General features: G+C 36.4%; 1 long non-coding RNA gene across 1 annotated transcript; it reads left to right on the top strand.

The window, feature by feature from the left end:
* Positions 1–7,425: 7,425 nt before the first annotated feature.
* LOC125079454 (uncharacterized) lies at positions 7,426–61,766 on the top strand. Its single transcript, XR_007121124.1, has 3 exons — positions 7,426–7,558; positions 15,732–15,831; positions 61,228–61,766. It is a non-coding gene; the product is annotated as an uncharacterized LOC125079454 (long non-coding RNA).
* The last annotated feature ends 60,130 nt before the right edge of the window (positions 61,767–121,896 follow it).

The raw sequence follows: 121,896 nt of genomic DNA, 5'->3' as shown, positions 1-121,896 counted from the left end.
GGTTTTAAAAATCAGAAAGTCTTAATTACATGTCTTAAATATAAATATGGAATATTTTGATCTATTTTTCTGTCAATGAGTATTGAACTTTAGATTTTGATCCTAAAATCATTTTGCCTTTTGTTCGTGCATATTAAATATTTTAATCAGATTACCAAACTGATTATTTTTTGGTGTGAAAATATTTGGGGGGAAATAAAAAATATACTTGGGGGACTAGATGCCATTGTATCAGTTTAATCTATTAATCAATTTTTTCTCCACAGTTTTGCCATTTTCATTTTAAATTTACTATTATTTTCATTAATATCATTTTTTCTTGTTAAGTTTTTAACTAACATTAGAGCCATTGATTGTCTTTTGCCTATATAACATATTATCATTTATAATTTAGGCTACTGGAATTTTCTTTGGTGACCATTATTTCTACCAAATCCAATGTGCTTGCATTAAATACCTAGAGTTTTATCTATTTACAAATGTATTTGTCTTGCATATTTGTACCAGTCATGTCATCCAAATCTTAAAGACTAAAAGTTAACTGAGCTAATGTCCACAGCTGGCTTCTTATACAGATAAACCAATCCTTTCTTATTTTTTCCATAATTTTGTGTCTTAGCAATGTTTCTACTTGATGTTTAAACTATATTTATAATGCACTTTTTCTTTTCTGAGAATCTGCAAAATGAGTCAGCTTAGGAGTTATCATTGAAGTAGATTTGATTTAAATCTTAATTTAAATCGTGATTTAAATAAATTTAAATCATGATTATATGATTTAAAAATCATATATTTGGTCAATTATCTGGGATTCTGAATAACATATGCTTGGGCTTTTTTCCATTTCTTTGAATAATGAAGGCAATACAAATTATTTTGTGGGAAATATTAGTGATAAAATCCTCATGAGGGTGCCTGGGTGGCTGAGTTGGTTAAGCGACTGCCTTTGGCTCAGGTCAATCTTGGAGTCCCAGGATCAACTCCCACATTGGGCTCCCTGCTTGGCAGAGAGTCTACTTCTCCCTCTGACCCTCCCTTTCTCGTGCTCCCTCTCTCTCTCTCTCAAATAAATAAATAAAATCTTTAAAAAAAAAAAAGAACGAAAAGAAAATCCTCATGAGTTGGTCATGAGATAACTGAATGAGGAACTCATAAAAATCAAAGCAGACTATGTTTGAGAACTAAGGAGAAACAATATTGTAATACAAGAACAGAAGTTTTAAATAAATATAGTTTCACGAAAAATGTTCCAATACTAAAATCATGCTATGAAATATCTTTCCCATGGGAAGTGTGAACACTTCAGTTATTCAAAACCAAAAACTGGAAATAGCATTAAAAAATATACCCTTGAGAGTAATTTTATACAGTGGTTGAGTTGACTAGGAGCCTAATGGGCCTCTACCATACCTACTTGGTATGGCTTAAATAAAATAGCAACTTCTACACCGTATTTGCCATTGGAAAATAGAAATTAAAAAAATAATGTGACCAGTGCAGGTAACATGATTCTTTTAATAAAATACAGTCACATTTTACTGACCTATCAAATAATAGAAGTAATGATGATTTTCAAAGAATTTTGGAAATAAAAAAATGTTATGAAGTGTTGTCAGGCTCTATGATATATTTTCATTCACACATATTACTTCTCTGGAAAAATAATTCTATAAACTGAGAAGTGGAAGAGCAAGGGGGATAATATAAGAGAAAGGAAAAAATAAATAAGAGAAAGTGGAAAACATCTGCTAGGAAATTTAAGGACATCAGATTTTAATGGGACCAGTTCAGAATATATTCTTATTTATAATAAGATAAAAAAGGAAATCCAGATTTTTCAGCTTCAGATGTGTTAAGAAGTAAATAATTACTGTTTTTATGAAAAAACCCACCTTTTAAAATCTTTTACTGGTAGCATTGCCATTTTCAAGATCTAAGGTAAAGAATACTTCACTGGTTAAACTTTAGAGTATCTGTTTCATGATGTTTCAGTTTATTTTCATCATTGGAAATAAGTAAATATGTCTGAAACTAGCTGCACAAACCACAAGTTTGGAAGTCAAGAACAATTTGATCAACATAAATTTCCAAAATAGAGGATTCCATATTTACTACAAACTGACAGTCCAAGGCTCTTCAAAAACAACAAAAGTTAACAAAATAATGTCTAAATATATGCATGTTTAAACTTGTCTATCTAAATATGATTTCATACTTTCTAATAATGGTTGAGAACTCGGGATCATTCTGTTCTTTTACATTCATTACTAAATACGACAACAAGACCACTTACCCTGTTTCAGCTCTTTCCATTAAGTAATCCTCACAAGAACAGAGATGGGTACTTTATTATTCCAAGTTTTCAGATTAGGAAAATGAGGTATAAAAGAGTTCATTAACTCACCTCAGTAATGACAGCTGGTAGGTCACAAAGACTTAATTCAAACCCAGCCATTATAAATGCAGAGCTCTTATTCTGGGGCTCTGTCCAAAGCATTTAAAGTAAGTTTACTTTATAGTATTTGGGTGTTACAGAATTAACACAACAGAGTACTAATATATGTTATTATAGTTGTGTAGTTAATTGCTATTACCATCTCAGTAAGTGTTCTCTTGTAGCTGAAGTTAAATTTTACTTTCCCTTTTAAATGCTTAATACAATGTCATATAATTCTGTGGGTGCCTGATGCATATTTGTTAAGTTATATATTAAAGTTTCACAGAGAAAGTTTCTCCGAAAAAAGGAGAGAGGGCAATATTTTAAAGCTACTTTTATTCTATAGAGGAAGTTTAAAAAAAAAAATTAAACAGAGCCCTTCGGGGGTTCGGTTGGTTGAGCATCCAACACCTGGTTTCTGCTGGCTCAGGTCATGATCTGAGAAGTGAGATGGAGACCCAAGGCCTCCAGTTCCGTGCTCAGCGGGGCCATCTCTTCCTCTCTCTCCTCTCCCTCTGCCCCTTCCCATGCTTGTGCACATTCTCTCTCTCTCTCTCTCTAAATCGTTCTCCCGCTCACTCTAAAATAAACAAGTGAATCTTTAAAAAAACTTTATATAAATTCCAATTTTGTGATGATTGAAGATTCTTAAGCAGCTGTAAAAAGATAATACTGAGGCATCTCATGGACCCTTTACATGGTTTCTCCTCACATGGTGATATTTTGTAAAACTATAATACAGATGCCGTGATGAGGAAATTGAGATCAATACAATCAATTCATCTTTTTCAATTTCCCCAGTTTTACCTGTACTCCTTGCATGTTGTGCATTTGTGTGCCTGTATTTAGTTGTACGTAATTGTGTCTTCCTGTATCAGTTCGTGTAACTGCTATGGCAATCAAGGTACAAAACAATTCCATCACTACCAGAGTACCTATTGTATCCTTTTTTGTTTTTTTTTTGGGGGGGGGGTGGGGAAGGGGGAAGGCGAGGGGCAGAGGGAGAGAAAGAAACTTAATTGCAACCCTGAGATCATGACCTGAGCCAAAATCAAGAGTCTGATGCTTAACCAATGGTGCTACCCAGGCTTCCCCTTACTATACCCTCTTAAACACTCTCCAGTTCCTCCGCCTTCCAGAACCACTAATGTGGTCTTTATAGTTTGGCAATTTCTACAATGTCATGAGTGGAATTATATAACATGAAATCTTTTAGGTTTTTTTTTGTTTCCCAAAGGTAATTATAAAATTTTATTAAATTGTTTATATAAATGTGAATTTTTCTCAATGTATAAGAATAAAATTAAGAAGTATAATAAAAAGCCGTTGGATATTAATATAATCATCATAAACACAATCTGGGTTTGAGTTTTGGTTTAAGATGGTCTTCAGATAATCTAGAATATACTTACATTAAATATCTTAACATATAAATTAAATCCTAGTTTTAAAAAACCTTATAGATAATAACCCCCTAAATATGTCCACAAAACATCATTTAGGAAATGTTGAGCTTGAATTTTTCTATTTAAAAGCTGGCAGCACAGTCTTGTGAAAATAATATCAGCCTAAACATACCTATGGACTTTTGAAAAAATGGGTCTATGTAATTTATCTATAGTATTGCTTTGGTATAATTATTTTATTCTGAAGGATTCACATAGAATCCTAGTCATCTAGAATCTAAACTCTAGTTAATACTATAATGTTCTTCTAAAATAGAATGCATTTTGTGTTATTTTTTAGCAAGTGTTCATTGAATACCTACTGCATGCTAATATTGGAAGCGAAATAAAATTAAGCCTTGGTCCCTGTCCTGGAGCAATTTCTTAACGAGTTTAGGAAATAAAACAATCACATTAAATTTGTAATATCAGTATCAAAAGCTTTTTTCCAGTTCTATTCTAGGATCTTTATTTGTATTATATCATTCATTCATACAAATAATCTTATAAGGTAGGTATTCTTATTTTCCCTCTTTCACAGAAGTAACTAAAAGGACAGAGAGAGTAAGTAACTTTTCCAAGGTCCCACAGCTAAAAAGGGAAGAGTTACCATTGAAACTAGACAATCTGACTCAGTAGTCTGTGCCTTTAATCTTTCCTCAATACTGTTTCTTTAGAAGGGAAATAATATGAGGTTGGCTGACCAGGGCCAACCTTTGTGTCAATTGATTCCACAACTTATATTTTCCACCTCATACCCCTTTCCCAATGCAATCAGTAAGTTAACACAAACATTTTTGGAAATGGTAACTGGGGAAATTATTTGGTCATTACAGTGGCCAAATCTGATTACATATGTAGGAAAACTCCTACTATGTAAACATCTTTAACTTGATTTTGGGAGTCTCTTTCAGAATGGCTGTCCCTTTTTTGGACTCCCCTTGCTGGATTGGTAGAGGCACTGCATTTACTGGGGAAGTTTTATTTCATGACTGGTCATGTTGAAACATAAAAAGAATCAGGAGAACAATGTATTATGATCAAATAACCCTACTAGAGTTGAAAATTATTTGGTTTATACTGATATATCTTAAAGTGTGTTTCTGTACTCAAGTCAAATTTTGATTATTGATTCTTTTAACATACATGAATTAGTCCAATCAGGGATAAAAGTCTTTTTTTTGTTGTTGTTAGTAACTTCAGTAATAATTATTAACAGGACTTGATGAAATGTTTTTAAGTAAGTGTACTCTTCTTATTGAGTAAAACATTCCAAATATAAAATTCAGTTAACCCTTTTTCAGAGATGACTCAATATTTTGGACTCTTTCTTCCACTAAGTTTAAGCCATTTAATTAACAGCATGTCACTATAATTTTATAATTGCTTATGTCCCCATAACAACTAAACCATGAAAACCAAAATGTACACTAACTCTTTACTATTTTACTAATTAATTTAATCAGCAAATTTTAGTGAGGGATGTTTTTATTTGATTTAGAGATGGACTGTCTCCCCACTTTAACATTTTGAAATTAAGGTACACTGTACAATCCATGTTGAAATTTTTTTAAGGTAACATCATTTGTTACTGGTTTTTAATGTTGCTATTTTCATTACACTGTTTTTTTAATTTTGTTTTTGTTTTTAATATAATTGACACACAATGTTACATTAGCCTCATGTGTACAACTTAGTGATTTGACAAGGTCAAACATTATGCTATGACTACAAGTATAGCTACCATCTGTCCCATTACCTCACTATTACAATATCATTTACTGTATTCCTTATACTCTGCTTTTTATTCCCCTGACTTAATCTTTCCATAAGTGGAGAACTATATCCCTCTCTCCCCTTCACCCATGTTGCCCAGCCCCCAACTCCTACCCTTGGCAACCTCAGCTTGTTCTGGGTATTTATAGTTCTGATTCTGCTTTTTGTTTATTCATTTTTTAAAGATTTAATTTATTGTAGAAACATAAGGAACATACTTGTCTTTCTCATTCTGACTTATTTCCCTTAGCAAAATGCCCTCTATGTCCATTTATGTTGTCTCAAATAGCATGGTCTCATCCTTTTTTATGGTGGTGTAATATTCCATGGTGTGTATACATACCACATTCTCCTTGTCCATTCATCTATTGATGGACACTTAGGTTGTACCCATGTCTTGGCTATTGTAAATAAGGCTGCAATAAACATAGGGGTGCACATATCCTTTCGAGTTAGTGTTTTTCTTTTCCTTGGGTAAATACCCAATAGTGGAATTATTGGATCCTGTAGAGTTTCTATTTATTTTTTTTTATTTTTTTTTGGTAGAACCTCCATCTGTTTTCCACAGAGGCTATACCCACTTACATTTCCAGCAACAGTGCACAAACATTTCTTTTTCTCCACATCCTTGCCAACAGTTGTTGTTTCTTGTCTTCTTGATTTTAGCCATTTTAACAGGCATGAGGTGATAGTCTATTGTCATTTTGATTTGCATTTTCCTGATGATGAGTGATATTGAGCATCTTTTCATGCATTGGCCCTCCGGATGCCTTCTTATTCCGGTCCTCTGGCCAGTTTTTAATCATAATCCACACCGAATCCCAAAACTTTGGTAAAGCAGTAAGTTGCCACGTGATCCTCCATGTCTGTTGAACGTAACTATGTGTAGGTGACTATTTAATTATCCGTTCAGCTAGGCTACTTGCAAATCAGTAACCAAACAGAAAATTGAATTTTTATTTAATTTGGACCATAATTGCAGCCCAAACTTCATAAAAATTAATACTCTGGGATACTACACCAGTGAAGAGACAGAAGAGCATGATGTGGATCTGCAAGATGAAAATTTATAAATTGAGCAAATATTTGTTGCTGGGGCATTATCTGAACATTTTTAAAGTATCAACCACATGACTTAGTGTACCTAATTAGAGAAAAATACACAAGAATATAATGATGAGTTTCATTTTCTCATTGAGACATTTGAAAAAGGACTTCTGGTCACACTCCAGACAATGCAATTAAAGACAGGAGAAATTGCCAAATCCCTTGGAACAGATCACAGAATTTTCAAAGCTAAGAAAGGTTGGTGGGATGATTCATACATCATGAAAATCTATGCCTCGGATATTGAGCATGTAACTTCCAAAGGCTTCCAGCTGACTTCCAAGAGAAGTTGTTAACTTCAGAGATATAGAAGTCTTAAAGGGAGAAAAGGAAACCTTGACTTTAACTAAATAGGAAATGCAGATGAATTCCTGATATTCTTTGATACACCAAAAATTATACAGTCGATCTTAAATGTGCTAAAGCAGTCAGGATCATGAGCACAGAATATATATAAAAAAAACAAAAACAAAAACAGTAGTTCTCTGTTATGTAACTGAGTATGCTTGGAAGTGATTCAGGAGATTTGGATTGTAAATTACTAAGGACATTTGTATATTCTCCAGGGGAAGGGAGTCATATTACATAGCTAATGTCCAGAGGCCTCTAGCCTATAAATAGGACATCTCAGTTGTTTCCTAAATACAGGTGGTAATTCCAACAATAAGAGCAAGACCTAGAGCCGGAGCTAAAGGAGGAGTGAGAAAGACATGCCAAGAAGAGAGAAACGAAGAGATGGCCTTCAATATTTCTGAGTCTGACAGAGGAGACAGCAAAAAGACACTGAAAGAAGGTAAAGCAGAGAGAGGGGAGGGAAAACCCATGGAAGGTGGTATCCAAGGAGGCCAGGAAAAATTTGTCTTTCAAGAAGGAGGGAGTGGCCAACCATTAAATGCTGCTGAGATATTGACTAGGGTTGAAGCTGAAACGTGTCCACTGAATTTAGTTGCTGGTCGTTAATGGAAGCTGAAGGAAAGTGGCTCTCATGGAGTAGGGGGACAGAAGACAGGTTAGAGTGGTCTGAGAAGTTAATGGTACACACAAGTGGAGAACAAGAGTTATTTAACTTTTCTTGTAAGTCTAAATATGTAGAAGATATGAGCTGAAGGAGCAGTTGGGGTGAAATCTTTTTAAGATTTTATTTATTTATTTGACAGAGATCACAAGTAGGCAGAGAGAGGAGGAAGCAGGCTCCCTGCTGAGCAGATAGCCCAATGCGGGGCTCCATCCCAGGACCCTGAGACCACAACCTGAGCCGAAGGCAGAGGCTTTAACCCACTGAGCCACCCAGGTGCCCCTGGGTGAAAGCTTTTTTTAAAAAAAATTTTAGATGAAAGAATTCAAATATAAAGTTATAGGGGAATAGAATCATTCTCTGTGGTTCAAACTGCAAGTTATGACTCATTAGTGCATTGTAACATTAATTTAGTGATTGGGGACCAGCATTAAAGAAAAAAAAAAGGATAAGAAAAGAAGAAAAAATATCAGTGTATCATGCCTCGTAAGGTAATGTTAAGAAATTTTGTTCTGGTTATTTGTATAAATTGTCCTCTGCAATCCATAGTAAGATGTATTTTTTATATTTATACAAGATACCTGTATCTAGTGTATATATTATATATGACACATATGGTATACATATGTATTGGGTTGCAGTGTAATATACATTTCTTATTGTGGGTCACAGCAAAACTTGTGGGTCACAGAGGCCCTGAAATCTAAAGCATTAAATGTTAGCATACTTTCTGGAGAATATGAGAGGGATGGGACACAGATAATGTAGAGACATACTGGCTTTCAAGAGGAGGAGTGGGGTCCCTGGGTGGCTCAGTCATTAAGCATCTGACTTCAGCTCAGTTCATGATCTCAGGGTCCGGGGATTGAGTCCTGCATTGCGCTTCCTGTTTGGCAGGAAGCCTGCCTCTCCCTCTGCCACTCCCCCTGCTTGTGTCTCTCTCTGTCGAATAAATAAATAACATCTTTAAGAACAAAAGAGGAGGAGAAACATGTACTTTTTTTGTATTGGGAAAGCGGGAGGAGAAGATTGGTCCAAATGCAGATAGTGATATGTTTGGCAGCAGAATGTTGGGATGAATTCCTTTCTGATGGTTTCAATCACTTTAGTGAAGTACAATGCAATCATCTGCTGAAAGTGAAGAGTACAGAAAGAGTATCATGCTTTGTAAATAATGGATGAAATGTGAAATATTTGTTATTGAAATGAGATCAAGACTAATAGAGAACTGCACTCAGATTGTGGGTAGGTGAGGTTGTTTACTGAATTCATAGAAATACCAATCCCTTCAGGAGTGTTCAGGTATCTAAGTGTAGACACAGACACAGGTAATAACAAATTGTTGGGCTCGGGGTTTTGGGTTTTTCTCATTGGAGGCTTTGAAAGAACTTGTGGACAAGGGAGGTTAGTGTTTTGGTACCAAAATGACTGGAATGAAAGGTTGTAGAATAAATAAAAAGTATAAGGAATTGCATATTTTGGAAGAAAAAAAAGTGAAAAGGTCAGTGGAGCTGAAGTTTCAAACACTGAAGAACAGTGAGAATTGGGGTTCTTGAGCAGGCACATGGAATATTCACCAGAGAGCAAAATGTCTGTGATTTTGGAAGTGGACATTTTTTCAGTGACAAGTAATAGAGGATTGGTGGTAGATAATGTGAGATATACTGTTAATGATAAGGAAGTCAGGAAACCATTAGAATATGATGCTGAATAGATTGTCCAGGTGGACTTTGAATTTCCTGAGATGATGGCAGGAATTGAGGAGGGAAGGGATCCCATGGCCTAGGGACCAAAATCCTTAGTGGATGAGATGAATTGGTCAGGAGCTTGGTGGATGAAAACAACAAGGAATGAAAGTTTTTGGGATATGTGGAAGAACTTGTGTGGAACAAGGCAACAATGAGAACTCAAGCTTCATTTCTAACCTGAGCTATCAAAGAAGAGAATATTGTCTAAGAGTATCAGCTCTTTTTTTTTTTTTTTTTTTAAAGATTTTATTTATTTATTTGACAGAGAGAGATCACAAGTAGACAGAGAGGCAGGCAGAGAGAGAGAGAGAGAGGGAAGCAGGCTCCCTGCTGAGCAGAGAGCCCGATGCGGGACTCGATCCCAGGACCCTGAGATCATGACCTGAGCCGAAGGCAGCGGCTTAACCCACTGAGCCACCCAGGCGACCCTAAGAGTATCAGCTCTTAATCAGACTGTCTGGGTTCCCTTTCTGGCTTCATCTCTCTATACTTCTGTGACCTTGAGAAAGTTACTTAATCCCTTTCTGCCTCAGTTTCATACTCTAAAATATGGATAAAAGTGTCTACCTCAAGGGAGTGCTGTAGTAATTAAATGAAATGAATTTATGAAATTTATTCATGAAATAAATTCATGTACAGTCTAAGTTAGTGCTTGTATAGAGGAAATGCACAATAAATCTTTGCTTTTATTATTGGTTATTCTTTTCTAGAATGTTAAATGAACAACCTCTCTTTGGGAGACCCATTAAAGGTTTCTTGACAGTCACTTATTTTTTAGTTAAAGTAGTGTTTGGGGAAGCTAGTGGGGTTGTAAGGAGAGTTTCAAAAAGCCCAATGGCATTATTTTGGAGGAAAAGAAACTATGCATGGGCTGGTAGGTGAGGGAGCAGACACCCTGAGAATTATAGACATGAAAACAGAACTAGAGACAGCTGAAAGAGCGTATATCCTCACAGTGTCCCTGCCACAGTGCACGTAGTTCACACAAACTCCTCACAGAAGCTGGGATAGAAGACGAGGAGATGAGGAGATGAGGCATATAGTGAATTTAGTAGCAATACTTTTTTGAGGAAGGAAGGATATTTTGGGCTTACAGAATTCATGCATATGTGATCTGGAAGAAAGATACTCTAGGTGATGTATTTCCTTTCCTTCTCATGTCATCAGCTACAATGAGAGCAACTGTGACCAGCGACTATGGGTCGATGAGCACAAGCCACATGGTCTCTTATGGAAGTAAGAGAGGATGCACATTGACTGTAATTCCCAAACATACCCAATTGGTATAACTACCCCCACACTCCAATCAGTACGGTTTCTCTATTTTCATAAAGAATAGATCTTTATCTAGTCTTTATTATCTATAAAGGATAGATCCTTATCAGTATCTAAGCTACTACCTTCTTTATTTTTTTATAAAGATTTTTATTTATTTATTTGACAGAGAGAGATCGCAAGTAGGCAGAGAGGCAGGCAGAGAGAGAGGAAGGGAAGCAGGCTCCCTGCTGAGCAGAGAGCCCGAGGTGGGGCTCGATCCCAGGACCCCGGGATCACGACCTGAGCTGAAGGCAGAGGCTTAACCCATTGAGCCACCCAGGTGCCCCTATTTTTTAAAAAATATTTTTATTATTTATTTGTCAGAGAGAGAAAGAGAGAGAGAGAGAGCACACCAGCAGGGGTAGCAGCAGGCAGAGGGAAAAGCAGGCTCCTGGCTGAGCAAGGAACCCTATGTGGGGCTCAATCCCGGGGCCCCGGGATCACGACCTGAGCTGAAGGTATAGGCTTAACTGACTGAGCCATCCAGGTGTCCCTAAGCTATTACATTCTTGTTTACTTATATGTTTTGTTTACTTGAATTCGAAGTCCTAAAGAGCAGTGATTCTCTCTTCTTTACTACAGCATCTACAATGCCTAGATAGTTTTGTTAAATGGGGGCTATCCCCTCTTCCTTTCAGTCCAGGGGACTTATAGGGTGATGCATGGAGCCTAACACATGGAGTTATTTTGCCTTATAAAAATATCATATTGCTGTTAAGTGCCTACTACTTGATGTAATTTGCCATTTTGAATTTGTCTTTCTTAGGATACAAAAAACGGAATCATGATGAGTCACTAAAACACCAACTAATGGTTTTGTTGTACAATAATATAAGTAATCATATTCTGTCTAAATTTAGAACTATTTCTGTGAAACTTTACACTTTTTTTTTTAATTAAGTCTTCAGCAAGACAGAACATTTGGTTCATCCAAAGTCCTGCACTTGGAAAGAGGCAGGGAAAGTATGACAACTTACTGATGCATTCCTTCCTCAGTTGGCCTCTTCTCTGTAGCAGCTCTCCGTGACGTCCTCTCATAGCCCTCAAAATGAAGTGAATTAGTTTCTAGATTAGAAAGATCCAGTAGGTTCATGAAGAATTCAGAATCTTTGGCATTTATTTTTTTCTGGGAACAAATGGTCAAGTGGAAAACTTTCCTCAGTAGAAGTGAATAGAAATTTCAGAAAGCACAATTTTCTAAATAACAATAAAATAGTAACTTCAATGGAGACATTTGGTTTAATGGTCCTAAGGGATCACAGGAGTTTCTTCACAGCAAAGGCCATATTTAGCATTTTTAAATTAAGCATCCATTAAGATTCTTCTTTATAATTCATATTTATAAAAGGATTATAATGAATATTTGATGACTGCTATCTTTCTTCTGATCCTCTGCTCCTTTTCAGTTTACTTTGTTGGAATTTCTTAAGGCTTGATCTGGGGCCCATTAAATTCTCTGTATTCATTCCATACTTATTTCAAATTCAACCTGTATATACAGTTCATATACTCTCCTATGATTCAGATTCATATCCCTAATTGTCTTCCTGACATATCCACTCAAGAGGGGCAACGTTCTCTCACATTGAACAAGTGCAAGTAGAGATTTATTGAGTTCGTTATTCACCAAACTAAGTTTCTTTGTCTTTCCTCACACTATTTGGCATCATCATCCATTTATCCTGACTCATAAAGCAAAAGTTGAAGTATTTTTCTTCATTATTTCTATCTATTTCATTAGAAAGTTCAGTCAAATCTACTTCAAACATACGTTTGCCATACACCTACTCCTTTCTATCTTTTTCCACCCATCTAAATCAAGTCACCCATTATCCCTTTCTAGATACTTCCAGTGTCTCATAACTGCATTGGCTTCATTTTAGAAAATCTCTCCATCCCAGAGAAAGATCACTTCGCTTTTCCAATTTTTTTTGCGATAGTAAAAGTCTAGGGTAGGGCTCTCATGAACCTGGCCTGGGTCCTATGGACATCCCAGACTGAGGTGCTGGACCAGAAGGAGATACTGCTTTAATTTTTCAAAAGCAGCTATGTGAAATTCTGGTTCAAGTGGGGCAGCCCCACTCAGTCCATAGGGACAGAGAGATGGGAAAGGTCATTCCCTAAAGGAACATCAAGACACTATTTCCACGAGATGAGGAAATGGATGTTGGGAAGGAGAAATAATGTATGTCTACTTCTCTCACTGTTGCCTCCCTACAAAATATTCTCCATGTATCATATCATATGCTTATTTTGAAAACTCAGGTTATATTATTTCCATACCATTTAAAACTCTATTTATACATGGTTATCTCTTTTTTGCATATGGTTCTCACAAGCTCTAAACATGAGTTGCTACTGCCTATCTTCCCAAATGGAACAAAAATTCCAGAGGAGCTTTTTTCATCACAAACTCAAAACTTCACACAATCTCCCTTGGTTAATTTAGTCTGAATCATCGAATCCCTAAGGGCTGTTTCTGCCGTTGTTCATTTTCTGTATTTACTTACACATCCCTGGATACGTGCCGCGTCAGCTACTATAATATCGAATTGTTCCTGTCACTAAGTTCTGTAGTGCTTATTCTAGATCAGCATTAACAAAGTCCTTTAGTCAATTAGTCAGATATTTTCCTATGTTGAAATATAAAATATAAAATATAAATATATATTACTCTTATCTCTCCCTTCCTGCAATATTACATTACATTCCCTCCATGCAAGGAAAAGATCTAATTTTATCCATTTTAAAATCAATATATCCTCCAGTTACTGTGTCATGTAAGCTTTATTTTTCTGGTTTCTTTACATTTTCAATCCCTCGCAAGGTCTGAATAGGTTATATTTAGAGTTATCTAGGCCATAACTCATGAAAATGTAAGATAAAGTGATAGCATAGTTTTTAAAATACCAAAAGTAGAAGGGACAGAATACAAATGTTTCCATTTGTACCGCGGAAGAAAATCAACAAAGAAGCACATAAACTAGCAGTATTCAATGTACAGATAATATTTATCTACAAATATGTCAGGACGAAGAGGCTAGAGATATTTTTTACTAGACCAAACAGCAAGATCATAATCATATAAGGCTATGCCCATTCCCCTTTTCAAGCATAAGGCTTTATCAGATACTTTCGGCATATGGACCATATAATTTTTGTTATGCCATAATATAATTATTAGTAAAGATTGAACAATCAAATGTTTTCGAACCAAGATTAAATAAATTACCTGGCATTCAAAATGTTTAATGATAAATCAGAGTATTAAATTACTTTTTTAGAAGTAAATTATGTATTAATCTATAGTTTTTTTTGGATGTGCTCTGCCGGTGGCAGAGGGGGAGTTTATGTGCTCTGACTTAAAATTTAATGTGAAGGCTATTATAATATAAAATTTAGCATTAACATGTGTATGATCTGCCTTCTTCAGCTGGAAATCAAATTGTTGTCATGGGCTTTGCAACAGACATGCGGAATCAAGCCTAGCAGTGTGACTCTGTGGGAGGATCAATAGCCTGTGTTCTCAATGAGATACAAGAACTGTTACAGGCACGGAATTGGGTACAGGGCTCAAGGGAGCAGACAGTTATTGTGGGGGGAAAAGGGTATTCAGCTTCACTGATATTGAAAATGTCTTTAATATGATAGATTTTGCCAGGCGCCTTTCCACTCCTTTCAGAAACAGTCATAATTGTTAGGAGACAAATGACCTATTTGCCTTACGTGGATCCTTACATCCTTTCATAGATCTGTGTTTAGGATGTTTCAGAGCTTATCAATAACTGTATTACTGGGCCATCCATTGGTGATTTTAAGGGAACTTCAAGAGAAAATAACACTGTTTTTTTTTGTTTTTTTTTTTTTGTTTGTTTGTTTTAAATTAACATACAATGTATTATTTGCCCCAGGGGTATAGGTCTGTGAAGAAAATAATATAATTTAAAAAAAAATTAACAGACTTTAATTTTTAGAGCAGTTTTAGGACTACAGAAAAACTAAGCAGTAAGTAAAGAGAGCTCTCATATACCTCCTTTCCTCCTGCAGAATTTCTCCCATTATTTTTCATTATTTTTAATGCTTCCTTGATTGCTGTACCAGAGAACTGGCAGAATTTAAATATGACCTCCATAAATAAAATTTATTCTAGGCAACTCTAGATCTACAAACTTTAGTGTGATGATTAAAAGTATGGTGTTTAGCAACGCCTGGGTGGCTCAGTTGGTTAAGCAGCTGCCTTCAGCTCAGGTCATGAAACCAGCTCAGGTCATGAAACCAGAGTCCTGGGATCAAGTCCTGCATCGGGCTCCCTGGTCGGCAGGGAGCCTGCTTCTCTCTCTGCCTCTGCCTGCCGCTCGACCCACTTGTGCTCTCTCTCTCTCTCTCTGACAAATAAATAAATAAAATCTTAAAAAAAATATAAAATAAAAGTATGGTGTTTAGTATCAAATAATTGCATTTGCAGTCAAATTCTGTTTCTTTTTTTTTTAATTATTTATTCATTTGAGAGACATTGAGAGAGAGAGAGAGCATGAGTGAAGGGGAGGAACAGAGAGAGAGGGCTGTTGAGCAGGGAGCCTGATATGGGGTTCAATCCCAGGACCCGGAAATCATGACCTGAGCCCAAGGCAGATGCTTAACCATCTGAGTCATCCACGTGTCCACAAATCCTGTTTCTGTTCCTTGCTTGAGCAACCTTGAGGCAAGTTTGTTAACTCTTTTGAGTCTTAATTCTATTGTTTGTAATGCAGCAATAATAACATCCACCTCATGAGGTTGATGTGGGGATTAAATCAAATTATGTAAATATAGCATTAATATTGTATCTATCATAATAAAGAGTAGGGGCTATTATTTTAATTACAAATGAATTTTTTTTTTTACAGCAATGGCGTGGAATTTTTTACAGCAATTTTTTACAGCAATGGCGTGGAATTTGAGAAACAACTAAGGAAAAATTCAAGGATACTTAATTTTAGCAGAAAGGTAAAGTACAAAAAGAAAACCCCAAGCTTTAGAGTGAAACTGTCTGAATCTCTGTACTACTACATAAAACTGGGTGACTCTGAACAAGTAGTTTAAATTACCTGATCCTCAGGCTTGCCTGGGTGGCTCAGTTGGTTAAGCATTGGCCTTCAGCTCAGGTCATGGTCTCCAGGTCCTAAGATCAAGCCTCATGTCAGGCTCCCCCTCAGTGAAGAGTCTCCTTGTCCCTCTGCCCCTCCCCCTGCTCCTGTGCTCTCTCGCTCTCAAATAAATAAATACAATATTAAATAAATAAATAAATAAATAAATAAAATGAATAGAATACTTGATCTTCTGTCTTCAACTTAAAAATGGAATATTACTACTTATTTATATTTTGCCTTGAGAATTAAATGAAATAGTAAATGTTCCCAAATGTGTTTCACATAACTGGCCAAAGTTTATGATTGTACTTCTAGAAGGAATGTGCATATGCATGGTAACCTTTTCTGACTGCACGAGATGATAAAATGTAAGTATGGTAAGAGTGAGCTATTTGATATACTTTTTTGGATGTTCAACAAAGCTTTCGACAAATCGCTATACAAAAAGTTACCCAAATATAAAGCTCTTAACAGATTTCTAATTATGATTTTATCATAAGTTCCTTTACTAAGATATTATAGGTAAATAGGAATAGCCATGTTTCTGCACAGTTATTTTGTCATATATCCTCACTCTTTTACTCTAAATTCAGATTGCTCCAAGGTTCTCAACTGTGTAGTCTTGGGTTAGTCACCTATCTTTCTATGTTTTTATAATTCAGCTATAAAATATTTATTATGACAGCACAATTAATAAGGTGATTATATATAAAAGACGTGTGTGTGTGTGTGTGTGTGTGTGTGCACATACCTACAAAGCTCTGGCATAACACCTGAAAGGTGAAGAAGTTAATGATCAAAGTGCAGAATTAGGTGGGAGTAAAGAGATCAGGGTTCTCTTTTCCCTTACAGTGGAAGATTTTTCTTCTACCTTTTGCCCTGGGATATTAAATCAAGTGTGTGTTCTGCTTGGGAAGCTCTCTGTTTAGAGGGTCAAAGAGATCTAAGGTGGGGCCAAGAGTAAAAGAGATGGAATAAATTCGTGGAGTTGATCCTGTCTAGGACTAAGAGTGAGAGTTGAAAAGGTTATTGTTTTGCAGAAGAGAATAGATAGGGATTATAGAAGGCTTGGCTAGGAATTAAGAATGTGCATTCAAATGTGTAGTACCTTTGACATCCTTTTTCTTGGGAATAGTCTTGGAACAGTAGGAGAAATATATCCCAGAGGCTGATACTTGAGAAAATCAAATTTCTGGCTAATGAGTACCAAAGCAGCTGTTTGTTTTGTCCCCCAAAGGATCCAAAGTAATTTAACATTTTTAATGACAATACCTGAGAACATAAGTTGATTTTTGCTTTGTTTTGTTTTGTCTTATAGAGAGCCCTGAGTTATGAAGTAGTGTAAAACCTAAGTTCTGAGAGATTTAGTGGCAGAGGAAGAGACTGAACTTTTAGGTCAGTGAGCATCCTGCCCCAAGTCTTACCACACTTGTGACAGAGCTTGGATGGGTAGTCAGGTTTCTCAGCCGACTGCTCGTCTCAGGACACCATGTCAAAAATTAGTAGGTGGTGTTCTAGGTTGTAAAGTGCAGAAATACATGCAAACAATAGTTGCATAACATTAAACATTAAGACTTAAGTAAACATTTCACAAAGCGTCTTTTACAAGTGCTGGTGACATTGGAAGGGTGGTCACCCAAAGGAGTTTCTGATAGATCTGTCTTTGCAGGACTTGGAGACAGGCGATGGAGAGATTTCTACAGGAAGGGGGTTAGTGGATTGGGTCCTCTGTCTTTTCAGCATGCTAAGTTTCCCTCCTTTTCTGTCTGGAAGCTACACATGAAAAGATATAGCTCTGAGTCATTCTAATAAGATCATCTTTTTCTATTTTCCAGTCGGTTCAACTGATTGATAGTATTTTAAAAAATATAACTATCTAGTGAACTGTGTAATTTCTTCAATACTGAACATCTTTTGTAATATCTGACAAGAGTATCAAATTAAAAGCATTTATATACTTAAAATATGTACAGCATGTATTTACAAAAATCTAATATTAGCTTTGATGTGCAGAAATGGATAAATACACAAGGAAAGGAAGTGAACCGTACACTCATTGAGAAATCAAGAAAAATCAGTTTCACATCAGTGCATAGTATCCAGAATGTAATTTTTTATTTCCTAGAGCACAATGATCTGTAAATATAAAGAGGAACAGTGAAAGAAAAAGCAAAGTATTGAATACTTTATAGATGAGATTTTCATACTCTATAATGACAAATACTAGACTATTTGCTGAGGATAGATCATTGGCATTTCTTTTAGAGGGAAATAAGTGCTTCCAGTTGGCCAGTGGATTTACTATTCTGCTGGTTTATTTCCCACCTAGTACATTTACAGGGTGCTTGAATTTCAGGTTACACTTAGTGATGCATTTAAAACATCCTCATTTTGTATCAATCTGATTTTTCTGGGTATAGCATTTGTTGATAAAAGCAAGGAAAATTGCGTATCAACAAACTTAACTTTTTCAGGGTCAGACAAAATTAGTCTTCAAATTCTCTTGCTCACAGTGATCAAAATTGCATTTTGTGCAACCTAGGTGATTGATGTCTCTAGTCACTTTATAGCATCTTTTATTTAGAAAAGATTGTCATCCAATGTTTTCCTACTCAGTCTTGATCACATGGCCTAATTCTTGATTTCCCTTTTCTTTTTTCTTTACATTTTACCTAATTTTCTAACATCCAACCTACAGTAGACCATAAATGTGTATTTTTTTTAAATTTCTATTCCTCATCCTCCATGCACTTACAGATATAGCCAATAAATCGGCCTGATTAGTGTTGAGTCCAGTTTTACCTTCCTTGCTAAGTATGGTCAGTTCTAAAGAAATCAAAAGGAAACTATAATGTATTGAGTTCCTATCATGTGACTGTTTGAGTTGACATTTAATATATATTTTTAACCAATTCTACCTGCATGATACCTATGGGACTCATCTCCTTCTCTTTTTTTTCACTGCTTCTACTCAAATTTAAAATTCCAATTATTCCTAGATTACTGGCTTATTGAAAAAAACAAACAAACAAAACCCTTACTTAACAAATTGTCTTATTTCCAGGATAGCTATATAAATTCATTTTAGATGTTGCTTTCCTATGGATCCTTCTAAGCTATAGTTCTTAACATATAATGTTCTTGTTTAAAAATCTGCAGTGGCTTGTCATTGTCCCACAGGAGACTGCAAAGAGGAGTGAGCATATTTAAGTGAAAACACAAGATGGGGCATCTTCTCATATGAGAAGAACCATATGAAAACTTTCTTTGTATTATTATAGTAATAAAGAATATATACTTATAAATAAGTGAATAATATAAAAGTGTGGAGTAATATATTTTTCTAATAAAATGCATGATTATTAATAATTAGAAATCACTAATCTATAGAATGATATCCAGGTTACTTATTTAGGCATTCATTTCCTCTAGAACCATTACCTCAAACATCCCTTTACACTGTATCCTTGTTCGTCTTTATTATAGTCAAATGGATACATTTTATTGCAGGAAATCCCTACTTTCCTTCTGCCTGGAATGTTTCTTTTCATCTCTAGGCTCTAACCTTAACCAGTTTTCAAATTCCAGCTTGTATGCTAATTCCTTTGTAAATATTTTAGCAGTTAGAACAGTTTGATTATAAATAACAGAGAACCAAACAAATTGCTATTATTAATAAAGGAAATAAAGGCTCATGCCACTGAAAAAATGAAGATAAAGGGAATACTTCAAGTGCATTCATCAGGCTCCAAAGCCATTTATACATGATTCCCTTGGCTCTCCATTCCTGCATGTAGTCTCTCTGCTCAGGTTGGTTTTCTTAATGGTTACACAATGTTGCTGCAGTTCTAAGCCTTCTGTTTGCATCCCACATCATGGACAGCAAGACAGAGGGAAATCTCCCATCCCCCGCCCAATTCAATAAAAGTCCTTGGCTTGGCACTGAATTAGCTTAGGTCATCTGTTCATTCATTTGGCCAGAGAAATGATGATTAGATTAGATCATACAGGGCCTCCATTTGAGTTAAGCTAGTCAAGCTCCACCCCTGGAGCTGGCAGGTCATTAACTTCATGGCCGCTTCATAATGGAGATAAAAACTGTATTCTGAGTAGGTAGACAACAATGACCACCATAAGCCTTAAGTCATTTACCAGATGAAAGTAGACTCTTTCTGAATTACTATGACATTTTATGTACTTTTACTATTATTTTTTCCTTTTATTATTGCAACTGTCATATCTACCAGGTTTTAAGCTGCTTGAGGGGCAAGTACCTGGATCTGATTCATCTTTTTATCCAATTACCTCTTTCCTAGCATTGATCATAGTGTTTTGTTAACTTACCATTATGTAGAGCAAATGAATAAATGAAAAAAAAATAAATGAAGAAATAAGTGCATGACTGAATGGTTGTGTAGAATCATTACCTTGAAATATAGGTTTCCTTTTATTAGAAGATTTCATGCAAAGTTTGTCACAACATAATTCAGAGATGGAAAAGATTTATTCATTAGAGAAAAGCTGGATATAATTATCCCTATGACAGCTTCTATTTCAACAGTTTATATATTTCTTAAAGATTTGATTTTTTGAGAGAAGGAGGCATATTTTACATGGTTTCTTCTCAACTACATATGCTTTGTAATCCACAGGTAATCCTTGAGAAAATTCTACTTGTGCAGAAAGAACAAAGGAAACTATGAAGTGATTGGGAGACATGGCATGTTAGCTTGCCAAATATCATGCCTTTCTGTACAGGAAGAAACCTGATCTTGGACATTTCTTGCTTGCATTTAAATAATTAATAATCACTTAACTCTATTATTAGACAAATGAGTTGACTTTCTTTTGAAAAGATACTTCTCATCAGAATTTTAATTAAATGAATAAAATGTATCTATTTTTTAAGCTTCCAGACTCATATTGGATGAAGATTTTTTTCACCTAATATGGAAGCTATAGGTAATGAGAATTATTTTTACATAACTTTACTTATCAGAACTCTCCCACCCAAAAATATTCATTCAAATATTAAATATTAAATCCAAATTGATCTCAAGATCCATACACATGGCGGCCTACTTGAATATTCTCGGTTGGTGCCTCATCGTCAGAAACTGAACCCATGATCTGTCCCCATCAAAGCAGCTTGTCTTCTAATATTAGCTGTCTTGGTAAGTGACTTCTTCATCCACTGAGTTATTCTTTTCAGAAACCTGAGAGCCATCCTTGAAAGTCCCTTACCTCATTCACTCATATCCAACTCATTATCAAATCTTGTCAATTCTACTTCCCATACATTGATGATGTGTCTTGAATGTGTTCACTTCTCTCAACCTCTATTGCTACTACTACAGGCCACCATTATTAACTGCCTAGATTTGGAAAAATAGCCTCTTAATTGGTTTTCCTGTTTCTGATCTTGTCTTTCTTCATTCCAGTACCCATACTTTCAGCAGATCATTAAAACTCTCCACTAAAGGCCTTTAATAGCTTTCTGTTGCTCTACAGATAAACTTCTAAGTTCTATGAGATTTAGACAATATGGTTCCTACCTGTTTCTCTTATCCCCAGCTTTGACTCATCTCTCTCTCTTCCTTACTTTGCTCCATCCACACCAACCTCTCTGTTCCTGAAATACACAAAGTTCTTTTGCCTTCACAGCCCTTGTAAATCCTGTTTCTGTATGTGTGATATTCATTTCTCCTTCCCCTCTTTTCCTTTCTCCCTCTCCTTCCCTTCTTCCCTTTCTCTGTCTCTGTCTCTCTCTTTCTCTCTCTCACACACACACACACATACACACACACTTTCTTCCTAGCCTAGCTAACTCCTACTCATCCTTTAAGTTTCAGATTAAATATTAATTTGTCTGGGACCTTTTCTCAGAACCTCTCACCAGATTAGGTTAATTCCTCCTGCTATAAACTCTAATAGCCCTCTATATTTTTACCTAATAGCATGTATGATAATCACATTAAATAATTATTTACATAATTATTTATTAAATATATGTTTTCTCCTTCATACTATAATTATTATGATGGAGGCACTGGGTCTTTTCTGTTCATCATTGTATCCCTGCTACGTAACATAGTGATTACTATTTAGTATGCATTCAATAAGTATATTTTAAATGAATGACTAATAAAAGAATTACAGAAGAAAAAGATTTACTCAATGATTCTATTTGCCAAAGGGTAGATCAAAAGAGAAAGACAAGATGTGGCTACCTGGGAAGGGAAAATATGAGGCAATAAGCCACAGCAAAAGTGTTGTCCATTTGAGTTTTTAAAAATGAGGTCTATAACATGGCAATTTTTCTCTGCCTTCTACCTTCCAGGCACTGATCTTGACTTTGCTCTGTGTAGAAAAGCTCATAAACCAGCATTTTTTTCTAATCTTAGCCTCTCTCCAAATTACTCTCTATGTCACTCACAAATTTCTATTGATTTTTCTTTGTAATATCCCTTTACTTAAAAAAAAAATCCTGCTGGCACTACCATGTTGCAGAGCACAATTATCTTATCCTCAGTCTTCTACAAAAATCTCCTAAAGCATCTTCTATCCTTAATCCGTATAGCACTCTGATGCCAGATTAATCTTTGTAAAATAATTCTTTCTTCATGTTACCCATAGTTCAAAAGTCTCCATTTGCTCTTTGTTATTCTATAAAATAAATTGAGGTCCTTTACTTTGGCATTCATGGCCTTAATCCCAAATTTTCTGTTTCTTATGTGAACACGCCATATATTCTCCATATAGTCCCACCTCCACAATTTTGTTGACTCCTTTTCTTTATTAGAATATTTTTCTTTCCTACTTTACTTGTTTTTACTCCAAAATGTATTTCCAGACTACTCCTGTTGGCAACAATCTCTCCCTTCTTTGAAGTTTGTTCTTACCTACACTCTGACAAGCACTTGATACCATATCATGGTTTACATTATTTATTTTTATTTTAATGTAAAGGAGCTGAAACACCAGCTAACTTGTGAATCATTGAAAGCTTTATTGTAGTCTCAGCAAGCAGCATAGTACCTAGTCATGTAATTGCTGTGTCTTATAACTCATTGTAGTGCCAGCACTTAGAACAGAATTTAGTACATAATATAGCTTAATGAAGATTTATTTCTGCTGCTGATGGATATTACTTAGAGAAGGAGAGGTGGACAGGATGAACAGAATGTCTCATGAAATGCCAAACATGCAGAGTATTGCTAGTAGAGAGTCTAACTGAATTCATTGGCCTTGATATTGCTAATGTTTGTTGGTATCAGCTTTAGTTGAAAGGTTCCCTGATGCAAGAAGCATGAGGGAAGGGCATTTCAATAGAAAGAATGGCATGACCAAATGCTCAGGCTGCAAATATGTACCAAAGATGGACTAGTTGGTTTGGTAAAAAGATAAGATTGCTCACTCCATGTGGAGACCATTATCTTGTAGGGAAAAAAACTGAAGATGCATTTATGTGGGGGGGGGGGGGGGGACAAACCTTGAAAATCTGCACAAAAATAATTTTTCTTCCTATACTAACTTATCTTTTTGAGAAATTAAGAGAATTTTGATCAGGATAAGAATAGAATTGGAGGCTTGCCTGGGTGGCTCAGTGGGTTAAAGCCTCTGCCTTTGGCTAAGGTTATGATCCTGGGGTCCTGGGATCGAGCCACACATCGAACTCTCTGCTCAGCTGGGAGCCTGCTTCCCCCCGCCTCTCTCTCTGCCTGCCTCTGCCTACTTGTGATCTCTGTCTGTCAAATAAAGAAACAAAACCTTAAAAAAAAAGAAGAATAGAATTGGAATCTTCTTAGGTATTTAACAGAATAGGTGAGAAAAATTATCCAAACTGAAGAAAACCTGAACCCACTCCCATGCTCTCCCATCAGATATTGAATTATGAGTTATTTGTAGACAGATAAGTAAACAACTTTTTGATACTGCTGTATTATAAATATTGCTGCTTTACACACCCAAACTGTTACTTTTATAATTTGGATTTTTCTTCTTCTTCAGTGAGATGTTGGTATTGATCAATATTAAATTGAAAAAGAGTAAAAAAAGTTAAAATCGATGGTACTCAATACTTACTATAAAAATAACTTCTACATTCTTAAATTTGGGGATGAAAAGAGTCGATAAATTTAATAATTATAAAAGATTATTTCCTAGTTAACAGAAGTTTAGCATATGTAAATAATATAAATTGGTTTCTTAATGATAAACTAATACCTTGTTCTGACATATGTTCAGAGGAACATTTAAAAATTTGATATACTCTGTTCCTTTGTCCTTAATATAATTTTATTTACATACTTATATACCTTTTAGATGTTACCATGTTAATTTGAGAGGCTTGAATATTAAACTATGCACTCTGTAACTTTTTTTAAAAGATTTTATTTATTTATTTGACAGAGAGATCACCAGTAGGCAAAGAGGCAGGCAGAGAGAGAGAGGGAAGCAGGTTCCCTGCTGAGCAGAGAGCCCGATGCGGGACTTGATCTTAGGACCCTGGGATCATGACCTGAGCTGAAGGCAGAGGCTTAACCCACTGAGCCACCCAGGCACCCCTGTAAGTAACTTTTAAATAAACTTTTAAGACTGTTTCCTCATTTCTTTTTTTTTTTCTTTTAAGTTTGTTTTGATTCATTTTGGTTTTGATTCTGCTTAGCTGAAAGCACTCCTAGACCTTTGCTGAACGACGTACTAAGTAATGAAAGAGTTGGTTATGGAAAGTAGGCAAACAGATTACTTTCATTTTGTTTCAGTTTTGCTTTAAGTATGAGCTTGGGGGCTTCCAAAGCATTCAAGTTATCATGCTGGTTATTTTCCCAAAGATACAAGGTATCTAAGATAGTTACCCACTGAAGCATTCATGTCATTTTAGTATGTCTCCATCTTCCCCCAGAGTGACCAACGTTACTTGTGATGACAAACTTATATTCGGTATCAGTAGCCTAATTATTCATGCTGTGATCCTACGCAAGAATACAATCAGGTAGGGCAACCAGGGGAGTAAGGTACTCCCCAAACTCAGCTTTTTTCTTTGTGATCTGGTGACCTCTCAATCACTTTTCATTTTCAAACAGGAAATGGTGACATTATAATATCATTTATGTTTAGGTGGTAATATTGTGTATCTGATATGTGGTCATATGAAGTCAACAAGTCACTTCCTGAAAGGCGGGATGGTGACAAAGTGAGATGATCTTGGGAAAATCCAAGGCTTCCCTGGCAGATGAATTTAGTCTTTCTGCCTCCAGGTATAGGACTACCAGAAGACAGAAAAAGTGTATGATTTCACTTTTTGTTACAAGTACACATTGCTAGTTGAGTAAAATCTTTTCTATGGGTTGATTTTAAGAAATTGGGAAAGCACTGGAAATGTACATTGCATATCTACTGGTCGAGCTGATATTACTACAGGCTGGGAAGTTGAATGCATTGAATGTCCTTTTTAAAAGGACCTAATAGTCCTAGAAAGATGGATCATTGTTTCAGTTGAAGTTCCATTTTAATGGAATTCTGAGAAAAACAATATGCATTTTAATAAGTTTCATGAAATGGCAACATTTTCAACATACAAAAAAAATAGCAAGACTGATGGCAGTGTTTGAGTCAACACTCAGTCCATGTAACTGGAAAGTTCTGGAATATTATGAGAAGTTACAGAATGTTTAAGTAGGATCCTGGCTTTATGTTTATAGTAGTGGAGGAGGAGGTTTCAAGATTTATAGTGAAGGTCTCAGAAAAAACAAGATACAAACTATTAAAAAAGATTATCCTAATTCTGGGGTTAGGTTAGGTAGGGAAGAATTTAGGAATCAGATCATGAAGTAGGAGAGAGATGCATTGCATGTGGCTTAACATGGAACACAGATTTGTGGTCTGAAATAATGCTTTAGATATTCTACTTTTCCTGCTCTATCTCCTATATCTCTATATATGTCTAGATCAGGAGGTTGGCAAACATTTTCTATAAAGGGACAGATGGTAAATATTTAAGGCTTTCCTGGGTATACAGTCTCTGTCATAACTACTGCCACTGTAGCCACAGACTGTACTTAACAAAATGGGAGTGACTGTGTTTCAAGAGGACTTTATTTACAAAGTAAGGAGACAAGCCCACTGACTGTCCTTTTCTGAGTCCTTATCTAGATTCTTACTTACCAAGTCAGATCTCGCATGGATCATGACATTAGCCTCCTTCCTATCTACAAAAAAGTTTTTTATATCTTTATTCATTTGTTCAAGAAATTCTGGGGAACATGTAACACACACCAGACACTATATCATACAAGGTAGATATAGTAGTGAAAAAGATGACTTTCTTTCCTCTAGGAGTTTGTCTAAGAAACAATCAATAAATGAACAAAGAAGCAAGTAAACAAGATAATGAAAACTTATTTTAGGTATTATAAAGGAACTAAATACCATGACATGAGAGAAAGTAATTGGAGGTCGGAGCTCAACTTTAAATAGGTGGTCAAGGACGGCTTTCTGAAGAAGGTGACATTTAAGCTGAAACCTGAATGACAAGAAAAAAAATATATTGTAAGTGTGGGGAAAGAGCATTCTAGGATAGGGAAATAAAAAGTATAAAGGCTTTGAGATGGGAAGATGATTGATACGGTCTGAAAAGAGAAAGGAAGCCTAAGTGCCTAGAATGGAGGGAAAAAAAGACAAAATGAAGCTGGAGGTGAAGACAGCATCCAGATAGAGAAGGGCCTGGAAGGTCATGGCCACATGTGTGGAATGTTTTCTCATTACTGTGGGAAGCTGCTGACAATGTATTATCAGGGGGGCGCCTGGGTGGCTCAGTGGGTTAAAGCCTCTGCCTTTTGCTCGGGTCATGCTCTCAGGGTCCTGGGATCGAGCTCCGCATCGGGCTCTGTGCTCAACGGGGAGCCTGCTTTCCCCGCTCTGTCTGCCTCTCTGCCTACTTGTGAACTCTCTATCTGTCTGCCAAATAAATAAAGTCTTTAAAACAACAACAACAAAAAACCAAAAACAACAACAACAACAAAAAAACCAATGTATTATCAGGGAGGTAACGTGATCTTACGTGTACTTTACAAGAATTATTCTGGCTGCTAGATAATGAATGAAAAGGGAGAAGAGAGACTGGATGTAAAGAGATTAGAAGTTTCTTGGGGACCCTGGGTGGCTCAGTTGGTTAAACCTCGGACTCTTGGTTTTGGATCAGATCATGATCTTAGGGTTGTGAGATCGAGTCCTGATTTGGGCTTCATGCTCAGCAGGGAGCCTGCATGAGTTTCTCTCTCCTTCTGCCCTCTTCTCCACGTGCTCTTTCCTTCTCTGTCTTTAAAGTAACTAAATAATCTTTTAAAAAAGTTTCTGCAATAGCTCAGATGAGAGATTCTGAGAGTGGTTGTAGTGTAGATAGAGATAAGAGTTTGGATTTGATATGCATTTTGAAATATAACAATAAGATAAAGTATTGCTAATATATTGGATATGGAAGAGAGGAGTCAAGGATAACTCCCAATTTAGAGGAAGAGAGGAGTCAAGGATAACTCCCAATTTTTTAAAAAGATTTTATTTATTTATTTGACAAACAGAGATCACAAGTAGGCAGAGAGTCAGGCGGGGGCGGGGCGTGGCAGGCTCCCCGCTGAGTAGAGAGCCCTATGTGGGGCTCGATCCCAGGACCTTGAGATCATGACCAGAGCCAAAGGCAGAGGCTTTAACCAACTGAGCCACCCAGGCACCCCAATAACTCTGATTTTTGAACTGAACACCCAGGGGACTGGTGGTGACATGTTCTGAGATTGGGAAGAGAGAAGAGAAACAGATGGGAGGGGAGTGAATCCCAAGTTCTGCTTTGGATAAACTGGGTTTGGAATGTCAATGAGAATTTAAGGAAAAACACAAAATAGAAAATAGGATATGTTTGTAGTTCAAGGGGAGTTCTCGACTAAAATTTTAATTTTTGGTGGCATTAGCACATGCATGATTTTTAAAACACTGGACCAGGCATCTGTTTCTGGCCACATGGAGTAAAGGCCTGGATTTACCCATATACCTTAAACAAACAAAAAATATAAGACAAAATATTTTTTAAATGGTTTCTGGATGTTGAACAACCAGTATTTGAGAGACGAAAAACAAATGAAGTGAATCCTACTATTGATCCTACTTTCTGCCTTAAGAGAATTTCTAGGACTTGGTACAGGGAGAAGGAACACAAGCAGAACGTCAGAGTTTCCCTGAGTTGAGAGAACAGAGTGGAGAATGCAGAGGGAAATTTAGAGGAAACATGCTGGGCAGGAGAGATGTGGATAGAGCAATACTATAGAAGTTGAAAAGGATTCCCCTCAAGTCTTCAACTCAGTACTGATCGGCACTTGAAGTGAGAAAACTACCTGAACCTGGAGAAAGAATAACAGGTTCTTTGATATTCTCTCCTCCTTCCAGGAGGTAGAGCTTACAGTGGAGAAAACTGGTAGATACAATCTTCATCAAGCGATTAAAGTTAACGTTGAGTGTGTGAGTGGCGGGAAGAACAGAGGAGAGAGAGAGAATTCCAAGCAGACTCCATACTGAACATGGAGCCCAATGTGAGTCTCGATCTGCAACCCTGAGATCAGGTTGGATGTTTAACCAACTGAGCCACTTAGGTACCCCTGTACACCCTGATATAATCCAATGAAAAGCACACCTCTCCTTTGTGGAATTACTTCCAAAAATCTATAATGCTACTGTAATTATGAGAAAACATCAGAACAACCCAAAGTGAGGGGCATTCTACAAGGTTATGACCAATATTCTTCAGGAGAGCCAAGGTCATGAAAAATAAGAAGACTGAGGAATTGTCACTGATTGGAAGGGACTAGAGATATAACAACTAAATCCAATGTGGTGTCTTGGAATAAAAGAATAGACATTAGTGAAAGCAAGGAAAGTACATTTGCAGTTGAGTTATTAACAGTACTGTAGGGATGTTGAATTCTCACTTTTAATAATTATACTGTGGTTATATGAGATACTAGCATTAAGGAGAAGCACAATAAAGGGAATAAGAGAATTCTCTCTATCATCTTTGTAACTCTCTGTGTCAAAAATTATTTCACCATAATTTTTTTAAAAGAGCAAAATTAAGAGTCAGGAAACAATAAAGCACAACACTGACACATCACTAGCTGGAGCCCCTCTAATTAACCACATACAAGAAAACCCCAATGAAATTCACTCAGTCCTTTAATAGAAATGTATTGGGAAACTATAATAGGAAAGCACTATGCCATGATTAGGCTTATAGAGTCAAATGAAAGATATGTGTTGTTTTAGTTGCCAAAGAGAATTACGAGTTTTATAACTATGGGTAGAGAGAGACTAAGAAAGTTTGAATTTGCAATAATGAAATTAAGTTGAGGGCTCAGTCATTGAATCATCTTCAAAGTCTGAATGTCTTCAAAGTTGATGTGGAGTGGGAAAAGGAAGGTTTATGGAAAAATAACAAAATGGTACAAATGATATGCTTCTAATTTTTAATATTTGTACAACAATCCCCCCGCCTTTTTTTTACTGGTCTTTTATGATCATATGTATTGTGGGCTTTTTCATTGCCTGAGTGAGTTTTGGTTTGATCAGAATCAGGAGCATAGGTATTACAGAAAACTTGTCAAAGCTTCCCAGGCATATGCTGAATGTTCTTAATGTATTAATCAGTATTAATGTGGTGAAATCAATATCTATGTTTATTCTGTAGCACTTCCAAAATTCCTATTCTGTGTCCCCTATTAAGGAACATACTCAATACAACCACTTTTCTATCTTTTCTCCATTCCTTTGTGAATGATAATATCTAAAGGGTTTATTAAATATATTGAAATAAGTAGACTGAATTTTGAATGAGTGAAGAAAAGGCATTTATAAGATTTGTATGCTCCTGGAGCCCTCCTGGGATTTTTTGCTGGCAGCATAGCCTGTAAATATTTAATATTTTCCAGAAATTATCCTCAGAGGCTCAATCCATTAACTCAAGTGCATGCTACAAAAACAGATTTGTATACTATCAACAGTACATGAACAGAGGAGGGAAAGAAAATGAAATGTTTTTTCTATCAAGTACCATGATTTAGAAGTCTGGGTTCTATGGATTCAGCTCAGTGCTTGGCAATACTGGAAGTTCTACATTCAATTTTGTTGAAATCAGTGAATGAATGAATGAATATATCAACTAGGGTTTCATTTAAAGAGCCTAAAGCATCATGACCTTTTCTTTGTCTCTGGCAACGTCCTTGGTAAAACCACTACAATCCTTGGTACTGTTCAACTATTTCGGAAATGTTTCCTGTACACCAGTAGATGGCAGTCCCTCTTCACGGCTCATCTTTCTTTAGCGAGAGGGGGGGAAAAAAAGGAAGCAAGGGATTGAAAGAGAAAGGGATGGAAATAGAAGCAGATAAAGATAGATATTTAAATTCAGCACATTGTGTTTAATTTTTATGAATGGATTTTTAAAAGTGAACTGTTAAGAGGCAGGGAAAATTAAAATATGTCTTAAGTTAATTGGAAATAAGACATCAAACAATTGACTTTGTGCTAGCTCATCAAATTCCATACCAATGTGTTACATTTTGATTAAATGACAACTGTATTTCTTTCTGAAAATAAGCTCATCAATAGCCATGTGGACTATGTGGTTTTCCCTGGAAATGTCAGCCAATTTCTTGTCATGCAGAGTACCCAGGTGAGGCAGGCTTCCATTTTTAAGATTTTGGGGCTGCACTTTTGTTATCAGTGTGGTCCTTTGGAGAGTGCCTAGGGAAAGCCTCAGACTATTCTTATCTCCAAAATGTTTAAAATTTGTCGGGCAGCTCAGGATGCTACAAACATCTGGACAAATGCATGCCCTAGCACTGAAGCATAATATGGAAAACTGCCCGAACAGGAGCTCATTATACATTTCCACAGAGATTCCCAATATGTGAAACACATTGACGCATTCAAATTGCATCTCTGCTACAGTAGTTGCTAGGGAGCAAACTGAGATCACCAATTTCATTTCCTTTAGCAAGTATCTTTATTTGAAACCTAAATCATGGGTTCTAGAATAATTTCCTCAACCTCTTCCCCTCATTACATTCATCATTCCTCCATCTACTTTAGCCCTCTCACCCTGACCCTACTGCAATGGGAAAAAAATGACTAACACCTGGGGAACAATTCAGAATTTCAAATACTGGGTCCCGTTTCCACTTTATTTTTTTGTATCCTCCTATTTAGTGTGTGCTACAATTTGTCAACAGGTAAAAACCACAACAACCTTAAATGAGTTCTAATTCATAACCACCATTAACTGGAGAATACAAGTCATGGTAAAAACACTTTTCTTGAAAGTGTTTTTATATATTTATTTATTATATATATTATATATATTTATTTATTATATATATATTTTATATATTTCTCATAAAACTCAGTCTTCTGAAAATAAGCTGTATGGATAGTTTGACTGGTTTTGTATTATCAAATTGTACTCAGATCTTTGTGTTTAGTTGCTTTATTTAGGGGATATATATAAAACCAACTTTCTAGCTATCGTAGAACTAGGAAATGACAGGTATATAAACAAACTGCAAAAGACAGAGAAACACTTCTGAATGTACGTGTTTTTCCTTGACCTAACCGGAAATAACAGTCAGAAGGAAAATAAGTCAATCATTGCAGATATATATTCTCTTATAATTTTTGATGTTTGTGTACATTTCCCCATTAGGCTTTGAAATGGCTGAGGGGAAGAAACATTTACATTGATTTATTCATGTAATCATGCTTTTGTCAATCACTAATTGCATATTTAGTCTATGGCAGATTAGGGATCAAATGACAGGTCAGATGTAACTGCTGTCTTTAAGAAGCTTACAGTATGTGAAGGTGAAACAAACACATAAAAAATAGGGTTAATAGCTGTAGGTGCCATGATGGCGGTATATATGGACTATAGCAGATGCACTAAAGATAGAGTCTTTCCGTCTGTGGGATATAAGGTAGAGTGACAGAAAACTTCAGTAGAGAATAACTCTTGAACTATTTTAAAGGATGTGTAGCTCATCAGATTGACAAACTGTGATGTAGAACATTCTGCACAGTTGCACCAGTGTGGGAAAGGGCGTAGGGTTGTTTATTTGAGAACTGGAAATTTGTGTGGGGCAGTACACAAGATAGGGCTCTAATGGTGGGTAGAGATATGGTCAGGAAAGCTTCTAATGTCACATCAAGGAATTTGAACTTTATTATGTGGGTACTTGGAGTCAGGAATGAGTTTTAATCAGGGAAGTGACAAATCCTTTTTTTTTCCGGTGGTGAAACAGGAAAGGAATTTATTTCAGTGAGGCCAGCACCAGGAAGAAGCAGACTAGTGCCTCAAGACTGTCTCCAAAATGGTGAAAACACTTCCAGGTTTATATAAGGAAAATGTGGGACAAAGGTCAATGGGTACATGTGGGTAGATAAGTTCATTCTGACAAAGCTTAGTGGATAGACTCAAGGGTGGAAATCTGGCAACAAGGAGGTAATTTGGGAGGCTTTGCAATAGTTTAGGCAAGAAATGGAGGATAAAATAAATCTAGGAGGATACGTAACAAGGTCAGTTTTAGATAGATTTAGATTGGGGTGCCTATTGGGTTTCCAAGAAGAGACAAATGGGCATCAAGGGAAAGCTCTGGATTAGAACTGAGGCCTTGGGATCTATCAGTATATAACGGATAGCCATGCATACAGATGAGATCATCCAGTGAGAGAAGAGAAGAGAAGAGAAGGGAAGAAAGGACGCAACATTGGGAAATATAACATTTAAGGTATAAAAAGATAAAAAGGAACTCTAAGATGAAAAATATAAAAAGTCGGGAACAGGGCGCCTGGGTGGCTCAGTGGGTTAAGCCGCTGCCTTCGGCTCAGGTCATGATCTCAGGGTCCTGGGATCGAGGCCCGCATCGGGCTCTCTGCTCGGCAGAGAGCCTGCTTCCTCCTCTCTCTCTGCCTGCCTCTCTGCCTGCTTGTGATCTCTCTCTGTCAAATAAATAAATAAATAAAATCTTTAAAAAAAAAAAAAAGTCGGGAACAGAAGATAGAAGGGATTTATGGAAGTCAAGTTAAAAATAAGCAGTCAACATGACGAATGCAGCAGAGGTAAAATAGGACGAAAATTGACAGGAGTCTATTGAGCTTGGCAATTAGAAAGTAATGAGGGTCTTCTACAGAGTGGTTTCTATGGAGTCGTGGACTATAAACCTGATGGCTGAAGGTTGAATGGAAGGAGGCCTGAAGGCCTGAAGAAGGAATGGAAGGTAAGGAGGAGGAGGAAAGAAACATGTAGCTTTTTCTTTTAAAAAAAACTTTGCTATAAATAGAAGAAAGAAATACTACCAGAATCTGGCATAGGACCTGGCACTAAGTGCATGTTAATGTGTATAAAAATATATATATTTTTGGAGTGCCTGGGTGGCCCCCACTGAGCATCAAGTTCTTGATTTAGGCTCAGGTCATGATCTCAGGGTTGTGAGATCGAGTCCCATGTTGGGCTCTGTACTCAGCACGGAGTCTTCTTGAGATTCTACCTCTCCTTCTTCCTCTGCCCCTCCCCCCCACACCCTCTCTCATGTGCACATGCACATGCCTTCTCTCTCTCAAATAAATAAATCTTTTAAAAAATAGCTATATTTGTAAACTTAAGACAATGAGACTGTTTTGATGAATACAAATGTCTAAAAATCTGATGTGGTAGTTGCAATTCGTCACAATATCCAATTTTATTTCTGTATTTTGCTTTGATTGTACTTTTCAGAAAAAGTCTTCAACCACACAGGTAAGTTGTTTTACGTGGTAACTACTTTTTAAAGCAGATCATTTCAGAACCTTAGGATACTCATCAAATGAACTACCTAGAAGGGCAGGGACTCTTAACGTGAGTCTATTCATGCATGGATTATAATTAAGATTATTATGAAGCATGTGCTAAGTGTATAAAGTCCTCTGAGGTTTAACTTTAACTTAATAAAGGTGGACCCTCTCATAAATCTTTTACTGAGTGATTACTGCACAATGGTCTGCAGATAGAGAGAGGAATAAAGACACAGCCTTTACCCTTAAGAAATTTACAGTGAAGAGGGAAAATTAGATTCATAAAAATGATAGCAACAAAATATCAAAGACGACTGAAAGAAGCATGCCGCAATGTAGAGGATACAGGGGAGAAACAAAAGAAGGAGAGAGCAGCTCTGTGAGGTTCCAGATCTGAGTTCTAAGGAGCTCTCAGGAGAACATGACTCTTGCTCTATTGTCAAAGATGGATAGGGAGGGTGCTTGGGTGGCTCAGTGGGTTAAGCTTCTGCCTTCAGCTTGGGTCATGATCTCAGGGTCCTGGGATCGAGTCCTGCATTGGGCTCTCTGCTTGGCAGGGAGTCTGCTTCCTCCTCTTTCTCTGTCTGCCTCTCTGCCTACCTGTGATCTCTCTGTGTCAAATAAATAAATAAAATCTTAAAAAAAAAAAAAAAAAGATGTGTAGGGAGACCCCTGGCGGGCTCAGTTGGTCAGGCATCTGCCTTGGACTCAGGTCATGATCCCAGGATCGTGGGATTGAGTCCTGCATCAGGTTCCCTGCTTAGTGGGGAGCCTACTTCTCCCTCTGCTTGCCACTCCCCCTCTCTTTCACTCTGTTCCCCCCACCCCCAAAATACATAGGATTTCACCAGGTTGGTAAAGTTGGGGAGAAAACTAGTAGCTGATAAATGGTATTTCATCTAAGTGATTGAAAAGATCTCCCACCCTTACATAACAATTGCTGTCAGAGATATGAAAAGTGAGTTATCAAACAATGCATACACACTAAGAATATAATCAAAACATGATATTATCATGACATGATATAGTATGCATGTACTTGTATAAGTTACTATACCATGAAGAAAACATGGAACAAGCAGAAATGTCCATGCGATTGCCTGGTGTTTAATTGTGTATGTTGTCTGAGTGTTTTAGCAGTGTCCTCTCTGTTCATGAACAGACATGTGCAGGCTGGGATTTATATAAAAGGCCAATCTTACTGCATAAGCTTTATAGCTGATGATGTATTTGTAAAAATCCAGACATACGTAAACACAAAAGCACTAAACATCACTTTCAAGGTTTATACAAAGGCAATTAAAATACTGGAGGTCAGCAATAGGTAAAACTTTGACTTCTAACTCATTTTAATGTTCATTTTTTCATTTCTAGTTTATTTTAAGTACTTAAAAACATATTAAAATATTTGAAGAGAGATTTGTATACCTATGTGTATAGTAGTGTTATTCACGATAGTCAAAAGGTGGAATCAACCCAAACGTCCATCGGCAAATGAATGGATAAACAAGATGTAGAATTTTCACACAATGGAGCATTATTCACCCTGAAAAGGAAGGAAATTCTGACACAAGCCACAACATGGATGAACCTTGAGGACATTATTCTATGTGAAAAAAGCCAGTCACAGAAGGACACATACCACTTGGTTCCACTTATCTGAGGTATCTAGAGTAGGACCTTCAGAGAAACAGGAAGTAGCCTTTCGGTTACCAGGGCAGGAGGAGGGGCAAGTGGGGAGTTGTTTAATGGGTATAGAATTTGGATATGAAAAGTCCTGGAGATTGATTACAGAACAATGGGTATGTATTTAGTACTACTGCACTATGCACTTAAAATGGCTAAAGTGGTAAATTTTATGATATGTGCATTTTACCACAACTATATATAGACATAACTAGAATAAAAGACTTATGGAATCCCTGTAGCTGCTCGGGAACATGATGTAAATGGCGTGGATTTATCCTATCAGCTTAGAGGTGGAGCTTTAATTCAGAGCACCTCACCACATAGTCCACATGTGTCTAGAGTGTTGGCGGTAGAGCAGGTCTAGGGATTTTTCCACCTGACTTTAGGTTCAGAGTTCTTGCCACAGTGAAATACTTTCTTTGCATCCCACTTTGTCCTTGTGAAATTCTATTACTATTTCTTTTTTGTTTTTTTTTTAAAGATTTTTATTTATTTATTTGACAGACAGAGATCACAAGTAGGCAGAGAGGCAGGCAGAGAGAGAGGGGGAAGCAGGCTCCCCGCTGAGCAGAGAGCCCGATGTGGGGCTCGATCCCAGGACCCTGGGATCACGACCCGAGAGGAAAGCAGAGGCTTTAACCCACTAGCCACCCAGGCGCCCCCATTACTATTTCAAACACTCTTACAAATTAGGAGATTAGGACGTGTTATGTCTGTGTTGATCTTTGCTTTGTTCTAGCAGATGTAAAAAATACTGTGTTTGATCTTTCATTTTGAAAAGAAAGCTAGAAAAATGCAGACCCCAAAGAGATATTTAGATTTAAAAGGGGCATTAATTCATTCCCATATTAATAATTGAAATAAGAGTTTATGTTAAACTTGAATGTCTTGTTTTCTGTGTGTTTGTTTTGTGTTTACTTCTTGTGGTTTGGGCACTATTTCTTTTAGGGTAAACCATAGACATAAACTTCTAGTACAAAAGGAATGAACAAAAAATGAATTTTATATGGGGCCTGACTTAATTATTGTACAAGAGGTTTTATGGCATTCCAGAAATGAGTGGCACCATTTTCTACAATACTGAGCCTTGTAAAACTAAATGGCAGAAAATTAAAAACAGATTGAGAACATGTTTAAACTTAAAAAAAAAAACCCTTATACTTCAACACATTTAACCAAATATAGATTAACTCTGGGAAAACCTATAACCACTGCAATTTGCTTAAGCTGGTTCACATGCCATGATATAACCAGAACAAAGTCTGCAATTATGCAGGTAGTAAATGTAACAGCATTCCTTAAAAATCAATTGTACATGTCATGGTATAATAATATGTACTTCATTCATTTCATAGTTATAGCACCAATTATATTTGGGCTTGTAAGGAAATGCAAGGTTGTTTTTTTTTTTTTCTCTTTTTCTTAGTAGTAATTAAGCCTATTATTCAGTACCTGTTAAATGTGTTACAATGCTCGAAGTGCTTCAGGCCTTCAGGTCTTCAAGCTACCCTAATAAAGCCTTGCCCTCAAATGGTTAATGGAAAGACTAGGCATCATTAGCAAATATTCTGTGGCAACTTTGTGAACAATTCTCTCAGCGCCTCTCCTTCCTGCACTTTATCATCTGCATTTCTTGGCTTCTTCTCCCATCCTCCTGTTTGCTGTATTGTATCTGATTATTTATTGCCAGACTGTCCCTCCTTTCATTTCCTACTCCTGTACTAACTAGATAGTCTTTCCTTGATTTACAAATGTTCTCTTTGGTCTCTGTGAGTGAATGTATGAGACAATGAAGTGTGAAGAGCTAAGAGAGAGAAGAGTGACACATGGTAGATAATTTTGTAACATGGCTGAGATGATTGAGGTTTTTTTTTTGGGGGGGGGAGGTTTTTCAAATTTAATTGTGGCTTAAATATTGGGAATTGAATAGAATCCTGGGAATAGATGTTCAAGAAATAAATGTAAAAAGAGGAATTAAAAAGCAGATATTTATTTTAGTCTAGAAAATGCAATGAAGAAATAGGAAAACAATACTTCTACCAATGTGAAGAGAAAAACTTGATGCACGGTTTTCTAGAAAAATTAATTTCAACAAGACACAAATTTGAGAAATACATCTTTTAGTACATCTGATTCTAAGATTACTGTACATAGCATATATTTCCTCAAAATCAAACATCAATTTATTTTTAGAACGTAAATCTCCATTTGCCCAGGGGTGATTAACGCTAAGGTATTTTGGTTAATGGAAAGTTTGTGTTAACGAAGGCTAGCCAAAGAGCTCCTATTTTTCACTGGATCCTAATGTTTTGAAACTTGTAACAAATAATTAAAATTTATTAAATGCCTCTAATAATTACTGTTCCCTTAGCAAGCCTTCAAAAACATTGAAAATATAGAATTAGGATTCTTCAGACATCTGTTTGATGCTCTATCATTCTCTAAAAGTATACTAAATTTAATTAGAGAATCATTAATATATTTTTAAAGAGAGCTGCTTTACTAGTAATTATACAGTGGCTTTATAACACACTCCTTATTTATAATTATCCTGTACGTTTGAAAAACACCATGTACATTCAGCTCTGAATATCTTGAATGCAGGGACTTAGCCTGTTCCTCTTTGAATCATCAGATGCTTCTTTGCATAAAGTAAACTAAATATTTTCAAAAGCACTGATTATGACTTTAGGGTTTTCTTTCCAACACAGGAAAGTCTAAATTCCTAAAAGTCTACCTACTAATGATATTTTCTCAGTATGATGCTGTGTCCAAACAAGATCAAGAAATAGTTGCTCTCACTAAGAAAGATTTTGGAAATAAAACATAAAAGTCCTTATCCTACATTGTCCTAAACTGCTGAAATAGCCACATTTGAAATTTCTGGTTCTTGGCCTCAGAAATATGATAACGTGGTTGAGGACAATTTGGATAAAATACAGGCAGCTTTTATTAGTAAAGATCAGAAATTACAGGCTTTAATTTGACTGACCTTAGTTATTAAAAAAAAGTATCTTATATTAGAATTGGATAACAGACCTAGTGAAGAAAATAATTTTGACTTTATTTTCTTCTCATAAGTACTGAAGTGAAATTGCCCTTCTAAGCAACATAAAAGAAAGTCAACAAGAAAACATTTATATTTTCATGATTATAATAGTTCTACAATTAAGAGTTGTGTTGGAATGCAGCTCAATGTGAATGGGTTACTTAAGTAAAAGTCTATACATATTCCATTTCTTACATGATTATATAAGCTTCTCTCTTTGTTTGTTGCAAAAGCGAGAACAGCCCAAGATATTCAACTATTTAACTATGAACTGGTTAATATCCCAGAAGCGTAATATTTATATATGCAGTTTGTGATAATCACTGAACTTATAAAATATGTTTGTTACAGGTTATTGTTGTATTTGCTTACTTAGCCAATATTTCTTTTTTACAGAAAATTGAATTTAGTTACTTAAGCAGTAAATAAATTTATTAGCCTTGGGAAAATTAACTTACTGCTCGATAAATGAACTCCACCGTCATGTAATCAATTCAACACCGTGTGTGGGCTCTCTGGTTTAAAAGAACATTTTAACTATCTCTCTTCTCAAGCTGTAAAAAATTAGTGTTGCCTTTGACAGATTTAATTCGAATATAATGTAAAGCCTGGAGCCTTGTGTGACAAGCCTTAAAATATAAGATTTTCAGTTAGAAAAGATAAAATCTGGGAGTAGTAATCACCTAAGAGTAAAAAAAAAAAATCATGAAGACAATGGATAATGCTAACATTGACTTACATTTACTTGAATAACTCAATCTAGAAAGAATAAACTTGTGGTAAAGGAGAGTACATAAGTAAATTCTAAGAGATGTTAAAGGCTTAAACATGAATTAGGTCAAAAAGATTTTAGTTTAGTAAAGGATGGTGTCAAGATCAAGGTAGGGAAATACAACTAAACTTTGGAATTTGTATTAAGGGAAATGACTATGCTTCTTTACCAAAACCCCTTTAGAGGCTACCATCAAAGAAGTATTATCGGATTAGATAAAATAATTATTCTGCCTAGTATTAAAAACCTGTGTCTCTAAGTAATTTATTTAATATTTGTACTGAGACAATGATATTTACAACATTTAAAGAAGTTCTAATTTCTACCTTCAAACATGCTATGCCGAATCTCTCTTTCCTGTCTCAGGCAATCCCATAACTTTCTGGTCACTTTTGGGTAAAAAGAGAAGTCCAGTCCAATACAGTACAATTAAATCAGTTGATCATTTTAAGCCCATATTCTTTCCTTTGCATAATAATGACTCATCTTCAGTCTGAGGGCCTCAGTGTGAAGAACATATTGGCTTTCTCATTCTTCGCATGCCTTTTTCTAGGACCAAGGATTTGGAAATGGACAGAAGTCTTCTTACTTAGTGCTCTTTTACTTAGTGCTCTTTTAATCCTCTTGGCTTCCAATGAGATGGGTATGGCCAACATCTAAATGGTGGCTCTCATGTGGAACTTGTGCAAGATCACTGAGGATTTGGGGGAAGGTTTTCCCACTGAACATTTCATAATGTGGAACCATTCCCTTCACACTTTCCTTTTCTATCCTTGGAGACCTATGATTATATTGTGATTAGAAAAAGAGACTTTTAATCTCAGGAAACAAACTGAGGATTGCTGTAGGGGAGATGCAGTGGGAGGGATAGGGTGGCTCGGTGATGGACATTGGGGAGGGTATGTGCTATGGTGAGTGCTCTGAATTGTGTAAGACTGATGATTCACAGACCTGTAACCCTGAAACAAATAGTACATTGTATGTTAGTAATAAAAAAGAATACATTCTGTTTGTGTGAATATTACTATAACTATTATTTATTTCAATGGTTGAAAGAATTGTAGTTCATCTCTTTTTCTTAGAGACATACAAGAGCCAAAAGAATGTATGAACATCTATGGTAAAAAGAGATTAGATTCATACATAGTTCATGCCTAAAACAATTTTTGTTAATATGTATTTTGTGGTACTCAGCATAAAAATAACTTTCTTCCTCCCTCAAAAAGAGCCTCCTTCTAAGGAGACTAAGCTAAGAATGTTTCTTCCATTTAAAGACAAATCCTTAACTTTGAAACATAAAAGATGATAGCTTATTAAAAATTCAGTTTGTTAAATCTTATTGAAGTTTCAGTCCAAAGTCATTTTGAAAGACTAGGATTTTAATTTGCATGCTATAGTTTTTTTTATTATGTGTTTATTTTGTGCAGCTGTCTTTCAATTTTGTGACACAGTTAAGCAATTGTTGATAAGTGTATTGAATTAAGTAAGACTGCCTTCCTTATTAAATGATCTATTTCCGTTGAAATCCAGTTAAAGATGATCTCACACTTGCTGACATATTATTAGTGATGGGTTGTTAAAGGAATGTTGCTCTTTCCTTATGCTGTTTATTTTGCTTCTTCATATATCATACTGACCTTGTTTACTTTGTCCTTTGCATACTTTCTGCTTTTTTTGAGAAGAACACAGAATGAATGTTCACAACATCAGTTATGGATTATGGGGAAAAATTCAAATAGGAGTTAGCTGTTTTACAACTATCAGACTTTCTCTTCTAAAAGTATGAAAATTAAAATTAAAATTAAAAAAATCCCCCTTTTTTGGGTGAACATTTTCACTTATTCATGGTCACTGTTTATTTTTGTCTTTGAGCTACTATATACTTATAAAACAGTCTGTTAAAATTTTTCTAATATTTTATTGTTGTAACAGTTGTTACAACATATCCTCCAACTGAATATTTTTCAAGCTTTTAATCAACTTAGTGACATCTTGAAATTCCTTCTATTCCACATTTTTTTCTCAACACTTGTCACGTGCCATCATGGGGTTCGACCCTGGAGATGCACTGGTAAACAAGGGACAAGTCTCTGCCCTCATAGAGCTTCCAGTCTGATTGTGGAGACAGAAAAAGAAAAAAAAAAAACTAGAGAATGCGTAAACTAGAAAATTAAACCCTGTAATGAGATTCTGAAGAGAATAAGCACAGGGCTCTTATAGCACTTAGTACATGATAAGCTTGTGTGATAAATTCACTAATCATTTGGTGACGAGTATACCCTATATACACACATACATTCTCACTCCCCTAATAAATCACTACAGTTTACTGAAACTTTGAAAAATATTCAAATATAGCTTTTCAATGATGACAACTGCATTATTTAAAAAGTGTGGCAAACATATCAGTATTGCCTTGGTCTTGTTAGAAATACACATACCCAGGTACTACCTCAGACCTCTGGGCTGGTGTTCAGAAATCCGTGTTTTAATGAGTCCTCTGTTGGACTCTGAGGCACATTCATGTTAACATTTGAGAAATACTAATTTAAATTTTTTCTGGCAAGCCTTCCTAAATCCTCCACAGATGAGTCTATGTATGTAGCCTTCCTATGTATATTTCTTTCCTTGTCTTTTTTTTTTTTTAAAGATTTTATTTATTTATTTTGGAGAGAAAGAGAGAGAAGGAGAGAGAGAAACATCATGAGAGGGAAGAGGGTCAGAGGAAGAAGCAGACTCCCCCCTGAGCCGGGAGCCTGATGTGGAGCTCAATCCCAGGATTACAGGATCATGACCTGAGCAGAAGGCAGTCACTTAACCAGTGAGCCACCCAGGTGCCCCTATAGGGTTCCTATGTATATTTCTAACACACGGTCAGCACACTACAGCCCTCAGACCAATACCAGCCTGCAGCTTGTTTTCTATAATAAAAGTTATTAGGATACAATCACATCCATTTGTTTATGTATTGTCTACAGCTCTTTTAAGCTAATGGCAGAATGCTAATGGTCCTCCAAACCCTAAAATATTGATTATCTGCTTCTTTACAGAAAAGGAAAAAAAAAAGGCTCTGTCCTGCTCTAGTACTATAGCATAGCACTTGCTACACTGAATTACCATCAGCTGTTTACTTACTATTCTATTGTCAGCACTTTTCTGAATTCTGAGATGCAGTCACAAAAAAACAAGGTTTCTGCCCTCATGAAGCTTATGTGCTGGGGTGTGTGGGATAGACTGAACAAATAAATATAATTTTCTTTAATCAATAACGGGTTTGGAATTTTTTATTGTTCACTAGGGTGCCTAGCCCAGTGTCTGGTCCACACTGGATGTTCAATGACTGTCTATTAAATAAGTGAATTTTCAATGAGTGAGCGATAGAATGCCACAAAGTGACAGGAAGGGCAGTTCTGTTTGTATATGAGCATCAAGAATGTAAGTGAGCTTCTTGGAATTACTTGACTCTTCCTTATTCTTAACTGATGTCCTGAGATTCTACATTTCATGAGCCTCAGTACTCATTTGGTGTATCAGATGGCACAAAAAGTGTTATAGAACTTAGACAGTAAAAAAAACTCAACTCTGAAATTTAGAGTAATACATCCTTTTAGGAGAGCAAGGAAGGGTTCTTATATGTGACAAGTACAGTGAGTCATGACCCACTTCTGCAGCTCTGAGTTGGGAATCATCACATTCTTCCTTGCAATGGTATTTTAAAATACAGGCTATAGATAGGATGTGAAAGGAGACTTTTGGTCTTGGTTGAGTTGTTCATCATACAAAACACCAGGATAACGCATGCAAAATAATCTTTATCTGCATTGAGAGTGTAGCAATTTTACTCTATGTTGTTTATATTAAGAAGAAATTAATTTCAAATCACTACCAAGTATATATCAATCATACTGATGGTAAAAATTCTGATCCAATACATTACTTTGCTTATAGGCAAATACCAGCCAATACGGTCAAATGTGAAGGAATTTTATTTTACTTCATTGGTATAAGGGACAATGAAAATTGTCACAAAAGTAAATTAGGGGCTTTAAGTGTTTAGTGATTTTCAGATGGAAATAAGAAAATTATAGACAGCTGAAGATTTGAAATCAATTATTAACTTGACCTATGATAATGAAGCTAGTATAGATATCAAGCTGATGAAGGTGACAGATTATTCATACATTAAAATGCCTACTATTAAATGAAATTGAAGAGATGCCCAATATGTTTTCCAAGTGACCATTTCTAATTATGCAACTAGATAATCAGCCTAATCACAAAATGATCCAGTAGCAACATAAAGAACATGGTGTACAGGTGCTAGGGAGATTCAGTGGCTTGGTCCCTAATCAAGCACATGACTATTCAGCATACAGTTGTACATATAAAGTACATATATAGTGCTTGGCACAGTGTTTGGCACATATTAAATGCTAAATAAATGATTGCCTTTATTATTAACCAGAATCTGAAAAATGACTTTAGGGAGGGACATGTTCGCTGATGAGTCATACTGTATCTAGAAGTTTGTCTTCTCCTCTAGTAAGAAAAGATTCATGGAAGTGATAACAGTTGAGATAAGTCATAAATGTTAATATTTGAGAGGTAGAAATGAAAGGGAGTTCAGAGACAGTGGCATGCTAAGTACATGTTTCTGCTGCCCTTGTTTTCCCCTTACAATTACTCATCCTCAGGGGAGCACCTTCCAAAGACAAGTGAGCCTGAAGGGGAGAACCAGGCTTTCGGCCTTTCTGAGGTCCTGGCAAAAGACCCATGGTCAAGACCTTACTATTATCTGGATCTGCTTAGATCTTGCATCCTAGAGAGAAGATATCTTGGACAAATTAGAGCTTTGTGTTTCCTGAAGAGTTTGGTCCACTGAGATGTGTGGAGCACTAAGAAGAAAGCTAGCATCCATTAGTCCATCCACATTTGTGGTCCCTCAGGAACATACTAGTCCCACAGATCCCCCAAGTAGTTCCCCAAAAGCTTAAGAGTTTGGGAGAATCCGCTTTATCTCTTCAGCTAGAAAGACATTAACCTTTATAACTGATGGGAGCAGAGGGGTTTTCTCTTAAGGACTCCATAGGTGACCAAAAAGTGTGTAGCTGGTACAACTCTTGCTCACAGGGCCAGACACAGTATGTTCCCCACCAACTGTTGCAGTGGTATCACTTGGAACTGGAAGCAATGGGAAAGTAATGCACTGGAGAAAAAAGTGCTCTTGGAAAGTGATGGGCAACCATTAGTAAAAGGTAAAATTTCTGTAGAACTTCTAAAATGACAAGAGAAAAAGATAACTAATTGGATCAAATAAGTAAACAAAATTATGAAAAATAGAAAAGAGAAAATGTATAATAATAGAGAAATTATTGAATGAATGGTATAATATCTGTGCTATGGAAGTTTATGCAGAATTAAAGGAAATTAGTACGAGTTATATAAGCTGACCTGGAGATAGTTCTATGAGGTATTAATGAGTGAAAGAAGGAAGATGCTGAAAATTATGTATGACATGATTGCATTTTTATAAAACAAACAATGGAAAATCTAGATAATTATGTTTGTATGCATGAATACATTTGGTTTGTGTATGATGCTCAGCATGAAGAAAAATGTAGACTAACAAATACTAGATTTCTAACATGAATTATAGGGTGGGAAGTGGGGAGAGCTCATATTGATAGGAGGTAATGTGGACAAAGATGCAAGAAAGAGGGGGGATGAAGAAGCCAAGTAACTTGGGAAAATAATCAACAGTAATTTGATCATATAAGTAAATAAAATGAGCTATGGTAAAAATTTCACAAAAATGGGAAAAGCATTATGCAATTAAAATCCTACAAATATGTTCACGTATACAAAAGTGGGGTTTTGTTTTTTTAAAATTTTATTTTTAAGTAACCTCTATACCCAATGTGGGGCTTAAATTTATAATGGCGAGATTAAGAGTTGCATGCTCTACCAAATGAGCCAGCCGGATGCCCTCCAACAGAAATGTTTTTAAAGAGAAAAGGAGAGGGATGCATGGGTGGCACAGTCAGTCGAAGCAGTTAAGCATCTGCCTTCGGGTCAGGTCATGATCCCAGGGTCTTGGGATGGAGCTCGAATTGGGCTCCTTGCTCAGCAGGAATCCTGCTTCTCCCTCTCTTTCTTTCCCCTCCTTGTGTCCCCCCCCTCTCTTTCTCTCACTCTCTGACAAATAAATAAATAAAATCTTTAAAAAGAGAAAAGAAGATGGGGTGCCTGGGTGGCTCAGTGGGTTAAAGCCTCTGCCTTCAGCTCAGGTCATGATCTCAGGGTTTTGGGATCGAGCCCCGCATCAGGCTCTCTGCTCGGCAGGGAGCCTGCTTCCTCCTCTCTCTCTGCCTGCTTCTCTGTGATCGCCGTCTGTCAAATAAATAAATAAAAACTTAAAAAAAAAAGAGAGAGAAAAGAAGAGAAATGGGGAATGGGTGAAGGTGCACCAAAACAAAACAAAACAAAACAAAACAAAACAACCAAAAACAAAAAGGGGGAAGGCAAAGCTGATATCAGACAAGTTGGGAATTTGGTTAAATGGGATAAAAAGAACACTGTATAATAATAATAAATGACAATAAAATGAAATTCCTAATGAAGTTAAAGTAACAGTATATACTTGTATTGTCAAGCCACATAGCAGCTGCTTGTACAAAGGAAATGTATTAGAAACGTGAGGAGAAATTAAGGAGATTAAAAAATACAATTAAATTAGGATATTTGGTTTCAAATAGATTAGGTCAAGTCAGGAAAACAAAAACCAGTTAAGATGAGAAGAAATTTGAACATAATCACACTTGTGTGTGTGTGTGTGTAGGGAAGAAAAAAAAGTGGGGAGAGAGAATTCAGAGAACTTTGCATTTCAGAAATAGTCAAAACAGCAATTTATTTTTTTAATTTTTAAAATCAGTCTTCTGCTTGCTGACAAAGAAAAAATGAAAACATTTTAAAGTGGGATTTTACAGATCACATTCTCAAATAGTTAATCTAATAATCTAGAAGTTCTAAAAGATTAGTTACTTGGAATTTAAGAAACAGTCTCTTACCCTTGGATGCAACACGAATTCAAAAGTGAAATTGTAAACTATCTAGAAAGTTATAAAAGGAAATTTTTTTATACTAAAACCCATGGGACACAGTTAAAGTTATTCTCATAGAGAATTTTACTTCTTTAAATGGTTTCATTATTAAAAAAGAAAGTAAAAAAAATACAGGAAGTTAGTATTTATCTTGATAAATCAGACAAAAAATGCTGAAGCAAAGTAGTGGAAACAATACATAAAACTATAATTTGACAAAATAAAGTAAAAAATAAGTAAATTGGAAAACTGATTCTTTAAAAGATCAATAATATGAATTATGAGCTCAATTAAGGAAAAAAGGGAAGCAAAAAACATATATTAGGATGAAAACAGAGGTATAATCTAGATACAAATGAGGTTTAAAGAATTGTAAGAATACTCTAACCAATTTGAAAACCTAGATTATGTAGATGTTTTCCTGGGAAAAAGATAAATTACCAACATAGACTCATGAATAAGCAGAAAACTTGAGAAGTCAATCATTGCAAAACAGATTGGAAACATTTAAAATGTATCTCTAAATGAAGAATCATGAGCAAAAGAGCTTCAAAGATGAATTTTATCTAATTTTTAGAGGATAGTTTTAATTTATTTAAATTGCATTAAGAAAATGAGGGAGCTCCTAACTTCATTGTACAAAACAAAATAATATTAATATCAAAACATGATAAAAAACATACAAAGAAAATATAGTATAATGATACTTTATAGGATGCAAATAAAATATTATCAATTGGAATTTAGAAGTGAGATATTCCTAGATAGGACTGCAGAAATATGAGGGTAAGTACAAAATCAGGAGAAACACATTTTATGATACCAAGATAACAATGGAGAAAACCAAATTAATATGGCCCTAGATCCTGAAAGTTATTTGACAAAATATAGCAGATATTCTTCATAAGCCTTGACTAAAATAAGAAATTACTTCAACAGGATAGTTTTTACTTATGAACAAAAAGAAGCCCATTTAATTATTATTCAGATTAAAAATATATTTTAACATAAGAAAAAAACATTAATCTAATACTAATATTGGGAAAAAAGAATGAGATTACCCATATTTTTGCTAAAAATTGAAACTTAAGAAAGCTAAAATTCTTCTAGTCCCTTTAAGGGAAATTTTCTAAGTGGCCATGTACCTTATAAATATACAACCACCAATACATTTTCTTTATATTTGATGTAATAGCTGTAAATGAAAATGGAGTTATCCTATTTGAAGTAGCAGCAGAAACTATGAAATAATTAGGTGTAATATTAAAAAGAGCAGTATGAGGCCTATATGAAGACATCCATAAAATACTTCTGAAGGGAATTAATCAAGATGTAGACTAAAGGAAAGATTTACCATGTTCCAAATGGGAACACTTAATATCATAAAAGTGAGAATCCTTCTCAACTTAATGTATGAATTATGAGAAATTTTAGTTAGAGGCTCTGAAATGTTTCTTTGATTGAAGTAACCTATAATTTTTTAAAAAGAAAAGATATTCAAGAACATAATATTGGCTTAGGAATATGGGAAGAAATCAGTAAAGCAGAAAAGAAGTTTTAGTTATAGGTTACAGTGTGTATACGTGAGTCTGTATGAGGTAAAGGTACTCCTTCTGTTCACTGTGAAATGATGATTTATGTTTACCAATAGTAGTATTAAAAGTCTCTCTCTTGGGGCGCCTGGGTGGCTCAGTGGGTTAAGCTGCTGCCTTCAGCTCAGGTCATGATCTCAGGGTCCTGGGATCAAGTCCCGCATCGGGGGGTCTCTGCTCAGCAGGGAGCCTGCTTCCCTCTCTCTCTCTCTCTGCCTGCCTCTCCATCTACTTGTGATCTCTCTCTGTCAAAAAAATAAATAAAATCTTAAAAAAAAAAAAAAAAGTCTCTCTCCTCCTGGAAGAAAAGAGAGTTTGATCTCACCTCTTTTCTTTTTTTTTTTTTTGAAGATTTATTTATTTATTTTGGAGAGAGAAAGTATGTGTGTGCAAGTGAGTGGGGGCAGGGGCAGAGGGAGAGAGAGAATTTCAAGCAAACTCCCTGCTGAGTGTGGAGCCTGATGTGGGGCTGGATTTCTTGACCCTGAGATCATGACCTGAGTGGAAACCAAGAGTTAGAGGCTTAATTGACTGAGCCACCCAGGTGCCCCTCCCCTCTATTCTTATACATACATACACTACACAGAGGCAAATAAATACATAAATAATCACTTAGTAAGTAAAACTCAAGAAAACAATAATCTTAGGGAAAATGTCTGTAGGGCACCTGGGTGGCTCAGTTAGTTATGCGTCTGCCTTCGGCTCAAGTCATGATCCCAGGACCCTGGGATCAAGCCCTGCATCCAGCTCCTTGCTCACTGGGGAGTCTGCTTCTCTCTCTCCCTCTACTGCTCCTCCTGCTTGTGCTCGCTTGCTCTCTCTCTCATGCTCTTTCTCTCTGTTAAATAAATAAATAATATCTTTAAAAAGAGATTATTAAAAAATGTCTGTAGGATATTTCTATAATCTGTAAATTTGAAGGCTCTTAAAATAAGAGAGTATATCCCTAATCTGAGGAGGAAAAGTACATATTTAAATTTGATTAGAGAAACAGTGGAAAGAATTTCAATGAAGATACCATGAGTGAAGTCAAGTACATGGTTGATAAGAAGAAAATCTCAGTGTATATAAAAAACAAACCCCTAAAATTTACACTATATAATCAGCTCTTATATTTGATAGCACAAAGACAAACAATAATAAAAATAGGTAAGGGATTTGTTAAATGCACGAACCATGGAAGAGCAAATTCAAATGACCAAGAACTGTATGAAAAGACTCTCAGACTCATTGATAGGAAAATGTAAATGACAAGAATGCTGAAACATCTCTTTTCACAAGTTCTTTTGGCAAACAAATCACCTAGAGACTGGACTGCAGCAGGGTCCTTCTTCAGATGAGGTCCCAGAATTTTCTCTATCCACCACCCAGGCCAGAGGACCATTCTGCTGTGATAGGTGCAGAGATTGCACTTGGAAAACTTTATTTCCTGGATATTGCTAGCAACTTGCCACATACAACTGAGTGTGGAGGAATGATTAGGTAGTTGAGTTCAAGAGCCTTTATTGTTCATTGTCTACATACAGGCTTCACAGTTCCTAGGAGAGTAAATACATGAGAGTGAAACATAAGTTTCTTTTGGTTGAATTAGTATAAGTCAGTCTACTGAAGCCCCTTACAATAAATCCTTACAATAAATTTCAAAACCCTACATGATCTGCACTCCTGCCAACCTAACTCTTTCATTTCCGATTTCATCTTTCGTCACTTCATCCCTCCTCTACTTTGCTCCATGTACAGTGTTTTTTTTAAAATATTTTATTTATTTGAGAGACAGAGCATGAGAGAGAGGGAGAGAGAGAGAGAATGGGAGAGAGCGCTCAAGCAGTGATGAGGGAGGAAAAGGCTAGCTAAAGACAAAGCAGAAGCTGGCACCCTACACCGCACCCCTCTCCCTCAGCCTTGTGACATGTATGACATTCCTCAGGCATTCTTGGCTGCCTAAAGGAAGAACCAATGGTTAACTAATAGAGATCACAGTCCTGCAGGAGAGGAATCTCCCTCAGTTTACAAATGTCCTAGTGATTTACAATAGCGTAACTTCCAGAAGACTCCCAACCATCTTCATATTGGTACCTCATTAGAGAAAAAAACAAAAAACAAAACACAGCTTGGCTTGACAATAACAAGGCCTCCAGTATCCCGAAAGTCTTCTTTACCATACATCAGCCCTTTTGAACACCCCTTTTGTCCTCACCTCCCCAACTCCTGAGTATATAATGAGCCAATCCTCGGGACCACAGGGCAGCAGCTCTTTCTGCCCACGGTTCCTGTCCCCGTGCTTTAATAAAATCACCTTTTTGCACCAGAGACGGTCTTAAGAATTCTATTTTGGTTTTTGGCTCTGGACCTCACTTACATTCTAAAACTTCATCAGCAGGGGGGGAGGGGTAGAGGGAGAGGAAGAAGCCAACTCCCTGCTGAGAAGGGAGCCTGATGCAGGACTAGATCCCAGGATCCTGGGATCATGACCTGAGCTGAAGGCAGAGACTTAACTGACTGAGCCACTCAGGCATCCCATCTATATCATCTTTCTTGTTTACTTGCAATGTATGAAACTTATTCTCACTCCCAGCCACTTGCATTTGTTCCCTCTACAGGGAATGCTTTTCCCTACTTTTAGATTTCTTCCAACATACTCCCTTAGTGGAGAGATCACCACTGATTCCTCTTAAAAATAGTAAAGCTGCTCCCACCTCACTCCTTTACCCAGTTACCCTGCTTTACTATTCTCTTCATATACAAATGGTCACTAGCCAGTGAAAGATGCTCAAGGACACTAGTCATTAGTGAAATATAAACTAAAACCTCAACGGAATACTATTTTTCACTCACTAGAATGGCTATCATCAAAGAGACAACAACTGTTGACAACAGCATGGAGAAACTGAGAGCCACATGTGTTGCTGGTGAGGATGTAAAATGCTGTAGACACTTCAGAAAACAATTTGGCATAACACTGAAAACCTAAACATAAACTTATCATATGATCTCGAAATTCTACTCCTAAGAATCTACCCAAGAGAAATGAAAAAATATGTTCACACAAGACTTGTATACACGTTATGGCAACATATTCAAAATAGTAAAAAATGTGAAACAATCCGTTATCCAGCTAGTGAATGGATTAAAAAATGTGGTACACTCATACCATGGAACATTATTTAACAATAAAAAGGCATGAAGTACTGATAATGGCTACAACATGGATGACTGCCAGAAACATTTTGCTAAGTAAAAGAACCCAGATGCTGAAGAACACATACTGATTCCATTTATGTGAAATGTCTAGAACAAATATGTAGATACAGAGATCAGACCAGTGGTTTAACTGGGGCTGAGGGTGAAGAAGAGGATTGACTGAAAACAGGGTTGTGGGAATTTTGGGGGTTAATGGAAATCTTCTAAAACTGGAATGTCATGGTTACACAGCCCAGTACACTTACTAAGAATTATATACTTTCAATGGGCAAATTTTATGGAATGTAAACTATACCACAGTAAAGATAAAACATGCAGTATAATTCATAAGCAATAGTATGGTTGAGTCACAATCTTCTTGCATTAAAATGTCTATTTGGTTTCATTTTTCTGTCAGCATAAAAAGTCCCCATTTTTTCTCTGGGCATTTATGTTTATGAATATTAGGTACCATCTATGCCACTGCAGAATTCTCTCTGTAATCATGAAAAAATTCTTCTGGAAAATCTCACTTGGTAGCTTGGAATTTATATGTATATGACATGTACACACCAGTTTAAACAACTTGTTTGGGGAAATATGAAATGATATTGGACTAAGTACATTCACTTACTCATTCAGTCATCAAACACTGAATTTATGTTTATTGAGTATCTATTTTGTGTAATAGAGACAAAATGTCAAAAGCTAGAGAAGAATGTAGGGATGATTATATCGACTTCAACTTATATACATAATGAAACTGAGGCCCAGAGAAATCAAGTTACTTGCCTAGTGTAAAACTAGGCAAATGACAAAAGCAGGTTCTCTTTGCTCCCATTCTCCCTACTATCCTTATGCTAATGCTGTATTCATAAGGATTTACCAGAAATTTAGCAAACCACTTTATTCCTGTCATTTTAGGACTAACTCTTTTGTTTGCATGGTCAACATTTGTGCCACTCAGGATGCACTAGTTTGGGGAGGTGAGGGGCTACAGGAAATTTACTGATGACAGTCAAACTTGTCTTTCCATATTCAAAATGAAAAGCATTCAAACATTATCACATGCTCTTCCAAATTTGCTTACAATGTAATTGCATCCTTGTTAGCTATAAATATTATTGAAGGGAATTGAAACTGACAAGGCTCCTTGGTAATAGCTTATGAAATTAGATTAAACATTCATTGATTAGCAAACCAAACTTCATGCAGCATTTCTAAGTAAATCATTCAAAATTCTTATAACTAATAAATGTAGCACAGAATGTAAATCTTCTAATTCACATATTCTATGCTTTAACATGTGAGGAGATAAAAGTCTGATGTATCTCACAAACCACAAAACAGAAAGAGTTTTTTTCTTCTGTTACCAGATCAGGTTCTTGTCAATTTCCATATGTTTACACTGAGCTGAGGGGAGAGGGTGGGAGAGGGACTATAAATCAGGCATATGTGCAGCAACTGTAAGATGGGAGAAACATATTAATTGATTGAGCTTTTTGAGTGTTCTCTTTTGAGTATATTTAAAGTAAATTACAAATAACATGTAATTGGTCAAAGGTATTTAAATATTGTATTCACAGTAACTGAATTAACTCCAGGTTATATTTTAGTTACTCGAAGAAGGTGAGTGAATATTTTTTAAAAAAAGCAATTCAAGGGCCCCTGGGTGGCTCAGTGGGTTAAAGCCTCGCCTTTGGCTCAGGTCATGATCCCAGGGTCGTGGGATCAAGCCCTGCATCAGGCTCTCTGCTCAGCAGGGAGCCTGCTTCCTCCTCTCTCTCTGCCTGCCTCTCTGCCTACTTGTGATCTCTGTCTGTCAAATAAATAAATAAAATCCTTAAAAAAAAAAGCAATTCAACCTTTTTGTAATCTATCTTATTTTTAAAAACTTGTTCTGATTTCAGATGGCCAATTCCTCTTACTAAGGAATAAGAAAAATGTTGACTATTTGCTATTGACAATACTGTCTTCCTCATTTTGGCAAGACTATTATCCTTTAAAACGTTTCATTATCATCATCTTTGAGTGAATCACCTCTAGAAGTTACATTGATGCCAAAATTGGTATTTGGCCTTTAAAATATATTCAATGTAAAAAAGAGTACTTTTTACATTGATTACTATGGAAATCAGTTATATAGGAGGTAGTGATTGAAAATATTAAGTTTATATATACTTGTGCATTCATTTATTTAGCAAATATCAATTAACTATCCATAAAAAAATGGATGGGATCCCACCAGGTGTTACAGATACAATGATTAAACAAAAGACTCATTTCCTGCTCTAACGAAGCTTAAAATATCAGACTGGTAAGTTGGCAATTACAATAGAGTAAGATAATTGATAAATCCTCAGCTAACCTAACAAGATGAATTTTGTGGTCTTTACTGTTGAGTCCACTAAAAAAAAATTTAGACTCCTGTTTTGTGGATATTGTTTTTACTCTTTATTATATGGGTGGGGAAAAAGCATTTGTGGTAGATTTCATTTTTCCAAAAATATTTAAAGCAGCACTTCTGGTCTTAGGTAGTCTTGTAATCCTTGCTATATATCACCATCAAGACTCGGGATTGGGTTGCCTGCTTGGCTCAGTCGGTTAAGCGCTGGGGTCTTGATTTTGGCTGAGATCATGATCTCAGGGTCTTGAGATCGAGTCCAGCATTATGCTTTGTGCTGGGCATGGAGCCTGCTTGGGATCCTCTCTCCCTCCCCGCTGCACCCATCCCCAACTGCTCCTGCTCTCTCTCTCACTCTCTCTCTCTTTAAAACAAAACAAAGCAAAGCAAAACAAAACAAAACAACAAAACAAACAAAAGTATGATCTATTTTCTTTCTCTTTCAACTTGGAAGGGGTTGAATCTGCTTGACCAAAAGAGTAAGCATGGACCTTCCAAGGCTAAATCAAAAAATTATATAGCTTCTGCCTGCATCTCTCGGGACCCAACCACCATGTTGTGAGAAGCCCATGTTAAGTGGAGGGCTGTGTGTTCTACTTTCAGTTGACAGCCCCACTGAAAGTCCCTGCTGATAGCCAGTATCAGCTGCGAGACGTGTGAGTAGGCAGGCTTTCAGATCCATGCTGGCCTCTATGGATGCTGAGTGGAGCAGAGAGTAGCTTTGTCTTTCCAAGCTCTACTCAGAATTGCATATTTGTGAGCAAAATAAATGCTTTTGGTATTTTAAGCCATGAAGTTTGAAAATTTTTAAAGCAGAAATAGATAGCTGGATCAAAGTGCCTCCATGGGTAAACTTTGATTCATTTCAGTAAACTAATTCTTAAAGTACTATAATACTGCAAAAACAATGCTCCTTGGAAACTATCAGTACTTGCCTACATTTATCGATTTCTCCAGAATTGGTTCCTATTATTTATAAAAACTGTTTCTATTCCAGCTAAATATAACTTTTTTCTTTTACCTTTTATTAAGTCATTCCAGAGATCTTTACTGAACACCTACTATGTGCTCAGCATTTTGCTAGACATTAGTTTTCCCTGAACACAGTATGCTCCTTCATGACTTCACATCGTTGCATATACTGTTCTTTCTATCAGAATACGTTTCCCTACTGTCTCTAACATACTTCAACATACTTCCATAACCATATCAGAGGTCACCTCTATGGTGAAGACTTTCCTTCCTCTGCTGGTGGTAGCTATATTTTTCTTGTGTTCAGAGCACTATGCATATGTGTGTTACTGCTCTTACACACAATTCTGATTCTCAATTTAGTCTAACTCCTTTACTGGACTTTGAGCCTCTAGAGGGCAACTAATATCTTTATGGATCTTCTGCTGTCTGTACTGTAGTATCAGGAACATAATACAAAATGATTGAATATTATTAAATAACAATTTAAATATTGATTCAATGCTGGCATTTCTGATGCCTTTTTCTTAAAATTATTTTTAGTACTTCATGAGAGTCCTGTTGCACACATGATAATAACAATTATGTCATTAGCTAGTGGAGGTACCAAGCTGAGATAATTAACAAATTTCATATATGTTACCATGAATCCGTCAAGTAGTAATGATTTTTGTCCCCAAGTAGCCTTAGCTGATCTCAACAAGCTGATAGAGATTGAAGATTTTATTGCCTATTTCTAAACTCCAAATATTTCTTCAGCTTTTTGGTCACTCTAACGATCCATAAGAAGGAATTTTCATTAACTTATGAACTGCAGCAATGGAAAAAAAAGTTTCTTTCATGTAGAACTAAGATATATTTTTCAAGAAGCATTCAGAACATTTTCTGCTTAATAGGATACTCACCCAAATAAATTGGTATGATTGTTAATGGCACCTTTTTTTTTTAAATCATAAGTGTCTTCTGAACCAGGAGCTGAACAATTATCATTTACTGAACTACAGTTCTCTGCAGCCAAGGAGATGGAAGATTGTTTCTTTGACCTCTCCCATTTCAAAGCTCAAATGGAGATACCTTATGTACTTTTTAGTCACTTACTTTCTGAAAGGATCCATTAAGAAATAATGCCGTAAAACCAATAAAGGTAGAGTATCAGCCTTGTGAACATGACCATTACCAGATATATAGGAAACCTAAAGGCTCTTTCAGAAAAATTTCCTAAATTGTGAGTGCTACTTGGATGGGAGCCTCTGGGGAAGAGAGAGAAAGAACATAAAATAACTAATTAGAACTCTGCAAAACAGCCTAATAATGTAGACTGAATCAAATGGTGCCCTTAACCACCAGAAAAAAACTTTTTCTCAATGTTCTATCATTGCAGCTATACATTTTAACATAACAGTAAGTGGTTCACTGGACAAATATTATTGTTTTATTTTTATTAGCTTTTATTATGCTTTTTTTCTAATTTATTGATTCTTTGGTTCATTTATTTTTTATTTTTAAGCTTTATTTTGTTTATTTGTTTTTTGTCTCAAGTTTTTATTTAAATTCTATTTAGCATATAGTGCAATACTGGTTTCAGGAGTAGAATTTAGTGACTTATCACTTACACATGACACCCAGTGCATCACATCATCACAATAAGTGTCCTTCTTAATACCAATCACCCATTTAGTCCATCCCTCACCCACTCCCCTCCAGCAACCCTCAGTTTGTTCTCTATAGTTAAGAGTCTCTTACGGTTTGCCTCCCACTTTTTCCCCCTTCCCCTTTATTAATCTGTTTCTTAACCTCCACATACGAGTGAAATCATTTGGTATTTGTCTTTCTCTGACTGACTTGTTTCTCTTAGCATAATATACTATGCTGGATAATACATCATGGGTGGAACTAATACACAGTTCCACCCATGTCATTGCAAATGGCAAGATTTCATCCTTTTTGATATCCAAGTAATATTCCATCACACACACACACACACACACACACACACACACACACATATGTATACATATACATATGTATTCCACAAATCCATATATACAACACTTCTTTATCCATTCATTAGTCAATGGACATTTATCTCTCTCCACAGTTTGGTTATTGTTGATAATGCTGCCATAAACACTGGGGTGCATGTATCCCTTCGAATCTATATTTTTATATCCTTTGAATAAATACCTAGTAGTGCAATTTATGGAGTGTAGGGTAGTTCTATTTTTAACATTTTGAGGAAGCTCCACACTGTTTTTCAAAGTGTCTGCACCGCTTTCATTCCCACCAACAGTGCAGGAGGGTTCCCCTTTCTCTATAAATTTGTCAACACCTGTTTTTCCCTTTGTTGATTTTAGCCATTCTGACAGGTGTGAGGTGGTATCTCATTGTGGTTTGGATTTGTATCTCCAATGGGGAGTGATGTTGAGCATCCTCGCAGGTATCTGTTGGCCATCTGGATGTCTTCCTTGGAAAAATGTCTATTCATGTCTTCTGCCCATTTCAAAACTGGATTATTTGTTTTTTGGGTGTTGAGTTTGATGAGCTCCTTATAGATTCTGGATATTAACCCTTATCAGACATGTCATTTGCAAATATCTTCTCCCATTCTAAAGGGTGTCTTTTAGTTTTGTTTATTGTTTCCTTCACTGTGCAGAAGATTTTTATCTTGATGAACTCCCAATAGTATATTTTTGCTTTTGTTTCCCTTGCCTCCATTGACCTGTCAAGTAAGAAGTTGCTACAGCTGAGGTCGAAGAGGTTGCTGCCTGTGTTCTCCTCTAGGATTTTGATGGTTTCCTGTTTCACATTACGTCTCTCACCCATTTTGAATGCGTTTTGGTGTATGGCATAAGAAAGTGGTCCAGTTTCATCCTTCTGCATGTTGCTGTCCAGTTTTCCCAATGTCATTTGTTGAGAGACTTTTTTTGCCTTGAATATTCTTTCTTTGTTGAAGATTACTTGACCATATAGTAGTGGTCCATTTCTGATCTATTCTGTTCCACTGATCTATGTGTTTGTTTCTATGCCAGTACCATACTGTTTTGACTACTGCTGCTTTGTAATAGAGCTTGAAGTCTGGGATTGTGATGCCTCCCATTTTGTTTTTCTTTTTCAAGATTGCTTTGACTATTCAGGGTCTTTTGTGGTTCCATACAGATTTTAGGATTGTTTGTTCTAACTCTGTGAAAAATTCTAGGGGTATTTTGATAGGGATTGCATTAAATTTGTAAATTGCTTTGGGTTGTATATACATTTTAACAATATGTGTTCTTCCAATCCATGATCATGGGATGTTTTTTCCACTTCTCTGTGCCATCTTCAATTTCTTTCATAAGTGTTATATAGTTTTCAGAGTACAGATACTTTACTTCTTTGGTTAGGTTTATTCCTAGGTATCTTATGGCTTTTGGTGTAATTGTAAATGGGATCGATTCTTTGATTTCTCTTTCTGCTGCTTCATCACTGCTGTAGAGAAATACAACAAATTTCTGTACCTTAATTTTGTGTCCTGCAACTTTGCTGAATTCATCAGTTCTAGAAGTTTTTTGGTAGAGTCTTTTTGGTTTTCTACATTGGATAAAAGATTTTGATTGTTCTTCCACATTGCTTGGTTTTATATGTCTCAGTTTCTGTCCCAGAGATACTTTGGGAATATTATAAATAAATACAGAGCTATCTCACTGAGAAGACAGCTCTAAGAAATGAAGTATTTTTCATAAGTAAAGTTTTTACACAGATTGAACTTATTCTTAAGTAGAACAGATGCTTATGTATTGTGATTTAGGAACTTTGATAATGACTCTTACTTTTTCCATGTGTGCATGCCCAAATTTAATATTCTCTGGAGGCCGAATTTTTTTTTTTTTAATGAGAAAGATTTTTCTATTTTATTTTTGACATTAAGATTGAGAATGTGAATGTTCCAAGGAAAAGCGATTGATAGTGACTATGGCTCTTATTAACTTTTAAGTGACTAATAACGTCTTTTTTCTAGAAACAGATTGTGATAGAGTGAACTAGACCATGGAGAAGAAAAAGGGGTACTTAGAGGCAAGTTTGCTCATTTTATCATTTTTGCCTAGGATGAGCTCCATTTCCAAAGAATTGAAACTTATCAATTTAAACAGTGAGCTGTATTTTATTTTTCATAGAAATAAATCTAAAAATGTATTATGCATTCTCTTGATTTATTAAAGAGAGTATATGGCATAAAATATAAACTTTCTTCATGACCTAGAGTTATTATTTTGTTTTTCCCCAAATTATCCTAGATTGCTACATTTTGTTATAATTCTGTTATCCCACTTCTTAATGGCAGCCATCCCAGCTCAGTCTATCCCTCACTATTTCTCATGTACTCAGTAGCTCTATATCATTAGAGTCACAACATTCTATGTTTCAGCCCTTAGTACAATATGTAGTAGCTGTTACTTGACCTCTTTAAGTCTTGTTTTGGTGGCTAATGGTAGTACTTTCTACAGGGACTGTGGTGAGAACAATTAAACATGCACACGAAGCATAGAGCTTTTAGCAATAACTTGTTTAGGTGTCTGTACTAAATTAGAAACAATAAAAGATGCCAAATGGGGCACCTTGGCAGGTGGCTCAGACAGTTAAGAAATCTGCCTTGGACTCAGGTAGAGATCTCCAGGCCCTGGGAGGGAGCCATGCATCTCTCTTCCTTCTGCCCCTCCTTGACAGTTCATTCTCTCTCTCTCTCTCAAATAAATAAATAAGTAAATAAATAATAAATAAATAAATCTTAAAAAAAGATGCCAAATGAAATAAAGTGTTCAAGTACGTTAAGCAAATAACTTGAATTTTAAACATAATTTTGAAATTATAAAAATATTTCCAAAGGGTACATTGACTACTTTTCTGTCACAGAATGTTCTTAGGAAGTTAGAGGTACTTTTCACTAATACTTAAGTTTAAAGCATGTTTAGGAGAGAGAGAATTATAGAGGATGTCTGCCAGAAAAGTAGGTAGAATTGTATTTTTCCGTACTAAATTCAAATAATAAAGTATAAGATTTCAATCAATGTGTAACTATTTCATGAGGTGCATTTTTTGTCTACCCATAAAATAGCTCTTTTACATTACTGCCTGTGTTCTTTTTAAATTTTTATTTATTTTTTTTATTGCAGTAGTATCATGTACTCAACTTTGTACAATGACAGGTACACAAGTAACAGTGAGTAATTTTAGGATCAATGGGGGAAAAAGTATTGAATAGAAATTCTCTTGCCTTAGATACTATGGAATTATTTGAGTCCTGGGAAGTATCCCTGGGATTTGCATTCCAAAGCATAATTTCCTAGTTGAAGGACTTTGGGAACCTAAAGGGAATTTTTAAAAGGTCAGTTTTTAGTTGCTTATGGCCTGCCTCTCCTTCCTCAAATAGTTACTGCTGACATTCAGCATAGTCATGGTGAATATCCAATTAAGACTCCTGCTTGGCAAGTCACCTTTAAATTCCTATATTTTATTTGTCCCCTAGCATCTATTTGGAGTACTACCATATTGGAACCTTGAAGGTATATGATCTTTATTATAATGGCCACTCTCCAAGGAAATCTATGTTCTAAAATAAAAGGCAGACCACTGTGACAAAAAGTGTCAGGACCTCTACCCTTGCATCAGTTCACTATACATAATCTTCAAGGCTTTTCTTTTCCTGACCTTTATTTTCTGTCTAAAACATTAGCATAGAACAATAGTACATCCATTACTCAATTACTTGGAGCTCTTTCAGCCTGAACATCCTCACACCAAATAATTTTGGTGGCTTATAAGTAAAATAGTCAATTAGACTTTGAGTAAAGGAGTTGGTACTGAGTGAATCAGAGTTTATCTAATATTCCTTCAGAGCAAATTAGAGAGTAAGCCCTACACTCACCTAAAGGCAATTTTTGTTCTAGGGCCACATCCTCTCATAGGAAACGTTCTTAGTTGGTTTGGAGGGGAGCAGTGTCACAGTGCCCCTGGCTTTTGAGAGTTACATTGGACAAAACTGAAATAACTAAGGATCACTGACATTTTACTAAACCATCCAAGAGACTCAAAGAACCAAGCTGAGGAGGAAACAATGCCTTCTTGTTTTGAATCCTATTAGGTTTTGCTTTTAAGAGGAAAAAAAAAATAGTGGATGAGTAAATATTGATGGCTTCTGGGCATATTCACATATAATTTTATTTTATTTTATTTATTTATTTTTTAAAAAATATTTTATTTATTTATTTGACAGACAGAGATCACAAGTAGGCAGAGAGGCAGGCAGACAGAGAGGGGGAAGCAGGCTCCCTGCCGAGCAGAGAGCCCGATGCAGGGCTGGATCCCAGGACCCTGGGATCATGACCTGAGCCAAAGGCAGAGGCCTTAACCCACTGAGCCACCCAGGCGCCCTCACATGTAATTTTAAAAGACATTTGGTTAGAAACTCTATCCTTGAGTCTAATGGTATTTGATTTGACAAGACATGGACCAAAATGGTCCCTAATTCATCATTGTTGAACAGGAGTAGCCCAATGAAAGAGTTTCAGCTCATTTTCCCTTGATCAATTAGACCAAGCATAGCCTCCAAAACAGCATGTCCTAAACTCATTCTTTGTCCTCTCTCTTGTTTTTCAGAGCTGATAATTATCAAGAGTCCAAATCTTCTACTCAACAAGTAGAAGGATCTTGATACAAATACTGCCAAGCAGCTTAGGGGCTGTTTCAAATCTTCAGATACATCCTGCAATTCAGATTAATATTTTAATACCAAACATCATTACAGAGAAGACTCACAAAATAGCAAGAATACCGTTATTATGGATTGATTTCACTGAAGGAAATGAAAATCAAGACTGAAGAAATACAAGAAGTGGCCAGGGAATATCTATTTTAAACTGACTGTTCTAACAATTTGGCGTTAGATGTCATGTTCTTGTATATCCACATTAATGCTAGTAATTTGTCATTACATCAGGAAAGAACACCAAGTGTGCTTATTTTTATGATATTGCCTATCATAAATTCATAAAATCATATTCATAATTCATAATACCATAAACCCATATTTTTATGATTTGCCTATTTTTATGATATTGTAATGGTGATATGATATCACCATTACACATTCTCATGATCACTAGTTTTGTTTAATTTCATTTGGATTAAACTGATGTCCCTATACATATTTTAGGGAAAATGTGTTCTGGCTAACTTTTTTAGAAGTTGAGAAAAATCAACAGTGCAAGACTAGCCACAGTGGAAATACCAAAGAAATAATGTTTAAAAGAAGTGGTTTAGGAGACAAGATACATAATCATGCAAAGATGACTAGTAATAAGTAACTGTATAAAAAGAATGTAACTTATATGTTACAGTTTTTGATGGGTTAGCCAAAGGAATGAACACCATGAGCAGGGCTGGTCAGGGATGGCCTTAAAGAAGTGGGGCTTCACTGTGTAGAATTAGATAGCATCCAAGGGAAGAAATAAGTGACATCCTAAAGATTTATTTTGGAGGGGAGGGGCAGAGGGAGAAGGAGAGGGACAAAGTCTCAAGCAGACTCCCTGCTGAACACAGAGCCCAAAATGAGGCTTGATCTCATGACCCCAAGATCATAACCTGAGCTGAAATCAAGCATGAGATGCTTAACCTAGTGAGCCACCCAGGTGCCCCATTAAACGACATTCTAAAGGTTTTTATTTATTTATTTGAGAGAGAGAGAGACAGGGCATGAGTTGGGGGGAAGGGCACAGGGAGAAGGACAAGCAGACTCCCCACTGAGCAGGAAGCCCAACACAGGACTTGATCCCAGGACCTGGAAATCATGACCTGAATCAAAGGCAGACAGAAGCTTAAGCAAATGAGACACCAAGGTGCCCCAATAAATGACACTCTAGACAAAGAAATAACTCTTTGGGGAAGGATGGAGGCAGGAATCTTCAAGGAATGCACTATACTTGAAAGGTACATTTTATGCTGGAATTGTAAAGGAAAATAAGGCTGAGAAAATAAAGGGATCAGATAGTGAAAGGCCTGTATTCATTTGTGAAGGCTGCCATAACAAAGTACCACAGGACCATGTGACTTACATAACAGAAATGAATTTTCTCACATCTCTGAAGACTAGAAGTCCAAGCATAGATTTTGTTTCTTCTGACGCTTTTTTCCGTTGATTTGCAGATGGCAATATCTTCACATGATCTTTCCTCTGTGTGCTTCTCATACTGCTGACTCTTTTTGTTCAAGTTTTCTCTCCTTATTAAGACACCAGTCAGGTAGCATGGGGGGCTACTCTTAGAGCCTCACCATAACTTAATCACCTCTGTAAAGGTCCTATCTCCAAATATACTCACATTCTGAAGTATGAGAGGGTTAGGGATTCAACATATGAATTTTGGAGGGCCACAATTCAGTCAATAGGAGATTTTCATGCCAAGTTGAGGGGAAGGTTTCCAAGAGACAGCATTAGTAATCTGGGATCTAGTTCTGACTGAGTCAGTTCCTTTCCATGGGGCCTTGAGTGTGCAGTGAAACCACTCTGGTCCTACAGGCAAATGGAGTTAAACTAGAAAATCTCCAAGTTCTTCCTAACGAAAATTCTATGTTTGGGGGAAATTCTTAAAAACAGGAAAATAAGTCACAGAGCCATAAGCCAATCAACAGCATGAATCAGCTTATTTATAATTAGACCAAGCACAGCCTCTAAAACAGCATTTCCTAAACTCTTTTTAGGACCAGTGGTGTCTCATAAGATACTAACAGATATTGCTTAGAAAGTATTCTGAGGTCATAATAATTCAGAAAATTTGCAAAATTATTTTGACAGAAGAACTTTGAGCTCTTAGGTAAACCAAGGCATTTTTGTGGCAACTACAAAACCCCGGGGCAGGAGCGTTCTTCTTTTATCCTACTGGAACATTAATATCTTTGGCTTTTTTCCGAATTTGTACAAGATTTATAGGGAATAAAATCAAAGTTGTTATATTGGAATAGTTGGACATGTTATCTGCAGTTGTTTTCACTCTTTTATAAAAAAAATTTCTGAAAACATTTTAAACAATTTGGGGAGTAGTCACTATAAGTACATTTCAAAAAAATACTTCAGACAAAAGTTAAGTTGAACCAAAGTCAAAGAAATAGCAGTCTCTCGGAGAGAATAGAATACTCTAGCTGCCTTAATTCTCTTGATTTTATAAACAGTTAAGACTTCTCTTTAGATTGTATGATAGCTGGAAGAATACAGAGAAGGCTCATGGAGCTGCGAGGGCTCCCACTTCATCTTTCCTTGTCACTTGCTCACTCCTGGGGTGTGAAGGTGGGGTTGGGGGTGGGCTGCACTGAGACAAACCAGTTCTGACCTTACATAAGCCTGAGAACTTGAATCATGCTGGTTCTTTCTCCTCTCTTTTGGGGACTTGAAATATGGAAGACATAGTATCTACTATTATTAACTGATTTATTCACAGTTGGTCTGGGGCAAGTCAATGAGAACTGGGCTTAAAAACGGCAGGCCCAACTCCTTCTTAGTGAGTTCAGGGAGACCCATACTCAGAACCATCTGGTTTTGTTTTGTTTTTTAAAGATTTTTATTTATTTATTTGACAGACAGAGATCACAAGTAGGCAGAGAGGCAGGCAGAGAGAGAGAGAGAGGAGGAAGTAGGCTCCCCACTGAGAAGAAAGCCCGATGCAGGGTCTTGATCCCAGGACCCTGGGATCATGACCCAAGCTGAAGGCAGAGGCTTAACCCACTGAGCCACCCAGGCACCCTTTGTTTTGTTTTTTTTTTTTTTTTTTTTTCTTTTTTAAAATAAAGATATATTCATTTATTTAAGAGAGAGAGAGAGAGGGAGAGGGAGAGAGAGAATATGAGCCTGAGCAGGGGGAGGGCAGAGAGAGAGAGAGAGCAAACTAGAGAGAATCCTCAAGCAGACTCCCTGCTGAGTATGCAGCCTGACATGGGGCCTGACCCCAACAAAACCCTAAGATCATGACCTGAGCCAAAACCAAAAGTCAGACACTCAATGGACTGAGCCACCCAGGTGACTCAGAACCATCTTTAAGAGATGTAGTACACAGCAATTTCCAAGTTTATTTGACCATGTCCTTCTCTGTGTGTGTATGGTTTGTGCATGAGACAGAGAAAGACAGGGAGACAAAGAGAGAATTCCCTCTTCTTTTCAATAGACTATTTTTCAGAGTAGTTTTAGGTTTGCAGCACCATAGAGCAGAAAGTAGAGAGAGCGCTCACATACTACCTGTCTCCACACAGAGTCAGCTTCTCCACTATCAACCTCCCCACCAGAGTGGTACATTTGTTATGATCAATGAATCTACACTGACATGTCATCATTACCCAAAGTCCACAGTTTTTATTAGGGTTCACTGTTGGTATCATACATTGCATGGATTTTGGCAAATGTATAAGGACATGTATATACCATTATAGTATCATATAGAATAGTTTCACTGCCCTAATAATCCTCTGTGCTCTGAGAATTCTGTTTTTGCTAGTATTTGCTGGTATGGCAGTGGACACATTCTGAAAAATGTTACTCTAAAACAACTGTGGCTTGTATGATTGAATAGGTAAAAAACCTTGTTTCTGCTTTATGGAAACCAGCAAGAGGAACTGATTCAAAACATATGCTACTTTATTGTCTCCTGCAACTCCCTGACAGTGGACTATGTGTCTCACTTTATACTTTGTTAATGCAAATAAACTATTTAGGTGGCTTGGGAGCCTAAGCACTTAATTCATTGCTCACTTACATTTGGTTAAGTATTTTAAAGGAAGGTTTACTTACGTCCTCTCCCAGGAATGTGGGAGTGTGCATCAGGGAGCCACAGAACAGTTTATATGTTCTCTTTTTTAATTGAATATCATGAGAACTTTACTTTCAAGAACACAGGTGTTTCACCTGAGGCCGGGCAGTTTATTAGGGATGAGCACTATTTCTAGGGTGTGAGGCATGTGTTGTGATCATGGAACATGCTGAAAGGAAATAAAAGCATGAATTTTCACCTTCAAACCCAAAGTCATAAAATTTCAGAGTCTAACCCTGCTAAATATATTAACATGCATGTGGGTATTTTTATTTTATATGAGTATCAAACCGCACCACAGAAAGATACCAGCCTTCCTGAAATATATTAAAGGCATTTGCAGGAGCTGTGGCATATCTTAAATAAATTTCAGTTCCAAAGTACAGAAATTACATGGACATTCATGTGGAATATTTTGCCAGTAGTTCAATCTTGATTTGCAAAAGGTTCAGAGAAATCAAAAAGATAAGACTGCCAAACTTGGACTAGGGCATGTGAGCACTTTTCCTAGCTACATGATGCTGGGCAAATACTAACTCCTTTGCATTTCTGTGTCTTCGTCTATAAAAGGAGGAGGTTGGTGCAAATGATCTTTGTCTTTCTGTTCTTAACATTTGCTTATAATTCTGTACAATACACTGGACAACAGTAATAGGACTTATATACCTCGTCTACTACATTTCTTCTCTCTCTCTTCCATCCTTCCTTCTCTCTTCCTATTCTTCCTTCTTTCACAAATATTTGTGATGTTTGTCTGCCATGGTTTGGTCCATATGTTGGATACTGATAGCACGGTAACAAACCAGACAAGGTCCTCGACTTTAAAGAGCTTTTAATTTAGTGAGAGAGACTAGTGAATTGGAGTGAATAGAGAGGCAAGTGAATTGGAAATTAAAATCCAGTGTGTCAAGAGGTGTGAGGTGATAAATACCATGGAAGAATACAGAAGGGCTACCTAACCTCATGGAATTATAAAAGGGAGATGTTTAACTAGTTTACAATGGAATGGCCGACCACCTAATAAAAGAGTGAAAAACTTCTGTACAGTTTTGTAGACAGCCCCTCTCTGTGCTCCCAACATTTTTTTTTTTTTCTGATGCTGTGGTCATGTAGGCTTCTCTCCAAAGGCCTCCTTCCTGCACTTTGTCATGACCCTGCCAGTAAGAGTTAGGCTCTGAACGCTGTAAGTCTTCCATGATTTGTTCCAACATGGTAGCCTATGTCCCTTCTGATTGCTCACCAGTGCCCAAAGCATAGTTGTTAAATGTTTTGAAGAACACCTTTAGTTCATACACTGCTTCTTGAAGAATTGAAACATGAAATCTCTTAGGCTCAAGAAAGAAGGGCCAGTGTGGGCAAAAGAGTATTCCAGACAAAGAGTAATGTGTAGACAGGTCCACTGGGAAAGACAGCTTGGTATGTTTAAGAAATGGAAAGTAGTTTAGTAGATCAATACTGGTGAATACTAAGAGGGAAGGAGTAGGAGAAAACTCTAGAGAGGTGGGAAGGATCCTGAATATAAAATGCTTTACAATTCAGGCTAAGTAATTTATGCTGAATTTAGAAGGGTATTATTTATGTATTTCTGAAGATGGCACTACCATGTTTGGGTGGAGTTAGAAATACCAGGAAAACATTGAAAATAAAATAAAATAAGAAATACCAGGAAAAACACTACAGAAAAGTCTCGATAGGAGTATTGTACTATTGTACAATTGTACTATTACCTTGTGATATCTGTACCAAAATTAATGTTGTAAGTACGTTCTGTTTGCTATCCCTATGATCATAGAATTCTTTCCAGGGCATGCCAGAAACATCAATATTTACTTCCAAATAACCATTTACTTCCATACTTCCATGCAACCACAGGGTTTTTCTTCCCCTTCTATTAACCATTCTAGGGAGAAAAGGAGCTGGCATTTGGAAGTACAACAAATTATCTGCAGATTTTAGCCATTTTTAAAGTGGTATTAATACTGTTTGGGCGGAACTCTAAGGCTTTCTAGAGTAATGTTTGAAGACTGATCTTTTTAATGTCTTAGATATCAGTAATGTGTCATACATGTTTAATGATGCACAGGTAGTGAATAAATGAAGGAAAGCTGGTGATCCTCAGGTGTAAGGTAGAAATAGCTTTCTTTTTCTGAGTTTTTCTCCTCTTTGGCAGGAAATCCCATAAGCCTAACCTCCTAGCATCTTTTTTCAACTCTCCCACTCCTTGTGAAGAGAAGTGGCTTAGAAATTCTGGTGAGTTTTGGAGAAATAACTAGACATGCATTGCTCAATCAATCTTTGCTACAGTTCCTGGATTCATTTGGAATGAGGAAGCATGTTTTCTGTCCTATTTCTTGGGCAGGCTCTATTCTAGGGGATAAGGCTATAGTGGGAGAGACTCCCTGTTCCAGTGCTTCCATGTCTTGGTAACAAAGTTTGCCTCACTTTGGGGTTTGTTACTAGAATGACTGCTTGCCAATGTATTTTAATCAGACTTTCTAGTATCAGCTTTATTAGTAATAAAAGTAATAAAAAATAAAAATTAGTAATACTCTGAACTCCATCTGCTGGCTCTTATGTCTTACATTTCAGTTGGTCCAGAGATCAGGTAGAAGATGAGAGGGCTATTTATTTGGCTTCTTTTAAATGAAGTGATACATTTTTCTCAGTTAAGCCATAGGAAGATATTTTCCTGCTAAATTTAGAAAGAAAATTTGCTTACATCTTCATGTGAAAGCACACTTACTTTCCCCTTCATATAGGTGTATATATGCTTTATAAATGTTAAAATTCCATATGTTATGTTATTGTTTATTCTGGTGTCTATTTTATTTATTTCTGATTATTTTCTTTTTTTTTTTAATTTTTTTATTTTTTCAGCATAACAGTATTCATTATTTTTGCACCACACCCAGTGCTCCATGCAATCTGTGCCCTCTACAATACCCACCACCTGGTGCCCCCAACCTCCCACCCCCCACCCCTTCAAAATTCTCAGATCGTTTTTCAGAGTCCATAGTCTCTCATGGTTCATCTCCCCTTCCAATTTCCCTCAACTCCCTTCTCCTCTCCATCTCCCCTTGTCCTCCATGCTATTTGTTATGCTCCACAAATAAGTGAAACCATATGATAATTGACTCTCTCTGCTTGACTTATTTCACTAAGCATAATCTCTTCCAGTCCCGTCCATGTTGCTACAAAACTTGGGGATTCATTCTTTCTTTTTTTTTTTTTTTACAGCTTTATAAACATATATTTTTATCCCCAGGGGTACAGGTCTGCGAATCGCCAGGTTTACACACTTCACAACACTCACCATAGCACATACCCTCCCCAATATCCATAAACCCACCCCCTCTCCCAACCCCCTCCCCCCATCAACCCTCAGTTTGTTTTGTGAGCTTAAGAGTCACTTATGGTTTGTCTCACTCCCAGTCCCATCTTGTTTCATTTACTCTTCTCCTACCCCCTCAACCCCCCATGTTGCATCTCCTCTCCCTCATATCAGGGAGATCATATGATAGTTGTCTTTCTCCGATTGACTTATTTCGCTAAGCATGATACCCTCTAGTTCCATCCACGTCGTCGCAAATGGCAAGATTTCATTTCTTTTGATGGCTGCATAGTATTCCATTGTGTATATATACCACATCTTCTTTATCCATTCGTCTGTAGATGGACATCTAGGTTCTTTCCATAGTTTGGCTATTGTAGACATTGCTGCTATAAACATTCGGGTGCATGTGCCCCTTCGGATCACTATGTTTGTATCTTTAGGGTAAATACCCAGCAGTGCAATTGCAGGGTCATAGGGTAGTTCTATTTTCAACCTTTTGAGGAACCTCCATGCTGTTTTCCAGAGTGGTTGCACCAGCTTGCATTCCCACCAACAGTGTAGGAGGGTTCCCCTTTCTCCGCATCCTCGCCAGCATCTGTCATTTCCTGACTTGTTAATTTTAGCCATTCTGACTGGTGTGAGGTGATATCTCATTGTGGTTTTGATTTGTATTTCCCTGATGCTGAGTGATACGGAGCACTTTTTCATGTGTCTGTTGGCCATCTGGATGTCTTCTTTGCAGAAATGTCTGTTCATGTCCTCTGCCCATTTCTTGATTGGATTATTTGTTCTTTGGGTGTTGAGTTTGCTAAGTTCTTTATAGATTTTGAACACTAGCCCTTTATCTGATATGTCATTTGCAAATATCTTCTCCCATTCTGTCAGTTGTCTTTTGGTTTTGTTCACTGTTTCCTTTGCTGTGCAAAAGCTTTTGATCTTGATAAAATCCCAAAAGTTCATTTTTGCCCTTGCTTCCCTTGCCTTTGGTGATGTTCCTAGGAAGATGTTGCTGCGGCTGACGTCGAAGAGGTTGCTGCCTGTGTTCTCCTCGAGGATTTTGATGGATTCCTTTCTCACATTGAGATCCTTCATCCATTTTGAGTCTATTTTCGTGTGTGGTGTAAGGAAATGATCCAATTTCATTTTTCTGCATGTGGCTGTCCAATTTTCCCAACACCATTTATTGAAGAGGCTGTCTTTGTTCCATTGGACATTCTTTCCTGCTTTGTCGAAGATGAGTTGACCATAGAGTTGAGGGTCCATTTCTGGGCTCTCTATTCTGTTCCATTGATCTATGTGTCTGTTTTTGTGCCAGTACCATGCTGTCTTGATGATGACAGCTTTGTAATAGAGCTTGAAGTCCGGAATTGTGATGCCACCAACTTTGGCTTTCTTTTTCAATATTCCTTTGGCTATTCGAGGTCTTTTCTGGTTCCATATAAATTTTAGGATTATTTGTTCCATTTCTTTGAAAAAAATGGATGGTACTTTGATAGGAATTGTATTAAATGTGTAGATTGCTTTAGGTAGCAGAGACATTTTCACAATATTTATTCTTCCAATCCAGGAGCATGGAACATTTTTCCATTTCTTTGTGTCTTCCTCAATTTCTTTCATGAGTACTTTATAGTTTTCTGAGTATAGATTCTTAGTCTCTTTGGTTAGGTTTATTCCTAGGTATCTTATAGTTTTGGGTGCAATTGTAAATGGGATGGACTCCTTAATTTCTCTTTCTTCTGTCTTGTTGTTGGTGTAGAGAAATGCAACTGATTTCTGTGCATTGATTTTATATCCTGACACTTTACTGAATTCCTGTACAAGTTCTAGCAGTTTTGGAGTGGAGTCTTTTGGGTTTTCCACATAGAGTATCATATCATCTGCGAAGAGTGATAGTTTGACTTCTTCTTTGCTGATATGGATGCCTTTAATTTCCTTTTGTTGTCTGATTGCTGAGGCTAGGACTTCTAGTACTATGTTGAATAGCAGTGGTGATAACGGACATCCCTGCCGTGTTCCTGACCTTAGCGGAAAAGCTTTCAGTTTTTCTCCATTGAGAATGATATTTGCGGTGGGTTTGTCATAGATGGCTTTGATAATATTGAGGTATGTGCCGTCTATCCCTACACTCTGAAGAGTTTTGATCAGGAAGGGATGCTGTACTTTGTCAAATGCTTTTTCAGCATCTATGGAGAGTATCATATGGTTCTTGTTCTTTCTTTTATTAATGTGTTGTATCACATTGATTGATTTGCGGATGTTGAACCAGCCTTGCAGCCCTGGAATAAATCCCACTTGGTCGTGGTGAATAATCCTTTTAATGTACTGTTGAATCCTATTGGCTAGTATTTTGGCGAGAATTTTTGCATCTGTGTTCATCAAGGATATTGGTCTGTAGTTCTCTTTTTTGTTGGGATCCTTGTCTGGTTTTGGGATCAAGGTGATGCTGGCCTCATAAAATGAGTTTGGAAGTTTTCCTTCTATTGCTATTTTTTGGAACAGTTTCAGGAGAATAGGAATTAGTTCTTCTTTAAATGTTTGGTAGAATTCCCCCGGGAAGCCATCTGGCCCTGGGCTTTTGTTTGTTTGGAGATTTTTGATGACTGTTTCAATCTCCTTACTGGTTATGGGTCTGTTCAGGCTTTCTATTTCTTCCTGGTTCAGTTGTGGTAGTTTATATGTCTCTAGGAATGCATCCATTTCTTCCAGATTGTCAAATTTGTTGGCGTAGAGTTGCTCATAGTATGTTCTTATAATTGTCTGTATTTCTTTGGTGTTCGTTGTGATCTCTCCTCTTTCATTCATGATTTTATTTATTTGGGTCCTTTCTCTTTTCTTTTTGATAAGTCTGGCCAGGGGTTTATCAATCTTATTAATTCTTTCAAAGAACCAGCTCCTAGTTTCGTTGATTTGTTCTATTGTTTTTTTGGTTTCTATTTCATTGATTTCTGCTCTGAACTTTATGATTTCTCTTCTCCTGCTGGGTTTAGGGTTTCTTTCTTGTTCTTTCTCCAGCTCCTTTAGGTGTAGGGTTAGGTTGTGTACCTGAGACCTTTCTTGTTTCTTGAGAAAGGCTTGTACCGCTATATATTTTCCTCTCAGGACTGCCTTTGTTGTGTCCCACAAATTCTGAACCGTTGTGTTTTCATTATCATTTGTTTCCATGAATTTTTTCAATTCTTCTTTAATTTCCTGGTTGACCCATTCATTCTTTAGAAGGATGCTGTTTAGTCTCCATGTATTTGGGTTCTTTCCAAATTTCCTCTTGTGATTGAGTTCTAGCTTTAGAGCATTGTGGTCTGAAAATATGCAGGGAATGATCCCAATCTTTTGATACCGGTTGAGACTTGATTTAGGACCAAGAATGTGATCTATTCTGGAGAATGTTCCATGTGCACTAGAGAAGAATGTGTATTCTGTTGCTTTGGGATGAAATGTTCTGAATATATATGTGATGTCCATCTGGTCCAGTGTGTCATTTAAGGCCTTGATTTCCTTGTTGATCTTTTGCTTGGATGATCTGTCCATTTCAGTGAGGGGAGTGTTAAAATCCCCTACTATTATTGTATTCTTGTCGATGTGTTTCTTTGATTTTGTTATTAATTGGTTTATATAGTTGGCTGCTCCCACGTTAGGGGCATAGATATTTAAAATTGTTAGATCTTCTTGTTGGACAGTTCCTTTGAGTATGATATAGTGTCCTTCCTCATCTCTTATTATAGTCTTTGGCTTAAAATCTAATTGATCTGATATAAGGATTGCCACGCCTGCTTTCTTCTGATGTCCATTAGCATGGTAAATTCTTTTCCACCCCCTCACTTTAAACCTGGAGGTGTCTTTGGGTTTAAGATGAGTTTCTTGTAGGCAACATATAGATGGTTTTTGTTTTTTTATCCATTCTGATAGCCTGTGTCTTTTGATTGGGGCATTTAGCCCATTAACATTCAGGGTAAGTATTGAGAGATATTAATTTAGTGCCATTGTATTTCCTGTAAGGCGACTGTTATTGTATATTGTCTCTGTTTCTTTCTGATCTACTACTTTTAGGGTCTCTCTTTGCTTAGAGGACCCCTTTCAATATTTCCTGTAGAGCTGGTTTGGTATTTGCAAATTCTTTCAGTTTTTGTTTGTCCTGGAAGCTTTTAATCTCTCCTTCTATTTTCAATGATAGCCTAGCTGGATATAGTATTCTTGGCTGCATGTTTTTCTCATTTAGTACTCTGAATATATCATGCCAGCTCTTTCTGGCCTGCCAGGTCTCTGTGGATAAGTCTGCTGCCAATCTAATATTTTTACCATCGTACGTTACAGACTTCTTTTCCCGGGCTGCTTTCAGAATCTTTTCTTTGTCACTAAGACTTGTCAATTTTACTATTAGGTGACGGGGTGTGGACCTATTCTTATTGATTTTGAGGGGGGTTCTCTGAACCTCCTGGATTTTGATGCTTGTTCCCTTTGCCATATTGGGGAAATTCTCTCCAATAATTCTCTCCAATATACCTTCTGCTCCCCTCTCTGTTTCCTCTTCTTCTGGAATCCCAATTATTCTAATGTTGTTTCGTCTTATGGTGTCACTTATCTCTCGAATTCTCCCCTCGTGGTCCAGTAGCTGTTTGTCCCTCTTTTGCTCAGCTTCTTTATTCTCTGTCATTTGGTCTTCTATATCGCTAATTCTTTCTTCTGCCTCATTTATCCTAGCAGTGAGAGCCTCCATTTTTGATTGCACCTCATTAATAGCTTTTTTGATTTCAACTTGGTTAGATTTTAGTTCTTTTATTTCTCCAGAAAGGGCTTTTATATCTCCCGAGAGGGTTGCTTTAATATCTTCCATGCCTTTTTCAAGCCCGGCTAGAATCTTGAGAATCATCATTCTGAACTCTATATCTGACATATTACCAATGTCTGTATTGATTAGGTCCCTAGCCTTTGGTACTGCCTCTTGTTCTTTTTTTTGTTGTGAATTTTTCTGCCTTGTCATTTTGTCCAGATAAGAGTTTATGAAGGAGCAAGTAAAATACTAAAAGGGTGGCAACAACCCCAGGAAAATATGCTTTAGCCAAATCAGAAGAGATCCCGAATTGTGAGGGGGGAGAAAGGGGATAAAAAGGAGTTCAGAAAGAAAGAAAAAAAAAAATGAAACTATTAAAAAAAAGAAAGCCGATAAAGAAAAAATATAAAAAGAGGAAAAATATATATATATTAGATAAACTATTTAAAAAACGTTAAAAAAAGAAAACGGTAAAAGTTAAAAAAAATTCAGCAGAAGAAGAGAAAAAGAAAAAAAAATTGAAAAAGAAAAAAAAAATTAAATTAACTGTAAGGCTAAAAAATCATGGGGAGAAAGCCATGAGTTCCGTGCTTTGCTTTCTTCTCCTCTGGAATTCCGCCGCTCTCCTTGGTAGGTGAACTTGGTCCTGGCTGGGTTTCCCGTTGATCTTCTGGGGGAGGGGCCTGTTGTAGTGATTCTCAAGTGTCTTTGCCCCAGGCGGAGTTGCACCGCCCTTACCCGGGGCCGCGCTGAGTCATCCGCTTGTGTTCGCTTTCGGGAGCTTTTGTTCCCTGAGCGCTTTCCGTAGAGTCGGGAGGATGGGAATGAAGATGGCGGCCTCCCGGTCTCCGGCCCGGAGGAGCCGAGAGCCCGGGGCCCCACTCCTCAGTGCGCCCTCAGAGAACAGCGCCCAAAATCTCCCGCCACCCTGGCCTCCGGCCACGTTCCAAGCTGACCGAGCCTGCGACCGGTTCAAGGCAACCCCGAGCTGAGAGTCACTCCTTGGCTCTGTCTCTGCAGCCGGCTTCCCCGTTCTAATACCGGTAAGCTCTGCGACACTCAGACACCCCCGATCCTTCTGCGACCCTGCGGGACCTGAGGCCGCGCTGACCCCGCCTGGGCTTCCAGTTAAGCCTCTGTAGCGATGTCCCTCAGCGGAACAGACTTTTAAAAGTCCTGATTTTGCTCCGTTGCTCCGCCGCTCGCCGGGAGCCGGCCCCTCCCCCCGCGGTCTATCTTCCCGTCGCTTTGGATTCACTTCTCCGCCAGTCCTACCTTGCAGAAAGTGGTTGATTTTCTGTTTCTGGAATTGCTGTTCTTCTTCTCTTCAATCTCCCGTTGGATTTGTAGGTGTTTGCAATCTTTAGATAAGCTATTTAGCTGATCTCCCGCTACCCGAAGTAGTCTCAGCCTGCTACTTCTCCGCCATCTTGACTCCTCTGATTATTTTCTTAGTTATTTCCTTCCTCTACTAAATTTCAGCTAAGTTTCCTCATTTTCTACTTTCTTGTGGTGTAATGTTAAGTTGATTACTTGAGCTTTTTTTTCTTTTACAGATTTTACTTATTTATTTGTCAGAGAGAGAGAGTGAGCACACAAGCATCCTTGCTTTTCCCATGAAGGACTAGATCCCAGGACTATAGCAATCATGACCTGAGCCAAAGGCAGATGCTTAATGGACTAAGCCATCCAGTTGTCCTGCGCTTTATTCTTAATACAAGTACTACAGCATAAATTTCCCTCTGACATTTGGTTTTGCTGCATCCCACAGGTTGTGAAATATTGTGTTTTCTTTTCCTTTTGTTTTGAGACATATTTTGATTTGGCATTCAGTCTCTAATTGGGCCCATTGCTTGTGCAATAGTCTGTTGTTTAATATTTACATATTAAATATTTAATATTTACATTGTAGATTTTCTAGCTTGTTTTATTGCTGATCTTTAGTTTTGTACCATCCTGGTTGGAAAATATACTTGGTATGATTTCAGTCTTCTTACATTTGTAGTATTTGTTAGGTCTCTTTCTATGTGATTTAACCAAGAGATTCTTCTGTGTGTCTTTTTTTTTTTTTAAAGATTTTATTTATTTATTTCACAGAGAGAGATCACAAGTAGGCAGAGAGGCAGGCAGAGAGAGAGATAGAGGAGGAAGCAGGTTCTCCGCTGAGCAGAGAGCCCGATGCGGGACTCGATCCCAGGATCCTGGGATCATGACCTGAGCCGAAGGCAGAGGCTTAACCCACTGAGCCACCCAGGTGCCCCTCTTCTGTGTGTCTTGAAGAAAATGTATATTCTATTTTTCTTGGATGGTATGTTTTATAAATATCTTTTAGAACCATGTATTCTGAAGTCCGCTTTAAGTAAAAATGGTCTTGATGAAAAAAAAAGTTTCAACTGAGGGTATTTATTAAAAAAAACAACCATAATCAGAGGGGAGATAGGTGAGGGGATGGGTGAAATAAGTGAAGGGATTCAGAGTACATTTACGATGAGCACTGAGAAATGATGTATAGAATTGTTGAATCACTCTATGTTTATACTCTATGTTAACAATACTGGGATTAAAATTAAAAACAAATGAAAAAAAAAAAAGAATGGTGGTTTTGAACACTGACTCTGGAATGAACCATGTGTTTAAACCTCTGCTCTATTGTTTATAAGCCATGTAACCTTAGAAAAATATTTCTTTGTGGATTTTAATTTCCACAAATATAAAACAGCATAATCTGAAAGCTTATCTCATTAGGTTGGCCTAAGATTATACATGTAAATCACATACAATATAATCTAGCACATAGTAAGTACTCTACGTGTTTGCTCTTGTTACTGGTCCAGAAAATGAACCTGAGTTTGGAAAGACAGTCCGATTTTACCTGTCCAAGCTCTTTCTAGTTTTTTTTAATGACCCATGAATTCTATTCAGTAATGGTAGTTGTTAATAATACAAAACAAATTCAGGTAGACAAATAGTTTTCATGACTTAGGATGGCCATTTGAAATTTTTTATTAATCTGATCAAGAAAGACATAAATATTGATGTTATATGAGTGGGCATGGTCTTATACAGTATTTTTGCTTTTTTTGGTAATAAACTTCGTTAAAATGTAAAATTAGAAAGTGTTACTCAGATATCTGACAAAAAGCAGATCTTGTAACTATATGACAAGTGAAATTTTAGACTTTAGTTATTTCATTAGCACACTATTATTAATTTTTCAGCGTATCTTCTGTCCTTTGTCATAATCATATTGCTAGTGATGTCTCCTATGTTTCTGAAACATGAAAAAAATGCTTTTGCAACAGCTTGTATTTTCTATGTATTTTATATCCTTGGTCTTCTTTGTCATCTGCTCTTTCTCTGGCATTGTTTCTCCATTTCTATGCAGGGTTTTGTTATCTTGACACAATAATTATTAAGTAAATAAAAGCAAAGTTCCACCCAAAAAATTCCTGTTAAATCATTAATGGTTTAATGGCTTTCTGTGGTTGTCAATTTTCTAGTTCAAGGATTCCAAATATATTTTTCCCAGAAAAATAATTAGGTACTATGGACAAATATTACTCTGAGTTCTCTAAAAATTTTTGTTCAGAAGGCACAAAATAGAAACACTTGAACAAATTGGTTTGTGTTTTCCAGCTTGTAAACAGATCAGAGAGGTTTATATGGATACCTATGAACTATAATGTTTCAATATATTCTCAAAATATACATAACAATAAATACAGAAGTCACACAAAGAATGATTAGAGAATATTCTGTGAAACTATGGAAAAATTTGAAAACCGATTGGAAATGAATTCTGTCCTAGCAAAATATAAATTAACAAAATCAATTCAAGAGAAGTAGAAAACCTATTAGGCCAAATGTTAAAAAAGAAAAAGAAAAGAAAATCATTGAAATAGTGATTAAGGAAATACCATTAAGAATGGAAACTATCTAACGTTTAAATAAAAGATGATTTCTAAATTATTCTAGTCCCTGTTCATAGGGAGTGCACAACCTCACAATTCATTTTATGAAGCCATTGTAACTTTAATATTAAAACCTAAAGAGATAGTAAAACCTCAGTTATTGTTATAAAATAAATTTTCTAAAAAAAGAAAAAAAGCACGTTGCCAAATAGAACTATCACTGTTCCAAAAGATCATACCAGTGTATTAATTTCCTCAACAAGCTATAGGAAAATTTATATATTTATATCATTAAAATACTGGAAATATATTGGAAAAAGAAATTTAGAAGACTTCCCTAATTAGAACTCTGAATAAACAGGAATATAAGAAAATTACTTAAATATGATAAAGATTATCATAATCCAAAAGCAAATAGAAATATAAACTGTGAAATACTAACAAATACCACTTTAAGTACAATTAGAAACCAGAAAGGGATACCTGTTAGTGCTATGATTAGTCAGTATCGCATTGAAGGATGTAAAATATACAGTAAGAGAAAAAAGTCAAGTAATATTTTTAAATTTCAAAAGAAAGAAAAGTTACTTATTTTTTGTTGATATGACTGTATAACCAGAAAACCTAGAATATTCTAGAAAAAATATTTAAATGAAAAATAAAATTGGGAAAAGTTACTGCATATAAAATAAATAGTCACATAGTAACCATTGTCTCTTCTAGCAATAAATAACTCAGAGAGGTATTATGAAAGTCCCATTCATAATACAAACAGAAATTTTTAAAGTATTTAGTAAAGAATATCAGATATGAAATGGAGAAAATTACAAAACCAAATCATTGTAGCAAGCAAATCATATGGGAAATTACATGGTTTTCCTTACTGGAAAAATTTAACATCACAAAAAATGACAATTCTCCAAGTTAGAAATTTAATGCAGCTACCGCTTGAATCCTAATATGAGATTTGAAAAAAAGATTGGATAACTTATTTTGAAGTTTATAAGTAATACTAAATATGAGAGAATTTAAGAAAACTATGAGAATGAAAAAAATGAGTTATAAAGCTACAGTAATAAATGAATATGATATTACCATCAAAAGAGAAAACAGATCAGACAAAAGAATAACCCAGAGGGGGCACCTGGGTGGCTCAGTGGGTTAAAACCCCTGCCTTCGGCTTAGGTCATGATCCCAGGGTCTTGGGATCGAGCCCCACATGGGGCTCTCTGCTAGGCAAGGAGCCTGCTTCCCTTCCTTTCTCTGCCTCTCTCCGCCTACTTGTGATCTCTCTCTCTGTCAAATAAATAAATAAAACCTTAAAAAAAAAAAAGAATAACCCAGAGAATACTGAAATAAACTCTGTATTGAAGAAACTATTTTTTAATAGAAAAAAATGGGCAAAGAATGGGAATAGGCAGCTAACAAATGAGTAATTCTGTGTAGCTAGCAAGAAAAGATGCTCCAGCTCAGTATCAGAGAAATAAATGGCAGATGAAAAATGGAATAGTACTTTATTCTGCTCAGCTGCCAGCATTAAAATATACTCTAAAACCAACTGCTAGCAAGAACGTGTGGAGCAATTCTGTCATTTATCATTGGTGAAAGAGTTTTTTCGCTTTATTGCTTTGCTGAGAAACAATCTGATACCATATATTTAAAAAAAAATTATATTCTTGGGATGCCTGTGGGTGGCTTAGTGGGTTAAGCCTGAGCCTTTGGCTCAGGTCATGATCCCAGGTTCCTAGGATCGAGTAGCACATCAGGCTCCCTGCTCAGCGGGTAGCCTGCTTCTCCCTCTGCCTGCCGCTCCCCCTGCTTGTGTGATCTCTCTCTGACAAATAAATAAATAAAATCTTTAAAAAAATTATATTCTTCTACAAAGCAACCTCCTTCCTGGGAATCTATCTTATAAAAATAAAAACATAATGTATAAGAGTTTCCAAGGACTTTTCTAGAATCATTGCTCTTGGGGACAAAAAACTGGCAACAAAATTAATCAACATCAATAAAGAAATGGTTGAATAAATTGCAGAGACAGAATTTCCACATACTTATTTGACGAACTTTGCTCAAAATATTGTGGAGAGAGACATAAAAAATCCAGAGCCGGGGCGCCTGGGTGGCTCAGTGGGTTAAAGCCTCTGCCTTTGGCTCAGGTCATGATCCCAGAGTCCTGGGATCAAGCCCCACATTGGGCTCTCTGCTCATCAGGGAGCCCGCTTCCCCCTCTCTCTCTGCCTGCCTCTGCCTACTTATGATATCTGTCAGTCAAATAAATAAATAAAATCTTAAAAATAATTCTCTAAAAAAATATCCAGAGCAGACTACAATATGATGAATTTTTTTAGTTAACAATGATATCAGCAGGATGGTGGCCATGAAAGCCAGGCTGCATTAAGGAGTATTAAACAACTCATCTGCCCAATCAGCTAGCACTGAAAAATAGATGGCATTTGCAGTATTTGGCCTATACCCAGCCATTGCTGGATGTTGGTGACAAGCAAAAGGGATGGGTGTAGGAAAAGCCCTTCCTAATTCTTAATTCCTGGATGCTATGCTCTACAAGCGAGAGCGCTGCTGGGGTGAACCCATGAAGCCTAGGCATGGGCCTGGGCTGAGCCCCACAGGGGCAGATCTTGGTGGTAGTGGCAAATACTCAAACCAGCACTTTGAAGGCCCGTTAGTGTGGATAAAGTTCCCTGTGAACAACAGTGGAACATGGGTCAGACAGTCCTGAAAGACGGGAGAATGCCATTCTACAGGGAGGGTGATGGATTCTGTTGCCCTCAGCTGATAGAAAGTATTCAGACTTAGATTCCCCAAATCAAGGTTTTCAAGCTCTCAGGCCAACTTGAGGCCATTTGATTGTTTAGCAGACACCTCTTTAATTTTCATATATTGAGGAATTCTTCAGCTACCTCTCTGTTACTGATTTCCAGTTCAATTTCACTGTGGTCTATTAAAGTATGGCCCAGAAGGCAATCTATCTTGGATGAATGTTCCATGAGAGCTTGAGGGAAATTTATGCTCTGCTGTTGTTGGATAGAGTATTCTATAAATGTCAATTAAATCAAGTTGATAGTGATGGTGCTGTTCATGTCATTTACATTTTTATTGACTTTCTGCCTGCTTAATTCATCAGCTACTGAAAAAGGTATGTGTCTTAAAGTCTCCAACTATAATACTAGATTTGTCTGTTTCTCGTTTCAGTTCCATCTATTTTTTGCTTCATGTATTTCAATGATCTGTTGTCAATGCATGCATGTTTGAAATTATGTCTTCTTGGAAAATGACTTATCTATGATAGTCCTTGCTCTGAATTCATTTTAAAAAAATAACTTTTATAATTTATTAATTTGAGAGAGAGAGAGTGAGTGCATGAATATGTACAGGGGGAGGAACAGAGGGAGAGGGACAAGAGGATTCCATACTGAGTGCAGAACCTGACTCCAGGCTTGATCCTATGACCCCAGGGTTATGACCTGAATGGAAACCAAGAATCAGATGCTTAGCTGACTGAGCCACCCAGGTACCTCCTGACTTCTTTTTATCTGAAATTAATACAGACACTCTAGTTTTCTTTTGGCTATTGTTAGCATGGTATATCTTTTTCCATCTTTTTACTTTTCACCTGAATCTTTATACTTAAAATGGGTTTCTTGTAGATAACATATAGATGGGTATTTTTTTGTCATTCTAATAGTCTTTGTCTTGTAATTGACATATTTTGACCATTAACATTTAAAGTGATGATTTATATGTTTGGATTAATATGTACTAGCTTTGTAACTTTTCTTTTCATTGAATTTCTCCCCTTCTCCCCTTCACCTGCCTTCTTTGGCTTTTAACTGGATATTTTATATAATTACTTTTATTTCCTTCCTTAGCATATCATCTATATTTTTAAAAAAAATTTTAGTGGTTATCTTAAAGTTTACAGTATATATTTTAAACTAATTTAATTCCTCTTTAAGTAACACTATGGGGCTTCTATGTATTGTAGGTAACCTAGAGTATTCCAAATTCCTTCCCCCATCTTTGTGATACTACTGTCATTCATTTATTTTTTTTTAAATTTTATTTATTTATCCCAGAAAGAGAGAGAGAGAGATCAGAAGCAGAGAGGAGGGGTAGAGGGACAAGCAGACTCCCTGCTGAGCAGAGAACCCAATGAGGGACTGGATCCCAGGACCCTGGATCATGACCTGAGCTGAAGGTAGACATTTAACCAACTGAGCCACCCAGGTGCCTGTTAGCGTTCATTTCACTTACTCATCTCCTATAATCACTCAATATATTTTAAATTCAGTTGCTTTAAACAATTACCTTTTAGATCAGTGACAAATAGGAAAAATAACATTTATTTTATCTTAATCTATCCCTTCTCTGATGTTCTTCTCTTTTTAATGTAGATCCAAGTTTCTGAGGGGATTTTTCTCAAATCTTACCCTGAGAACCTGGTGAGTTTCTAGAAAGAAAGCCCATCCAATTATTATGAGCATCCCTAAGACAGAGGCCCCAGAAGTGAGTTTCTCACTTACAAGCTGGTCCACTCAGCCTCTAGAACTCATCAAAATGACCATTTTAATGTTTTTGCCACTTACTGGCTCCAGCAGCTACTGTTCCAGGTAAGCAGATGACAGTTGCTCTATCTGTGGATGTGCCTGTCTCTCCTGATTCTGGAGTGGCAGTTTGCCCTAAAACTGTTCTTGGATAGGCGTAAGAAAAATCGTCAGTTATAAATTGCTGTAATTGTAAATACTAAATGAATGATTTCCAAAATCTTTGTATATCAGAATTCTCATGGATATTTTGGAAAGTAACAAAGGCAAGTTCCAATTAATTTTTCATAAAAAATTTATCTTAGAATAAAAAGGGTAAACAATTCAGGGAAAGGAAACCTTTCTGTGTTTGTATATGTGCTTATACATCTTTCTGAGGAAGATTAGTGTGACAGAATGCTCATAAAGTCATTAAAACTGGTCATTGCATGTGGTTGAGACATTTTTGTATTATGTTAGTTCCCTTATTACAAAAAGCATATATCACTTCTTTAGATTATTATTTTAAAAAGTTGTGTGGCTTGCCAGAAGCATTTATCATTTGTGTTCATGAATAATGATGATAAACCTTTAAAAGTAGGAGGGCTCTAAATGCCAGGCTAAGAAGTATGACCTTTATTTGAGAGGCAAAAGGGTGCTACTGATGAATTTTGAGCAGGGAAATGATATAATTTGAGTTCTGCTCTTAGAAAACTTCTTTAGCTGCTATGTGTTTAATAGGCTAGGATACCGAGGATCATTTAGTGGGCTATCAGAATTATGTTAATAATGATATTTTCTATTTGTACAGTGGTTTTGGAATTTACTGAGCACTGTAATTTATATTAACTTATTTATTTCTCAACACTGCTCTGTAAGTCAGGCATAGTAGAGAGTTTTACCTTACATTTGGAAATACGAACAATTGTCTATATAAATTAAACACCATGCCTTGACCTCACAGTTAGTATGTTTCACAATTGGGGTGTGAAACCAGAAATTCTGTGCTTTACTTTATCATACAGCTTCTGCACAAAACCAAACAAAAAATAAAGCTCTGTATTTTTATAAAACCTAGAGTTTATAAAGTGCTTTTATGGGACAATCTTAATTAAGTGGCAATGATATAACTGAAAACAAACAATTCATCACCAAAAGCAAGTATACAAACAAAAAGGAAGCTTGACAATATGCCTGATAAAGAGTTTAAAGTAGTGATCATAAAGATCCTCCCTGGGCTGGAGAGAAGAGTGGGTGAACTCAGCAAAAACTTCAACAAAGAGATAGAAAATATAAAGAAGGACCAATCAGAGTTGAAGAAAACAGTAACTGAGATGAAAAATGCACCAGAGGGGATCAATAGTAGATTAGCGGATGCAGAAGAATGGATCAGTGGCCTGAAAGACAGAGTAATGGAAAGCACCAAGCTGAACAGTAAAGAGAAAAAAGAATTTTAAAAAATCAGGAGAGGCTAAGGGAGCTCTTTGGACACCAGGAGAAAAAAAAAAAATCACATTTTAGAGGTCCCAGAGGGGAAGAGAGAGAGAGAAAGAGGTAGAAAACTTATTTGAATAGGATAGCAAAAAGGATGTTTGAGATAAGCAAATAAATGAAGGAAAGTAAGAAAAGAAACACTGTGTTTATGAACTTTTATTACACCATTGCTATTTTTTAGGTGGCTATCAAATCTATATTTTGTAGACAAGGAAATGGAACCAGAAGGAGGTTGAATCACTAGCTCAAAATCTCATAGATTTTCAAAAGCCACTGCTGAGATATGAACCCAGGTCTGTCTGATTCCTAAGATACAGAGGAAATCATAGCTATAAGGATAATGATATCGATGGCTATTGTGTTATTGATGTGTCACAAAAAGATAATAAAAGCTGAGCTTACTAACTGTTATTGATAACTAGGTCCTTTTAGTTACATACAATGAAATTTTCCTCTTTAGCAATGGTGTGGACAAAGCCAAGAATCAAGGCCTAGGACTAGAGAGAATGGATGGAACTAAAAGGCAGGCAAATGCTTAACCAAGGCAGGTTTCTCATACTGAGATGAGTGACCTGCTTGGGAAAATCAGATGTTTTCAAATATTTTGGTATCTAATATTGTCTGAATCTTCTGAGCCTTTAGGCAAAGTCTACCTTCCTGCTTATGAGCCAGCATACCCTGAGGAGTCCAGTTCTACACTGGAAAGGGAACTGACATCATGTTTCAACTTTTACTACATTCTTACTGCCTTGTATAGTGGATAGTAAATCTGTGTTTGTAGATGAGAAAATCCTATATGTGATTTTGTCACGCCTGATCCAAAGCAATTATGAAGTTTTGCCTGGCAGGGCTCATGGAGGAAGGCTGCCCATCCCATTTCAGACTTGACACATGGCCAGTACATTGCAGTTTTCTGGCAGGAGTTGTAGTCAAGGACTCAAGCACTCTGGGCCAGCCATGTTCATATGTATGTCTTTATCTGAGCTAAGGGGCCTCCACCAAGACCTGCTTATTAGGGAGACTTGGCTGAGGCAGTTTTTTCCGCTTTAACTGAGTACCTCTTCTCGGCTAACCCTTCCTCCTTTCCTTACTCATGGTCCATGGGTCCCTAAAGAGGTAGAAAGTAGTCTTTCCTTAGGAGTCTCTTGATGGGGAGATGATTCCCCCTTGTCTACACTGCATTCACCTTATACCCTCTCAAATACCATTTTGTAGGGAAAAATTCAACACTAGGGAACCAACACACTTTTTTTTTTTTTTTTTTTTTTTTTTTTTGCCTCTCATGTGCACTGTTGCAGTAAATGAATAAAGGCTTGGTTTTTACTTTCTGTTTGGCTCACTGTCCTAAATGACCACCACTAAACCATGACAAAATCAACACATAGAGCAGGGTTTTGTTCACTTGCACCAAATGTCATCCTGGAAAAGCAAGCGTGAAAAGCCCGAGTGAGGGTCTGGCTGGACACTTTGTCAGCCATGCCAATGGGCCTTTCTTAAGGAGTGCTAGAAGACTGTTTGCATAAATTTTTTATTTCTAAGGAAAATCATTGGTCCTTCTCTTTAGCCCGTTACTACCCACTCAGTGGGTAAAATTAGAAAACCAACCAAGGTTCTCAAAGAAATGGCCTTCCTATAATGGGACCAAAAAGTGTCAGATGACCCTCATGTTGAGTTGTGTTTAATGATTATTATTATCTCTGTGCAGATCCTTGGTGGCAATGGATGTCCTATGACACAGAAAGTTATGGAGACTTTTGATCCTGAGAAAAACCATGTAGGACCCTTTGGAATTACCTTGCCTAGCAACCCAACAAACCTTAGAGACCTGGTTATTTTGCCTCTACCATGAAGGAGGTCATTTGTTAAACTCAGTGAAGGAAATGGGTACCTTGTAGGGTATGTTACAACAGATGCCCCTTTGGAGGGCCCTCAAAGAGGCCACTTTCCCTAAGGGGGAAGAAGGGGTGGGGAGAAAGGAGGAGCAAAACAAGACCTCTCTTTCTTCAGTTGGTATGATTTTGAGGTAAAAAAGTTTGACTCACTTGGGCCAAGTTCCCTTCCACTGAAAAACATGTTTGGGTTATCCTCACAGAGGCTATCATGGCCAATGGTCTCTTAGGTCTACAGTGAGTTACTGGAAACAGTGGATGATGAGACTTTATTAGACTCTGATTTCTAGGTTTGTCCATGCTGCTCCTGCTGGTTAGTTGGTCTAGTTAAACCTCCTCCCAAGGTCAGTTCAGTCAGTCCATGACACAATTTGAGTCTTGACTGACAAATTCCCCAGCAGAGAAAAAGTGTCCAGGCCACGATAGTAAAGACAGGCCAGCAGAAAGAGTAGCATAAGAGGAGTATACAGACACTGTTTACTGGATGACACAGACAAGGCCCTTCCCAAAAACATATTTGGGTTTAGTTTCTTGAGAAGGGGATCTTATAGAAGGAGATTGATGGGCTCCCAGCCATAACCCTTGTGGCTGGATACGCAGCCACAGATGTGCCTAACTCAGTACTGCATGGTGAGGAAGGTATGACTTCACAAATGCTATCTTCTCCCCCCGCTGCCCCCCATGCCTCCCAGTGAGTCTGGAGATGGACTGGAGAGCACCTTCAAGTTTTACCTGGACTTCTCAGCTTTCAAATATAAGACTAAGGGCTAAGTTAAGGTCCTCTCTCTCTAGCAGTGATCAGAGGTCCTATGCAAAAATTAGGGTTTGATGAGAAGGTGGGGGGAATTGTACTTCTTGAACCTTTTAGATATGGTGCATGGGTGGCTGTGGTCTCTGTAATCCTTAACACCGGGATAAGGAAAGAACAGATAATGCTTTCTGGTTTTGTGTCTGAGATCACCACCACTGGACTCCTTGCATAGGCTTGGCAAGGGATAGGTCAATTTGGGTCCCTACAAACCTTCACTGTTATGGATTCTACTATGGGATGTATTATTGGGCTAGCCATATTGTCTATGTGCACTCCTGCTCATCTCAGCCCCCCATACCTGATTGGGATAGCTGCTAATTATCCTAACAGAACGATTAAGACCATTTTAGTTGGGTATACGGAAAACTGTGACCCTGCCTAACTACTGTCACCTAGTGGCAGGTTTCTCAAAAACACTATCAGTTGCCCATGGGACAAAAACAAAACAAAACAAAAAAAACCTGTCCTCATTGCTGAGTTTAAGGAAGCCAAAGTCCTCTGTAAGACTATTTCCCCATTCAATAGTCCCATCTATCTTGTACCTATGTCCTCCAGTACCTGAAACTCATCTTTGACTACTGGTAACTCAGGGCCATCTTACCACCCTTGTCACACACAGTACCAGACAATGTGACTATTGCCCAAGCTGAGGGAACTGAACATATGGCAACCGAAATCATAAATGCCTTTTTTTAGCATCCCTTTCTGTCACAACCTTGATCAATTTAACTTTACATGAAATGAGTTGCAATATAACTTTGATGTCCTTTCTTTTCACAAGTCTACATAAATTTTTTTGGCCATCTGCCATCAATGCATAGACTGTGATCTAGAAAAAGTTCCTCTTCCAGAGAGAGAACTAGATTTATTAATGACATCCTCCTGCTGGGCCTAGACAAAAGTGCTTCCCAACAAGGACTTGAAGCCCTATTGATCCATATGCAGCCACAGACCTGGGGCATTAACACAGGTCCTGGTACCCAAGTGAAGCTCCTAGATGTAGTCTAATTAGGGGCATGACTTCTCATCCCAGAGGAGATGACTGCTAAGCTTTTCTCACTGCACTGACAAATAAAAAAGAGGCCCAGCAATTAGTATGTCTATTTAGCTGCTGACACTCTCATAAACCTTGCATGTAGATCTTGATGACAGCTATCTACCAGATTACCAGAAGGCTACTGCCTTTGTGTGGACACCTGAACCAACAGTATGTCCTGGAAGCCCTCCAGTGGGCCACCTAGGCTGCCCTTTCCTTGATTCTCACTGATCCACATTTACTATTTGAGTTACGGGTTTTAGCAACCTCTCAGTGTAACTCAAGTTGGAGTTATAACGGAGGAATATCACCATGAGCTAGTAATGTTATTAAGATTTTGGACCTGTATGCTCTTGGAATCAGCTAAAATCTATACACATCTTTTGAGAAGCAATCATTGGCTTATTATTGCACCTTGGTGGGTACTGTGCACATGAGTATGGCCATGAAATATTCTACAACCAGAATTCTCAATCATGCTGTGGGTCTGAGTAGGGGCTTTAAATTGCCTGATGGTGGCTTTGGGATTCTCAGGAAATGGTACACACAGAAGTGGGCAAAGCCTGGCCTGGCTGGGATCTTGCAACCATGAAAGTATCTTGGAGACCATGGAAAGATCTCGAGAATTCTTCTCTGCCCCCTAGTTACATAGCTCAAGGAGTTCTGCCTCTACTGGTCCAATGGAGATCTAGATATTGAGAACTTCAGGACCATATGTAGGCCTGGCTCACTAATTGTTTCCCCTGGTTAACGTCTGTGAGGATGGAATGGGATGCAGCTGCCAACAAACTTGACAGAGACTTGTCCCTAATGCAGCATGGTGAACAATGCTCAGAACAATTGGCAGAGCTTCATGCAGTATGGATGGCTATCCAGGCCACCCCAGAAAATGAGCTGTGCTGCATTTTCACTGACTTATAGGCTGTGATTAATGCCTTGGCTGTTGGATTAGACCACTGGCAAGTCCTGCACTGGCATGTAAAATAAGCTCCTCTTTAGGGATAAGACATTTGGATCAAAATGTGCTTTGTTCCTAATTAGCTTTTTGTTATTCATGTCACCCAGAAGACCACTATACTGATGAAGGGAAACATAGTCAATGAGCATACCACTCTTGTGAGCTAAATGTGAAGACTGACCTGTTTTCTGCCCCAGAACCAGTAGATACACAACTAGATGGCTTCTTGAGTCAACGAGGAGTGGAAATTCAGTCACCATTCTAGATAGGACCTACATGCACGAAATGCCACTATTCATCATAAGATTCTGAAATAGTTTGGAAAAGCTGGCTTGCCAGCCAGACCATAAGTAATGATAAAATTACTGCCCAGGGGCAGTTCTCTTGAACCAACAGGCCTGGGTGTTCTTGGCAGATAGGTCACTGTAAGCCTCCCATACCGTACAGAAGGTTCTGCTGGATCCAAACTGCATTCAGTGTTTCTCTGGCTTTGGCCAAGCCATCTTCATGGATTATACTGACTCAGACCATATTATTCAGGCCTTACAAGGTCTCCTTTTGATTGTTTGTTTGGGGTCCCTGAGCATATTGCCTCTAGAACGGATGTGGATTTGTAGCTCAAGCTCCACAATAACGGGCCCATTCATGGGGCATGTGATGAACTTTCCCTGCTCCATGAAACTTCCAGGCTGTAGGGATTGTTGAGCATTTAAATGGACAATTAAATGATAGGGTAACCCCCAACATGGACTATATATCTCAGGTGACCCGTCTGGAGTCTCAAAGCAATAATTCCCTAAAAGGGTACTTCTCATTCGTGCCACATAATTGACTAGTTGACTACTCCTTTAATTGTATATTCTTCCTGTAGGATTATGGATACCTTGGGCTCCATGGGGGCCTTCCACTCATCTGACTCTTTCCTGAAGACTCAAATTAATGGAAGATCAGGATGACTATTAAGCAGCAAGGGGTGGGAGATAGTAATTTCCTTTTCTATTTATACCCTGGGGGCAGAGCATGAGTTTTTGCTTACAAGGATCTTAAAGATAATGACCATCAATTTGAGGTCTCTAGTTCAACATTTCCTTAAGATGACCTTGCCATTTGGCCCTGAATAGCCTCACAGAATGGATATATGTATATAAAATAAAAATTACACTAAGCCACGAAAGGATCCAAGCCAGAAGTTTTATGTTTACCACTCTAGGGGTTGGATCAAAAACATTATCCTCTCCACATAGGAAAAAAAAAACTGCCCAAGTTTCAGTCAATGTAGATAATTTTCCCTACTGATAAGATACGAACATTTTTAATCTGAAGATAAAGATAAGATATCTTTATAAGATATCTTATAAAGATAAAGGGGAAGGAGGTTTTGGTATCTAACTTCTACTCTCTTTGCCCCACAGGGTAGTCTGTAAGACTCCCATGTCACTGAATTCCTTGGTGTACTGTATAGGAACACCACTGCCACCACCATGAATTTGATGATCTGTCAGGTATGTTAACCACTGCCTAATCCTACAGATAGACATCTGATTGCTGTGTTCCCGAATACCACAAATGGACATTTTTCTAACCATGTACCTTGGGTACTACAACCTTATTATCTGGACTTGATGTATTGGTGTATTTGAGCTGACACCGCAAAACAAAATGCTTCCTTAAATGTGAACTCAATTCTGTCAAAGATCATGGCAACTCAAACATCTGGAGGAGGCAGCATGGAATTGTTGGGGCTATTTTGTATACAGTGGTGCTCCTGCTATGCATAGATGTCGTTATTCTCTCACTGTCTAGGTCATCTAACTAGAAAAGTTTTGTAAAACCAGGATCCTGGCTGAGGTTATTAGTGATACTTCATCAGCTTTGGAGGAGCCTGTGTACCCTCGCCTCAGTAGAGCTGGACAACTAACCAGCCAGGGAGGAGTGTGGACCTGCCAACACCTGTGTTGCACCTGAATTAAGGAAACTGGGAAAGCAGAGCAGTATGTTATGAGGCTTAGATGAGAGGCTTCCTAAATCTCTAGAATAGATCCTAATGGTCTCTGGGGCATCTTTTTCTGGTTTGGAAATGGTTGGGGCCCATGGTTATGTTCACTCTTCCCAGCAGTATTGGCTTGGGTGATTTTGACTATGGCTCTGGTCTGCTGTTACCTCAGGTAGATTGACGGTTATGATCATCACCCCTCCATGTTCAACTCATTTGGGTTCATGATGGGGTAGCCTATACTACTCTCTCAGGTCCTGAAGGATCAAGGGATAAAGTTGAGGAGTTCAATTCTAGGCCAAAATCCTATGAATGCCTTTTTTTTTTTTTTAGGCCTAAACCCGGGCAATTATAAGACTTTTCTTCATAGGTCTCATAGGGAGAAGCTGCTCTCCCCACATCAGATCTGGTGCACAAGCAGTGCACTGCAATTTTCTGGAGGGAATTACCTCTGAGAACTCATGCACTTCTGGGCTATACATATATAGATATATACATATCTGTATTCCTAGTAGAGGTGCCCTTACTGAGACTTCTTTATTGGGGGCCTTGGATTAAATACTTTTCTTACTTTGACTGAGTATCTTCCCATTTCTAGACAGTGTATGGGTCTATAAAAAGGCAGAAACCCTTTGCTCAGGACTCCTTGGCAGTAAGGTGATTGCCCCAGTCTGCTCTATCTCACTTCAACTAGTGCTGATCTGTGGAGAGAAAAGGGAACACTGGGGAGCTGGCACTCTTTTTTGCCTCTTGCTTGCACTCTTGTGGTAAATGAATAATGGTCTGACTGATGTTTTAGGCAGTGGTGACTCTCTTCCTTAGATAAGGGCTGGTGGCAGGACGAGCTATTAACCAAACTTGAATCATTGACAGAATGGAGAGGACAGGCTTCTGAAACAATAGACACCAAGTGCCAGGACTTAAATGCCAAAAGCCAGGGACTCATAAGTATTGTAATGAACACTAGCATCAAAGTGGCAGCTAAGGGGCTGATATTCAAAAAGTTACAACGATGGTTAACGGAACACACTTCCCTAGAACAAACAAGATGGGCAACTCTCAGGGTCTGTCTTAGCTTGTATTAGCAGAAGAAATCAAGGATAGGTTGCTGGGAGGGTGAGGGTTGTCTCCCAAATAAAAAATCAAAATCCCTAGCCTAGTATCCAAACCTGGGTCAGCTTTCATTGGCTGAAGATGTCCTGTCCCTGGGGAAGAGGACCCTGCAATCCTGTCTCTGTCAAGTCTCTGTCAAGTTTCTATATAGTGATGTCTTTCCCAGTGTTCTCCAAAAGAACTTATGGAGTTTTATAAGCTAACAGTTCACTGAGAGGAAGGGAATACTTCAACATATTAAGAATTGTTGTAAATAGAGTCTGAATTAATGTTTGATATTTGGAGAGCTGAAACAACATCCTTACCTTCCTGTTAGGACGAGGGTACACAAGGTACATGTGATGAATGAACTTCAGAAAGTTCTGGCCTACAGTGGATCCAATAAGTCTATTCATATACCAGGTTGTAACCACTTCAGTCTCCAAATGTATAATCTCCTACCTAATCGTCATCCTCTCTCTTCCCAAAGGTATAATTGGGATACATACTTTGCAGTAGATGGGGCACCCCCTCATTGGGTCCTGAGCCTGTTACCATAATGAGAGCCTGTTTCCTAGAAAGTAAGGGTAAACCACCACAACCTCAACTAAGTAATAACCACAATTTCAATGGTTATGCCCCATATAGAATCTTTGCTAGAGCAGATGAATATGGCTTCAGACTCCACTCCAGCATCTGCTTCTAGGGAAGCCAAACCGCAAGAGGGAGAAATAGCAGAATTTGTTGATTTGTATTCTCATTTCAAAGGGGGAAATCAAGGCAGGAACAATTCAGAGTTAAAAATTAAAAAAAAAAAAGAAAAGTATGTCTCTTAGTATTCCTCTCTGGCCACCATTTATTTCATTTTGCTTTTAAATATTAGAAGCAATCCACTCTCGAACATATACATATACATACAGACATAAAAACAGACAGACAGACTTTCTATCATAAGCTAAGTATTCATGCCCAGCTCTAGCTTCTGGGCATCATTATTCATAAGATGCAGCATACGTGATGTATCAATACTGAGCTGTGAGAAAAACATGAATCCTAAACAATTTATAGAATACTAAGTGCATCCTACTTTCAACATTTTTTTCTTAGACTTACTTACATATCTATTGCATTATCATCTGAATGCATTTTTTTATAACGTTAAGGAGAAAGTTATGCTAACACAAGGTGCTCCCTGTGGTCTGGGAGCCAAAGAATAATTGAACATTTAGAAGCTTTTGGTGGGGACCAGAAGGCTGTATATGTGTTAATCGTAAAGGATTCTGACATCTGTCACTTACTCTACGGGAGAACATTTGGGCTGTAAGCATAATGGACAACTTGTATTTATTTCTTCATCTGGAAACACCCTACCACCACATTCTTTATCTAAAAAAAACTATGAAATTATTTCATCTTTGTCAGCTGATTGGATTTTTACCAGTGCTGGTTTGTTTCACTATTGGTAACTTTAATTTGGTATGTTTCAGATGATGCTCTTTTGAGCTGTCTGCTTTCTTCTCTGCCAGTGACTGAAATCAGGGCTGTGACACAGGTTTTTGTCAGGTGGTTCCCTGAACAAGGGTCCCTGCAGAAGTGGCACATGGCAGGGGGGTTAAATCTCTCCATGAACCCTGACTTGATATTGGATCAATTTGAGAAAGTAGAAGAGTCAAGTAAGCTCTTCTGTGATTTATCTACCGAGATATAGCATTGTTTTCTAGTTCATATGAAGGCATTTCATAAACTGCTAGTACTTTGCTCCTATGTTGGTTCACATAATAAAATTGTTAATTGATATTTCTCTGTCTAACATTAAAAAGTAAATTAGGGTTTGACAATTTCTACTTACAACTTGAGGTACTTTCATATCAATTGGTGAAACTTTATAAATTTGAAAGGCATGTTTTCTTTTCTTAATCTTTTCTTCTTTGAAATATTTATATTTTATTAACTTACTTTCACGTGAAATATTAGCTCTTAGCTTCATAGCTTCTTCATTGAGATCTTTCCAGATTATACTAGTTTTAGTCACTGGTAGTAACTTAAAATTTTACTCGTAATTTGCTTTTTTCATGTAAATTAAGCTAAATATGTATCCACTTTTGAACACTTACATATTACAAGCTTGAAGGAAGATAGTATCCACTTCTTTTTGACAAAAGGAAGAAATATTTGTGTATTAATAATAAGGGAACCTGACATATGTCACTGTTTTACCTCTCAAAGTCCTTAAACACCAGACCCAACACATGATTAGAATGTAAAGCTGCTTGAAAGTAAATATTTTTACTCATTAGTCTATAAAAGAGTGTCAGTACATAGTACATACTCAATAAATGTTTGCCATACAAATGAAGAGCCTTTTGAGCATCACACCTCAAACTTGAAAAACAATTCTAAATTTTAAAAACCATATTTTTATTACCATTTCTTGCTTCTCATATTGAGTCAGACTCAATGAAGTGAACTTTTCTTTCTACATATCAAGGGATCTAGGCAAGACACCACCACATCTATTGCAAGAGATTTTAATTATATGAAATAATGTATGTTCCAGGCACTATATATAATAGTACCCATCATAATATGTGGGACCTTTTAATTTTTATAACATATGTTAAAATATGTCTACTAAAGTAATAATTTATATTTCATGTAACAGAATTAAACCTTTTCCTCTTCCCTTATTTTTTATTATGAATAATAGTCCGTACTATTTCAGAGTCATTAAACAAAATGAGCAGATATTTTTTCTGTATCTTATGTCATACTTTTTCTGTAGCACCCGATGTTTTAGATTATTTCCAATATTTATTTATTTATATCTAAAGATTGATTTATTTTAGAGAGAAGGAGAGAATGTGTGCACAAGTGGAGGGAGGGTGAAGTGGGAGGGAGGAAGAAGGAGGGAAAATCTCAAGCAGACTGTGCTGAGCAGAACCGATGCATGGCCCAATCCCACAACCCGAGATCCTGACCTGAGCTGAAGACAGGAGTTAGTTGCCCAACCAAGTGAGCCACCCAGGCACCCCTGGATGCTTTCTAATATTTATTAATCAAACAAGTCAGTAGAGTAGCATGAATTACAGAGGGTCTCCAACTTACGATGGTTCGACTTACGCTCTTTTGGCTTTCCAGGGTATGAAAATGATATGCATTCAATAGAAATTGTGCTTTGAATTTTGATATTTTCCTGGACTAGCAATATGTGGTCCAAAACTGTCTGTTGAGGCTGAGCAGTGGCAGTGAGCTGTAGCTTCCCATCAGCCAGGCTATCATGACGGTAAATCATCTATATACTTAAAGCTGCTCTGTTTTTTCACTTTCAACGAATTGCATGGCATATTCAAGGCTTTATTATAAAATAGGTTTTGTGTTAGATGGTTTTGCCCAACTGCAGTCTAATGTAAAAGTTTGTGCATAGTTAAGATAGGACAGGTTAAGCTATGATGTTCAGTAGGTTAAGTGTCATAAATACATTTTTGGCTTACAATATTTTCAACTTATGAGTTTATTGGGGTGTAACTCCATCATAAGTTGAGGAAGATCTATATTTTTCATCATACATCAATGGAAGCAAAACCATAAATTGGTACTGTTGTTTGAAAGAAATCCTTTGGCTAAATTTTTTTTCTTAGAAAATTATATGCTATTGCTCCTTCAAATTATCTCATTAGCATTGCTTAGGTTCAAACTTCAACACTGTAAAAATAACAAAGAATTAGCTTTCTTATAATTCAGTTAGATTACCTATTTTCAGGTGTTCAAATTAGTACTGAAGTCTGAAGCAACATGTATAATCATGAGAACGTCCAGTTTTTATATGGGAGAAATATGGCTCTATTCTTATTACCAGTATATGTATGGATTTCTATTATGTTGAATATTAAAAATATATTTAATGAATTTTAGTAACCTCTGTCACATTAGTACTAATAATGGGTTATGTTTAAATCTTGACAGTAAGACTTGCTTAAGATATTGACACCTAGATTAAATGGTGCTTTATTCTGTCCAGCAACAGAAAACTGATTTGAAAATATATTACAGGCTAGGCATTTCCTTCTTCTTGATCTGTTATAAAAAGGAATTATTACAGCATCAGAAATGGAAACCCATTGAAAGAAGGAACAAGATTCAGTGTCTCAAATGAGGTAACAACTAACCAGAGAGACATTTGGATGTTTGAAAGAAAATGAATCTACAAAAAGGGAAAATTGTGCCCTAACTCTAGAAGACATTATTTTCCAAACCAATCCTGTTTTCTGCTATGACCCATTATGAAAAAAGTCATTACAAGGCAGATATACACTGACCTGACTCTGCATGTTGCATCGAATGAAATCCTGCTTTTAATCTTAGGGCACTGTTTTTAAGGTTGAGATCTGTAATAACATTTATATTTCTTTTTCTCATGAAAAAATATTTCAATGGTTTAAGCCACAAGAATATTCTTTTTTGAAGACTTAATGAAAACTTTCATTCATTACTGTTGGTAATATAAACAAACTAGTACAGTCCATTTGGGAAACAGTTTGACAGTTTCTTTAAAAAGCTGAACATAATCTTACTGTACAATCCAGCAGTGGTAGCTCTGGTAGCTATTTGGTCAACCAGCTTGAAACCTTGTTTCCACACAAATAACTTGCACAAAAAGGTTTTTAGAAACTATGTTCATAATCACCAAAACATGAAAGCAACCAAGATGTCTTCAGTAAGTGAGTGGATAAATAAATTTGTACAGTCAAACAATGTGGTTCTATTCGGCAATATAAATGAGCTATCAAGCTGTGCGAAAACAAGGATAAGTCTTAAAGGCATATTGCTAAGTGAAAGAAGTCAATCTGCAAAGGTTACAAACCTATATACCATTCTGGAAGTGGCCAAACTATAGAGATGATAAACATATCAGTAGTTGCCAGAGGTTTGAGAGGAAAGAAGATTGAATAGGTAAATCACAGCGAACATTTTTAAAAGAAGGCTTTAAGTAGTCTGTATGATACTGCAACTGCAAATACATGACTTACATGACACCATTTGTCAAAACCCATAGTCTTTTATAGCACAAAGAGCAAATCTTAAGGGAAGCAAATAAGCATACAGCAATACATCTGTATCTATAATATAAAGAGATTTATTATAAAGGACTGGCTCACGAGATTGTAGAGGCTGAGAAGTCCCAAGACGTACAGTTAGCAAGCTGGAAACTTGGAGACAGACCCAAGAACGCTGATGTGTAGTTCTGGTGTGTCTGAGATCCAGGAAGAGCCGACGTTTCAGTCTGAGGCACAAGGCTGGAAGACATGGTATTTCAGCTCAGGCATTCAGGCAGGAGGAATTCTATCTTACTGTCTTCAGTAGATTGGATGAGGCCCACCCACACTAGGAAGGGTAATCTGCTTTACGCAGTTGATCAAATCAAATGTTATTCTCATCCAAGAGGATTCTCACAGATATATTTAGAATAATGTTTGGCCAGTTGTCTGGACGTCTTTGGTCCAGACAAGTTGACACATAAAAATAACCATCACATAGGCTGTAGCAAAAGGACTAATTACATTACAAATGTATGAATAACCTCAAGGAGAGGGTAGTGGGAAAATGTGCTGATCTATTTGTTAAAAGGATAAAAAAACTGTGCTGATCTAAGTAACTTTGGAATTGAGTAGAGACTGTAAGACTACAGGTAAAAGAGTGGAACATAAGCATGATGCTCTGATTAAGGAGATTCTTTCCCGAGTTAATAATTCTGAAATTACTGATGTGCCTACTGGATTTGGATACTTATGTGTGTAGATTGTGGATGGTGGTGTCGTATCTTGTTCAGTGATACCTTCAACTTATACTGGTGGGTTCCAAAAATAGCCCCATTTTACAAAGAAAGGAAGTCAGTTTATTTGAAAATTACAGTAAGATTGCCAGGACCCTGGGTTAACAACTTGCAGTTATCCTTTTCCTTGTTGAGTAGTATTTAGCTGTATAGATCCATTCACTGAGAAAACAGATGGATGCATTTATTAAAATTTCGGTTTCTTCTAGATGAGTGGCACAGAAAGACGTGTGAACAAAAAAGGAAAATAATGAGCTACAAAACAATTTTTTAAATACTTTACATTTTAGTTGAAAATCAGTGTATCTCCCTCTGATTTTTATACTTTTTTTTGGAATGCCCTTCCATTTCATATATTTTGTTTGTAGGAAAGTCACAGAGCAAAATGAAAATCTACTGTTTAAAAATTAGAATCCAGTTGGCACCATTTTTTTATTGAGACATCATTACATAATTTTGGTTAGTTTTTACTTCTTAAAAATGAAAAATGTATTTTAACTATACCTATTTGAAATAAAAACGCATATATTAAAAAAGTATTGATCTGTCTGGCTAATAATAAACTTCAAATCCTTGAATATTGTTTGTAAGGTCTGTGGTTATAAAACTTTTTGCATTTGGCTTCAATGTACTTTAGTTCTTTTAACTTAAATATCCTACTTTGAATTGATTTTAATTGAACTGTGTGGAATAACATACCAGGACAGTGATTTACATTACATAAAGAATATTAAAATATAGTTAAAACAGAGATAGACTATTTAGACCTATGTAGTAACTCAAGGAATATTTAATTCGAAATCCCATATATGTGTACACATATTGCTAGATATAATAAGAGCTGAAATTTTGCTTGTCTCAGTGAGCCATATGGAGGGTCATTTTTCTTTAATTATGAGGCAAAGTTAAGATGCAAAGCTGTCATAAAGTGTTTCATCAGCCCCTTCAAACCACAGACTCAAGAGTGAAAATTTTCATTATGCATAATGCAAGACACCTAACCATTCTTATTTCACTGAATTTCAATATATATCCAATTCAAAGAGAAATAATTCAAAATATTATGTGATTTTCTTACGGTTCTAGAAGATGCCAATATCAATTCAAGGCAATAATCATATCATGAGTTGGTAATATATTGTGCATGTTTATGTGAAAGATTTTCATTACAGAATGTATCCATACGGGTTTTCAACAAATCTGTCTTTATAAAAATCCTCTACAACTATTAAAATGAAATGTTCCTAAAAACTCTGTCAGCTGTTGTGGACTAATACTTCTGACCCTTTTAAAAATCAATGATATTGTCTAACTCCTTCAGAAATCAATCATATTGTCAACTATATTTAGTATATGCAACTATGTATTGATATTTCATATTTAATTGTTGACCAAGGATGAGAACTTTCTGTGGCTACTGTACATTACAAGTAATAGGAGTATAATATTTATTGAGATAACACAAAAATTAACAAGCTAGGAAAATATGAGATAAGCTGAAAAACATTCTTAAGTTATTAGTTGGATTTTAGGCTTAATGTGGGTAGGGAACTTGCCTACCTCTCTCACCATTGGGTCCTCAGGGCTTAGCCCAATGTCGGGCATATACATTGGTCTTTAAAATACTATGGATTAAAAATATAGCCGAGTTGAACATCAAAGAGTTATTATAAATATCTTAGTTACTTACAAAGTTGGAAAAATGAATATTAAAAGCATATATCTGAATATTCAATAACCTAGACTCTGAATTAACAAGTTTATCATCTCCAAGCACAGTTAAGTATGACCTAATTCCAGAGTTTCTTCCCTATGTACATTATATACTCACTGCTTAATTTATCTGCTTTTTTTTTTTTTTTTAATTATAGAGGTTACTTGTTTTCAAGTCATTATTTTTTTATTGAGCTTTTGTACATTCTCTCTTTTTGGAAGATTGTAGGGGTACATTGTAGAAAGGAAACATGGTTTGTTCTATATTTTCCAACTGTAATAAAGGGTCATTACTGAATTTCATTCACTTTTAAACATTAGTGTGCTTTAATTATCATGATTTACATTCTTTCATCTGTCATCTCGAGAACTTCTAGGATTACACCTTATAATTTTAAAAAGTATATAATTTGAGGTTAGTTTGCACCACACATTGTGCTAGACACTTTGTATACATTATCTTTAATCCTTGATAATTATTTATGCATATATATTACTTTGCAGATAAAGAAACCGAGGCTCATAGATAATAAGGATATTTCCTAAGATCCCATAACTACGAAGTGATGGAACCTTTGTTTGTTTGTTGTCTGAGTACAGAGTCTCTTAGTAACTACTGTGTTCTACTTTTGCTTCTGGTAATGATTTTGGCTATTTCTTCTAAGCCTTTAGTTGAGTATCTGTGAAAGTTTGACCCATTTTAGGGACAACTCTGAAACAGACGGAAGACAGACTGGCCATCCCCCATCTTGGGTTGGTTTTCTTCTATAACAGGAAATCTTGGTATGGTCTTGTTATTTCTAGGCGGGGAGTGACTCCTACTAGGGATTTGCAACTTATCATTTTGGCTTGTTTAGATTTCTAACCTCCCCGCTGCCTTTCTCCTTATGCCAGGCCAGGTCTGTGGGCTACAAGTAGCTCCATGATACTCCTTAACGTTTAAATACTATAGTTAGTTTGGATTTAATTATATGGTAGCTAAGACCAGAAATAGGAGGAAAAGAGGGAGGGAGAGAGATAGAGAGACTGATCAATTGATTTGATTTAATGAGTCAAGGCACTTTAAGAATAAAGAACATTGCATTTCAAAACTTTTCATGCACAAAGATGTCATAAGAAAACCAAAATTCTTTGTGCTTTTATTTTGGTTTTCAATTGTCTGAAATATTGTAAATACTTGTGGTAAATAATAAAAAAATAGGACCACAAAGGTAACAGGAACATTTAAGTAGTAGCGTTCAAGTAGCATTCACTTGGCCCCTAATGCCAAGTTAGATCTGTAAGTCTTCCTACATCTCGTGATTCTGGAAAGGCCTTCATCAAATGGAGAGTAAAAGTGATTGATAGTAAATGGTTTGCATGGTTGTAGTAATCTCCTTGGAGACACAGAAAGTATGGATGTGAGTACAATATACAATTCCATTGAAATTTCTCTCAACTTTTTATTAACTTTATTTGTAATTACTATCTACTCTTTGTTAAGGGCATTTGCTTGCAGAGAGCTCCAAGTAAAGCTTGGGTAACACCATAAAGGTGTTCATAAAAGTGATTATCAGTAATGATGGTTCTCTTGGTTTTCTCACTTTTTATGTTCTTTGAAAGGTAAAATGTAGAAAGCAATTTTTTGTCTTTTATATGTACTGATGGGATATTCAATCTCACCAGACTGAAATTGGAGTTACAAGGAAAAACAAAGTTTCTACTTACTACATGTGGGGCATTTGATCTTGCAACACATCAATTTCCTTTTGTAAACTGGGGACAGAAATATTAATGTTGCCCACCTCCCAGGTATAGTAGACAGTACAATATAGGGGTCAAGCATAGCCTTTTCAGTTGAACAGATGAAAAGTCATCATTCTTTCTAGTTGTGTGAACTTTAATTAATCTATTTTAAGCTCAATTACCTTACATAAGAAAATACACTTAATAAAAATTTTTCCATATCATTACTGGGAAGATTAAATATGATGTTTGTAGAGTTCTTGGCAAACTTCTTGGCTATAAAATATCAACCAAATAAGTGGTAGTTGTTAATACTCATGTTAATCATATATGTGACAGGTGTTTAAGAAGAGTAACATTTTATACAAGTTTATAATATACTAATCTTAATTTTTAGGAATTAAGGATTAGATCATTTGATTTATTAAAAATTTAAGGACTTCTAACTTGTATACAAAAAAAGGAGCTATAAAATTGGTCAGATATTTTGGAATGACAACTCATCATGTGATTGATACACTGGTATTTCTGGATTAAGAGAAATTTTGAAATTTTTAGTGAAAGTGACAACAAAAAGTTTTTTCTTGGAAATCTGGAAAAGCACAAAGAGGGCTGCACAGGTAAAGACTATCATATTACAGTTTGATTTTAATAGTATGTCATTTCAATAATAATAATTTCAAAAGTTGTTTTGCATTAAAAAGTTGCTTAATGAGATTATACATGCAAACATCCAGTATTTTTTGCATGTAATAACTACTCAAAAGATGTATGTTGCTTTCCCCTAAAGTGTAAACTGCTTGATGGAAAGGATTATGATTTTTTTTTCTGCTTCTCAAAAATTGTGCCTCTTTGGAGTAGATGCTTAAGGTTTCCCAAAAGTTGCAGTTCATTTAATGCTAAATGGGTTTTGGTGTTCAGGTAGGATAATGAATTTCTTTATTGTTTTATTTATTCAGTCAAATTGTATTAGTACCTACTGAGTGACAGGCACTGTGCTAAATGCTAGAGACTAAAATGAATACAAGAGTTCCCACCTTTAAAGAAAAAAAGCCTAGTGGGGGAAGCACATCTATACAAATAATTAAAATACATTTTAACTATGTAGGTATGGCTTTAACATAGTATCAGTGTGGATACATAGAAATGTTAGAAACATAAAAATAAAAATGACTCTGTTTTACAAAGTATTAGATATTTTTAGGAATGGGAAGTTTACTTATTCCAATTAGCTTACATTTTGTTAATATCATAACATGCAAAAAAACAGTACTTTGTTAGTGATTTCTATTGGCAGCATCAACAATGGTGAGTAAAAGAAATCTATAGAAATCTCTGTGTCCTTAACAGAACACTCCATGTTATAGAGGACTCTCTTGGGGATAAAATAATTTGTTCTATTGTTTCTTTTATGGTGCTCCAAGTTGTTTGCTACTATATATTATATGGACTGTAAGTTTTCAGCTCTTTGGTTTTAGGAGAACAGAAAATGCTGGCTAGTCTTGGTTTATCTTTTTCATACACAAATTCTAAGTTATTAGTTGGATTTTAGGCTTAATTTTTTTTTTCTAAAGGCATTCTTTATAGATATTCTTTTTTTTTAAAGATTTTATTTATTTATTTGACAGAGATCACAAGTAGGCAGAGAGGCAGGCAGAGAGAGAGAGAGGAGGAAGCAGGCTCCCCGCTGAGCAGAGAGCCTGATGTGGGGCTCAATCCCAGGACCCTGAGATCATGACCTGAGCCGAAGGCAGAGGCTTAACCCACTGAGCCACACAGGCGCCCCTATTGATATTCTTTTTAAATAATTCAGGTATACTGTTTATACTCTTTCAAGATGTTGCTTTTCTGTCTTGAAGACAATGCCATAGTCCCCCCCTTTTTTATTTTATTTTTTCAGTGTTCTAAAATTGTTTATGCACCACACCCAGTGTTCCATGCAATATGTGCCCTACTTAATACCCATCACCAGATTCATAGTCCCTTTTTTTGAAATATTTTCTTGCTAGCTTTTTCAAGACAGATGAGCATTTTCTTGAGAAAGATAGCTTTTATATTTAAATTTCTAATTTTTAAAATGTTATTCACTCATAATTTTAATATTTTAACTTAAGCATTAATACTTAAGGAATTAATTTTTTTAAAAAAGAGTACTGAAGGGGCGCCTGAGTGGCTCAGTGGTTAAAGCCTCTGCCTTCGGCTCAGGTCATGATCTCAGGGTCATGGGATCGAGTCCCGCATCGGGCTCTCTGCTCAGCAGGGAGCCTGCCTCCTCCTCTCTCTCTCTGCCTGCCTCTCTGCCTACTTGTGATCTGTCTGTCAAATAAATAACAAAAAAAATCTTAAAAAAAAAAAAGAGTACTGAAAATCTAATAATGAAAATAATTGTCCCTTGCCCCAAACTTTCTATTTATCAAATCCTGCTTCTGAAGCAAATTTTATTAATTCTTTTACTGGTTTCTTCCAGCAACTTCCTCTTTATTTGTAAATAAAATGCTTTTCTTGCCTTTTCTTGAGTTACTAATTTTAAGATTATCTTCTGACTTCTACCTATAACAGTTGAGTATCAAACTATTCTGCACCACTTGGACATTGTGTGGTAGATTTTTGTATCGCTAGACCCAATTTTTACACCTCACTATGTTCACACTCTTCCAAAGTTTCTTCTCTTACCTATTGACTCTGAGTTTGGCCATACAAGCTTTTACTTTGGGACTTTAACAACACTGCTGCAAAGAGAAACTTGAAAACCCACTGGGACATGGGTACTTCTGCTTTTGGATCCCTGCCAAAGCCATGGGAAAAAGCTCTGTTCTCTCTGCTGTCGAATGAGTCTTTGTGCATCAAAATCAAATGGTCCTAACTCTAACCATTCTTGGCCTTCGGCTGACCTGACGACTGATGGAAGACTGTGAGACACGAGAGCAAACCTGATCTCTCTCAGCAGAATCATTCAACCAACCTGTGGATTCATAACTACTAAGTTTTAGGATAAAATAAATTTCTTCCTGTCCCTTTCAAAATATGATTTTATCATATTATTCTATCTAGCTTCTTCCTTTTTCCCCATTATTTGTTTTGAGCCTTCTTGTCTTGTGTTTAAGATGAAATTGTTGCTTTCTAGGTGTGAGCCATCATGGAAGTTCTTATTGCCACTCTTCTGGGTTGACTATTCTGCTATTATCTGGAAACCATGACTTTTATCCTTTATGGCTAATATCCTTGTTTTGGAGGGCATATTCTCCAATTCCACCCAAGAAAGTAGGCATGTGATATATATATTCTGAGTGCTTATAAATCTGAAATTATCTTTATTCTATATCTAACTCATTTGATATTTTGATTTCTTGAGTGGTAAATTACTTTTTCCCTAAAAATGTGAGAATATTTATTCTATATCTTTTAGCATACATGCTGCTACTTAGGAGTCCAAATATTCTCAGTGTTATTCCTTTGTATAAAGCCTGTACATCAAAGTAGACTCTAGGATAAAAGAAGATTTAAATGAGAAAAGTAAAAATATAAAGTTAATGAATAAAAATAGGAAACTGCTTTCGGGATCTATAGGTTGGGAGCAACTTAAAATTTCAAAAGCATAAAATTTAGATTAAAAATTTGAATTTGATTACACAAAATAAGAAATTTTTCCTCACTGAAAAATACCATAGACAAAGTTGAGAGGATACAGAGGGAAAGATTTATTTATTTTAAATAAATAAATTTATTTAAAGATGTATTTATTTATTTAGAAAGCATGCACATGCGTGTCTGTGAACGAGGGCAGGGGCGGAGGGAAGGGGGAAAGAGAGAATCTAAAGCAGACTCTGTGCTGAGCATGGAGCCCTGTGCTCACAACCATGAGATCATGACCTGAGCTAAAAACCAAGAGTTGGATGTTTGCTGACTGAACCGCTCAGGTGTCCCAAGATTTGCAATGTTTAAGATGCCATGGAAATATCAGATATCTCAGAAATCATTCACTTAACAAGAAATATCAGTAATCTCATTAGGAGAATGAGCAAATGATATGGAAGAGACAATTTAATAAGAATACTAAAAATCTAATAATCAGATTAAAGAGATGTTCAAAATTATTAGGAATTAGGCAAACTGGAATTTTAAACTGCAATATGATATCACTTATAGCTATGATATTAGACCAGTAAAATTAAAAAACTGAATAATGCCCAATGCTGGTAGGGTTGTGGGATACTGGGTCTGTCATGCTATGCTAGTGGCACTTTAGACGGGGGTGGCCGTTCCAGAAGCAGTCAAGTCAAACACACCAATACTATTTGATTCAGGAATGATAGTCCTTAATGGCAGCAATCCTAACATATTTGTAAAAGGGCACCAATAAGCATGCTAATGGGAGAAGGATTTGTATTTGTGGACAGATGGCAGCAATGTGGATGCTTGTAAGTGGGGATGGGTAAGTAAAATACAGCAATTGTACAACATGGGCTATTATGCAGACGTTAGGAACAATAGATTAAATGTGTACACTGCTACTTGTGTAGAACTTAAACTCACAGTATTTAGAGTGAAGAAAAGCAAAAGGATTAAGTATGTAACAAATAGCATTGTTATCTATCTATCTATCATTTATCTATCAACATTTATTTCAATTCTGTCTCCTTCACATACAGCTCAGGCTTCAGCACCTATCCAGGGGAATCAGTGCCTCAGTTACCAAAATCCTTGGAGGTACTGCATGACAGAACATGCTTTGAATCGTTTATCTTTTTTCATGTACTTTAGATGTTTAGTTAGTAAATGTTTAAGACACACAAAAACAATTTTATTTTTGCTTGCTTTATAAAAATCATATTTTTTATTTCAGCTTGTAGTATACCATAACTCAAGACCATGAAATTTCAGTAAATATTTAATGAGCATTTTCCATATACTAAGCACTATGACAAACTGAGAATATAACAATGAACAAGACACATTAACCTTGGCTTCCTGAAGGTTAAATAATAAATTAATGTGTGTGTGGGGAAGGGGGTACTGGGGAACATTATATGAGTACTTACTTATGCGTAGCATCATTCAACAAGTATATTTTTTTCAGCTTCATTGAGGTATAATTGACAAATAAAATTGTGAGATATTTAAAGCACACAAAGTGATGATTTAATATAAGTATACGTTGTGAAGGAAATCCTCCCATCTAGTTAATTAACCCATCCATCACCTCACATATTTAACTTTTTTTATTGGTGAGGGAATTTATGTTCTACTCTCCTAGCAGTTTTCAATTATACAGTAATGTATTATTAACTATAGTCACCATGTTATATATTAGATCTGCTAGCAACCATTTTTCAAATCTGTTTTTATGAGTTCCACTTTTTAAAAATTTTTTTTTCAGATTTCACATGTAAGTGACACTAGTATTTATCTTCCTTTTTCTGGCTCATTTCTCTTATCATGATGCTCTCCAGGTGTGTCCAAGTTGTTGCAAATGGCAGTATTTTCTTTTTTTTAAAGGCTAAATAATATTCCATTGAATTTACATGCCACATTTTCCTGACACATTCTCCCATTGATAGGCACTTAGGTTGTAGTCATAGCTTGACCACTGTGAACAATGCTGCAGTGAACAAGGGGTTGCAGGTATCTCTTTGATGTAATGGTTTCCTTCCTTTTCTTTTTTTTTTTTAAATATATCCTCTGAAGTGAGATTGCTGAATATATGGTAATTATATTTATAATTTCTGGAGGAAACTCCATACTGTTTTCCACAGTGGCCATACCAGTTTACATTCCTACCCATAGGGTAAAAAAGTTTCCTTTTGTTCATAACCTCACCAATATTTGTTCTTTCTTTCTTTTTTGATAATTGACATTCTAAAAGGTATGAGGTAAAAGATATATCTCGTGGTGGTTTGATCAGCATTTTCCTGATGATTAGTGACGTTGAGCACAATTTCATGTAACTGTGGGCATTCCTCCTTGGAAAAAGGTCTAATTAGGTCCTTTGTCCATTTTTAATTGAGTTTGTTGCTGTTGTTATTGAGTTGTATGAATACCTTCTATATTTTGTACATTATTTTATACATTGTATATTTTGTATATTTTTGTACATTAATCCCTTATTGGCTATGTGATTTGCAAATATGTTCTTTTATTGCCTTTTCATTCTGTTGATGGTTAATTTTGATGAGCTCTCCTCATCTCTTTAGTTTGAGCTAAAAAGCTCAAGCTTTTTAGTTTGATGTGGTCCCACCTGTTTATATTTACTTTGTTGTCTTTGCTTTTGGTATCAAATCCAATTTTTTTTTTTGGGGGGGGTGCTAAGACGATGTCAAAGAGCTTACTCTTTATATCTTCTTCTAGAAGTTTTATGGTTTTAGGTTAAGTTCAAGTCTTCAATCCGTTTTGAGTTAATTTTTGTGTATGGTTTAAGTGTCCAGTTTCATTCTTTTGCATGTGGGTGTCCATCTCGTCTAGGAGATGAATCTTGTCCATTAGTGTGGCCTGAGCTCCTGGATATGTTTCATAGCTCTGTGATTGTCCATGTCATCTTTTTTGTTCTTAGCAGCTCTCAGTAGTTGATGGTGTGCAACTGGATGGTGTCTCCAAAAGTGAGGATCACATTCAGTGCCTAAATGAGGGTTGAATGGAAGCTGACCTCTCAGGCAGCAAGCAGAAAAGCATGGACTTCCTCCTCTTGCAGTGAGAAACAAGGAAATAAGCACTTTTGCTTGCCTCTTGTGCACTGGGCCCTCGTGTATTGCCACGGTGGAAGGTTGCTTCTGTGCCTGTTTAAGAAGGGCTTCTCGATGGCTGTAGTCCTGTGGGACTCATGAAAGGGACCTATTTCGTGGGTAACATCTGCAAAAGCTTTGGCTTAGTCACATGTGCAAGCTGCTTCTAGGGAGATACCAGCAACTTGCAGCAGGCTATAGGAAGATGGCATGGCAGGTGTACATGGGTTTGCTGGTCCCCAGGAGGGGATCACAGCCTGCCCTTAGATATGTACTAATTTAGAAGCCTGACCCTCAGGCAGCAGTTTTCCAAGTACACAGATGGATCTCTTTCCAGAAAAGACTGGGGGATTTGGATTTTGCCTGCTCAAGCTGCTCTGTGTCCTGGGGGTATAGCCACCAGTGAATGTCTGCCTGTTAACTGCCTCTTTGTTTGCTATGGTCTCCTGAATCTCCAGGAAGCAACCCTCCCTGGTTTTTCAAGCCAGATGTTTTAGGGCCCATTCCTCAGGTGGCGTCTTAAAAATGGTGATGCTCTGTGTGGGTTTACATCCTTTGTTTCAAAGGGAGAAGCTGGGAGTCAGGAGTTCCTTCTGGATTGTAAACTGTTGTTCTGGGGTCAAGATTTACGGCGAGAGCCTGTTTCAACCTTTCCTACCTGTTTGGATGAGGGTATTTGCTCACTCACCTGATGTGTAAGTTATTCAGCTAATTTCTGGATGTCTTTCAGAGGTAATTGCTCCATGTGCAGCTACACATTGGGTGTGTCTGTCAGAGGGAGTTCAGGAGTCTGCTGTGTCCCCACGCATCAGACTCTTGATGCTTTTATCCTTATAATGAAAGAAAACAAGTCAGGAATAGTAATAATTTTTATTATATACTACACATTCCAATCTATACGGCACTGCTTCCACTGTATGTGGGTACTGCATTTTTTGAAAAACACAAAGAATGATAATGCTATGTAATAAAACACAACATGAGGAAAAATGCAATTTTACCATTTTTTTAATTAGGCAATTTGTATAAGTAGTTGGGATTAATTCAGACTATTCTTACACATACATGTATGTACAAACACAAGTTGTAAGATTTCCTCAAAGAGCAAAACTTAACTTGGCCTCTTCAATTAATAAATGTTATGATCAGTTTAATTTCATTTAATGAAGTTGAAATTTTCATTCTTATGTTCTCATGCTTATCTTGTGAACTGAATCATTAGAAATAACTTCTGAGATACAGGGAAATTAGAAAAAGAAGGGAGAACAGAATAGTCATTTTACTACCACCCAGATCCAAACAGAGATAACATTTAGATGTGTTTCCTTCGAATATTTGTTTCATTCAGCATTGAAAAAATTTTCTTGTAATTTATTCCTATATTGTTCCCATCAGCATTTGGGCAAAACTGGCTTCTTTAAAGCTTCTTTAACCTCAAGGATGTCTCCACATTTTAAGAATAGGGAATGTGACTTGATGAGACAGATTTCTTTTATGTGATCACAATTTCGAAATGAAATCTCACTTCCATGCCCTGGGTTATGCATTACTCTGTTTAGAAGGTTTTTCTTAATATCCATAGTAGCAATTTTGATGGCTAGTCTTTATTTAGATCCTTTCAGAAAATAATAATGATTTTAAAAGTAGGGTAATTTGCAGCAGTTAGGAACATTAGGGAACACAACACAGAATGAATTTAAGTATTTAATTAAATGACTGGCAGTAAGTTCCATAAAATTCATTCAAATACTTGTTGAATGTTGGGAGAAAGACAATTCTGTAATGAGGGAGGAGAAGGCCCCTATTGAGGCACTCTAGAGGATAATGGTGTTGTGCTTCAATAACGAAGGAAAATGGATCAAGCCCACGTTCATTAGCCAACTCCCTTTAGAGCCAGAAAAAGGGCCCTCGTGGGTTACATTTCTCTAGAAGGCCCTGCTTACGCATGGTGACAGGGTTTTTATTATGTCCCTTGAAACACCATGGCCTGGAATTAAACAGCTATCCTTATCACCTTATAAAAATATCTTAGGAGAACTTACCCTAAGATACACATAATAATCTCAATGAAATTCATGGATGGCTGATCTCTAATGAGTCATACTCCTGAACTTATCATCAAGGCTGGCTTCTGCGGGGCATGACCTGTGCCATTGCACAGGGCCCATCAGTGAAAGGCCTCACACTTCATTTAATGTTCAGCTATTTTCCATCCTGAAATTCTTAATCATTTTTAATAAGGGGTCTAGGATTTTTATTTTTCCCTGGCCTTTGCAAATTATATAACTTGTCCTGTGCACCATTTAGTTTTATAGTATCCTCCCCGATGGAAATCAGTATCTGTATACTTTCCCGAACTGCTGAGATTCATTAAAAAAATATAAACATTTTACAAGATGGATAGTATATAGATGGGGATACTGCATTGCTTCTTCTCACTCTGGGTTAGTATCAAAGGAATATAATGATATTATGATCTCATGTTTTTTTTTCAAAAAGGGGATCTCCTCTTTCTTCTGTCTTCTCTCTCACCTCATCAATTCTCTTCTTTATTTCTATATTCCCTCTGCTTTGCTTAAAGTGTATAACATCATTACATTGTGTTTTCATTTGTGTAAAATGTTTGCCATACTAGAGATACTATGTTGTTATTGAATATTGGAAAATAAAAAGACTATTCTTGTCCAGAATTAAATAGCCCAAATGTATTTTTTAATTCCCTAATAAAATGACAGATTTTTAAGTTCATAATGTTTGCAACAATTTTAAAATATTCCAGGCCTTTCCACAGGCCCATTGCTGTATTCTTATTTATAAACTTTCTCATTTGCATCACCTTTGTATATTTTGGAACAATGATATTAGGAAACAATTATAGCAACAATAATTAAACCTAATTTTTAATCTTTGACTATAACATAGAGGTCACCCATTCTTGTTGAGCAATCCTCACAGAGCATATATTTATGCTGTATCATAAATTAACTATATTTTAACAGGCCAGCTAAAGCTCCAATTTCTGCCTTTACAAGTTGTGATGATTAAGCTCATGTGTTTATGGTTGAAGTTTTAATGCAATTCTATCTCATCTCTTAGGGTAACTATAAAGTATGTGGAAATAATTCTTCTTACTGGCACACCTCTCCTTTGGCCCCCTCCTGCTCTGCCATACGTGGTTCTCTAATCTTGACACTGAGTCTCCCAGTAAAGCCAGTCTTATTAGTTAACTGTTTCCACTTCTACTTATTCTTCCTTTGTAGTCTTATTATGGAAATGTGAGGATCTTTCTCTATCCAGCTTAGGTATGGGACTTCAAAATATGTATTTTAAAATGACACGTTCAGCCTATAACAAAATGAAACCTTAGAAGATTAGCAGCTAAGAATCTTAATATTCCAAGTCCTGAAAATGAATGTCAGCCCAATTGATTTCTCTAATTTTCTAATAGTGATAAATATATTAGTGCTGCAGGATAATAGCTAAACATTTTTAAGTCTTTGGCTGAAATTGCCAAAAATCTCGGTCCACCAGAATCTGTGGGTATTACAGAATTAGAAAACAAGGGAAAATTTGATCTTTGTGAATTTTCCTTAGTTAAGCCCTTTTCAAATTACATCAACCAGTCCCAAAGTCTGATATTCCTAGATGGTTCCATTTTCGAGTTAAAACACTAGAGAAGCATTAAAGTTTAAAGACAGTATATATTTATTCTCATTTACTTTAACAAAGTTAAATGGATGTTTACTCTGTGGCACTGGGTTGTGTAGTCTATATGGCCTCACACCTTTCTAGACTCTTATCAACCAGAGAATGGAACACAACACACTGACATTACCTTGCTTCATTTTCTTCTTTGTCTGCCTTCTTGAGCAATTCCTCCTCTCTCCCTACCTCTGAACCCACTGTGCAGCACTGAGCCTCCCTCATTCCTCTTTCTCCAAAAAGAGAAACACATATGAGCAAGGGAGCGAAGTAAGCAATTTTACTTCATATCCACCTTTTTAAGTCTGGTCTATCCTTAAGGTTTATACTCATCTCACTTTTCATCTATGACACTATCTCCAAAACTCCACAGAGGTCTTATCTTCCTTTTCAATTCTCTTATTTTACTTTGTTATTCCAAAATACCTCTGTATTAGTTAGGGTTCCCTGGTGCAAGCAAAATGACCAATTCTGCTTCATATAGGCAGAAAATAAATTTATTAGTATGGTGTTATGGAAATCACATAAATATTAAGGAATTACTGAGAATTGCTGAATATTGTGTTATTAGAGTGATTTACCTAGGACACAGTGACTGGCTCTGTTGTTAGTGGACAGTTGCTACCAAAGGATATCTTACTCCATGCATTTGGACTCAACTCGACCACAATCAATGTGAAGATATTCTCATTTACTAAGGCTTTTGTACTACTTTCCCAGGATTCGGATTTCTGGATGGGAGCATTCACTTGGCTGTGATAAGGTGACATACCCATTCTCTGAGCTGTGATGTCCAACACTGCAGCTATTAAAGGTTATGTGACTATCAGTCACTTGAAATGTGACTAGTCTAAATTGAAATGGGCTATAACTGCAAAATACAGTATCAGATTTTGAAGACTTAGCTTCTTCTTGAAACAAAATGCCTCATTAGTAATTTTTATGGGAATTGCCTAATAAAATAATTTTTTAAATCTATCAGGTTGCTATTGTAATATTATGTTATTTAACATTATTAGGAAATTGTGTTAAGATTACTTTTCCCTTTCCCTTTTTAAAATGCAGCTTCTCAGAAAATTTAAAATAACACATGCGGCTCACATTTGTGGCTGGATTTATATTTCTATCAGAATCTTCTTGTTTGGAACAGATAATATCAACCCCCTTGCAGATTTTACCAAAAAGAAGGAGGATCCACATTCTTCCATAGCCACTTAAGCCAATTTGTCTCATATTCTGATTATTTCTTTGTTTCTCTCTGGAACATGAGGAAATCTCAATACAAAGATTTTTTTCTCATTTATAATGAATCACTTGCATTAGAACCCAAGAAATTCTCATTGAATATTTGCTGAATTTGCTAGCTGTACATCTGTGATTTTATAGAGTCACCTAAATGTTTTGGAATCCATAATTGTGGTGAGGTTAATTTAAATACTACATTAAAATAATCAGAATTTGAGAAGTAAAACTGTCCTGACAACACAAAGCTTGCATTACAATTATTTCTGCTTCTATAGTAGAAGGTAGAGAAAAGAGTGCTTGGTTTAAATTAGGCAGTTTCTCTTATAATATCATTTATTATTCTTGACAGTCTTGTCATACCCATTTTACTAATCAGCTAATGAGATTTTAAGAAGTTCGCTAACTTCCCTAACGTGACATAACCCCCACTCCGCAACTGGCATGACTATTTGATCCCTGTTTTGTCAGACTCCCCAGTTTAGGCCTTTCCACTAAACTATGTATCCATAAGAATGGAATTTAAATTTCTGATGTTCATTTTTTACATTTTTTAATGGTTAAAATAAGTTACTTTTGAAAAAAAATCCATCTCATATCAAAAGCTACATGACTATCATGTAAAAATTTAGCTAAGCAACATTCTTCAGTAAATTAAATATACATAGCCAGAAAATGCTATGTCTTCAGTTCTCTTATAAATAGGCTTTAAATTAGGCACAAAAGACATAGGAAAATATAATTTGAGTATTATTGAGCCCCTAATGCCTGAATATATCTTAAGATCTCTTGAAACTCTGAAACACAGCTGGGCAATTTATCTTGGCATAATTTATTTTTTTTACAGCCCCTCACACCTGGTTGTATTTTCAACATATTGGGTTTTGTGAATTTATTCTTTTACAAAAAGCACTTATGCCCAGTCAAAATTCATTCTACTCTAAATGAAGAAATCCCTAAGGTTCACAATGAATATGGCATCATAGCAATGGGTTATGCTATGATTAAAGCAAATTATTTTTATATGACATCAATTTAAATAGTATAATATCAATTTCGTGTTCTGGAAGTAATTTTTAGTGAGTATTTTGCCATTTCCATTAATGATGAAGTAATGGAGGACACTGATGGAGACTTAAAAATGTCTGGATTCAAATTTCTCATTAATAAAGCATTTTAAAGACAAATAGCACTATGCCTTCCTCTGGCAAGGGGGGATTTCTCACTTTGGATATAAGATCATTTTTCTGTGCTTGTACAGGCTGTTGGTCCTATAACAGAAATTTAAAAAAAAATTAGACATCACATAATTAAAATCAGCATTTCTAAAAGTTATACCTTGATTTGTTTACTTTTTTTTTTTAAACCTCCAAACCACAAAAACCTAAGTGGCTTATTATTGATTTGGATCCTTTATTTGCAAGTGGGAGTAACTCTGACTCACAGTATTGTAACCAGGAAGGGGAAAGAGTACCAGGTTTAAAATCCTCAGTTCACTTCCTTTTTCTGTCTCTCTGGTCTTTGCTTCTTTCTGTATGTTGCCTCAGGACAGCATGTACACCATGGCTACAGTGGGCACTAAATCGATATTCTTGGTGTTTACAACCACCAAAGGGCTGGTTTGGACCCACAAAAGGCTCTTTGTCACCAGCTTGAGATAGAAGATGCTACTGAAGGATTTGATTGACCCAACTTGATTATAGGCCCATTCCTAAACCAGTCCTTACACCATGAAATATGTATACTTATTCCCACATGTTGGGGGAGACATCTGTGGGGAGAAGTAATATCTGAGAAAATAGTGTTAAACAAAACCATACCAGGAGTCAAAAGCATTTGAACAGATTTCCAAGGTGTAGGCCATCTCGGAGTCTTTAGTGTGCTAATCCAAAAGATGAATCTGTGGACAAGGAGGATATTTTATGCAATGTCTTCAGAATATATCTGAATATGGAAATTTCTTTTTACTAGGACATCATGTTAGATTAATGTGTTCTACAGTTGCAGACATAGTCACACAATAATTAGCTCCTTCAGTTTCTGTGATCAGTCTAATGGCCTTTGTGAGCTCCCACACTGCTGAGTGGATGGCGTGACTAAGGTATATGTTCACAGAGTGAGGGAGTGTATGAGTGTGGGTAAACTAACTGCCAATCAAAAACACCTCAGAGTTTTCAAGTTTAAACGGTCTCTTTTGAGAAGTTTGTCTCTCTGGGTGAAAGCCTCAATAAGTTACATTATCTCCCTCATCTTCTCAAATTGACACTTGGCTATATGGGTAAAGACAGGCTTGCTTATGTTACATCTTGACAACAGGGTCTGTGTTCTTTCCTCTGGACTCTTGCCAGACTCTCCTATAGGATGACTGGTCTGGCCCGTTGACCCATTGGTTCCTTGCACTGGAGTTTGTTAAAATGTGGCTGGTGACCTTTGAGTTTATTATTAAGTCAAAGTTGGGCTTTTGGCCTTTTTTTGCTACTTGACTCCACCTCAGCTCTTACTAGTGGTACATACTCATTTCTTAACCCACTGAGCCACCCAGGCGCCCCTATTTTTTTTTTTTTTTTTTTAAGACTAGATACTCATTTCTATTGAAATGCCCTGTTTTCAGTCCCTGGCCAAGGCTGTCTTTTCCATACTTAAGGAATCTTCCCTTCATTGTGTCATTCTTTGTCATGTCATTCTCTGAATGATCACTGTCTTTATGTAGCTACTTTCCACATATTCCCTATCCTACCCACCTTGTGGCAAATTCTGAAGCCTTTTCACCCTAGATCAGAGCTGAAGGTAGTTGAGGAGTATAAACTTAGGACTTGTGTGTGCCTACCTACTCTTTTTGCTGTTGTCTACCTTGAGGCTTCATACCCATTTCGGCACATCAGGGAAGGTTTTGACTTTCTCTGGGACTACCTAATAAAGCTTGCAGTCTATTCTCACTCCCCAAACTAAGTGGATGCCTTGACATATGCATCCCTTTTCTTGCTTCTCTTATTTGAATACCCCCCATTTCTCTCCCTCCACCAGTCATAAGGGACTTTCATATTGGTGTTTTTATATGTAAAATTAGCTCAGAATTTTAAGAATCCTTTTTTTTTTCTTGCAACAAATCTTCATTCTCTACAGTCTTGTCTAGAGACAGCTTTAGAAAAAATAATGAAGTCAACTGTGATTCAAATCTAAAGAAGGATCACTTAGTTCAAGGTAGTTAACTTTCACCCTGAAGGGAGACTGATGACATTGACTCAGTGGGTTGCAGGGTATGCACTGCAGATTTATAGGTTTTGAAAGCACATATGAAAATATTTCTAAAGAATGTTATCATCAGTTTAAATTTCTTGTAGCACAAGCTTTGGGGTATGCTGACCTAGTCCAAACTATTAATTAACTAATGAGTAGGGACAGCCCAAGAGATTCTGCAATGTCAAACAAGTCTTTTAGTGTCAGGGCTAAAACCCAAATCTCCTATAGCCAGATCATCTTGGCCTCCACTTAACTTTATCAATTTGTCTTTTGGATATAGTCCTTCATGAAATTTTGAATTAGCAGCACCACATAGATATTAACATCCTCAATCTTTCATAAGATTCTGACTGGAAAGAGTTGGAGGGAACACAAAAGCTGAAAAGTCTCTTTCTCTAGGTAATAATAACTAATGATTTAGTTTTATTTTTTATTTTTTTAAAGATTCATTTATTTGAGAGAGAGAGAAAATGGAAGAGGAGGGGCAGAGGGAGACAGAGAGAGAGGAGAGAGTCTTAAGCAAACTACACAATGAGCACAGAGCCCAACTTGGTGCTCTATCTCATGAGCCTGAGATCACAACCCTGAGATCACGACCTGAGCTGAAACCAAGAGCTGGTTGTTCAACTAACTGAGCCACCCAAGAGCCCCAATAATAGTTAATGAGCTTAAAGTGCTTGTGTGCAGATGCTCTTCATGCTCTACTTGTATTAATGCAACCATTTCTCACAACAGTAAAGTAAGAATAATTATTCCACTTTACAGGTAAGGAAATTGAGTCACAGAGAGATCAAATAATTTGCCTTCTGTCACATAACAGGTAAATGATAAAGCTGGGTACTGAACACAGCCCTGCTCTAGAATCTGTTTTGCCCACTACATATATTGCCTCTTACAAACCTTGGAGGGGCCATCTTGGACTTCCTCTGACTACATTTTCCATTTTTCAAGGATCTTCTGATCCAAGAGAAGGTGTAATAGGAAAAATGACCATAATTAATTCCTTTATCCAATTCTGGAAGTGTTTTCAACAACTCAGGTAGGGAAACAGAGTTCTAGGTTGACTATTATAGGGGTTTCTTGCTATTCCATGCCCCCTGAATAAATCTCAATTTGGGAAGTTGGGGCTAATATTAAAGGGGAAATTTGAATGCTAAAAATAAATTCTCTCTATAAGTTTGTGATATTGTCTTGGCACATTCAATATCATGGTTTGAGAAAACCTTTTCATTCCTCTTACTGCCAGTCCCTGAGAGTTCCCAAACTCAGTATTTCTACATGGGTAATATGCAATGCCACCCAAGGGGGAATAAAGGCAGCTGAGATTCTTCATGTGAATATTGTTAATAGCTTGTTAATGACTCCTGACAACAAACCTTAGTAAAGCTCTCATTTGCAAACTTCTTAAATTCTGAGTTTCAAATTGTGGTCATGTGAGGGTTTAAATCAATTCAATTATGGGTCCTTGATATTTGGGGGTAAATATAATCAATCACTTCCCAAGGTATGAACTCATAACCAAGATGTCAAAAATACTAAGTTAATAGTATACTGGGTAACTAAGTATTAGTACTAAGTTAATATACTAATGCTAAGCTCAACTTAATTCCAGCTGCCCAATCCTTTTATTTTTTTGCAACTGTCCATGTTAGAAGAGCCCTCTAACAATGGAGATAAATATCATTTCACAGGTTATGAAATGGCAGATGAGAAAAATTGGTGTGGCAGTGTAAAGAGCCTTAACCTTGGATTTGGGCAGACCTGGCACAAATCTTAGTGCTACTTATTATTTCCTATGTGATGATGCTGTAACTCATGCTCTTGATTTGGAAGATGGAAATAATATCTATTTCCCTAAGTTTTTCTGGGAACTAAATGCAATAATAGTAGAAAAATGTCTGCCATATATTAAATTTTGTTTTAATATAAGATTTGCCTTGTTTTGGGTTTGTAAAGGTTTTCTTTTACTAAAACTAGAGTTACTGTTCTCCCAGTTTTATTATTATTATTTAGTATATCAATATTATATTATTATTATTTAGTATATCAAATATTACTGACATCCATTGTATTAGTTTAGGGTGACAATACAATGATTTGATAAATGTATATATTGCAAAATGATCACCACAGTAAGTGTAGTTAATATCTGTCATTTCACAGTTATAACTGTTCTTGTGATGAGAACTTTTAAGATCTCCTGTTAATAGCCTAAAATGGAGGATAGAATTAAGTCTTTTTATTTTTTTTTAAGATTTTGTTAATTTATTTGAGAGAGAGAGTGAGAATCAGAGACAGAGACCATGAGAGGGGGGGCGGGCCAGAGGGAGAAGCAGACTCCTTGCTGAGCAGGGAGTCCGATGTCGGACTTGATCTTGGGACTCAGTCATGGGAGTCCAGGATCATGAGCCAAAGGCAACAGCTTAGTCAACTGAGCCACCCAGGCACCCTAGAATCAAGTCTTAATATAGAGGAGCCTGGGTGGCCTGGTCAGTTAATCATCTGACTCTTAATTTTGGCTCAGGTCTTGATCTCAGGGTCATGAGACGGTGTCCCACGTCAGGCTCTATGCTCAATGAGGTGTCTACTTCTGATTCTCTCTCTCCCTCTTCCTCTGCCCCTCCCCCTGCTCAAGCACACTCTCTCTCTAAAAATAAATAAATAAAAAACAAAAAGTTTTTTTATGATGAAAATTTTATGATGACTTCTTTATGATGAAGAAAATCACAGATTTTGTCACTGAGCTAATCTGATTAACTCTCCGCTAGGTGGCTCAATTTAACAGACCAATGTTTACCATATTCCAAAACCTTTCAAATGGTATATGTGCTTTCAAGGTTTGGTTTTTTTTTTTGTTTGTTTTTGTTCTTCTTCCTCTCTCCACCAATATCAATGGTAGGCAGTGAATGTATTTTGGCCTCTTCAATGTTAAAATTTGTGAACTATCTTAATTGTAGTGGTTTAATGGACAAACTACATGAGACATTCTATGAAGTAGTATTTCAGAAGTCCTGGAGAGATATTACCATAACTATATGTCTACCATAACTGTAGCCTCTCAGATTACTTATTATATCTAAATTAATAAATTTCTAAATCTTTCTTCTTCATAAAGGTCTTCCTATCATATCACATAATGTCTATTTCTTATAATAACAATTTTCATGTCCTTTTTTTTTGACTAAAATATTCTATTTTTTGCTTTACAGTGTCTCCAAAGTGCTGGTATCTGGAAGGAAGATATGGTATCTTCAGAAACCTGTGTCATCTTTTGCTCTTCTATCTCTCTCTCATTTCCACTGTCTATTCACAGAACAGGGTTTTATAGCTCCTTCTACAGATGTCCTTTCCTGTGTAACTCACCATTTTTTTCTCACCCAGTTCAGTTTTTTTCTGTAGATATTTACTGAGTGCTCATATATCATTCATTGTTATGTGTTATAGGACAAATATGAACAAAAACTGGTCAATGCCCTTGAGAAAATTTTAATGTGATTATGGAGATAAATGAGTAAATAGCTAATCAAAATTCAGTTTAAAAAAATAAGATATGTCTTTTTTTTTTCTGCTATGTACCTATTTCACCTGATAAGGACAAATTTATTGAGTGTATGATGTATCCACTCTTAGAATGGGGACATCAGTGAACAAAATATAGCTCTTGCTTTTTCAAATTTTCTTGGCTAGTGAAGAAAACAGAAGCTAAACAAATAATTACAAATACTTAAATATTCACAAAATACTCAAGTCCTATAAAATGGAAGAAAACAGCAGATATTGATGAGCACTTATTTAACATTAATTTAAGTTAATTAAATTTTGACTGATCGTTCACTAATAGTTGTTTGTCCATAATACTATTTCCGACTAAACTTCAGCCTAAGTTAACAAACACGTTTATGCCAAAACACATTTTTCTCCTATAAAAGCATTAATTTTTATTTAAAGGTGATAACTTCATGGGTATAAAACTTACAGATATTTTACTATTATAATAATATTTTGATTGAATATTTCATCTCCTTTTCTTGGCATAGGAAACATTTTATTGGGTCTATAAATGCCATGATAAGTTCATTTTCTTTCATACAGCTTTAGTTCTTTAAAAGGGCTCCTATATTATGTAATTTAACTTGTTGATACAACATAAGGGAAAATTGCTACGCATTTTCAGTTCCTGAATTCCATGAATGATGCATAGCAGGTTTTCAGTTACTGTTGAAAATTATGCCCTCTATTTTGATCATTTCCTATTTTTATTTTATGGAATATTGGATTTAGTTTCTAAACTGATATTGGAATCCTGATTCTGTAAACTACCAGGTGTGTGACTTTAAGAAAGTCAATATCCAGGGCTTTGGTTTCATCATTAATAATATGGGCGTGAGTTGCGTTCATATTTGAAGACTTGATTATCTGTAAAGTTAGGCATATGGTAGGTGGTTAGGTTTTTTTTTTTTTAATGATCACATTCTCTATCATATCATAAGAATCTAATAATTGTCACCTACTTAGAAAGAGGAAAGACACGAAATGGTATTTCTCTGTGTGCTGCAGGGAGCACATTTTAATTGACTTTTATTTGGCATATAACTTCTCAAAAATTGATAAGAGTTCTGTAGTTGTTGTAAGGAAGTTATCTCAAAAGCATTATTCCTGGGTTAAATCACTTCTTAGAAAACACAAAAGTTGAATGAATATTGAGCTTTCTTTTTTCTTTCCTTCCTTCCTCTCTTTCTCCTCTCCCTCTTCTTCCTCCTTCCTCTCTCTCTCTCTTTCTTTCAGGAAGAAATCTATTCTCTGCATAAGTATCCGTGACTTAACAAAAGCAGGCTTTTAGCTACATCTCCAAGGGAAATCACTCTTTAGAAAGACTTCTTTCTGACTGCTAGCTCAAAAATTCTTATTATGTATAAAGGAAACAATGATCATAATTGTGGTTTTGAACTGAAAGAAAATATATAATATTTTTACAAAACTTTTAGAGACAAGGAAAAAAATAATCATTCTTATTCTACTACCTTAAACAATTTTTATAAATTTCGTGATTTCTTTCTAGCATATATATATGGAAATATGTATATTTTAAGCATATATATTTTTTAAACATAAATATTCATATCTTAATTTTAACTTGGCTTTATGTGCTACATAGTTATGCAATTATCATTTTTAGTGCTGCTCATTATTTCCTTAAGTTTGTACCAAGATATATTTAACTGATGCCATTTTGTTAGATATTAAAGTAACTTCTGTTGAGTTATTGTAACAAAAGTATATACTGAACACTTTTACAGAAAACTTTATTATTTTCATGGAAAAAACTCTCAAAATTTAATTGTTAGCTCTAAAATAAAGAACGTTTTGTGATTCTTTATATGTATTACCAGATTATCCTTCAAAAATGTTTGAATAATTTTTTCTTCTATTATATACACTAGCTTCACCTTCTACTTTTCCAAAGTATTAGTTTTCTTTCTTTCCTTTTTGCCCTGTTAAATCAACATTTCCTTCTTGCTTTCTTTTTTTTTCTTTCTTTCTTTTCTCTTTGTTTTCTTTTCTCCTCCCTTCTTCCTCCCTCCCTCTCTTTCCTTCCTTTATCCCTACATCCCTCCCTCTCTCTCTCTTCCCTTCCCTTCTTCCTTTTTTGTCTGGAGAGAAAGGTGGCAGTTGAATATTGAGAAAAATTTACCACTCCAGGTCAACTGAAATTATTGGAAAGAAATAATTAAAAACATGGACTCCAGACTTAGGGAGCTTATTTTTACTGCTTTTAGTTGTCTTACCTAAACCAAGTTACTTAACTTCCCTATGATGCATTTTCCTTCTCTGCTATATTTGTAACAATAGTAACTCACATGCTAGGTTGATACAAAGATAACACATTCTTAGGATATGTCTGGTACATATAAGCACCCAGTAAATGTTGACAGCAATTATTATTACTTTTCATTATCTATTTATACTCTCTGGAGTATAAACTCTATGCAGGCAAGAACCTTGGGCACCTGGGTGGCTCAGTTGGTTAAGCAACTGACTTCGGCTCAGGTCATGATCCTGGAGTCCCAGGATTTAATCCCACATCAGGCTCCCTGCTCAGCAGGGAGTCTGCTTCTCCCACTGACCTCTCTCCTCTCATTCTCTCTCTTTTTCAAATAAATAAATAAATAAAATCTTAAAAGAAAAAAAAAAGAACCTTATCTGCTTTGGTCTCTGCTGTGGTCCCAGCACCTAGAGGTGGAACCCATATATAATAGATTGCCTCAAATATTTGCTAAATAAATTAAAAAAATGAATTAATGTTGTTTACAATCCTAGAGACCAGAACTACTACCTACTGACTTCTGACAGAATTGATTGGATTATTTATGAAGTCAGTTTCTTTGATGCATCCCAACCGATTACTTACTCTGTATTGATTTTTACCTGACCCTTTGACTGTTACCAAGACTAGGCCTGCAGTTTGATATACAGTGTGATTTTA

This window comes from Lutra lutra, chromosome 10, assembly GCF_902655055.1.
Source record: "Lutra lutra chromosome 10, mLutLut1.2, whole genome shotgun sequence".
Taxonomy (NCBI): Eukaryota; Metazoa; Chordata; class Mammalia; order Carnivora; family Mustelidae; genus Lutra; species Lutra lutra.
The sequence above is the reverse complement of the archived record's forward strand: the minus strand, read 5'-3'. Positions and strand labels throughout refer to the sequence as shown.